Source organism: Poecile atricapillus, chromosome 1 (assembly GCF_030490865.1).
Source record: "Poecile atricapillus isolate bPoeAtr1 chromosome 1, bPoeAtr1.hap1, whole genome shotgun sequence".
In the NCBI taxonomy this organism is placed as follows: Eukaryota; Metazoa; Chordata; class Aves; order Passeriformes; family Paridae; genus Poecile; species Poecile atricapillus.
Genome location: NC_081249.1, coordinates 173,385,530 through 173,529,708, shown reverse-complemented (window position 1 = coordinate 173,529,708; position 144,179 = coordinate 173,385,530). Strand labels below are relative to the sequence as shown.

The 144,179-nt window shown below is 44.5% G+C and overlaps 1 protein-coding gene and 2 long non-coding RNA genes across 3 annotated transcripts; 2 read left to right on the top strand and 1 right to left on the bottom strand.

The window, feature by feature from the left end:
* The first annotated feature begins 60,780 nt into the window (after positions 1 to 60,780).
* LOC131589553 (uncharacterized) lies at positions 60,781 to 123,881 on the top strand. Its single transcript, XR_009279772.1, has 3 exons — positions 60,781 to 61,007; positions 114,844 to 115,095; positions 123,770 to 123,881. It is a non-coding gene; the product is annotated as an uncharacterized LOC131589553 (long non-coding RNA).
* Positions 101,086 to 119,427, bottom strand: LOC131589558 (uncharacterized). Its single transcript, XR_009279778.1, has 3 exons — positions 119,352 to 119,427; positions 101,490 to 101,561; positions 101,086 to 101,209 (listed from the first exon to the last, which is right to left on the bottom strand). It is a non-coding gene; the product is annotated as an uncharacterized LOC131589558 (long non-coding RNA).
* A 7,871-nt stretch (positions 123,882 to 131,752) lies between the features above and the next one.
* Positions 131,753 to 134,604, top strand: GPR132 (G protein-coupled receptor 132). The gene has a single exon (XM_058850602.1). It carries the CDS (start codon positions 132,057 to 132,059, stop codon positions 133,158 to 133,160), a length of 1,104 nt encoding a protein of 367 aa, XP_058706585.1. The 5' UTR covers positions 131,753 to 132,056; the 3' UTR covers positions 133,161 to 134,604.
* Positions 134,605 to 144,179: the final 9,575 nt, after the last annotated feature.

Here is a 144,179-nt window from a genome sequence, read left to right as displayed (position 1 = left end):
TTGGGGAGCTCTCAGCGATGTTTTCTCATGGGTCTGTCCCTTTGCATGGGCACCGAGCTGGGAAAATGCTCCTGCTCAACATTAGATACATCATTATCGGGCTGATATCGGTATTTTAGAGTAGACCATATGCTGACCTGTGGGTAAAGACTTTGATGAATTAGGACCTCACTCACAGGGTTTCACCTGCCTGATTTCCTTTGAGTCATTGAGGGAAATCATCACTCTCCTTTTAAGTGATCACAGGGGTTTTTGGAACTTCATAGTGAGCTTAGCTCCTGTGCCAGCAGCAGACTGAAGCAGAGAGCTCCAGACCTGCTCAGGGCTGTGCCTCTCTGGTCTTTTCCACACAGTTACTTGAAGGAAACAGATCTGATTTTAGGAGGAGACCTGCTGTGCCAGTGCTGTATATTCCAGCCCTTATGTAAGCACACAGACACCATGGGACCCTTATCATGTTTACATGGCAGTGAAGCCATCAGACCTAAGCCAGTGAGGAACTTGGAGCACCAGTCTCCACCAGTCTTGGAGCAGCTGAAGCATCTGGGGTTGCTCAACCTGAACAAAAGAAGGCCAAAGGAGGGCCTTATTGCTCTCTACAACTACCTGAAAGGTTGTAGATGGAGGGAGAGTCTCCTCTCCCATTTAAGAAGTCATAGGGTGAGAGGACATGGACTCAAAGTCGCACAGGGGAAGTTTAGATTGGATATTGGGGAAACTTTCTTCACTTTAAGGGCAGTCAAGGCCTGGAACAGGCTGCCCAGGGAACTGGTGGAGTCACCATCCTAAAAGGAATGTAGAATACCTGTAGATGTGGCAGCTGAGGACATTTTAGTGGTGGGATTGGCACTGCTGGATTAATGGTTGGACTTGATGATCTTAAAAGTTTTTTTCCCAACTTTAATGATTTTATGACTTTATGAAACCAAGGCAAATGCAGCCCAAGCAAGACCCATTCCCATGTGACTCAGTGCACAGCTGAAAGTGGTTTATGAACCTCTTGTTTTCACAGTCTCTGTGAGTCTGTGCTGATTTAATTTGGGTGCCCAACCTGCAGCCTGGACAAAGAGCACCACGTCATGCCAGGGTGTGCATCCAGCACGTGCAGCCAGGACCTAGGAGCACACAAGGGCCTGTTAGACCATGGTATTTACCAAACCCACAAGAAAGAGCTTTCCAGCTATCTCAGAGGGCTCATTTGCATCTGGAGAGCTGGTTTGCTTCTCTGAACTGCTTCCTGGCCTGCCTGAACAGTGCCACCACAATGGCTCCCCAGGAATGCCTTAATAGGGACCACTGGGTAAAACTGAAAGTCAGAAAGGTGACCAGAAAAAATACTCTGAAGTTATTTTTTCCCCCATTAAATCTAATTTTAATAAATACAGAAGGGATCACCAGGGGTTTCTGCTGCTCTTCAGGCCAACTTCTGCAAGGGACTCAAGAGGCAGAGACAATCTCTTCCCCTCAGAAGTAGTGAAACTTCTCTGGTAAACACCTCTGCAGCTGTCCTGTGGTAAAATGGTTGAACACAGGCTTTTCCATGAATCTTCATGGGTTGCTTAGTCCTGTGAACACCTGCTGGGTGAGCTACCTCCTTTCATCCTGAAACATGGGTCAACAATTGTGGTAGACCTTCTCCTGGTGTTTTGTCTCTTGGGAATTGCACCTTGGCAAGGGTCTGTGAGGTCAGAAGAGAAGAAAATCATGTGTTTCATTTGGCCAGCTCAGATCCAGGAGATGAGGAGGTGTGTGGAAATAAAACACATTAAGGGTAAACTCAGATGGTGGCAATGATTTCTACTTCACTGAGGAACCACCTACTGAGTCTCCTGATCCCCACCACTGCTCAGCAGATAGGCAACTCTAGTGCCAGAAGCTTAGCAATGGCAATTTATCATGTTTGAAGCTGCAATAGGTCTCTCTAGATGTAATTAAGTGCTCTCTCAAAGGAAAGGACTATTGCTAAGCCTTCCAGGCATGTTTACTTGACCACAGAGGGCCCTCATCAGAACATCCAGTACTAATATATTATCACTAATGATGACAACCAACAATTTCTTCTCCACATGAATTACAAGTACACATTCTTACTTAGCTGGAGAGTCCAATTATCCACAAGGAAAATTTTTCTCTCATACAGGACAAGAAATGTTAGCAATACCTACAGGTTTCTTCTTTCCTACCTTCTTTTTTTTTTTTAATTTGACTCTTTGCTTTCCACCTCTAATTTGTTTCAAATTATTTCCAGCATTATTAGATTGGTAGGAATGATCATCTACCACTTTTCTCTTTTGCCAGCCCTATATGCCTTTAGATTCTCCACATTTTTACAGCTAGCCTGAAGGCAATGCATCTCTCAAACCAGCCACCACAAGAGATTTTACCAATCTTTATTTCATCACCAAACACTTCAGCACAGCATTGGACATCTGAGCTATGCATTCCTCTCACCTCAAGTTCACCTTTGCAAAGTTTTCCTTCACCAGCAAGCACATTTTAAGGACCACTTTCCTGGTGTCCCATGCTCCGTCCTACACTTGACATAACAAATTGCCCCACAAAGATCATAGGAGGCTGAAGCAGTTTGGAGGAAGGCTGCTTATCTCCATGCAGTCCAGTGAGCTGGAGGAGGCTATTCCCCGTGTGTAGAAGTGATACTGTGACAGAGCCTCCAAGAGCAGTGCCTTAGGAGGTCTGTGACCCAAAGGAACAGCATCAGCTCTTGCCTCTGTTGGAGGTGAAATGTGCTAAGAGGCACTAGTGTGAAGGAGTTTTGACTAGACCCCAAAATGGGTGAACTGACACAAGAAGGAGACACTAGGAAGGCCTGAAACTGCAGGAGAAAGCCATGGCAATCTCAGCAGCCTCTAACAGGCAGCACTGATTCCCTGAGCTGATGTGGAGGGATGGGGAAGTGTTGTGTTATCTGGGCTTAAAGAACTTCCCCAGATTCTCTGTGAATTATTTTCTGAAGGGCACAGCCCAGAGCTCAGCAGTGCCTGCTGCTACATCCCTCAGGCTGGATGGCTGGGCTGCTCCCAAGGGAGGACACAGGGCTGGTACCACCCAGGGAAAGCACATCAATCCCCAGCACCTGGTCCAACCTCACTGTTCCTGACCATGAAATTCCTTCTGAACAAGATTTGCCTCCCTGTATCTGCAAGACTATCTCCAGGCAAGTCATGCTTGCTCTGGTACACTGCTCCATCACTGATCTGTGCCCCAAGGGATGGAGACCAAGTTGTCTCCCCGTGACCTAGTTGTCTCCTGCCGTGATTCTGAGCCCACATCTCAGGTGTGCTCTGAGATGTAAACCTGCTCTTTGCTGATGTGGATGCTCATTCTAGGCCTCTCCTAATAAAACTCCTCTTTGATTTCTATCTTCCCAACCATCCCCAAATTGTTTCATGACCAAAAAAGTGCTTAATGATGGAAACTGGAGCGGAGCCAGGACTGGACCCATTGCTTGTTCTACCCCACATACTGTTTTGATGTATTGAAGAGAGCTCATCTCCGAGAGCAGACTGAGGTTTATGAACCCCCAACATCCCGTAGCCACAGCCAATATTCCAGCCAGCATTACACCCTCTACTCCGATAATTTTGCTGCATCCTGTTAAGTACCTGCCTATCCAACACCTCCTTGATTAACAAAACTCTGCAGCCACTTCCTGCCATCATTCCCACTTTAGAGCACTGAAACCTGCTGGCAACTTGTCACCAATTTCAGCCAGGCATCTGGGTCTGACCCTCAGAAATCAGGGCATTGCAATCAGTAGGGTTTGTTGCCTACAAAACAGAGCTGAGTGTCACCCACATTCTTCTTGGAGTCCTCCCTTGGCTCGCAGGCCCTGCTCCAGCCCACCCTGGGGCCTGGCCTGTGCAGCAGCGGCGGCCTCCTTCCCACCGGGATGGGACTGGGAGCGCTGGAATCTCATTCATGCATCTGCTGTTGCACCACTGCTGCCAATCCAGCCCGGGCTTTAGGAGAGGAGAACATGATCACTTTGTGGGACGCTGCTGGAGTCACTGCACAAGCCAGGGAGACCATCTAATCCTTGCATTCCTGCAGGAAAGAAAGCCCCCAGTGAGCTAAACATAAATGGCCAACGGTGTGTGTGTTATTTTTAAGTCCAAAAGCCTGAAGGCAAGGTTTAAAGGAGAGCCTCATGGCATATTTTTCATGAGCTGTCTTAAGTCCCCCTGTCTCTTGCCTGGATTGCGTCAGCCAGCAGTGACATATTTTGGTGCAGGACCTGTCTCTGTCCCTGTTCTCAAGGCACTTTAAGCCTGGCTGGAGCAGGCAAACTGAGACACGGAGCAAATGCTGGCTTCCATCTACATATCTTGTCATCCAGGATTGACAGAGACCACAAAGTGGCCTCATAAAGGAATAAAGTCAAATGATATGGCTGCCTGATGTTCCATGTTATACCCTCCTGGAGCTGCAGGCTGGGTCACTGTGCCCTGTGTTGATGTCCCTGCCAGCAGCCAGCTGTCCCTCTCCAGGCAGAGGCACTGAAACAGCCCTGCTGTGCCACACCACGTCCTCCCTGCCTCCCCAAGCACGGGCTGGGACCTGAGGATGCCAAAATTCAGCACATATCCTCCTTCCCTTCCCAGCCTTGCTGGCCATGGAGCACCAGGGCTACACCAGTGTCCACAGCACCACTGCTCCTCCTCCTGCATGCTCAGCTCTCACTGCTGCCAGAGCATCCTGTGTCTCCTGGCCAAGATCAAAATGAATGAATTCACACTATGGATGTGTCTAAGTCCCATGTTTAGCAGCTTTGTTGCTGTGTGGGGCAGCATTAGGTGCTAAAATGTGAGTTGCAGCCACAGAAGGCTGAGGGAATGCACCGGGCCTAGGCAGCAAACTGCTGTTCTTGTGCCCACTCAGCCATAACTGGGCATCCCAGGTAGGCTCTGGCACTGCATGACATTGAATAATGGATTCCTGTGCAGCCCTTTCTCCACTGAAAGCAGCTGCAGAAGCAGTGGAATGGTCCCCAAAACTCCACACTCTCTGATGCACTGGTGTTTCCATATCCCAGCAATCTTTTCTGACAGCAACGTTATTTTTGTGAGACTGCTTCAGTCAGCTGACATAACTATAAAGCATAACCAGCTTTGGCTTTTGCAATGTTTCCTGTCTAAAATGAAGATGAATATTTTTGTTAATCTGCAGATGACTCTGAAACAAGCAGCTATTCAATCTGGGATGAAATCTGGAAGGTAGTTGGGATTTTGTTTTTTTGGAAAGAAATATGACTTCTGGGGACAAAGTCATGTTTCCACATATAGAAAGGATTGGGGCTGAAGTCAGAAACCATCATGCCCCAATGTCAGTGAACGTGAGAGGTGATGGGAGGCAGCCTCAGGGCTGAAGGATGAGTGTGGTTTTAAGCCATGCTTCAGGATGGCCTCACCTGTGCATACTCAAGCATGTGCTGACACTATCCTTAAATCCCAATATCCCTGGCATGTGCATGCTGCTGCTCCCATACACACTTCTCAGTGCAAAGAAACAAAGATATATGACACAGAAAATTACCATTAGTGCTTTGTTTTTGTATGATGAACCTGTTCAAATGAGCTACCTTTTTTGATCTATTTTAGCTTTGGCTGGGACATCCTCCTGGTTGCTCCTCTTTTCAGTGACCTCATGTGCACTTTTGCTTTTCCTAATCCACCTTTGTCTGTCCTGTCTTCTATCACCTGAGGACCTCAGCTCTCACAGTCAACACAGATTAGAGAAATAAGGTACACATTGCTCCACCACCAGACCAGCTTCTGAAATTCCCTTTCCTCCTCTATTGCATCAGACACCTGTGGGGCAACTGGCACAAAAAGGACTGATGTGAAAGCAGCATCCCCTGCATAGACAGAGGAGGATCCTGATCATGTGGACCAGTCCCTGCATCTCTAGAAGTGGATACCTAAAAGCAGCAGTGACTCAGGGGTGGCTGCACAATGTTCTGTAGAACCACTAGAGTTTCTAATAATGGACTCATCCCTGCTGGGTGAGGCATTGGGCATCATCTTCAGACTCCCTTGGAACAGAGAACTGCTTCTGATGTGATGAAGGAAAAACAAAGGAAAGGAAACACTAGCATCATTTTGGGAATGGAGATGAGGGGGCCTAGTGTCTGAGTTTTGTAATTAGTTGAGTCATAAGAGTGAAAGAAAATCCGTTTAAAGAAGGCAAACTGATTTAATTAGCAATATGATTATGAGTGCACTGCCTTCCCAGGCATAGGAAAGGTTCTCATCTTCACTAGCTTCATTAAAATAATGACTCATACCCCCTCTTCCTCCCCACCACCCTCGCCATAGGTCCTCCCTCTCCCATGCCTGCGACTGTGCTGGGATATGCCCTCGATAATCTTCTGCTATCCTGGGGGCCTGGGAGGCAGGAGGGCCATGGAAAGAATCCCAGCGTTTCCATCTGTCGAATTCCCGAGCGGCAGAAACCTGACCCCGCACGGAGCGGGGACGCGCTGCATTATTGCTGCTGTGGCAGAGCGAGCCCTTGTCATGCATTATTAAGTGAGCTCAGAGAGGGAGAGACAGCGACGAGGGGGTGAGTGAACCTGAAAAGTGGAAAAGTCAAAACTAACCCCGCAATAAAAAATAAATTTAAAAATAAATCCAGCCCTGAGCAGCCTCAGTAGTCGATGCGGCAGCTGCTCCCATGGGCAGAGCAGCCCAGGCACAGAGACATGACAGCCATGCTGATGGCTTGCTGCAGTAGCGTGGGGTTTTTCCATGGTTTTAGCCAATTTGTAGACAGGGAAGGAGCCAATGTGAAAAATGAGGCAGTAAATGTTAAAGTCTGCAGTACACTTGTTTCTGTCCTAATTTGCTCGGTGCTGAGGGAGTGGGAATACTTTGTCATTGGATGAACTGCCCCAGAGCCAAACCCCACAGACATGGGGTGGCACTGCTGTCACCCAAGGCTGCTGGACACCAGGGTTGGTCAGCACATCCCCCTGGTCCAAGAGCACGTGTGGGAATGGTGGCAGGGCCCCTGCCCCTGGCAGAGCTCTACCATGGCCACAGCACTCCTAAACCCTCTGCTGAAACTGCCTGGGACGCACATTTATCTGCGCAGCCCTGCTCCCAGCCAAACTGCTGCCCCGTGAAACTGCACAGCGTGGAGTACAGAGGAAGAGTGTGGGTGCAGGGTTTGCCCTCTGGGACTCCATCACCCGTGGAGATGGATGGGATTTGATGTGGGGCAAAAGGGAGACCCCAGAAGTCACCTAATTCTGCACCACTGATCAGTGTCACAGAAACAGCAGGAGAGCTTCAACCAGCGAGCACCACTGAGCCCACCTGAGAGGAAAGGCCTGGAGCAGACATGTACATTTGGGCAGGTATGCAAACTCACCCCAGTCTTTCCCTCAGCCTGTTTAGTGATGCTTTCATGGATGCTTTTGCCAATTTTCCAGTCCACTGGCAACTATTCCTTATATGGAAAAACAAAAGCATAAACTTAATGTGTTTCTATCTGCTTTTAATGAAATTTAATAACTTCAGCAAGGAAAAAGAATCAGCCCAACTAATTTTTTGTGAACCCAGAACCTGTAACTGGAAGGCCTGTCTGAAGCAGAGCAAAAATGGCCACTCTTAGTATTTGCAGAAGAGGCAAAATTGCAGAGAGCCAAGTATTGCAAAACCCCAGGTTCTGTAGAAGGTGATTTATAGTTACCTGCAAAGATGTGACTAAGGAGCTCAGGAATCCAAAGCTGAACAACAGCCCATTGATAAGCCCCAAGACACTGCAGGCCAAACTCTTGGCTACCCCCCAGCTGACCCTGGCAGTGTCCTGCACTTGCCTGAAAGTCAAATGTGTGCAGGGGAGAGGCAGTGGGGAGCACAGGAGGGCACTGCTGCAGGCCAGGGGCTCCACACAACAGGGACTCCACATGACAGGGCTGGTTTGTTGTTGTGGGCAGAGGATGGACAAACCCATCGCTGGAGGCAAGTGGCTACATCTCTGTCAAGGGGCTGAGGGTCAGACCTCTGCTAACAGTGTTGTGAGATTTTTCAGGGATGTTTTCTTTCCACTTGTGCTCCCGGAAATGCAGAGGCACACAAATAGAAAAGGACAAATCAATAAGCATTTATGAGCCATGAAAAAGCTTTCTTCTAGCTCAGGTAAAATCTTAGTTGTGCTCTTTATGTGGCTGGGATGATTAATTGAGCTTCCCTCTCCCTCACAGGCAAGCAGAAATAAACAGGAATGCTTTCCAAATTCAGGGAGGGCATCCTCCCTCCCTCTTTCCCTCCCTCATTTCGCCAGTAAAAGATTTTTCTGCAGACAACTCAAATGGTTATGTCTGAAAACTTCTAAATTCTTGAACCTGCTTGGTTTGCTGCAGCACAGCCTGGAATACAGGTGGATGTCATCCTGGCCGTGGATATGTCCCTTCATCACACCTTTCCCTGTGTGCCAAAACCCCCCTCCAGTCCTGAGCTCCACTTTTGTGGTCAGAGGCAAAACTTCCCCTGGCTCCAGTGGGAGCAGGAGCACATTTCACCCAGCAAATCCACTCCATATCGCCATATGTTGCTTTCTCTGTGTGTTCTGTTTTCCTTTCAGCTCTATCTGCTCCATCAAAGACGGGAGCTGGTGGCGGTGGCCGCGCGGGTGTTTGCACAAAGGCGGTAATTCAAGCCTTGTTTTGGCAGCGTAGCCAAGGCACTGCTCCTTGCTCCAGCTGACCTCTCCTCTGCGGCCCTGCCCGCCCTCCTGGCTGGGTGCAGGTGCCTCTCACCCCAGCCTTGCCCCTTGCTGTGCTTCTTAAAACCATTTTCCTGTGACTCGTGGATGGAGCAGCTCCTGCCCTGCTCAGCAGGACACCTGAAGGTGCCACCACGGGACAGTTAGCATCCTGAATTATTTTTAAGACCCTGTGGGGCAAAGGCAGCAAACTGAGCCATTAACATAGCACACATATAACAACACTAAGAGCAGGTGCTGACAGGGTTTTGACTGGTGTAGGTCTTGGCTTGGGCAGGAGAGCCAAATGCTGCTCTCCACCCTGCTGCACCCATCGTGACCTGCTGTCAGTGCCTCTACCACCTCATGCTCCCAGCAGGTATTGCAAACCAAAGGAAAACGTGGATGTTTGTCATGTCATTGTCCCATTTGTTGGTGAATCTTCACATGGATGATACCCAAGCCCTTTGGCTCACCCTTTGCAATGGCCTGGAGCAGTGCTTTCTGGCCTTTCCTTTACAGAGACTTTATTTTGAACCTCTTGCCACACTCCAAGGTCTCTGTAGTGAGTTTGCTGTTCCCGACAGGCTTGGAGAAAGAGCAGGGTGAAATTCCTTGTAGCTGCACATCTCAGTTCAGTTTCTCCCTGCTGCAAGAAATTCCAGGATGAAGAACAGTCAGATCAAAGAGACAATCCCAGCTGAAACATGCACAATTTGCATATTCCATTAAAAAAAAATCAAAGAGGAGGGTGTGTAAAATATTTGAGCCCTGGAGCATATACATTGTATGCCCCAACAAGATGCTCCGTGCAGGGCTTTTACTTATTTACTCTGATGCCTAATAACAATTAAAAAAAAAAAAAAGCTGCTGTAATTTGCACATCCCAAAAAATTCTGGTTCATCTGATACACAGACCATCTCCTTGAAAGAAGCACAGATACCCCTAAAAGACTCGGGCAGACTTTTGGCAAAATGCTTACTTTTGAAGGTCAAACTAAATACATTCCTTTTGCAGTGGGAGGTCCCCATTGATAGAAATCTTTATTGCTCTGGTTTTGCTGTTTCATTTAGCATTTGATAGGCTCCAAACACAAAGGGAGGTGAGTGGAGGATACATGGACCTTTCTCTGCCAAATTTTAGAATGGCACTGTGAAAAATCAAATTGGCAAAATTGAGTTGGTTTTAGGCTGAGGAAAGCATGGGCTAAGAATTTAATTCTGCTTCTGGCTCTGCTGGCAGCCAGCTGGATGACAGTGACAAGAACACTGCTCTGTGCCACTGTTTTTCCATCTATTAATAAAAAGTTATTGATCCCTTTTTTTAGTATTTTGAGACCGACTGCTGGAAGATCTGTGTGAACCAGACACCATTACTGTTAGCATTAATATTCTTGCTGCCTTTTATTACACCAGTAGTGGCTTCTAAGGCTGTGAGCCCATATTGCTCTACCCAGGAGGATGAGCAGAAGGTGGATAATCTCCAGAGTCTAATGACTGTATCCGTCTTTCTATTTAAAAATTCCAGCTCCTCAGTCTGCACTGAATGGCACTGCCTTCCAGCAGGACACCACAAATAAAAGAGCAGGTTTATTGGAGAGGTGGGTCACAGGGCTGCTCTGCTGACCCCCACCTCCAAAGCCTTTCACCAGCAGTGGTTTGCACATCAGCAGGCCCTGGGGGATGCAGAAAGGCTGCAGGATGGCACGCTGAGAGAAGAGGCAGGGGAAGATGATGAGTGCACGCCCAGGTAGAAAATACCACTGGCAAGAGCAGAGCACCTCCTCCCCCCTGTGACTGCCCCAGCCCATCCCCAGGCAGGAGCACAGCCCTTGGCTGTCCCATGCAGAGCTTTGGGCTGAAGGAGACACACTTCCCCTTTTCCCTGTGTGTGTTTTCTCTGGGTAAAACCCTCCTGTGCCAACACCCCACACTCGCTGAAACACCCACCCTGCCATGCACCTCATCCTGCAGTCCCACAGCCCTCCTCCTTCCCCTCGAAGGGAGCAGGCACTGCAGCCATGCGTGGACATCCCCTAAGAAAGATGCTGGCTTCCTCCCACAGAGTATTCCTGGCTGTTGGCACTCCACAGCAGAGCTGTATTGATTTGCTTAAAGGCGACGGTCGAGTCCCTCATAATTTATTGAGAACCAGTCGGGTGCTTTTTGCTGACTCCCACACCTTATGTGGCTCACATTAATCCGGTGCCAGCAACAAGTCATTTTTGAGAATACAATTCCTCTCACAGAGCATCTTCCAAGAAAAAAATAATACTCAGGAAGAATGTACCTTGAGACATCAAGCATTTTAGTGCTGGTTTGTTTGCCTTTTCCCAACAGCCTGCCTTTAAGGTACATCATTTCTGGCATCAGGTTTCCTCACGTAGAGACCATTTAAGTACTTAAGGTGCTCTCTATGTACTCAGCCAAGTGTTTTGCCAAGAAACCTAGAATTTCTTTGCTTTAGAGGCATAAAGTCTTCCATCTGAGTCTTAATTACAGGGTTGAATACACAATGAAACTGCAGCTAAGCCCCTACATGTATGGAATGTAACACCACTTCACTGCACCTCACCTGAAAGACAACTGGTAAAAAAGCCACAGATGAGTAATAAACTGGAAGGACACTAATAAGAAAAGAAAAAATATTTAAACAAAAAATCTCCCTCCAGTAAATAATTACCTTTTTTCTGATTTCGCTCCTTCTGATAAAAGACAAAGAGCCCTGTCAGGAAGTGACTCCATCTGAGAACCTCCTTTCAGAAAATGTGGTTTTAGTTGTCTAGACCATCTTCTCATGGGCAGGGGAAGGGTGAATGTGAACCCATCTGCATTTGAAGCACTCTGACGTGGCGGGTGACAAAGCTCTCTTGAATCATGCTCCTGAACTGGGTGTCCCAGGGGAGGCAGAATGGAGCCCTAGACCTCCCTGAGGAGGAGGAAGTCCAAAAGCCATTGCTCCTGGGATATGTCTTTGGTGCTATAAATGATTTGCAGTGCTAGGAGTCAACAGGAAATTTTCCTGGGTTTCTGTGGGCAGGTCAAACCAATCTGCAAGGCTCGTTCTGCATCTGGGCAGGGGCTGAGATATCCTTGAGGATGTGGCAAACACAGATGCTCCTTCCAGGCTGCCCTGGGGCTCTCCAGGGCACAGCAAAGCTGTGGGCAGTGGTCCCATGGCCATGCTTGGGCCAGCCCTGCCCATGGTGGCACTGTGCCCACCTGCCTCTAACTCCCACCACACCATTTCTGTCACGGGAGCTGTGCCACAGGGTTTTGGTGTGATAAAACACTGTGAGTAAAAGAGATTGCCCAGCTCCAGGGAAAAGAAAGAGGAGTAGGGAGTCTCCTTCCCCTGGGAAGGCCAGGGGACAGGCTGAGCTGAGGCAGTGCATGGGGTGGGCAGCTCTGGAGAGGGGGGTAGGCTCCTCTTGCCACAGCAGCCAACTTTGCCTTTCCCCTCCTTGTGGGTGCTGTGCCACATGCCACAAAGAGCCCAATGCCAGAGTGAAGCCCCCTGGATAAACACCTGGCATGGCTGGCCCATCTGCTCAGTCAGAGGCAGGAAGACAACAAACAGCAAGGTAAAGTTATTGCTTCGACAGAAACCCGCGCTGCGTTTCTTAGCAGGAGAAGCCTCATCAAAGCATACCTGCAAGCATGGAGCATGCTTCACCCAGAGCACACAGTCTTCATATTTAACCTGTAATTTATTATTTTTTTTTTCCATAGAAAGATCAAATTAGCTGCTTTAGCTCCATCCCTAATTAAATGTCTTTCCTTTTTCCTTTTTCCAAATGGCAAATTCCTGCGAATTCAAACAAGTTATATCACCTGGCAGAATTAATTTTTAGTCAGGACATGCCTGTCATTCCAAACAAATTAGATATCTGAAGGGGAGGGTTCAGCTGCATTTCTGTGCACTAACCAAACCAAGCAGTTATGATCCACGCAGGGCCAAAAATGATATTCTTCAGACGACAGTAACCCCTATGCATACCAGCACCTCGCTCAGTCAGAGAGTAAACACCCATTGTACCCAGGCATATGCTGCTGTGGGTCTCTGAGCCCATGTTTAATGACCTTGTCAGGGAATGTGTGTGCTGTACTCTTACATTTTTAAGAAAGCATAATGGTGCTTTTGTCTTCTGTTTTTTCCTGTGTGGCAAGTTGCAGCTAGTCTTCAAACTTAGCTTAAAAACTTCACTTGTTACTTCTGGACAGTTCTCTAGCCATTTCTATGGTTTCTTTTTTCTTTTTTTTTTCTTTTTTTTCCCTTTTTTTCTCCTTTTATTTTTTTTCCTCTTCAGCTGGGTGTCTCAGCAGATATTGAACTTGCTTTTTTAGTGCTGTAATTGATAGTTTGGGGACCAGTTGTGTATCTGTGCATATGTCCATCTGCAGACTCAGAGTCTCCAGTCCATTGGACAGCCATATAGCAAGAGCATAACCTGAAGACCTAAAATAAACACTAGTGCTCCATTCAAAGGGCCCTGGTGTTTAGTGTCTCATTCAGGAGGGAAGCTCACTAGGTGGCTGTCTTTTAACATGTGCCAAAGTCCCACTAAATTAAAGACTCTACAAGGTTTTATAGGCACTGAGAAGACTGAAAATGCAGGGTTCATGACCAAAGTGAAGAATTCTCTCCTCCCCACCTGAAGGGTTTTAGGAGAAACTAGGATATGGAGTGGTAGGAAAAGGGGGACAAGGGAGAATGGCCTTAAGCTGACAGAAGGCAGGTTTAGATTAGATATTAGAAAGAAATTCTTCCCTGTGAGGGTTGTGAGGCTCTGGCACAGGTTGCCAGCTGTGGCTGCTCCATCCCTGGAAGTGTTCAAGGCCAGGCTGGACAGGATTTTGAGCAGTCTGGTTTGGTGGAAGGTGTCCCTGCCCATGGCAGGGGAGCTGGAGTTGGATGAACTTTAAGTTTCCTTTCAACCCAAAGCATTCTGTGATTCTTTGATGCTCTTTTTGCCTGTGTTTGTCCTGGTGTGGACATGGGTGTGCAAAGCACAGGTACAGCTCATCAGCCTGCCCCTAATTCACAGATACAGAGCTCAAAAGCTGCTGCTTCAGGCATCCAAGCCTGCAGCTCTGCTAGAGAAAGTGACACTTCATTACAGATAAGATAACAGTCTGTGTGCATACCCCCAGAAAATGGATACAGAAAGTCCATATAAATTTCTTGGGGCTGCCAGTGGAATTGGGAGTTTCAAGAGGATACTTGGAGTTAGGAGGAAATAGGAACTCTTCAATTAAAGCAACAAGAAAGAAGACAGGTCTTTTGATGACTTTTCTTGGTGCAGCTGGGGATTTTTCATAATTCCTTATGTTCTTTTTAAGCAGTTTTAATTACCAGAGAAGAGAACTTGTGGCACCAGAGTAGGATTCACCTCACAGCATTTTAGATGTTCACACCACCACTGTCTTATCAGAGCTCCCTCCACAGCCATGTAACACAGACTAAAGGATGGCTCTAATTATTTTGGGCATCTATTTCAGCATGAGATAGATCCTTCTTCAAGCCATTGATTCTAAAAAGACAACAGCAGGTTAGATGGTAACCAGATAGATGGAGGCACCTGGAGCTAGGGAGATGAATTTCACCCTAGGTACAATTTAAGTGTTGAACAGGTCTACCAGCCAACTGCTTTGGCTGCAAAATTCGTAGGAAAATTAGTCAGGGAGCTGGAGGAATCTGGCTCTAGGCAAGGAACATTTCCATCTCCTGGCAGGAAGAGAAGGCACTGGGAAGTGAACAATTAGAAAATGCATGAATATTAAAATCCTAATGGCTCCTGAGGTGCCTGTTAACTTTGCTAAAACCTGAATGCAAGGGAAGACACAGAATGGGCCTTCCTGAAGAAGACGAGTGTGAAGATAAAGGGAGCTTTTTCATCAGCTGATTTTGCTTCATGCCCTCTAACGCCTCTCGGGAGCCAGCATCACACTGGAGTGGAGCTGAAGCAGAGACACCCAGAGCTGTGAGTCTCAGTCATGGAGGGTTGCTCACCAAAACCACCTGAGAGCATCCTCAAGCACACTGAAGTGAGGGAGGGGCAATCCTGGGAAATCTCCTTACAGGATATGAGGTTTGCAGTGATGAAGTCTCAAAGAGCCCAGATCAGCTGATTTGCCAGGAGACTTTTGCTCCCATTGCCTGCAGGACAGCTGTGCAGGAGGCAGGGAGAACCCAGAAAAGTGGGCTAAAGAACCCATTTCTGTACTCACTGCTCCACCATAGAGCTGAAAGGGACCTGCAAGGGTCGAATCCAACTCCACCACATGCCATAAACAGGGGTGTGAAACACAAATAGCTCTGCAGGACACAGACTGGCAGGACATGAGGTGGAAGATGGCAGGACAAACGTGAGTGTGGGAGCAAGGCCCTGAGAGGGTGATTTACCCTATGGCATGCTGGGAAGAGGACAGAATTTCATCACTCACACTTCAGCTGAGTTCTTAATTTCCAAAAGCTCTGCTCTCCTCTTTGGATCAGGAGCTGCTGACTCCATATACCACAGCCCCTTGCTGCCCCATACTGTAAGACCCTGCCCAGGAGCACCACACCAAGGTGCAGGGATGGACACACAGCTGAGCCTCAGGACAGGCAGGAGATGTTGCTGTGGACAGATGTGTCCCTTCCCCCAGCTCTGATGCAGGTGGCTCAGCAGCCCCCACATTCAGATCCGTGCCTGCTGGTCACACCCCAAGTCTTCCCATCTTCCAGGGGTCACAAATGCCACAGCAGGCAGTCTGCACCTGTGTGTGAGCTCAGGATTTTCTACATACTTACAGACAGAGCTTTACAGGTTCATCAATCCAGATCTTCCCATAGTGCTATAAAAGACCATTACATATAATGTCAGTGCTTTAAGACCCTGCACAGGTGCCCCACACGAAGATAACACTTCCCATCCTGAAGCACTTACAATTGAGACATAAGAGCAGAGGCAACAGGTGGGCACAGACAGCCAGGCTGGAGGGAAGCACACGTCAAAAAAGGAAACCCAAAAGTTCAGGAGGTGCTTATGAAGCTGCACATCCCTGTACTGAGATTGCTTTTGCCCATTTCACTGCATCAAAAAATTCACGTGCTGCATTCTGGGTTGTACAGATGATGCTGGAGACAAAAATGGATCAGCCATAACCATATGCTCAAACATGGTCAAACACTGGCAACTCAAAAGGATCCTGTACAGGAGATCCCAAATTAGCTATTTTTGTTTAAATGACACTTCTGCCCTTCGAGCTTTTCTCACCAGCTGTCCTTTGGAGGACTGTGTTCTATATCCGTTTGTTTACCTACTCTGCTGTAGGAACCGTTCCTATGACAGCTCCTATTAGAGAACACCTGCAAGTCTGAAACCCTGTGCCCCTTGGGCTGGAAATTAATTGTTCATCTCCATGGGCTGAAGCCTGAATCATTTAAAAAAGGGGACAAGTGAGAGTTTCCAAAGAGTGGTCAGAACTGCATCTATATGGGGAGCTGCATCTAAAAGATGGCAGCTTCAGATAATGATTTCCAAAATTACCCTCTGCCAGTATATTAGGTGATGGATTTGAGATGGACTTCTGCAGCTGCCTTCCTTTGTTAACTTCAGGATCCCTGAGCTTGTTCTAGCAGGTACTCTGCAAACATATAGAAAAGGCATAGCCCAGATTTTACATTTTAATTCTATTCTGCTCTTTTTTTTTTTTTTAATTCTGCTCATTAATAAGAGCTGTAAAAAGGTGACTTTCAGCTTCACACAGCTCAGATTCTGTGATTGTGTGACAAATCCAGAAAAACAAATCTCCCACTGAGATGTTCCTTCTGCATTGCTGAAATTAAACTGAGGCCAAAATTTCCATAATTTCTTAGAGTACAAAACCTAGAGAAGACTTCTAAATTTATTTCCTTGTTTGTGGCATTTTCCACATTAGAACACTGCTAGAACATCTCTAGAAGGATGTCATGACATGAGTCTGATCAAGCACAGGTAACAGAACAACAATGCTGACCCAAGTAAGACAGGTGGAAGCAGGGTCATGATGCTTTCAGTGCCCCATTTCTCCTGTGAGTTAGGTGCAGGCAGACTGGACATTTTACCACCTTTCTAGTGACCACCTTGCTCTACAGCCTCACCCAGTCTTTCATCTCTTGGCTAGAAACTCCTCCAGACTGGGGCTTTCTGTGCTCCCAGACTGGAAGGCTCTCCTCCACCGCCTTTCTTGTCACTCCTCGTGAGTCCCATGGAGGGAGTAAGCAGCAAAGAAAAATGTCATTCATTTAAAATTCTCATTTCTGCCCCTTGGTTCTCACTTGGTAGGGTTCATGGCACAGCTCCTTAGGGCTGTGTCTGCAGCTGAGCAGCCCAGGGTTAGGACTTCTTTCTGGGGGATGACAGTAGGCTGGAGAGCAAATGAAACCTCTAAAACTCCTCTGTCTTAGAAGCACAAACCTAGGCATGTTATTTAACATTTTGGCTGTTAAGGTGATACCTCTGAGTCTCAGAAGCATGAAACACCTTGACCAGGGCTTGTCCCAGAGCCTAGATTTCACAAATGACCCAAGAGGTCCCTTCAACTCTACTCCCTCCTACAAAAGCCAGCTTGGGAAAATGAGGCTCAGGTATCAGAACCACATATTTGGATACATCTGGTGGCCCAGCAAGCTGCTAAAGCAAACCCTGGCAGCGCTGCCCCTTGGCTTGTCCTGTAACACAATACAGAGCAGCTCCCAGGACTGATGCTTGGCCGTGCTGTCACAGAGGAACCACTGGACTCTGCTGGTAAAATAATCCTTGTGGTGAGGCCAGGGGGCAAAGAGAAGAGGGGCACACTGAGGAGGGCAATCCCCACCTCCTTCAAAAATTAAACACTGTTCCACCGCTCCAGCACTGGGTAGCACTTTGCTCTGTGAAAGAAGACTCACAAGAACCAGGAAATTTTAGGCGTGCAAGCTGCCCATCTCTCAGCTAGGTCTTGCCTGGGCCCTATGCAGGCACCATGGAAGACCCCATGGTCCCAAGTGCCTGGCCTCACAGGAGGAAAAACCCCTCCCAGAGAGACCAAAACATGGATAGACACCCTAAACCACCCCTCCTACCCATGGACAGTTAGAGCCTGCTTTGCTCAGATAGCTCTGTATTTCTAATTTCCAGTATCTTATTGGCACCTATGCCTTGAGTGACACTTCCCCATCAGGTCTGTGGCTTCAAAGCCTGTTTCCATGAGCAGTGCTGGAGGTCTTGCAGTGCAGGGATGGCAGCCAGGGCTCAGATGGGACCAGAGCTGTACGTATGTCCTGGGTAGCTGCCCCTCTCCAGCCTTTCACAGGCTGCCACATCACCGGGGTTATATTTAGCGAGGCATCTGCAGTGACAGTCATTTTTCCAGCATTTAGGAAATGCTAGTGCTGTCTTCTGGTTGGCTGCCAGGTGCTACTGGGAAACATGTGTTGGGATTATTTTCAGTGCTCTCACCACCACAGTGCCCATCAATCACCCCTGTGGGGCTGCTTCAAGTCTGTCTGGACCACGGCAGCCTCACTAAGTCCTCCTGCCTCCCCAGGGTGGGGGGAGCACAAGCATGAGGAGGCTCAAGGGGGACATGCACATCATTTTTTAAGGAATTCCTGTCATGCCAGGCTTGGCTGAGCCTAACCAAGCCTGCTGCAAAGCCTGGGGTGACGTTTAAAAGGAGTGGGCCAGAGCTGGGGGCATGCTCAGGCTTCATGGTGAAGGCTTCCTCCAAAACGATTCAGGAGGAAACACTGAGTGAAACGCTCTTTTTTCCTTGATGTGCTGGCTCACAGCATGGGTTTCAGCAACTGGGATGTTGCCTTATTTCACAGCGGCTTCTCCAAAGAAGCAGCTCTGAGTTTGCTTTCTCCAGGGAACTTCTTGCTCTTTAGAAAGGAAAATGCACCAAGTAATTGCTCGTGACTAAGTGAGGCATCGGAGACCAGCAGATGGTTTTATAAGTATTGTCATTATATAATTGATACGCTCTGTTAAGCCCTTTATTTTCTTTTAAACAGGGTTTTTCTTTTCAATGTACTTTGGCCACAGCAGCATCAAAGAAGCATGGCTTGAACAAACACTTCTGCCAGGTCTTGATTGCTCTTTCTCCTGGATTGCAAAAGCCTTCCCCCAGCATTTGGAGGATTCAGTGCAGCCTCAGTACCCACTGCTTTCCCCTGGAGCTTTTCCTCCAGGCTTTTGATGGTCATGGATATTCCACCCCAGCCTCTCCCCTTCCTCACAGCTATGCTTCCCTTCCCTGCCTGCTCTCTGCTCTCCCACACACATTTCCTTGCCATGGACCAACTTTATGCTGAGGTCAGCCCGGGAATGAACTTTGGGGAGGGCTTTTGCTGCACTCAAGCCTTGGCAGGGTCTGGTTTTCCTGTGGGTTCAGCACTGCTGGCAAGTCCCTGCAGGCTGGAATGGGGCTAAATGCTCCATCCCAGACCAGGGCACCACATCAGCTGGGGAAGGGGTGCAGCAACAGTGTTTGCCTCCCCAGCACTACTCCATGGACTCCTGCCTTCTGTGCAAAACCCTGGGAAAACATATTGCAGTCACAATGTTCAAGGAAAATCTGCACCCAGGGGAAAGGAGAGGGTTTCCCAGCTGGCAGAAAACAGCAGAAACCACGGTCATGGCCCCAAGCCTTTGCTTGAAAATGTCAACTCAAAAACAAATTTCTCTCTTTCTCCCACCAAAACCTTCTTCCATTCCTGTTGTGCCTCAATAGTCTTAAAACAACATTTTAATCTACATGCTTTGCTTGGCTGCTCTATTATTTTTTTCACTGGACTACATATATATATCAAGCTCCTAGTAACAGTAAAAATGTCTTATGAATAGTGTCATTAACAGTCACAAAGTGATGGCTGTGAATTAAAAAAATATTTACAAAGGAAATCTGGACACTGTTTAGAGCACCTGCTAAGATACAGAGTTTTGCAATAGGTGAGACAGAAAAAGACATAAAATTTCTCAAATATGTTGCTGGTGATAGATGGATTCATCACTGTGTTGCATCTGTTGGTCCAAATTTCTGCTTTGCTCAGAGAAGTGCCTCTTTATGAAATTGCTTATAAAAGTGTTCAGGTTTCCCTGATGGTAATGCTGATCTGCATTACATATTATGACAAAAGCTGATAGGGGATGGATTATTTGGATCCTGGGGGTGGGGAGGTCCTGTTTGTGCCAAGAAAGACATTAGATGCAGCTGATGGTTTTATGATTCAAGTGGGTATGCAGAGGTCCCCTTAGCTATGTGGGGTGTGTGCCAGTGCCACAAACCAAACACACTCTGCTGCTCCCGACAGACATCACTGAAACACACGGTTTGCTCTATTTAAAGCATCCCTGCAAGCATTGAAGCGGTGTCCACATCATCTTTCCACACCTAACACTGACTCCCACATCTCCCTTTGACTTTGTTCTTGACAAAAAATGCCACCAGTGACTAGCTCTCCATGGAAGGCTCCTTCTCTGACCAGGCAGGCAGAGGCATGCTGTACAACCAGGGACAGAAAGAACAGTAAAAATGTGGATTTTCTACCTATTTCCCACATCAGAGCAGCACGAATGATCATTCTTCAGCTTATGGATCAATGCAGTGGCTCAAAGCAGAAGAAACAACCCAAAATAGGATGGGAAGACCTTTGGGGCCATCCAGACCAGCCCAAACAATCCCGTGAGCATCACTCAGCCCTCCAGTGTTGCCTCTGCATGTCACCAACACGCAGTGCAGGATCAGGGCTGCACCCAACACCTACAATTTCCAGTGAAAAGCCAGAAACCCCAGTGTGCTAGAGGAAGAAAGAAAGAGGAAACAAGTTGTCATCTCTGTCCTGGGCCCACACAGTAAGAGGGCTTTATAGGTTGAAAGTCCCTGTTTGAGCCAAACCTCAGACAGAACAAACCCTGGTTATCATTTCCCCCTGTGATTTTTGCTGAACTGTCAAGAAAACAGTTTCTTATCAGCCTCTTGCCACCCCTCCCCAAAATGCTGAGTTCTGGCAATAGCCAAGTCTCTTCACAGTTTCCAGGATCACGTGGGAAGGTCTCTGCAGTTCATGTGCACTCTCTGACAGGGGCCTGCAGAGTGCTGACAGCATTCCCAAATCCCACAGTCCGGCCTTGGTCACCTCAAGCTCTGCATGCAGCAGCACATGGTGAATGCATTGAAAGCACCCTGGATGTCTCAGACCTGCTGTGCTCAAGTGGTGGAGGAGGTTTGTGTGTGGTCAGGACGCTCCACGTGTGCTGAACCAATTGGATTTCCTGTACAGTGACTTCTCTAGGAGCTGACTGCATCCAGCACCGCTGCTGTACCTCCCTGCACTGTGCAATTTCTCAGTCCACACCCACTGCACCTTGCCCAGACACCTGCACGTTCTCAGCTGGGACAAACCCACTGCCCTGCCTGAGCTGCAGATCACCAGCTGCAGGCACTCTGAAGCCAGTCTTTAAAAGCCCAGGAGACTTCTATTCTTGCAATAGGAGCATTTACTAACCCTGCCTTGATGCCACTGCATCTATGCCTGCCCCCAGCACCAGCTGCAGCACGGATCCAGATAAAATCAGCTTCAGGAAAAGTAAACTGCATCTTAAGAGTTTTTGAAGGCTGGCAGCCTATTCTCCTGGAGCAGGAGCTCCCAAGGTTGAGTAGCTAACCCAGAGAGGGCTGTGGGCAGTCTGGGTGCATTGCTGATATGTTGCCTGTTCACCAGCAAATTCAGTTTTGGAAACACTCATGGTGGGCTGAATCTAAGAATGGTGATGTTCCTGCCCAGAATGGGAAGCATTTTTATTTTATTTTATTTTTTTATATTTGATTTTATTTTACTTTAAGGTTTCAGGTGCTTCTCAGTGAAACATATCACCTAAAAAATGAGCATGAATGACTTTTTACTGGACTAATAGAAACTGAAGCATGAGCATTCAATAAAATATTTTGTCTGCAGGAACTGCAAGGCTGCATTTAAAGCAAAGTGTTCAGAGTGTCTTCAGAAGTCCTTTCTCAGCTTACTCATGCTGTCCTGGGGGAGGAAGGAGGGACTGTGGGACATGGCAGCCTCCAAACCCCCTTTGCCATGGGTAAAGCATTGCCCTTTTCATCATCCTTCTGCAATATGTACATGGGGCTTGCTAGATCTCATCTTGCAGCTGAGAAATTGCACCACAAATTTCCCCCTGAACAGGTTTTCACATGTCATTAACAAATCCCACAACATAAAATCCATCATAGGAAATATTCAGCAAAAAATGTGGACTACTGGGCAGGAATTTCTCTGCTTCCCTGTGTGTGATACCTTCTGAATCATGGCTACCCAGTACAGGCAAAACTTGTGGAGTTGCACAAGTTTCCATGCTCAGGGAAATCTCCCCACAGACTTCAGAGGGATTTCTGCATGGGTTAAAGTCCAGAATACATCCATCATGGTGAAAGAAGGGATCCTTGTGTTTGGTTGTCCGGGTTTCATAAGGAAAAGGGGAAACCCAAACCGGTTTTTTTCACATTAAATGGTTATTATGTGACATGTAATGAGCTAATTTCAGGGCAAACTCTGTGTGTGTGTGTGTGTGTGTGTGTGTGGTGTGTGACCCTGGTGAGTGACTGCCCTGGAGCCCCTACATGCGAAGACTTCAATCAAGATTAGTTAAAATGTAATAAATCTAAGTAGGCAGAGTGGTCTGCCCGGACTATTAATAGCAGGAGTGGGGAACTCAACAACTGCTGGTTGCTCAAAGGGCTTAAATGGATAAAATGAAACAGAAGGTATATGTTTTATTATAGGGTGTCACAGTGTTATCAGATGCGTGGAAATCATCCTTGCAATGCTACTGCACCACTAAATCTCGCATGCAGGCTGAATGAAGAGGATTATTTCCAATATCCTTTTGCTCATGCTGCTGTCACAGCTTTTCCATATTTGACTTTGGGAAAAGAAGAAAAGAGTTTGCAAAAGGAAGAGTCATGGCAACGCTGTGTGTTAGCACCAAATCAAATTGGTCATGGCTGATCTCAGCGGGACATCAGAAGTTACAGAGCCAGCAGAAATGGCTAAAGAGCCTTTGCAGGGATCCACTGGTATTTGGGTTTATATCCATTTCAAAGGGAAGAAGATACGGGTAAAGAACTTTATGACTGACTGACGTAAAGCATTTATGAATGTAAGAGAGTAGGCAACTTGGCCCAGTATGCCAGAGGAAAGTGCATTTAGAACTGGATTTTATTTTCAACTCTGAGGAGTCTGCCTCCAGTTCAGGCACTGCCTCTTAATCCTTGCCCACCTCTGCACTCTCCTGGGCACTGGGTCTGCCAGTGGTGTGGCACAAGCATCATTCCTCAGCATATGCTTATCCAAGGACTACCCCAATGTGCCCAATCTTAGCATCTGTAGGAGGTATCATAATGCTAATACAACCTGTGGGTTGGCTTGAAATATTTTTAGATATGCTTCTGATATGAGTCTCCCTGTGGGTGTGTAGCTGGGATTAGCAGGTTTTCTGCAGATATAACTAGTGGAAATGAACAATGGAAAATGGAATGAAAATTTCCATTATATTCTCTCGCCTCTTCCAGAAAAATGACAAAATGTATGAGAATGTTGGAAGTAGGACACATTTATTTGACTACAGCTATACCACTTCCTGTAATAGCTAGTAGTGACTTCCAAAGTTCCCTATTTTTCTTTCAGCTTCCAAATTCATAGTACTATGAAGGATGGCAAGGCATAATGCTGTTAGGGGTTGGATTTTTTTGTTGGCACAGCATGAAATCATGTCTATCTTGCTGACATTTTCCCTTACAGGTCTAGGGGTCTGCTTTGCACTTAGTCTTCCAGATTTGAATATGCATCTAGAAGCTGAACCTCCTATCCAGTGACTCTTTCAAATGATGCAACTTCCTGAAAATCTACTACAACCTTAGGAAAACCAAGACTGGGAACCAGTGAAGCAGTGGTTACCATGGCAGCAGCCTTACAGTGCCTAAAGAGGGCTACAAGAAGGCTGGAGAGGGACTTTTTACAGGCTGTGTTGTGATATGACGAGGGATAATGGCTTGAAACTCACAGAGGGCAGGTTTAGATCAGACATTGGGAAGAAATTCTTGGCTGTGAGAGCGACGAGAAACAGGCACCAAATGACACCAATTGACTGTGTCTTTGCTCCATAGTATTTGGGAGCAGGTCTTCATTGGGCTCCACGGATTACCCTCCAACATGAATATTTTTTACCTATTATTGCAGCTGAAAATAACACTGAGGCCGTCCTGTAACCAGACAGAATGGTTAAAATGGAGGGTTTGCATTGTGTGCAGAGAGAAACTCTGCAGAGATGGAAGCACACGGGGCCATGTGCTGCAGCTCCATGCTGCAGGAATAAGCAGCAGGACAGGCTTATCCAGAGAATCACTTATATAAGGGCCAGGATATCAGCTACACCACGTCCTGCATTGTCAGGAAACATGCAACAGGATGATCCCAGAAAGAGAAAAAGGGATTGTCTCTACTGCTGAGGCTGCTCTGTGGTGCCTGCACTGTGTTGACTGACTGTCTTCTCTCTGGCCATCTGGAACTAGGAAAGCAGCACAGAGCGTGTGTGAAGGCAGATGACAACAGCTGAAGCTGGAATGGAGAAGCAGAGAAAGACAGAGGAAGCTGTTAGTGATGCCAGAATCTATTTTGGTAGATGCAGGGGTTTCATTTATTTTGCAACATATATCAGAAATTGAGAAAAACTAGAAATGAATCCTAAAATGATGAAGGTAGACTTGTGAGAAATAATTAATTTTTTACAAAAAATATCAATAAGTTAGGCTATTGATATTGTTCTATTAAAATACTTGAAACAGCAATTCTCTTCCTTATCTTTCCCCTTTTACTCTCCATTCCAAGTCCCTTTGTTCCTTACTTGTCACTCAGTGTCACACAGATTTTGTGATAATCTGCATTTTCTTTTCAGCTTTCTTGCAGTCATCTGTTTGCCCGTGTCTCATTTCTCTTCCAGTCACTCTGGGTGCAAATCATCTGACGCAATTTCAGCCATCTGAGAGTCAGGTACTCGCTTGGGCTGATCTTCTGGGCTCGTTTTACAGTGGGCAGAGGGAGACCCAGCTGGCAGTTTATCCCACGCTCTCTAGGAAGGGGCAAAAGGCTGAGCTTAGCTTTCACTGGACATCTAAATCTGAGACAGAGGGTGACAAGCCCTGTCATCTGTGACTTTCCAATAACTGCATAATACTGGGCTTACAAGGACAAAAGGAGGAATAAAACAAAGATGTGCTGTAATGTGAAAGGAAAAAGAACTAGAAAATCAAAATTCTTCACTTGTCAGAAAAGGAGAGTTTTAATTTTTTTTTTAAAGAAATGTTATGTTTAGGAAAATCCAAAACTTTTCACATATATTCCAAATTTAGGGCAAAAGGGGAATTTTAAGCAGAAAAATACAAACCCGACTCAGTAAAATTATAGACAATATTTCTCTAAACCTCCCCAGCATGTAGTTGAATACTTCATGAAAGGTGAGAGAATTTTTTAAGCAAGAGCAATCTTCTAGCAGCTGTGAGCAGATTTGTCATTGACCAGCAAGCAGATGTGTTCTGTGATCTGACAGATGTTGCAATGACAACTGAGGAACCCAACACATGGATCAGAAACACGTTTTATCTGGAGCCCTGATGCATTGTCTACAAAAAAACATAAGGCAAAACCAAGTATTAAATTTATCATAAAATTACCTAAAACATGAAGAAAGTTTAGTATTTTCTTCTTTTTCAAAGTAAAACAAATCTGTAGATCTTCATGTGATATTTAAGTGCCTCTATCTCCACTTCCCTGTCAGCCCCATATCATCCCTTGACATCTCTTCATTTCTCCCTATTTGTCTCAATTAAAAGATCAAATGTAATTTTCCAGCTGATTTTCCTTCCTGAATTTTTTAATTCCATTTTTCCAACATCCTATTTAATGTCAATCTCTCCACACATGCATAAATTACTTCATAAACTTGGGGGGTGGGGGGGAAGGGAAGAACATGGGCACATTAGATAAAACCCCAAATAATTCACAAATTATGGCTAAGGAGTAAATATTACTAATGCCACGTGGGTTTTGATGCCATGGGGATGCCCTGCTGCCTAAAGCCTGTCCAGTCACTCTGCCCCTTCCAAGGAGCTCTGTGCACAGCTCTTTTCATGGGCCATTGAGGGGAGGTGTGGACTGGAGGTGGTTTGGTAAGCTGCTCTGTCTGGGGTTCCAGGCCATGCACCTTTCTGCTTTGTCCTGAGAAGACCTGACCTGCAATAATGCTCAAAATCTGCGGAGCTCCCCTGTATAACTGGAGAACTGCCCTGTTTAACAGCATCTCGCAGATTCTGGCTGCCCAGCTGAGCCCCAGTGTCTGTGTGTGATTGCAATGACTGCGAGAAATCTTCTTTCTTCTCATTTTAGTAGTAATATATTAAATTGGAAATTACCCTAGCTGGAAAATCAATATGTCCCTGGCTTATGAATGCATAGCCCCTTCTGCAAACAGAATTTAATTTACCTCCCAATTGCTGTGAACTGAGGTGATATCAACTGCAGCAGTGTCCCATGTAATCATGGTTGAGGTCAGGCTTTAATGTTTGCAACCTCCTGTCCAACAAACAGCTCTTTTGTCAGTGAATTTGTTGGTAGGGCTGTCAGAAAAAAAACAAAACGCTTTCTCCTTCTAAAAGCACTATGCCTGTGATGTAGATGGGTCACTGTTATTGCAGACTTGTTCCCCTTGTGAGAATTCCCTGAGCTGCTCAGAGAGACCTGTGAAAAGAGGGATTCTGCACGTGGGGAGACTGAGGCACGAGGTGGCAGCATGGCCAGGGGGGATTTTCCCCTTCATTGTGTTGTCCTGACATCCATGCTTGGCAGAACTGGCAGTGAAGCAGTAACTACAACTCCCAGGCCATGCTTCCATGGTCCTTGCTTCCCTAAGGAATTTCCCCTCTGCTGATGTCTGAGTTCAGGGTCACGTGCTGGTGACCAGCAGATCCAGGTTGCACTTTTGTGAAGCATGTTGGATTCTCCTTGGCATTCTCAGCTGCCTCCAGCCACTTTCTTCTTCCCTGCTATTTACTCCCAGGCCTTTTTCCTCACCTTTAAGCTGGTGAAACATTGTCCATGTCCAAATGTCTCTGCACTAAATTCGTGTTCATAAACATGTGAAGGCAACTATAAAACTTAACTATAAAAGTATATATATATAAAAAACTATAAAAGTGCAAAAAAATGAATATATGTTAATGTATTCTGCGATCATAAAAACAGAAAAGGGAGAAAAGAAAGCAGTGATTTTATCTCTGTAGAAAGAATAATTTAAGAAACATTACCAAACATAGCTATAGAACATGGCTAATGACTCAATTTCAGGTCTTAACCTCCAAAGTGACCTGCCCATAAATGAGGTATTTTTTCAACCTCATGTACTTCCCAAAGTGCAAATAATCCACAGCATCAGTGATTCCAGTCTCATTTATTTGCACCAGTGTGACTTTATTTTTCAAATAAAAAGCACAGTGCCACACATTTTGCCTACAGCTGGAATAACATGAGAGCTGTTAGCTGTTAGAATTCACCCAAGGGGAGCAGTTTAAGGTAAAGCAGCATTAGCCTGGGGCACATGTCACAGCACAAGAGAACCCCTTCAAAATGAAAATAAAAATGCAAATCTGCCCTCTGTGTTGCCTGTTACACCATCTCTCTAGGTTTTAAACATTAAGAGAACAGCCTTGTTTGATTTTTTTACTCCCAGGTTGGTTCTTTAGCTCAGTGCACAGATATTATTCTGCCAAATAACTCCTGTGTAATTTGAGCTACGCCACAAGATTAATCCCTTGGTTTTTTTAGAGGACAACCTGATGGAAAGAGCTGCAGTTAGCAGGTGGGCTTGTGGCAAAGAAAAGAGAGCAAGGATCAATTATAGCCTTGAACGTGGCTGCTCAACTATGTATCAGATAACCACCAATTCCCTGAAAATCTGTCACTATCCAGCAGTTGCTATGCAAGGGTGAGTGTGGGGCTGCTGAGTTCATGTTCACAATCAGGCCAGGTGGGTGATGCCTTTTAAGGAGAAGTGACAGGAGGAATGCACTGGGACCCAGGATGAACAGCCCTGTCGTTTTTGCCAGAATAAAATGCACTTGATAGCCTGAGACCTCTAGTTTTGTCTGCAAAGGGCTTTTGTGGGGTGACAACATAGAAGCAGAGCCCTGCCAGTCAGGTTGTGATGCTGCTGTGATGGTGTTGATATGTGGAGGATAAGGAATGGGTCTGACCTAGGAAGCACTTGCTTTCTCCTGGACACAGCCCCCTTCTGAATATCCCCCTTTTATTCACTGTAGCATAGGTTTATGTGCATTTCCAATTTCTGATTTGTCCTCCTGCTGGCACTGTTTCACAGACATTCTCATTTTGATACAGGACACGAAATCTGGAGGTTGGTTTAATTGGTCAGACAAGATTATCACATGAAAATGCTTAAGATTGCTCCCTTACCTGTGGATGAGGCAAAGCTCTTTGATGAGAGAAAGAACATGCTGGATCCACATCTCACCTCTTGAAACAGACCTCAGAACCTGGTGAAACATCTGACTGATCCAGCTGCCACACTTACCAGATCTTCATATTCACCAAGCCAAACCCACTTTATCCCACCTCCTGCTACCAGCTCACCTGGCAGCAGTTTTACTTGCACTGCTGAATTAGCCAGTGGAAGAGACCTGTGAGCATGAGCTTGAGAGCCACCAACATTATCAGGTATGGGAATGGCTCTTGGGTAAAAAAACTCACCTCCTGAGGTGTGCATTTCCCAGGATTACCCAATATTTTTTGCCAAGCTCTCACAAAGTCTGAATGAAGTTGAACAGGTGAAGAAAAGAAGGGGCAGTGGGACACATCACTCACAAGGTGACCACAGATGAAACTGTCCCCACAGCTGGGTGCTTCTCAAGTGCTCTGCAGAATCATTCACAGCTTCTCCTCAACAAACCTTTTTATACTATGAAACTATATCATAAAGACAAAATCCTGCTCAGAGGCCAGAAAAAATAACCAAGGCAAAACAAACACAACAAAGTAAACAGATATTTTAGTGCCAAAAGGCCAGTAAATTTTTAAGTGTCAAGAAATGAAGCTGTTTTCAGAAGGGACTAAAAAGATTGAGGTAATGGGAGTTCAGGGACTTGTGGTTGCCACTACACAGTGGGACACCTTTAGTCAGGGACTGGTCCCAGCTGTCCTCTTCATGTTCCCCATCCAGAGAGGCAGGACATCTGCCTGCCCCAGCCATTGCATTTTTAACTCCATGTGAGTCAAGACCCTTAGGTTCCTCCTTTTGAAGATAGGGCGTAAGTCTTTATGTCTTAATTGTGTATAAAAATACTCACCAAGAACCAGACATGGAGTTACAGGGCAGTGACTCACAACTGCCTGTTATTTACTAAATAAGTTTATGATACACTAAGCACTTATTATGTTCTTCTTTGCCCTCCCAGGGGAATTGTTGAAAACAAATTTTGGGAGATGGTGTCTGTCCCAAAGCACCTGTACTCTGCACAGAAAAGACACATGAAGTGTGCAAGCATAAATAGTGGGGCAGGTAAGAGATTTGCCAGAGGTTGCAGCATTAGAACTGGGATTTGTTACTCCTCATGCCCCATTCCCTGTCAGGTATTTTGTCTGTTCAATTCTGACCCTGCTACCCTGGTGATGGAAAAAGTTAAGTGAAAAATATGGCAGAGCAGAATATTACCAATGAATGATAGGGGCTTTTACCTGGTACCTATTTACAGAAGTAGTTATTACAGACAACTAATCCTCAGGATTCCATGGTCCATGACAAAAAGTTTGGTTTTCTTTGACACCATTTTTATTTCCTGTCTTCTTCCACTGAGAAATGGCAGTTTAGGACAGGAGAAGGAAGATAGGATGAGACATTCATTGCAAGAGAGCTTGATACAGACCCTACTGCTGTCCTGTGGGTACAAGTGATATATCCATGGCATTCCAACTCTTCTGGGGCAGAGAGGAGGTGGGTGATGCAGGGCTGTCTCCAACAGCTGAGTGGGGATGAAGAGCGAGTCCCTTGGCTGCTCCCCTCAGCCATCAGCTTTGCAACCCTTAGTTCATCTGGTGGTGGGTTTTGGGGTGACCACTCATGCTCTCCAGTGAACTCAGGGTGCTTCACACACCTGTCATGTCTCCATCCCTGCTCTCCTTTTGCAGAGGTGCCATTCAGGTGTTTCCCATTTTACCAGGTGATGACAGCAATGTGAACTCAGAGAACAGCGAGACCTGTGGTCAGAAAGGGAAGCAGAGGAGATTGCATGTACCTCCTGGAAACCTCAAAAGAAGCACTGGAAAAGCTGGAGCAGTAAGCTGAATGTTAACACCTGCCTCTGAGAGCTCCCTGCTTTGTCTATAATTGGAATATTTGTCCTTGAAGCAGCTCAGCTGTGTCCCAGGGGAGGAAGAGAAAGGAGAATGTCTCAGGGCACTGTAACAGCCAGCGAGCTCCAGGAAACATAACTGTGTGTATCTTAGGCTTTTGTGTTTCTTGTGACATCTTGCTGGATGTTAGAAAGGCAAAAAATTACTAAGAACAGCAAAGGATCCTGATAAAAAATTAGTAAGAATTCAGGCCCTTTGAAAACCACTTGCATTTTACAAGCATTTATTCCTACAGAGAGGCAGCAAAGTAAGAAGCTGTTCAGGGATCACGGGGATATTCCAACCATATGAACATGCTTCCTATGGCATTTACTCCTGACTACCTAAACCCACAAATGGCTGGGGATGGCGAGAGGGGAGGGGAGCTCTCTTGGGAAAGACGGAAGAGGAGCACTGATGGTACAATGGTACAACCAGATCTGTGAAAGGTTTCTTATCCTTGGGACTATTTTGAGGAAATTTTGTGTGGACACAAGTATCTGCACATGCAGTAACCTATCAGTTTAAGTGAGGGTGTAGGAAAACCAACAAATTTCATAGGAACTGCCTCTGGCTGTGGAAGCCAAGGGAAGAGAAAGGGTCTCTCCTGGTGGACCAGAGACACAGTGTGTAAGGGTAGGACCTCTGCATGGGTTGAAATTGGAATAGGTTGAAGGGAAGAGGTGAATCTTGAAGCTTTCCTAAACCAAGGGAGAATGAGCTGAATCCCTCCAGTCAGTGCAGCAGTGGGTGTTGGAAAAAGGCAAATCCCTCAGATGCTTTGCCCTTCATAACAACAGCCTGAGCCTTCAATATCAAAAGCTGAAGAGAAAGGCAAGGTGAAGAGAAAACTGGCAACATAGTCCCTTGGTGCAGAGCACAGTGGGCCTTCCAAAGACGTGTGTTTGAGCGTCTGTGCAGAAACAGGCTCAACCCACCACAGCTGCTCAGCCAAGCTCCAAGCAGGGGTGGGACCTGAGCACCAGGTGAATCCCTCTCTGTTCTGGCAGATGGCAGAAGGTGTTCTCAGACACCTTCCCAGGACACCAGGAGCAGCAGAGGAGTGGGTATGAGCAGCAGAGGAGTGGGCATGAGCAGCCCTTGCCCACCTCAAACACCTCGGTGGTGAGAACCCAGCAGAGCTGATGGCCCCGGCCTTGCCACCAGCCCTGTGCCAGCGAGCCTGCCCGGCCTTGCAGCCGCTTTATCATTTTAATTTAGCTCTGCAAACCATGAGCTGTTAGGGCAGGATTCATACCTCTGGTATTTGCTCTTGGCTCCAGCAGGAATATACTCTCCATGGCTTTTGGGTGACGGGGAGGGGCCCTGCACAGCACGGTGCTCTGTCGACACGGCAGTGCCTGGTTCCTGCAGGGTTACTCAGCTGGCTGGAGCTCACAGGGCATGGAATGGGCTCCCTCAGGGCATAGATTTGGCTTCTCTGGGTGAAATCCAAGCAATGCTCACCCACATGCTGCTGAGGGGTGGCATGATGGCCAAGGGAGGGTCCCCCAGCAAGGCAGGGACGTGGCTTCCTCTCTTGCCTTCTGATTGCTGCTGTGCCTAAAACGAGCTGGACAAAAAGCCAGGCTTAGGTAGGTGGGCACAGCACCAAGTGAACCTGCTGGATGTCCCCCTCCAAGGTGAGGTGGGGGCTGAATGTGGGGCTGCTTTGGTCCATGCTGACGTGATGTTGTAGCACTTCCCATGGGTTTTCCCAGCCAGCCCCATGGCCCCCCGTGAGCCCCAGCCCGGCAGTGTGCCCAGGCCTGGCGTGCCGGGGCACCTTCCAGCCTTGTTCACGGTGGCCATGCCTTCCCTCCCCTGCCAGCCCATGCTGCCCACGCTGTCTCGAGTGCTTCCTGCAAGCACTAACAATGGAGCCAAGCAGAGGGTGCCATCCCCTGGGAGCTCTGGGGAGCTCCATGGTATGTCCCTGAGGAGGCTCAGAGGTGTGTACCCAAGGGCAGCCTTCCCAGTGGACATCTTGGCAAGCTGCAGCTTCCAGCTGTCTCTCCTTCATCGCAGGATGATGTGGAGTCACCCCTGAGTGGCGACTTCAGTATCGTCCCTGGTTTGGAATGGGAAGGAAACCCGTTCTGGTTCATACCCTCCTGTAGCTCCTCAGGAGAATATTTCTTGGAGCAGATAAAAGAATGAGGATTTTGCTTTGTTTCTGTTGTCAAAAGCAAAATATCTCAGTGAAAACATTTTAGATCTAATAGCTTGACTAAGCTTTGAATTCCTGTGGTCACAGAAAGTGATGTCTTATGAACATCCATAAAAACTCCAAGCATTAATCACAAGTGCAATTTTCCCCTCGCTTCTGTAGCAGCAGCAGGTGATGTGTTACAGTGGTGCAGGACATGCTCCTGCAGGGAAGGGAAAGGCAGCCTGCAGGGTGACTCCAGGTAAAACGGACCAAACTCCCACCATCCATGAGCATGATAAAGTTCGGAGTATCATTTTGAGATGAAATTAGTGGAGATGCTCCAGACACAGTAACTGAGATCACCCTTTGGCTTAAAACTTTTCCAAGCAGCCTCAATAGCAACACCACTGTGTCCTTTGCCACTGGGAGAGGACCAGGCATGGCAAGTGAGACATCTTCCCCCCAGTGCCACCTTCAGCCCCGCACAGCTAAGGGTCTCTTTAGCCTTGCATGGTTTTCAAGATATTTTGTTAAATTTTTTTATCACTGATGAAGGCTTCATATTGTACTTAAAGCAGTGATTTGGCTCTTAATTATATTCTCTTCTAGGAACTTACTTCAAGTTTTTAATGTTGTTGTTTTTAAAGTTAAAATAATTTCATTTCCATTGTGTTTCCTCCCTCCCTCAAAGAAGTGTCATTTTTAGGACACCAATGTCTGCACCCAAAATTTAATTGCTTGTGAGAACTCGTCCGTCTATGAGTGCGTCAGCTGTTTTATACCAGAATCAAAAGTATATTTAGAGGGAAAAAAACCCCCAAAAGATAAAAGAAAATGAAGTGTAATAAAAAGTATAGCTGAAGGGGTTTGAGAGGCATCTTCATATCAAGAAAAATTACATCACCTGTGAAAACATCAGATATATTCTTCCAGCTCTGCAGTCATTATCCTTATTAGCAGTGTTGTTATTACTGCTGGAACAAGTGTGAGCTCAGGGCCATGGAAGCAGGAGGGCTCCAGGCCACATCCTGCACATCCTGCAGCACACACCATGGGAGGCCTGACCTAGACATGCAACAGCAAAAAAAAAAACTTGTACAAAAGAGATGAAGGCGAATTTTTGTAGCTGCATTTCTGGGACAAGCATTTTTTCTTGAGAAGGAGCATTTTAGAAATTCCTTTTATTGTTTCTCTCTCACTGCAAACACAGTGGGGCAACTGACATAAGATATTGGGCACGTTCCTAGGAAAGAGGGATTATTTATAAAGCTTTGCTCTAGACAGGAGCTGCCTGCAGCCCAGCAGAGATCTGCCTGTTAACCCATGTGAGAGGCACACACTGAGAGCTCCTTTACCTTCAGGCACCAGCAACCCTCAAACCATCACACTGTCTTCCTGCCCTCCCCGAGATCATGGAAAACCCCAGTGCTTCATCCAGAGGAGCTGTGTTAGTCCCATCTGCAGCAGAGGAGAGAGGTGGACACCATCAGGAGGTTTTCTCACCCTAAAAGGATTATTGAGAGGAAGGGGCTGTGTCTTCTCACTGGCTTGTAGCTTCTCCTATCAATAGAAAAGGCCTGTCTGAGCCAACACACTCTCTTCAAAATGGGCTACTCCAGGCAGGTTGGAAGAATTAAATCTGGCCAAAGCTGGATATTTTTGTAAACAAATTGTATTAAAAAAAAAGCCATCCCCCTTTCCTAGGAAGCCACCCACTTTTTGCATGCCAGATGCTCTGCTGCCTGGAAACTTTCCAGACAAAGTGCAAAAAAGTTTCTGGATGGGCTGCAAATTAATTCAGCAGCAGTTCATTTGTTTCCTTTAGCTGTATGTACCAATTGCAAATAAGGTTAACAGATGATATTTGCTACTTAGAATAGTTTATAAAACAGCACAGGAATTATTTATAGCCGGACTTCTCTGCATACATTCGGTCTGAGGTTAAAGAAATCGAGCTCTCTATCACCAGTTAAACCCCCTCTTGTTAAAGTTTCATAAATTACCAACAGTGTGCAGACTTATACCATGCCAGCTGGAATCCTGGAAGACGGGTTTGCCACTTCATCAGCAAGAGGAATCACACCATTTTTCACAAGGAAACGGGAGGAGCTGATGTTCCTGCTGTTCTGCATGGGTTGGGTCCTCTGCTGATCTGTGCTGCTGGAGCTCCATCAGCAGCACCACCACATTTTTTCCCCACCCCAGCATCCAGATTACAAAAAATTAGAAGTGTATTGTATTTAAATGTCAGCATTTTACAAATAAGCCCACAGATAAAATTCTTGCATTTCTTACTGTGTGCTATGTCTCGTTTTTCAATAATACCAACATCTTATTTACAAGCCAATTAGGAGATTAATATACATACATATTCAGAAATGTGTGTATGGATGTGGATGCAATTTTATAGCTAACATGTTCACAGGACTGTCACAGATCCAGACTGCACTACTGGCTCCATCAATTCACCATCTGAAATATCTCTATTCTAGATTAATCTCTTAAAGCTCATTTAACTCCTCACACTTCATGGTCGTGGGATAGTGTTGGATTCTTTCACTCCAGCTTATCAGCTGGTTACTTGTTTAGCTGGAAAAGTCCTTCTACATGTACAGTTACCTATTATTTTGCATTTCACAATGAGATGGACCACTTATCTGTAAAATTGGTCTTGAGATATACCTGCAGCATCATAAGAGACTTAAAAAATCAGCCTTTCTTCAGTCTCAGAAAAAGGACAGCTGATGCTTTGTCCTGGTTGAGGGCAAATTTGGAACAAACTCTATGCTCTGCACCTCTTTGGAAAGAAAACAAAGCAGATGCCTGTGCTAGCAAGAGTGATTTTTTCCAAGGGATCTACCAGCACTTGTGATCCTGCTGCCAATTAGCTCTGTTCCTGTGAGGAGACCTTGCAAAGGAAATGCAGGTAAACCTGGTTGGTCTTTCTCCTCCAGCATGCCAAGGAAAAGCTTTCAGATGCATGTGAGGTGACCACAACGCCTTCAGATAACAGGCTGGAGATGGCTGCAGTCATTTCCAATGGCATTAGCATCATCTAGCAGGGAGCTCTGTGCAGTGAACAGTGAGTACAAGACATCCAGTACCTGTAAGTGCCAGGAAGTGCCTGACATTTGGATAATTTATGCAGTTATTGTTTTTTCAAATGAACATTGAGTCCCAGGGAGCCTGGACACCCAGGCAGTGTGGGTGCCTGCAGACCAGCTTGTTGTCACAGTCAAATACCACTTAATTTGAACTGCAGGTGTCTTCAAATTGCCTACAGAACCATAGCTTCTCTTTTCCTTGAGTCGTCTCTAGATTTGAACCAGGTTGCATAATTGGAAGGATCAAGTGGGAGTTAAATCCATGGCTCTTGACTTCTTTCAAAGACAATATAGTGCTTACTTCCTTGCATTCCTTCAGGGAGCTCCTGTCCAACAGGAGAGATCTAATGACCTAATCCACGTGAAGCCCTGGAGATACTGTTTTTGCTTCAAAGACTAAATGCAAATTTTGTTCTTGTACCTTGTGTGGTTGAAGGGCTTGGAATGAGTACAGAGGTGGGAGGTGCAGAGGGCATTGCTGTCTGCCTGTCTGAGGGATCAGCAGCAAGTAATGGCAGCGCCTAGCCACAAAAAGGCTAGAAGATAAAAGTCCTGCTAGTTGCTGTTCAGGTTTTCTTGTAATGATGTGGGGACTGCCTCCAACACTGCAGGTTCCTCAGTATGTGCCAGAAGTGAGACTCCAAATGATTTTGAAAAAGCAATTTTTTCCCACTTGAAAAACCTTCAACTCCTTCCAAGGCATCTTTTCACATCCCAAACCTTCTTCCTCTCCCAGTATTTTGCCACTCAACCACCACCTTCTTGGCTGTCACCCTCACTCCTGGAGTGCGTGAGGATGAGACTCAGAGCCTTGTCCTCCCTGCGAACAGACAGCGGTGTTCCATGGCCATCCAGGCATGGGCCTCTAAGGTTGCACCACTGAACACTGGTGTGGAGGCACGAGACCAAAGAAATTCCTTGGGCATCATCTTTTCCATTTAAAGCATCTTCTCGCTCCTTTCCTCTCTGCCCAAGGCCACTGACCTCCAAGATTTGTCAAAATCTTGGTCTCTGAGCATCCAGTGTGCCTCAGCTTCCCCTCCTCAAGACTCTTCTGCTGCTTTTCCACCTTTGTTGAAGTGCAGATGCCTTCTCTCTTCTCCCATCCTGTTCATGGATAGTCTGAAGCCACCACAGCTCTTGCAGGCTGTGAAGTTTGTCCCATTTCACAATGATCAACCCTGAAATAAGAATCAAATCAAATGAGGGTTCTGACCACGTGTGGCATCAACTGGTGATAAACAGCAGCACATTTCTGAAAGAAACCTTGCTTGGTGGAAGTCGGTGTTAACACAACCCCTTGAAGAGGTCCCTCACAGTCAGAGCTTGCTGAAGGCTTGATGCCATTTCCAGACAAAGCCTGCACAGCACCCAGGTACTGCAGACTGCTGAAGGCTTCTAAAAGGGGTTGAAAACCTCATCAGCACAGCATAATTATTTGCAAAACGGGCCAATTTCAACGCTCAGCACAATAGTTTTAAACAATAGTCGATGAAAATCAACTTCCAAGTTGGCTGAGAGGCTGATAACATCCCTGGTTTCACTGCTCGTCCTGCTGGCATGCTTACTCCCAAGTAATCATATTAGAGGCAGATGTCACAAAAGAATGTGACTCCACTAACCATTAAGAGACACTGAGCTCCTTTGTCTTCTGAAGCAAGTTTCCATGGGATTATACTGGTTAGAATAATTTAAGATTGAAAAACAATAACAATCCTGAAACAATTTAATGGGATATTTCTTTAATCTTCCTTGTATGGAAGAATCCAAACTAATCAGGGGTAAGGGGATACCTCTCCCCAGGGGTAAATGGCCATGAAATGCTTGCTCACATCCAATTTCTGTGGGACCAGGCCATTTAGTGGTTGTCAGTATCTCTGCAAATCTCCCTCCTAGGTGAAATTGCACTCTGCTTTTCTGCCAAAAAGCAGTAGTTACTTTTGGTTTTTAGGGGGGTTTTCTTTTCCTAGATGAGAATATACAGATATTCTCATAACTTTAGAGAGGCTTTCAAAACCCAGGTGCAGAGGTTTGGCATCAGCAACCTCCCCAGAGCACTTTATAGCACATAAATCTTGCTCCCAGTTAATCAAACAGTGCTGGAGTGAGCCAAGGAACCATGAGAATGTAAAATGCCCTTCTCCTCCCTTCCCACTTATCAGAGATTTCTGCTGCTGCTTCTTCAGAGGCAGAGTGAGGAATTTTACTACTTTAAATACTACTTTACTACTTTAACACAAGGATGCTGCCTCAGTTGGACACGGGCATTTTCTGTGCAAAGTAGTTTTTTGGGTTTGGGATTCTTAACCCTAAACTGCCCTTGGTGGGCCAGCTGCTCTCCTGCCTTAACCCTTCTCTGGAAGTGGTTTTTCAGCCCTCACCTTTACTTTAACCCCAGTCTGGGTTCTCAGCAAGGCTGGCACTGTTGTGCAGTTGTGTTAGGAACAACCACACTGTTTCTCCCAGACAAAGGCTTTGCTGGGCACGGGGCTGCCCTCCTAACACTGGGGCAGTGTTAGGAAAATTTGAAAGTGCTGTGAGTGGGATAACAACCTCCCTTCTGTCGCAAGTGTTTTGGTCCTCTGTGCTCCCTGGGATGTGTGCTGCAGGACAGCTCAGAGTGCTTTGTCTTTTGTTGATGAAGAGCTTTGTGAGGGTGAGAGAGGAGGTAACTCCACTGACACCATAATTTTCCCACCAAAGGCATCTTGGAACAACACCCCCTTTTTGCTCAAAGTTACCACTGCAGATGCCAGGCTTGTTTTCAACCAGGGATGCTCAGACTCCAACTGAACCAAACAGAGCCAGAAGAAAAGACTGTACCTCCAAACTGTCATGAAATCAGGATTAGCACATGAAGCAGGAACTGTGTTTAAAGACTTGTTTAACCTCCTGCTTAACAGAAGTCTTTACTTTAATCTATAATGCCATCTTGTTTTGTCTTAATGAAGTTATGCAAAAAGTTCTTCACTGAAAAGACCAACCCAGCATTTTCTTCTCTTCAACTTGAGATGAAAAGGACTGCCTGCAGCCTGAAAGTTTGTTTCCTTAAGGAAACGGAAAGCAAAGAATTTACTTATATTAATGCTTTGTATCAAGTACCTTTGAATTTCAAGGGATAAAAATCAGCCTTGACCTGGCTGCTGAGTCCAAATTTTCATAATGTTTTTCCCACTCTGCTGGCGCCAAGGTCAGTCGGTTGCACTTCTGCTTCAGTCTGTTTTAATTCTGGTCTCTTAGTGCTGACTTCTCTGTGCAAGACATGGAAGCCACACCCCAGTGTGTGCTACTCCCAGCCATTAACAATCCTGTGCTAAATAAACACACAAGGATACTTCTGCATCTGGTTTTACTGGCAGGAGAAAGAGACATTATATGTCTGTGGAAATCTGATAAAACAGTGACATATGAATTCTGGACTGCTAACATGGCCAGTTTAACTCCACTGAACAGAATTTGCTGCAGTGCTTAAGGCTGAGAATAAAACTTCTCACTTTTCCTAAGCACTGTAAACCAGAAAAAAAAAATTAAATTAGCATTTGGCCATATCTACAACCTTCTACCAGCAGATAATAACCCCTTAAATTCAGTTTCTGCAGTCTGCCCTTCTACAGGGTAATGACTTGTCATTTGTTCTGTCTTATTTGTGGAGCATTGCACAAGCCTGTCTTTCTTCCATGAATATTTTAAAAACCTGGATAGTTGCTTGGCAAAGGCCTGGGCTGGTGCCTGAGTATTGTGCAGTTTATACCATGCTCTGCCACAAGCTTCCTGCACGACCTTGATAAGTGCCTGTTTCTTCCATTTCTCAATTTCCCATCCCTGCAGCATGCATTTTCCTCCTTCTGTGCTTTGCAACTTCCTCAAACTGGTAAATATCTCTCTGTAGACCCATCTCATACAGGGCTTACTGAAGGTGTTGTTCTATTTTTCAGATGCTAGAAGCACTGTGATTAAATGGAGAAAAAAAAATTCCTACAGTTGGTTTTGTTGCTGCAATACTTAAGATTATTTGTGCATGATATAAATATATGTATGTTTGCTTAGGCCTTATTTGCTAAAGCCATTCAACTAGGATCAGGTAAGGAGAAAATATTCAATGCTACAAGCTGGAGAACATGGAGCAGGGATGGGCTGGAAGGATGAGTTTACAGAAAAGTGACTGGCAGAGATGGGATCATACAGTAAAAGTTAAGGAAACACAGTCAAGAGAGCACTAAGAAGAGGGTAGATGGATATTTTGCCAAGAGTGGTGGAGGAAGATAGAAAAAGAATGGACTGGGAGTGAAAACAGGGAGTTTAATTTTGGCCATTGCTGATAGTGATTCCTCATGAAGAAAAAGATTAGCAACCAGGACATCAGAATTTTCCTCAGACCCCAGGACATTCCTGGCCTGGAGAACTCAGAAGGATCCGGCTGTTTTAACAGGGAAGAAAAGACTGCATCTGTTTGAAATTTAGTCCCCATCTCTAACCTTTCTAAGAATTACAAGAGTGAGACTTCTGGCACAAAACTTCCCTCCTTGCTACCAAAACAAAGCCACCACCTTTCTCAGCAGACAGGGCAGTCTGGTGCAGCAGTGATGGAAAAGCCATTGCTGAAATCCTGCATTCAGCTTGTTTAAAGAAGCTTCTTCAAACAAAACCAGAAAGAAAAATCCTGAAAGAGGTAATATTTTTATTAAATGGCAAAATTATGTTATTAATGGAAGTGCCATTCATACATACAGTGCATGTATATGGGCTGCACTTAAGGAACATTATCTATACATAGAAAAGGCACTCAGAGTTATGGAAAAAGAGTATCTACGGATAATACTGACACAAGTAAAGCACTTAACTGCTTATCTTTGCTTAAGTGTCCTCTTAGAAACACACATCTTCATATCCATCTTAATTTACAGAGCTTAGGTATGAAAGAAATTTGCTCCCATTTGATTATTCCAGATACTGAACTAGACTCTTCTTAGCTGCTTGGTTGAAGTAGACATTTCTGCCTGTCAAATGTAGACCCCTTCTGAAGAGATGTTGCTAGTTCTTCTGGCCCATGTTTTGCATAGTTATGTAGTTTCTATTTTCTGCCTTGATGAAAGTGTAGGATTTGTCCTTTGGGATAGATGCTACATTTATGGTTTCCAAATGGGTCTTTGTAGTTAAATCCTAGAGAAGTAATTCATTGCAGAGGAATTGTATACAGTTAAGCTTTGTCTAGGAGGAAAATATGCACTACATGTGTGCATAACAAGAATTTGAGGGCAAAATTCTTCTGTCTGAGCCACATAATGGAGTGAGAAGGTGTTTTGGAGATGTACCGTGGCCAGCAGCTGGAGTGCAATTACGTGATATGCTCGCTTTGATGGTAAAGTTATCTTCAGATGTTCCAGTGAAATAGAAACATCCCAAATACTGTGCTTAATAATTTAATTTTCCACTAAAATATGTGTGTCCTTCAAAGATGCCTTCTTGTTGAAACAACTTAATTAGGGACCAATATTATCACAAGGTGTAATGTGGATCTTCTGTGTACTCTGTGGCTCAGAGAGTTTTGCCAAGATGGATCAGCCAAGGGGCACAACGTGTCCACAAGAGAAGGATGAAAATAGCTGCAGTGCCTAATTGTCATACCAGAGCTTGGTGGGTTTGACACTTTACACCAACACTTGGGAATCAGAGAAAGTTCCTGGAGCTGAGTGTTAAGTACCTGAGCAGCGTAAATATCACAGGAACAGGGATGGTTTGGGAGCCAGGGCTTGTTCTTAATCGAGTCTCCAGGCTTTGTCTGACACAACTGAAGTCCACGTACCGGTACACTCAGGCATGATCTTTCCCCCCTCTCTCTTTCCCTTTTCTGCAGATAAGAGCATAGCACACGTTATTCTAAGGAAATGACAGCAATATTAATCACCGATTAATCAGGCTCTCTTACAAAGGCCCTGCTATTTTGAATATTCATATTGCCATGGCATTAGGAATGTCAGAATTGCCATTGTTCTGCAGAGAATGACACATCCCCGCTCTTCCCGCTCGGCATCTCTGGGATGCAGCCCCGAGGAGAGCGAACCGCGAGGTTTCTTCTTGAGCGCTGCCCCTGCTCTCCAGACAGGAGACAGAAGCACAGAGACATGAAATGACTTGGCCAGATCACATGGGATCCCAAGGAGAGGCAGGAAAGGAACGCAGGTCTTCTTAATCCTGGCACAGGGAGGGAACTTTGTTTCTTATAAACAAAATAATTCACATACCTGACATGAAAGGATGTATCGAGGTGATGAATGTATGTGTGAGTACATGTGCACGTAGGTAATAGACATATAACATTTGTGAGATATATAATATTAGATGTGTAACTCATTCAGACTTGGCCAGAAAGAGCTATTGTAGCACTGGCTGAACAAATTTATGCAAATCAGTCACTGATGAAATTAATAACCTTTGCAATATTCTTCAGGCAAATCAAATGCTTGTGGAACTGCTGGTCCCAGAGCCCCAACTTAGAAAATAGATTATGACGGGAAAACAGGTCTTCCCAGAGGAAGAAGGTGTATGAAGAGGGAGCTATCTGTTGTCCATCTCCTGCCATCACCCCAAGTTCTTTCTTGGCTTAGACCACCAGGATTAGCCTTTCTTGCACAGCTGGTACTCACCTTGGGGAGTTTGTTGCTTTAGAAGGCTGTGGACACAAGGAGTGCCAGCACAGCCAGGGATTACACAAATTCATAAACAAAAGGTGCAAGCAGGGATGTGCCCTCTAATGTCACAAGTTGGAACATGGAAAATTCCAGTTAGATATAAGGCCAAAAAATTTTTTACCATGACAGTGGTCAAATATAGCACAAGTCACCCAGAGCAGCTGTGGGATTTCCCATCCTCAGAGATGTTGAAGGCTGGACTGAACAAGTCCCTGAGCAATTTGATCTCAGTCCAACTCAAAGTTGGACTGAATTGTCCCAGAAGTGCCTCCCAGCCTAAATTTTTCCTTGGCTCTCTAAGCAAATTATCAGACCTTCTTTTTACTCCTCTCTTTCTTCCCTCCCCACTGCCTTGCTTTCTCGCTAGCCTGGCTGGTCTTGCAGGGGGATGGATCTCCCCTCTCGCCCAGAAACCCTCAGCCTGTAGACTTCAGGATTCCCATAATACTCTCAGGATTTATGTCTTTTAAGGCTAACTTTTTTGCTCCTCTTTCTGGACATCTTCCCATCCTAGCCCCTTGAAACAGAAGTTGGTTTCCTCAGGCAGCAGGTCCATGGTGGGAACCTCTGGGATTTAACTGGCCAGGGAAAGGGCTGGTCCAGCCCTGACACCAGTTGGTTGTTTCCATGGTCATGGAAATCTCCTCACACTCATCATTTTACTGCTGCTGCATTTCACTTGGCCCATGTTCCTACACTGAAATTTTGTCTGGGCATCAAGTAATCGTTCACCCAAAGAAAAAGAGAATCAGAATATTTTGGCTCAGCTGGCCAGTGGCCTAACACTTTCAAAAGTGGGAATGTACTCAACTTAAGCTGGTTTTGGTCTCTGCACAGCAAATGCCTGGCTTAGCTGGCCTGTCAATGCTCATTTATGTGGAAATGAAGAGGCAATGACAGCATGAGATGTATTAACGGGAAAGAAGACACTGGATTTCAAGTGCCCATACTAGAACTGGGAGGCTGTTTTAATGTTTTGTGCGTCTTCCTGCCCTGAAGTATTTCAAACACTCACATCTTGTTTGCTGAACACTCTGAACAATACACGTGTAGTTACGGATTGATATCATAAATCACATAAAGAACAAGACGGTCTTTCAGAACAGAAAGGACAATTTTGAGGAAGTTTATTTTTTAAATGGCAATATTTATCCTCTTAGTACTTTAGAAAGAAAAAAAAAAAGAGTCTCAGCTGTTTCAGCTGTTTGGCCTGAAAACCACCTGGAAAACACTTTTTAAAAGCCTGTATTCTGTCTTTACCATTGAATGTTTCTGTATATGTGAGAATGCACATGTATATATATGCATGTATGTACATAAAAAAAGATGAAATAAAATAAAAGTGGGTAGGACCAAACTTCATGAGCCAAGTGAAATCCAAAGCTCCAACTTTATTTTAGATAAATGCACATTTTTGAGCCGGTGTGGAGCTATGAAGCTAAACAGGAACAGACAGGATAAGCAGTGATGGAGTTGCTCCTTCAGAGGCTGTGCTGGAATGGTTGTGCTGGCAGAGACCCCAGATGTAGCTGTGTATCCACTAATGGCAGGATCTCTATCTGATACAGCTATGCTGTGTCCCCTGGTAATGCAAGCTGGGTCAGCAACATAAATCTTGGAAGGTCCTACTGAACATTGATGTTCTGCCTCAAGAAGATTTCCAGAGTTTGTTCAGAGCAGTATTGAAAACCTGAAATTTCAAAATTGCTCTAAGGGAAACCTTCAGGAAAAAAGGACACAAACAATTTTTTGTTTGATTGAAATTCAATCTTTCAATCTAATTTTTATTTTTTAATATTTCCATTTTGCACTATATTTTAAAACTACTTTTTTACATTATGATCCATGTTACAGTAGGATATAAAAATTAGAAGTTGATCTATGGTAGAAATTCAAAAGTACTTTATTCTCAAAAGGTAGGACAGGAAGGTTCAACAACTCTTCTGCTTGATTTTATAATTTTTTCAGATTTTAATAGAAACAATCTTATTTCCTTCTTTTTTTTCCAATTGCCTAGCCCAATTTTAAAATATAAAGTAATTAGAGAGCGAAATACATACCTGATGGCCATCAGCTCCCTGTAAATAAATCCTGCTTCTAAGTTAACTACAATTCTTCTCTTGATCAGAGAAGGCAAATTCTCATTGTAGGGCACTGCCAATGGGAGAAACAGACTCTCCTAACATTTGAATTTGATAAATCATGATCGGATAATTTTTGAAAGACTTGCTTTAAATAAGCTAAAAATTATGAGGGAAGACTCAGGAACAGTGAAGTGAAATTGCATGACCTGTGTAAAGTAACAGAAAGTTCTTTCTGGCCCTTTATCAGGCACTGATTTTGATTCAGTTCTGAGTTCAGTAAAAGGAGATGTGTACAGTGTGTACAGTGATGTGCTGTTTGCCTGTTCCCTGTCTGACAAGCAGTGCTGTTTCAGAAGCTCCCTCACAGACTCAGCTCAGCAAGCTGTATTTTTCATTTATTCAGCTGTGTTACTTATACACATTCTATGAATCAACTTAATTACCCAGGAACTGCAAGTGGGGCTACTAAACACAGCAAGGGTTCAGCAGCTGGAATATGAAGTGGCAGCGGAAATATGAACTTAAAGAGGTGTTGTGACAGCTCACATTGTTCCCACAGGCAGTCCAGGGAAAGGTGATGTCCTCTCACTTCACACTGGCCTCTCTGATCTTGTGCAAGTGATAAATTGGTGATGAACATTTGCTCTCTGCCATGAAGAGAACAGAGGAAGTGATTATCATCACTGCTCCCTTCCAAATAATAACGAAAACATCCTCTTAATTTTCATGGGCTCTTCAGTATTTGATCACCTGCCCCTCTTGAGCAGTGTCCTCTTCCCAGAGACACATCACCTGATTTGCTAGGCCTTCCAAAGGTTTGGCTTGGCTCCAGCTCTCCTGTGCACATGGACAGGTGTCTTCTTGGTACAAAGAGGTCCTGACTAATAATGACTCTTATCTGAAATGTTTTATTGCAAAGCAGTTGTTCAGCAATGAATCAGAGACAGAGGAGAAATGATGATGCTCAGTCTCACTTATACTCTACTGTGGATGGCAAATTCAGATCAGGACAAAAAAAAAAAAAGCAAAACAAAATAAAACCAAACAAAAAACCCTCCCCGACCCAAGACAAAAAAACTAATTAAGGCAGATGTTTTTCCTAATAAATGAAATAAGAGAGAAAAGTCAGATGTCTCTCTCTGTCACATCCATCTTTACCTCTTCCCAGACATTGTTATTGGTCACTGAAATCCTGAGCTTTTGAGCTGTGTCCAGCTGTGGTCCTGCTTCAGGCTGCTGTAGGTTAGTACACTAAAACATACATGGTTTGGACAGGATTTCTATGCTGATACTTTGTAAGATGGGCAACTGTTGGACTTGGTGTTTTCCTCAGTACTTTCCAGACACTCCTCGTGATGGCTGCTCACAGCAGGGTCACAGCTGCTGGGTGGGAGTGGAGTGCAGCTCCCTGCCCTCTCCCAAAGGCCATGTTCTGCTCCTGGAGTGTTCTCCAGGCTTTCCAAGGAAGAAGGGGCTCCCACTGCAATCTGGGAATGGGGGGAAAATGAGAGGAGACAAAGAATAATTGGGAAGAAGGTGGAATGAGAAGCGTGCTCTGAGTCACTGAGCTAACAGAGCAGTGGCATCCAGGCAGGCTGCACTTGCATGGTTTCACTCCTGTGCCCAAAGAGCCCTGGCTATCCCAGACCTCAGCTGAGGTGGGGGTGAGGGAGAGAGGGAGGGGACAGAAGTGATCGTTTCACAAGGACATAATGATCTTGAGCAATTTCTGTGCAGGTATAAACATGATTTCCTGCAGCACTGCTTGGCACAAATGTTTCCTCACTCAAAGAGGGCCGAATGCATTTGTTTACCGTGTTTGATGCAAGGAAAACTTCTGACATATGTTTTATTTATGAGGTGTCCTAATGTAGTGATACTTTTTGTGTGCATGAGGTGGGGAGGGAATTGGTTGCCTCTCCATGGCTCCTAATTTGAATGGCTGAGAATTGTGTATATAGAAATGTGTGGAGGGATTTCTTAAGAGCCATACAGACCTGGGCTGTGTAAGACAGTCAGTAAAAGTAAAGTGTGTACTACTGAGGATATTCACAGACCATACAGCTTTTTCCAGAGCTCATCTGCTTCTTAGAGATGCCTAAAAGCCAGCAGTTCTGGAATCAAGAGGAAAGAGTCCAAAAGATCTCAGATGCTGTAGGAATTTCTGGCAGATGGAGAGACCAGTGGAAGGGGAAATGCCAGTGACCTCCTAAACCAGGGGAGTAGAAGGACAGGAACAGCAGCATGGACAGAACAATCCCCCTGCTCTCATTGGTGCTTGGGACAGCAGAATGAACCCACCAAGTAGAAGTCTGGGTAAGCTGGCATCCTCCAGGCCAATAGCAGCCTCAGCATTTTCCAGTGGTTGAACTTGCTTTATCTGTTCCTTCTCTTTTCAGCTGGGCATGGTGGACAGCTGATGTGAGTGCAGGGGGTTGAGAGCTCACTCTGGAATGGAAGATGTGGAGGGCAGATTCATCAAAACATAAGAAAGGGTCTACCAATTCAGTCCTCAGACACATCTTGCTCTGAAACCTCATTCTTGGCCTTGATCTACTGGTTGTGGTGCTTGTAAAATGATAAAAGCATGGCAGATGTGCATGGTTCTGGAATACTGCTTTCATCTGGGATTATATGGCACTCCTACTTCCTGGGCCAGAACTTGTACCCACATAGCCCTCAATAATTTCTTGTGCTGTGATCTGGTGGTGACTTTGTGAAGATATTTGAACTCTCCAACACCCTGCTGCAAGGACTCCCAGGAGCTGTGTGAGGAGGGGACTGATGGGGCAGAGAGGCAGGGAGCCCTTGGCAGAAGGGGCTGGAGGACATTTGTCCTGACAGGGCAAAGATGCCCGTTCTAGAGGCTGAGGAGATGGTGGGTGCTCAGTGCAGGCAGATGGAACAGGCAGTAAAGTGGCAGAAAGAGATGAGGAGGCAAAGCAGGTCAGAGGGAGAGCCCTGTACAAGGTAGAAGCCAGAAGCCAGTGAGACTGACACTCGCCACAAGGCAAGAAAAGTACAGAGTCTTGGTGAAGTCTCCAAAAAGCATGAAACTGGGATTAATTGTCTACTAGGTCAGAAAATAGTGAGACACATGAGGAAGAGATAAACCACCCAGATGAGAAGCTGGGAGAGGAGTTGCTGGAATTGTTTGGGGCAGAGTGCAGGCAAGAACTGCAGACAGTGGCATAAGCCTCCTTAAGAGTGTGCACTGAGCAATGTGCTGCTCAAAAGTGAGTCATTTAAAGGCAGTTTGGGTGCATCTGCCCCGCAGTTACTTCTGTGAATGCAAGGAATTACTAGATTTGCTGGCATGGGACGTTCTGCACAGAGCAGGTTACTATAGCACTGTTTGCTTTTATGGCAAACAAACTTACCCAGTGTGAGTTACCTTGGGGACAGGCCTCCCCACTGAGCAGTACTGATATTAAAGCTCAGCCCATGCTTGAGCCTTTTCTTAGTCTCTGTTCCTGGGAGGATTTGATGGGAAAAGGCTTTAATAATCACTTCAGGAAAGAAAAATGTACCTATAGGTTCCTACTGACTGAAGTGTAGAGCTGGATGGGGTTTCTGTTTCTATTCACACAAACAGGTGGGATTTACCAAGAGTTTTGGCCCAGCTGAATGCAAACACTTTCTGTGTAGGGATGTGGTGTAGAAGACAGATATGGGAGGTTGAAGATGACGATGAAAAAGCCAAACAAGATTTTGAATTTTCTTTGCTTCATTTGGAAACACCTTCTTTTCACTCCTTTCTCAGCCTCTTTTCATAGTTCCCTCCAGCTAAGTTTTTCTTAAGGGCTTAGGAAACTTGCAAATAAATTAAGCACTTTCTTTGCAGAAGATCTAAGTGGTTCAAAGTTAATTTTTCTTCCATCTCATAAAAAATAAAACCCAAGAACACACACACACCAAAAAAAAAAAAAAACCTACCCAAAACAACTAGTAACAAGGTATATTCTATGTAATAAAAGTGGTGGAAATGAAGCCTGGTGCATGGTAAGCAGCCTGGAGCTGAGCCCTTGGGAAGTGCTGCATGGAGTTGGAAATTACCATGATTTTTAGGAAGAAGCAGCGAGATATGTGCATACCACTACTGGGTCAGGGTGGGGAAGCATCTGAGCATCTGGTCCCTCCCTCCCTCCCTCCCTCCCTCCCACACTGGTCCACTGTGCTACAACTCTTGCATGTTTGGGTGTAAAATCCACCCTGAGCTGCCTGTGCAGGTAAAGCATGAGGCACTGGCTGGTCTGTATAAACTTTCCTGCAAGAAACACCAAATTCACTTCCCCTGCAGTGTTTCTTCACCAAATTTATTGAAGCCACCTCTGCAGTGCTGTGGTGAGGAGAAGCCTCTGGCTGCCACCACAGCTGAGTGTCAGCTCCCTAAAGGCAAGGGCTAATTGCATTGGCTTCCTTGCTGCAAAGACCTCCCTTTGCCCAGCAAGCACTGGTCTCTTTTGTCCCTGAAATATCCCAGTCTGAGTCATCCTATCCACAGAATTCAGGGCAAAATTCAGTCTGTCATATCCTGCTTTTTGCTTGAAGAAAACAATAAGAGACAGATCTGCCAACATGGTCCTAATGCATAGGGACTGCTGTGAGCCCCCAGTGGAATTCCTGGGGATATGGGTGACATCTGCCCAGGAATTCAGATGGCTTCTTTGGTCCACTTATCTGGATGTATCAGAGGACACAGAGATGAACTTGAGTTTCCAGACAAGCTTCTTGCTTGTAACACATCAGCTGCTGGTGGTGGTGGGCAAGGCCATTGCAGTCAGCTCAGGGTGTGATGATCCTTCTGGACTTCAGCAGGTGCTTTGGTTCCCAAGTCACTTCTACCTGCTGTCCTGCATTTATTTGGAAGATTCTTTGCTCTACAATTTTTAGGTAGCTCATTGATTGATACAAAATCCTCTTTCCCTATTTTTTTTAGACTGGCACTAGTAGGAAGAGTGTGTCAGGTGACAGGAAAAGGATTGCCATGCAAATTGCTTCTCTCCCTGATTCACTTGAAGATTTGGAGACATTTTAGCATCCAGGTCCAAATGTGATAGGATCCTGTTGGACACAGCACTTTTTGTTGACTTTATTCCAGCCACAGTGACAAAAGACAAATTTACTTTCCATCAGTATCACAGTGTTCTTCAAATTCTATCATCAACACCCTATGATATTCAAAAATAGCAAATGTCTCTTCTTTAGAGCGAGCCACAAGAAAATATGTTTTGTAGTTATACCTAAAGGAATTCTTTGACAGGCTGACTGCTCATGTCACATGCAGAAAGCCCAGAGTAAGACTGGTTTTCTGTGGGTTTGGTGTGGTTTGTGTTTTTTTTCCAAAGCCCAGTCTGTCTCCCTAGAGGGTACATGAGCCATAGCTAAAATCTCTCTGACTTGTGCAGTGTAGCCTGGGGCTCCAGTAGCTGCTCAGGGATTTTGCAGCTGTTCTCCAGCAGAGATGTGTAATAACTGTGCAGTAACACACACGTATTTTCTTTCATAGTGGATGTTAATTTATGAGCTTGCTTAAAGCTTTAACACTCAGCTGGTTTACTCTGCACCTTTTTGTGTTATACATAGCATTTTGTGAACCAGGACAGCAACTGGATATAGGGTTGCCTCAAATCCTCAGCAAGGTCTGCCTCTCAGAAATTCCACTGTAAACCCAGTCAGGTCTTTTGTCACAAAGTATTATTAGTTCCCTCTAAAAGGCCCTGAGAGTCACAAAGCACTTTTTTTAAACAAAAAAAAAAAACCAAACAAAAAAAAAAACCAACAAAAACAACAAAATAACTCCTCTCAAATGGGGGGTAGAAAAGGTGATGGGAGGCTTTTTTCTGGTGAGAAGATGCATACTGAGTACAGGACATCTTTTTCTGTGCTCTCATGGTGTGCAACACATTTGCAGGACTGAAAAGTCCTTCCCACATTTTATCTGGCTCAGCATTAATAATATTAAGGAACAATTTATTTGCTGCAGAGTCCAGGTCACATCTCATGGATAGTCAACAACTTCCCTGCAAGATACAGCCTTCTGAGAGGGACCATGAAAAACAGGCTTCATGCAACCAGTTCTGCAAAATTGGTGCTTGGGCACTTGCCCAGAGGGATGGAAGGAAGAACCAAGGTTTATGTGGTTCTCCCAGTACAGAAAAGGGGATTCCCATGCAGTAGGTGGGCATCCTACTCACTGGGCTGTGGCATACAGGTAGCATCCAGTCTCTGTTTCCCTATCCTACCTACACATCCAAAACAGTCTCCAGCACTAGTCCCTTTCCCTCCAAATTATCATTGTATTTTCTCCAGTATAAAAAAGTCTTCAAGTAGTCCCAGGTGAAACAGATAACTAGGACTGAAAACAAAGTTTTACTTGGTCTGCTTTTTTAAAAGCTTTATTGGTTTTCTGAAAACACAGCAAACCTAAAGAAAACCTCTGTTTTTCTCAAGCATGGGTTAAGCATGTGGTTAACTTCCCCTGGTTTCCAAAGGTACTTTCTACAATACTTGGATGTAAATTCATGCCCAAGTGCTTCACTGAATGAATTCCCCCTGTTCTCTGAACACAGGTTGAAAATCATGGCAGCATGGTATTGTAGAGAAGTGCTAAGGGATCTCTTGCTGGGCTTCAGTAGAGCAGCCATTCAGAGCTCTATTTCCAAACCCAGACAAATCTCCCGAAGCTGTTCTGACACGTATTGTAAGAGTAAATAAATAATCACATGGCACATTATTCCACCACCAGAACTCTCTCAGCATGGGATACCAGTGAATCTGGATGAAGCCAATTCTAATTACAGATAAAAGGTTTGATGCATGAAAAGAAGCTGGTATTTACACCCAATTATCTGAGGGAGGAGAGATAGGGATGTGCTTCCTTTTATCATTTTCATTAAATTTCTTTTGAAATGAAAAGTCTCCTTGAGTTTCTGAAGATGCAACAGTCTTTTCAACTCACCGTCAGTGAGATACAGGTTGTTTTCCACGATGTGTTGTGCAAGTTCAGACAGTGGCATCTCTCCCTCCTCCCTTGACTCCAGGAGAGCATGGTGCTTGCTCATCCAGTTGCTTCTTTAATGTCCCTTTGCTGAAGTTTAAACTCCTGGAGCTGCATTTCATGTATTTCAGCTCTGAGGCACCCTGTGTTTGTAAAATGCCTCTGCCTTCCCATCACCTGAAGAAAATCACTTTGAGTGAAGGAAACCTCCAAGCTTTGGGGGCTTGTTAAGGAAGGGTAAGACCAGCCCACTGAATATTAACAGAAGGCAGCTGGACCTATTGATGCCATTTCACCACAGACAACCCTCAGAGGGAACAGAGGGAGGGGATGGGAAGGTGTGTGTGTTATCCTAAAGAAAGCAGCTCTCAGGAATCAGGCAGAGCAGGACCTTGACAGCTCCACTGCTGCTTGGAGTCCAGAAGACCTGGTCTTTGTGACCCTTCTCCTCCTTCCCTCACTTCCAGGCACTCTGAGCCCAGCCTCTTTTTTGATCTTAGAACAGGCCTCTTACTTCTCCTCTTCATTTCTTCATCTGCAAATTGGGGATGATGTGCGTAAATCTCCCTGAAATCCTCTGCAGGGAGGTGCCACAGAGTGGAAAGTATTAGCTATCAGTATCCTTGTTAATATTCTGCTCAACTCTGAGTGAAGTCACATAATCCTGTGTTTGGGTCATCACTATTTGTTGCTATGGAAATGTGTGTTATCAGATACTGCAAATTCAGTGTCTGAGGACATCTGAGGAGGGGGAAAATCCTTTGTTAGAAGAAACACTTGTGTCAGTGGCAGGAAACTTTGTGACAAAGAAGGGAATTCACCTATTTCTTTTGTTCTCCACAAACTGCTTGAATGAGTCAAAATGAGCTCCCCACGCTCAGCTCCTGGAAGCCGGTATCTCTTACCCGATGCACAATTCCAAAAGGACTGCACATGCTGGGTGAATTTGTGAATGCATCTGGTAGGATCATTAACACCAGAGCAGAAGACAAATGCAAAGTATGTGCTTGGCCATATGGGTGAACGTGAGCTGCTTAAGACTGTGTGCCATAATAGAGATGGAAAGTCTTACGAGGAAAGATCAGTATCCCCCCACCTCTCTGGTCAGGGATTAAGGCAGTTGGTCTTACAGGAATATTCATAGAGCCAAAGGGGACACTTAGGTCACCTAGGCCAGCCTCCTGAATGCTGCAGGTCATGGTGTTTCTTCCAGAGAGCCCTGAGCTGAGCTTATAACTTTATGCTGAGGCTGCAGCAAAGCTTCCAGCCAGACCAAGACACCAGTGACTCCCTGCCCAGTTTGTTGCAGTGAATGAGCACTCACTAGAAGCACACCACTGGCTGTGGATGCTGATCAAACCACACGTGCTGCAATGGGGTCAGACACAGAAATTGGATGCACTGGACCAGAGCAGCTTCCTGATCTGAGCTGGTGGGGTTATATCACCCTGTGCCTCAGTCCCTCCTGGCTCCAAATCTCTGCAGGAATACCCATTTCCCTGGAAATGTGCTTACTTACCAATTGTCCATGTCTTCTTTGAGTGAAACCAGACAGGCTTTTTGGGCAACTTCCTGCTCATTTCTGTGGTTCTCTATTGCACCTGTGCAAAATCTGGCAACATTTTTACATCTACAGCTGTCCAGGACATGCAGGTGCTCACTGTCTGTCGTGTGCATTGAGTCTATAGATACAAAAATCCCTTTTTGGATATACTCAGCATCACTTTCATTTCTAGACCTTTCTGTCAGTTTCCCTGAGCAAAGACTGTTGTAAAAGAAAACAAGGTTCAGGTTTTGACAATGTCTCTATTTGAGGTATTTCACAGCCATGCTCTTAACTCATGCCTAAAGATGAAACACAAGCCCCACCTTTATTTCTCTTTGGGTCTCTGTATTGAGCACATTCCTCATCCTTTACCAGTTTTTCACTGGGTTTTCCTCCCTGCCTCATAGAAAGCTGATTTCAGGTTGAAAGCAGGAAGAAAGGTGCCCAAGATCAAGCAGGCAAGGTTGACTTTTCTTAATTAAAATCTAAATTTTCAGCTATTCAAGCAGGTTGTAAAAGCTCAGTGATACTTGGGGGGATGCAGTCATGGTCAGGCAGAGCTGATAATTTAGCAGGTAAATAACTGTAATTCCACACTAACAGAAGGCTCTTCCAGTGAGAAATGGCCAACCTATGAAAAAATGTACATGTGTTTTTAGGTATGTATGTATATATGGGGGCATATATATACATACATATATGTGTACATATACATATATGCATATATAATTGCTAATGCTTTTCTATTATAAATGTTTAATACATTTACACTAAATTTTCCATATTTAGTGAGAAGTTCTAGTGACAGACTTACTAAAGAAAGAAATATGTCCTGTAGGGTAATTGTATATTATGCTCTATAAATTCCCTGTCTGCTAAGAAAGATGATACAGCTTTTATTTTGTACAAGTTTCAGATTTACAACTCTGACAGTAAAGATCAGGCTGGGAATCTGAACAGCAGCTTACTATTTCTGCATCTCTACTACCATGGTGATCTTTGCCATCAGAACTGAAACTACCAATTACAGGGCTGAATCATGAAACAAGACAGGATATACCTTGCTTTTCCATCCAAATCAGAAGAGCCTGCAAAGCTCTTGGTAGTTGTAATTAACATTAATACGCTCCAAGTCACATTTAAAAGTCAAGAAGACATCCAGAACTGCCTAAGATGTTGCTCAGCAGGAGCAGAAATGGTGAACTTAGATTGTGTTGGCAGGAAACCATTTTTGGATATTATCCATTGCTATTAGAAATTACTTCAGTGCCTGTGACATTGTTACCTCCTTGCACAGGCTGACAGTATTCAGTATAGTTATTGCAGACCAGAAAAATGCTGCTGGGGAAAACCAGTGTCTGTTTTCCCATGTGTGACGGGAGAATGCAGGTGCTACATGTTTTCCAGCCTGACAAGTTGTTCTTCATGAACCTCAGCTCTTCTCTTTGCTTAAGCACAGACCACAATTCTGACCTTGCAGGATGGTTTAGCAAGAATTATACAGACTTAATTGTTAGGGCTGTTGCAGGTAAAAACCCCAAATAGACCTATAATAACACACAACAGAGTGCCATATAATTTTAGAAATATTTAATACATCCAAATTCTGTATGTGCTAGCCACAATACATGCCACTCCTTACTAAAACTCTACTTAACTAAAAAGAAGCTACAGTTTTGTAGTTTTACTTCATGCAGTGTCTTTAGTCATGATTTGCAAACATGTCTATCATTCTCCCCTCCAGGTCAACTTTTGATCATTTTGGCTGCTTGCAACAACCACTTGGCAGAAGGGGATGGCACTCAGATATGCTGCACTCCTATTATTTCTGTGAATTCTTGCCTCTGCTTTAAACAGAGAGAAACCTCATTAGCTTGCAGGGAAAAGCAGCAAAAGAGCTTCAACCACAGCAGGCACAAAGGGTGCCTACAGATGTTGTTACCGCCCTGCCACAGCTGCATCTCATGTTTTATTGGACTCTGGAGTCTCCAGTCACAAGACAGGCAACCCCAGGCAGCTCAGCTCTGCCTCTCTGTTTGTTTTTGAAGTTACTTGTTTTTAAACCTCACTAGGTACACATCAGATGCCAACATGAGAAACTCAGCCCACAGCCCAGGAGTTATGAACCACATCAGCAAAACACTCTTCTTTCACTCACATATGTCTTCTGAACTCCAGCAGTCTGAGCCCAACACAGCATTTCTGCAGATCAGTCCTGACACCACTGAGCTGCATCATCAACCATTTCCTATCTGGATTTCTGCAAATCCTTTGATGGCAGCAAGTACCAGGGACCAAGCAGCATAAACCAAGGGGCAGCCATGCACTGGAGCACTGCTGTGTGCTGCCAGCTGCACTGTAGGCTGTTGCTAAATCCTGCACTACCCTTGGGTAAGGAGTTTACTCAATCAGTAGTTGATTAAGACATCTCCAGGGCACATTTAAAGGGATATAGGTGTTAGGACACAACAACAAACACAGTTTTTAATCCTGGGCTGGGCTGGGCTGGGCAGGAAGCACTTAGAATCACAGGACTGTTAAGGTTGCAAAAGACCTCTAAGATAATCACCCAACACTGCCAAGTCCTCCAGCAAACCATGTCATTGAGTGCCACATCTACACATCTTTTAAATGCCTCCAGGGATGGTATTCAGGAACTCAAACACCTCCCTGGACAGCCTCCTCCTATGTCTGACCAACCTTTCAGTAAATAAATTTTGCCTAACATACAATCCATGCACAACTCAAGGCTGTTTCCTCTTGTCCATCACTTTTTACCCTGGAGAAGAGGTGACTCCCACCTTGCTACTACCTCTTCTCAGGGAGTTGTAGAGAGGGATAAGGTGCCCCCTGAGCCTCCTTTTCTCTAGGCTAAACACCCCAGCTTCTATAACTGTTCCTCACTGGCCTTGTGCTCCAGACCCTTCCCCAGCTTTGTCACCCTGCTCTGGGCATGCATACTTGTGTCTGGTTTAGCAGAACTGGCTGGTAAAACTCTTACCCACAGAGCACCATGACTCCTTTATGGGGGCTGTTTTGTGGCTGTGGCATAGCAGATCTCTTCTCCTGCCCCAGCTCCCTAGAAATCCTGCCCTGGCACTGCCCTGTGGCCAGTTACCATTGCCCTTGGGGCTGTGTACACCAGTGTTGGCTGGCTTGGCCACTTCTCCATGCAGTGGAAGAGATGTCTGCAGCACATGCTGGTGATGTGCCTCATGTGCTGCTGGATGTTTCCAGCCTCCTACTGACTGCATGACTTTGGTCTGCTCTCTGCTTGTGTACAGACACTTGGGGATTTTTCTGCGAAAACATATGCACATTCCCTGCTTTTCTACTCCTTTTCATCAGATTTAAATGTGCCAGGTAAAGCTTACGGGTTTTAACCAAGCAAAACAAAAATGATGGTGAAATGAAGCCATGAGTCTACAAGACTGACTGCATGTTTGCTACAGATACCTGAGGGCAAAGTTTTGGGTTTCGTTCATCTTGGCTGCTCCAGGATGCCTCTCATTTCACACACAATTTCAGCAGTTCTGAATGATGACTTTTGATCACTAGTGACATTTTCTTTATTTCCTAGTATGCTTGGGTTTCAACCTCCAGTTCCAGCCACTATTTCCACTATTTTCTACTTGGAAGCAATTCTCCACCTCACCCAGTTGTGTCTTCCTGCTCCTTCCAGTCCCTCCATCTTGAAACCTCAGCCCTTTCTCCCACATCTCACAAAGCCTTCTGTAGGGACAAGCTCCATTCCCAGCCCTCTCCTCCGCATCCGCATCAGCGGAGCACTTTCCAAGCCTCTTCCTTCCGTGCTCTTTTCTTAGGCTGGACTCCCTTCTCCAGCTCCCCCGCCACCTCCCCTGCACTCCAGCAAAACCCAGCACTCGCTGACTTCCTCCTCCACCAGCGGCTGCAGCGGCTTCCTCTGGCCACGGCTGTCCCAGACACTCTGGCTCCATGGCATACCCTCTACATACACAGAAACACCAAACCAGGGCTTTGCTTTCTTATTCAAAAATGCAGCTCAGCTCAGGCAGCTGTGCCACTGAGGAAACCTGCAATGCCTGTCACCCACCGTGTGACTGCCAGCACGGACACCCCAATCGGCTCTGCCAGACATCATGACCCATCACTGTCAGGCATTTGCTCGTGTCCTTATCATCCCTGTCTCCTGTAGGGCCTCCTGGCACAGGGTGATAATTTTTCAAACCAAATCTGATGTCACGATGCAGATGCCCTGTGGTTTGCAGAGGGCACTAAAATTTTAATTGAATCCATACGAAAGCACTCTGCTTGGGTGAGAGTTTGCACAAGAGAGACAGGGAAAATTCTTCCAGAATTAGTGTCTGTGGGCAAGCTTGGCCCAAGGCTCTGTAGGGAATGTGCTGGACAGACAGAGAAACATCTGTCCTGGGGAGCCCTGCTCACTCAGCTGCCCCCCAGGTGCCATGACTCACCATCCTGCACAGTTAGCGTGTGTAAGGAAGGGCAAATCCCTCCCTGAGAGTGGATCCTGTTGGAGTTTGATTGGGTACAGGCTGCTCTGTGTATGTCACCACCCTGAGCGGAGCTGTCAGGGATGGGGACAGGACCTGGCCACCTCTGAGCCACCTTCCCATGGCCAGTGTGGGGCTGCTGCTGCCAGGGAAGTCTGGACCATCCCCGGCAGCCTGTGCCCAATCTGTGCCCACATGACTGCTGGCAAAGGGATAGCCAAGCTCTCAGTACAGTTCTCCTTTGATGCTGCCAGCTCCAAGGCAGATGTGTGTTTTTAGGTCTCATGAACTCAGCAGGCTGGGAACAAGCTGCAACTTGGCAGAGACATCCGAAGAACATCCAGATGTTGCAGGAAGTTCTGTCAGGTGGGGTCAATGTAGGACTAATTCAGAGCTGGTAAGGGCCATGGTGCTGCTGGCCTCCAGACTCCCAAAGAGAAAGCTGCTTTTCATTTCCTGGTGGCCTGTGGCCACTAGAACCACCAGGACCTTCCATTCCCAGCTGCTGGAGTCTGAATGTCTTTGGCCAAGCTCACTTTTAATTTACTTAATTTTCTGCTGCAATTTAAACTAGAGAAGTTTCATTGATTTCCTCCTTTCTAGGCAATGGTTGTGTAACACTCCTGGCTTGAGAGACTTGTTCTGTTCCAGTCCAAAGCAGCTGTGCTGCAGTGGTGGATTTTAGTGATCCACATTGCTTAGGTGGAGTGTTTGTCATCTGTCTGGACACCCTTCAGTCTGGTGGGGGAACTCTATGATGATAATGAGTTAAATGCCTTGACCTCATTTGGAAATTTGACTGGGGAACATGTGCAGAACTTGGCTGGCAAGGGGGAGGGATAATCAGCCTGTTCTTTACATTTCTGTTCACTTAAACTACATATGCTCTGGCACATGCTACCTGGGAAGGCTGGCATGGCTGCAAGCTCTCCATCTCAAACAAACCCTGGGTCTGCCCACAGGATGGAAGACTGCTAGGGGAAGTGGTGCCAACAATGCTTTCTGTGCAGAGGTGTGACAAGAAATGTCTGGCTCTTTCACAGAGGGGTGGAAGGTGGAGTGACATGCAATCAGGAAAGCAATCTTGCATCTCTTACCAGAGTGGCTTGTGTTAGGGCAGTGAGGGGACATGAAGGCACCAGAGGATGTAAAGAAGGGTAAGTGAAGTCAGGCTGCAGATGGAAAAAGAGCTTTGGGGGCCAGGATGCTCTTTGCTTGTCAGACAGAAGGTTGAGAAGTGATTCAATCACAGTGATTCCACCTGGAAGAGAACTGAATGAGGGGAACTGAAGGCACTTTAGAGTCTTGCTAGTGAGCACAAGCAAACAGCATGAAACCTGGCAAACCCAAACTTGCAGTAAGGAGTCCACTGACACCTCACCTTCCCACTTTGTTGTAACAAGGAGGGATGTTTTTCTGCGTGATGTGCTTTGATTCAGCTACTGGCACTACTCTTCAGTGAAGTGAGTAGGTGCAACAGGACAAACTTGCATGGTGTGGGGAATACTCTGTCCTCTGATCCAGCTCCTGATCTCCCTCTTCTTGGACATTATGGAGAGGAAGAACAGCTGCAATTTTACTCAGTGTGGTTATCATACACACGGCTGAGTCTTCAGATTATGACAGTAATACAAGCTCATGGCTGCTGCAGAAGTAGGTGCATTCTAAGGGTAGATTTTTTGCTCATTTACCACTTCCCTCTGAAGTTCCCAATATGACAGTACAAAGTAACAGACTTTCACTTTGAAAGTTTTGAAAAATTCGAAAATTTGACAATTGAAGTGTTCCTGAAAACACACTTCTGCCTGTCTGATACCTGGCTGACTGGCCTTGCTGTCAGACCTCACGTGCTTGCAGAGGGTGCCCACAGATTGGTTTCTCCAGAAGGAAACAGAAGGAAATGCGTGTATGTCTGCAGAGGGTTGGATGATTCAGTGGGGAGTTCCCAGCAGCAGCCAGTGAAAGGATGCTGGGCTTACTGGAAATACCCAGGTGTCATTTCCCCTGGACAGAGCATGAGCGTAGGCGTCTGAGCTGGCAGGTTGGACTCATCAAAGCACAATTACCAAGCAGTTCTCTCTTTTGGACTCAGTTTGAACAACCCAGCAAAGCCAGACTTTGTGTCCTGTGTGGAAGACAGGCAGAGGCCTTTGCCAGCAGCTGAATGCTAAACCAAAGGGAATAGAATAGAATAGAATAGAATAGAATAGAATAGAATAGAATAGAATAGAATAGAATAGAATAGAATAGAATAGAATAGAATAGAATAGAATAGAATAGAATAGAATAGAATAGAATAGAATAGAATAGAATAGAATAGAATAGAATAGAATAGAATAGAATAGAATAGAATAGAATAGAATAGAACTATTTCAGTTGGAATAGATCAATGATGATCATCCAGTCCGAGTGCCCAACCACCGCAGGACAGATCAGAAGTTAAGGGCATTGTCCAAATGTCTCTTTAAACACTGACAGCCTGGGGACATCAATCATCTCTCAAGGAATCCCGTTTCAGTGTTTAACCACCCTCCTAGTAGAGAAATATTTCGTAACGTCAAGAGTGAAATTCTTCTGGAGCAGCTTTGAACCATTCCCATGTGCCCTATCACTGGATCCCAGGGAGAAGGGATCAGCACCTCCCTCTCCACCTCCCCTCCTCAGGGAGCTGCAGAGAGCAATGAGTTCACTCTTCAGCCTCCTATTCTCCAAACTGGATATGCCAAAAATCCCCAGCTGCTCTTCACAGGACATTTTTTCCAGCCCTTTGACCAGCTTTGTTGCCCTCCTCTGGATCCATTCAAGTGCCTTAACTTAAGGCACAACTTAAGTAACAACTTAAATTTTGGGACCCAGAACAGCACATGGTTCTTAAAGTGAGGCTACACCAATGGTAAATACAGCAGGATAATCCCCTCTGCTGATGCATCAATTGCTTGTTGGGGAGAGGCTGAGGTGCTGCCATTCCCTCCCTGTTCCAAGACAAGAACATTAGAGAGGAGCATCACCTTTGAAAAATCAGGTGGGAATGAGTGCTTGCATGCATCTGTGACAGAAAATAACTTCTGACACTGTAACAGCAAGAAAAGGCCACAGAAATGAGGAACACAAAAGAATGTAATTGCCTGGGATGCCTAGATTTACTGCCTCATAACTGATTTTCTTATAATCTGTTTATAGTATTCCAATGGCATGCACAAGCCTTTGTGTATCAAGTCTTAAAGAAACTACCTATGTTCATTTTACACATTGTCTGGGAGCTATTAGAAGTTACTAATAAGGGTGTTAGCCACTATCATGCTGAACTTCTAGTTACAAACACTGGCAAGTCCTGGCCAAAAGGATCGTGGACTGTTCTTAAGCAATAAGTGGAACTGTAACAAGAAAAGTGGTGCAACAGTTGTACATGGCAATGTTTCCACATCCCCTTTTGACTCTAGACTCTCTAACTTGCTGAGGGTCAAAGTGAACACTCTGTTTGAGGTTCAAAACTGTTTTTGTCTTCGGAGCAGAGGACATGAATCTTCATTCATTTTGCTTTCCTCTACAGTAGTGAGTTGCAGGTTGCCTGGTGGTATCAGCCTAGCCCTTTTCTGCCACTGCTGAGGATCAGTCCATTCCATTCCCAGATTCTGACTGAGACATTATAGTCTCGAGATGATCAAGATATTTTGCATGACCAAGTTGCTGGATGCAGTACTCATGTGAAATCCAATGGTCTGTGATTGCCAAGCCAGGTAAGACAAACTAATGGCCCTTTCTGGTTCCCAGCTGCATCATATGTTGTGTTCATGTTGTTTTGTGGTTGGTGCTCTGTGTGGGACCTGGAGCAATGTCACTTTTGGGGTGTGTGGAGGAGAAACCAGGGTGGGTCACTCAGAGATGTCACATATCCCCACCAGGGAGGCTCACTTCAAGGGGAAGGTGCTGGGTGCAGTGGAAGCAAATGCCCTGATATTCTTCCAGGAGGGCTCCTGAGAGCCTGAGGGTGCTGCACTTTGAAATCCCACTTGAGATTTCCCCTGGGTGAGCCAGATGGGTTTTCAGAGCTGTTTTCAAACTGCTCAAGAGCTCATGTATCTGCAGAGTGTGTGATGGACTGTCTCCACATGGAATTCCTACCAATACCTATGATGTTTTTCAGGCGTTTCCTTTCCCCAGTGCAGTCTCTCTTTTCTATCTCTTCTCCCATGCTGCAACCATGGACCCATCCCCAGCTCCAAGTGAGCTGTTTTGGGAGGAGAAGCAGGATCCCTGGGGCAGTCCTGGATGTTGGGTAGCTCCTGTCTCAGACAGTACCGTGAGTGCTGATGTTCATCGCTCACAGAGCACTGCTCACAAGGGAAACTTCTCACGTGTTCTTCTTGGCTCCTCTGTTCCCCCTCACAGCAATTATGTGTCTGCTTCTTGGCCTTCATTTGTGCTAAGCTGTTGTGCCTCGAGTGAGTGCTTATTAGCACTTCCTTCTCTGAAAAGGAGTGACTGCAAAATAAGCCAAGGGTCATTTCCCTTCCCTTGAGACCAGGAGACATCCTGGCTTTTAAATCAGTCTCCATAAATTTCCAGCCTTAGCATCTCATGTGTTTTGCCTAGAGAGGGGTGGAGGTTCCCCTGGAGAGAGCAAGGAAAAGAAACTCCTTCTGATGTGACAGTACATTGCTTGAGCAAGTGTTTTTTAAGCATCTGAGACAGCACAGACCAGTGAAAAAACCAATCATTAATATACCAAGTGTGTGAAATGAATCAGAAGAAGTGGAAAAAGGAAGTCACCATTTTCTATTTCTTGCATCATTTTTACTTGCATATCATCCTGCAGGTTTGGGCATCAGCAGGTGGAGCTGCTAAATATCAACTAACAAAAAATGCTGGCAGTAAATAAAATGCTGTTGTTGAAAGTCAACACAAATAGACTGTGATATGTGTGGTGAATAAAAATTTTTCGACTGAAAGTACCCTTAATATTTGCAGTGTTCACTATAAGTTCAGAAAAAAAGGATTCAGACTAATGTCAGAAGCTTGAAACTTCTGCAAGTCCATAAAAATCCTAAATTTCCCAGCACATCAATTGCCTTCTCAGTACTACCCGTGGGTTTCTCTAACCCATGCTGATTCCTTCTGCAAGAGATTCCAGTAGGAATGGCTGTCAGAGAGCAAGGTGGCCCCTAACAAGTGATATCAGGGGTACACGTTGGTGGGACGATGCTGCAGGGAGCTGTGATGGCTGGCTGGTTTCAGTGGTGAGGATGGTATCAGGACCTCAACAGGTTCTGCTCCTCTGAGGGAGTATCTCTCTAGTGCTTGTGTTTACATCCTGAGAGCAGAAACAAGGGCTGCACCAAGGACTTCCTCTCTGCCCCTTCCCTGGGGCTAGCTTTTCTTTTCCCCAAAAGTCCCTTGCCTTCACTGGGGCCTCTGTTTTAATTTCTTCCCTACAGACACATTAGTGATGTTAGAAGTTGCCATATTCATGATAGCTCATTGCCTGAAGAAGTCAAACTTTCTAAACCCATGAGATGCTTAGTGAGATTTTCACCCAGTCCAGAGCTGCAGCCCAACCCACCTCCACCAGAAGGGTTCATGGAAGCAGATCATGGGTAGGAGACAAACACATGCCCAGGGTTCTTTCACTCCATTCCAGAATGTCCTGCATGGCCATAGCAAGACAGCAGCATGATGGCTTCATCCTCAGGCAGGGATTGGATCACCAACACCCCATCCACCAGCATAACCCACAAGGTGGGTATGTGGGATGAGCCTGATGTAGGAACCACACCCGAACACAAGCTGTGTGTGGCAATACAAGACCCACTTCTGCCTGAAAATCCCAGCACTGCTCGGGTATGGAACAGTTTCTGTACAGAGGAAAGCTGCTGTCGTCTTCTCTGGTGACAGACAGGGCCACAGTGAGGGTGTGCCACAGAGAGAGAGGGAGAAGGAAAGGATTCAGCAGAATATTATTTCTTGATTCCAATCCTGCAATTAAGAAAGGATTGTGTTTTTCACTTTCACGTGCCTCAACTCCCACCAGCTGCATGCACCCACCCACAGCATGTGTGCTGTGTTTTTATGACGGCTGTAGCCTCAGGTAGCGTGGAACTGGGGCCAAGCATACATTAGTAAAATTAGAAGAAATATCATCTGACGGGTCTGGACGGTGCTGTGGGCAGAGCATATTTGGCAAGACGGCTTCCTTCGCAATCCAGCCCAGAGACATTCCCTGATCCTATCTGAACAGGGACTGAACTTGCAAAACGAGTCCCAGCTTGTGAGCTGTGAGTCAGGGATGTCTTAAACACTGCCTCAGCATCCAACACCAACAAGCCCTTTTTATCTTGTTCATCCTGCTTAAATAACTGCAGCAAGCCCTCATGTTAATAGAGCAGCCTTAAGGGTCATAAGGCTGGGGGTTTTTCACACCCTCTAGCACTTGCCCCTTGTGTATCTGGCCGGTTTTGACCCATTATTGTCCTTTTCTCTGGTTCAGCTAATGGGACTCAGCTGCACTGCTCACAGACAGTGGTTTGAAACCTGCATCTGCTCCATATGGCCACATTCATGTCCCTCACTGGTGAGCCATTCACTTCAGTGGGTTTTTTCTATGCATCAGCCTTTGAAGGATGTGTGTGCTTAAAATCAAGTATACTTTCCAACATCTTTTGAGTACCTTCCTAGTAAATAAAGCCTCCTTCGTGACTCGAGGGATTTCATAAATTGTCTGCCAGGGCAGGCCAGGACAGGCAGGAATCTATGGAATACCCTGTGTTTACATCCTGAGATTATATACCTCCATGATATCTGAGAAAACCTAGTTAGAAATGTTGGATTTGGGAACCCTTCGTTGGAAAATGGTGGTGAAAAACATGAGGTCAAAGAAAGACAGGACTTACACTTATCTATTTCAGAAAATCCCACCTGGTGTTGGTATCACAGTGGCTCAAATTCTCCTTGCCCAAGTTTCAGCAAGAAACTGCAGATGTGAAGGCAGTATGGATTAATGACTGCAAAGGTTAATTTGCCTTGTTACTGGAAGGTGGAAAGAGAAAATGTTATTTACCTGTGAAGCAAAGGAATTTAGGAGAGAAGTTTGTAGCAACAGAGAATAGAAGCATAGTGCTTTATTCAAATGCAGAACAATGGAGACAAAAGGCTGATTCAAAAGGACTACATGGGATGTGCCTGATGTCTTCACAGCTTTAATTTATCTAACTTCAAAAACAGGCACGTCACAGGGAATAAATGAGTCTTGGATGGTTATAAACAAAGTGCATTATTTTGTGGGAGAGAGAGGGTCATACCCTCATGTACCAAAGATGTACCAAGATTTACCATTCTCTCATGTACCAAGACACATTCAAATCTAAATTTCTCAGAAGGCAGGAGAAGGATCAGATTGGAAAGAAAATAAAGGCAGCTTGAAACTGGCTTTTATCTTAAATATATTTTGCTCTTCTTCCACAATACAGTGCAATGCAGCCTTCATGCCCCTTTTCTCACCTTCCTTTTGTTTTGCAGTATAATCCATTGCTCTTTACATGTCAGAACTGCCCACTGTCATCACCACGCACAACAAACAACACCATTCCCCTCTCATGGGCTTAGGATGACTTATTTCAGAGGTATCATTCAAGGGCCTTAAATATATTGGCCTTAGAGCTATTTTTACTTGCAAGTGCTTGAATCAGACCTTTGATGTTTCATTTGGGTAAAATAGAGAACACATTAAAATAAGCAAGAGCTGGTGGTTTTGTTCTAAGTGTTACCAGAAGCCAGGGAGAGACTCAGAAGAGGAAGGGAAGGGGATTGCCAAAGATTTCCGTTGGATACTTACCCTCTCCAGGGCTTGTAAATCTGTTCTGTAACCCTCTTAATCCCTCCTCCTGCAGGGGAGTATGGTATCACTGAAATCTTCATGATCTCCTGCAAACAAAGGTTTTAATGCAGCCTTTTGTTTATTGTCTCTGCAAAGAAAAAGGAGGTCATTTTTTCTCTGTAGCCTGAAGGCTCGGGGAAGTTACCAAGTGTCCTATCCTGCTCTGCTTCCCATCCAGCATTTTGACAGGCATGGACTAGTCAGTATCCAGACACCACCTCGCTGGATGTGCCAAAGGAATGGGGTCCATCTCATGAAAGTCTTCCAAAGTCAGGGTGGAGGGAAGTCAACCACAACTCCCCTCATCTGATGCCACCTAAATGCAAGAGAGAAGGAGACTGTCCTCTTCCAACCTCTGGATTGCACAGGGAATGATTCACATTCAAATCAAAACCTTCCTGTGGCCTTGTTGTTGTGCTGCCCGCTTGTGCTGCTTCATCTAATGAATTTTACTTACCTTGTACTCCATCTTTGAGCATGGGGAAACCATGAAAACACCCATCATTGTCTGTGCCTATTTCAGGGACACTATGTATTAGAGATGGACAGGTATAAACCTGTCATGTCTAATATGTCTATGTAGAAAGAGGAAAAAAATGTTTTTTTTAAAAAAGGAAAAGGAAATCCTATAGAAGCCATTCAAAGTGGAAAATATTCTGGGAAGAATATTGGATAATAGAAAGTATAAAAGTTTGGAGAAAAATGAAAGCAAGTCATATGGAAGTAAGCAGGGGAAATTCACAGTACAGCAAGATGGTGTTGATGCTAAAATGGGAGAAGATTTGAGTGCAATTGAACAGCGAATTTACCCTGTGGCACCTACAGAGATTAACAATGTGGCCAGGAAATAACGCCATGAAAGTGGAATAATATGGGCCCACCATCACTCAGGGGAAAATATCCCCAAAGGACACTCGGAAGCAGCCATGTTAAGGAAAGTTGGGAAGTGATATAGGAGGAGAATCTATGTATAACTTCTGGCAGCCAGCTGGCATTGTGAAATTCCCTGCCATCCTCAGTGGGCATCACCCTAATCTGCCTGTTTTAGATTTGGCTGGAAGGTTGCTGTTAATTTTTTTTCAATCTCAATGCCTTACACTGCAAAGTCAGAGGCCTCAAAGGAGAGTAGAGACATGATCAGATCATTTGGAGTGGGGTTTGATTCATGAAGATGAAGTTGTGCTTCGATATTAGCTGGCAAAGAGATAAGAAAAGAGCACACTTGAGTCTACAAGTATCTGAAGGATGTAAGCAGGGTCACACAAATACACTTGAAGAGAGAGAAAATAGGACATAAAGGAAAGAAGGAAAAATTTCCTACCAGTAATGAGGAGACAAAACTTGGATATGGGGTCTTAAAGAAAATTCTCTTGAATGTCTTTCTTTCAAATAGTAGGAATTGTCTTGTAGATGTAGTCTTGCTTGGATAGGATAAAAGCTAATAATCTCAGCTGAAACTTTTCAGACACAATGCTTCTTGATAAAAGGTTAATTTAAAAAGCGAGTTAATTTCTGCCATGGATAGAGTAAGCTGGAAAAGGTCACCTATTCCAGTTTTCTAAAGTTCTTTTAAAAACATTGTGTGCAGTGAGCAAAGGAAAGCCAAGAAACTGAGAGCCAGGCGTTAGCAAAATCATTAAAGAAACAGCAAAGAAATATAAAGAGCACAATGCATTCAAATCGGCACAGAGGGCCAGATGGTACATACCCAAGGGTATTAAAGGAATTAGCTGAAAAACTCTTAGGCCCATTATCCATTATATTCAAGTGCTCCTGGAGAACTGAGGAAGCCCTGGTGACTGGCAAAGGGAAAACATCACGCTTCTTTTCCAAAAGGGGAATTACAGATCAATTAACTTGGCATCCTTTCCAGGTGAAACTTAGTCTCTAATAATCAGAAAGCACTATTAGCTGTTCTGCAGGAGGAATGAAAGAGAAATGTGTCACACACACAGAAGGGTCACACTAAGAGGAGCAGTTGCACCCAAGTGACAGACTCTACAGACAGATAATACGCACAGTGTTGATGGGAGGAGGAAAACCCTGTGGAATGGGAAGTGTTGGGTGGGGAGAGTGAAGGATAATCAGCTGCTTATCCATCATGTGGGATGAGTACACAGCGTAGTGGGACATGCTGGTGGGAGGAAAAAGGGATATGGTCCCTTGAGTCACTTGGTAAATTTACCCTTAAGGGTTTCACTGGCTGACAAGACAACTGGTTTTACAGAGAACTCTTCTGCAGAAAGGTTCTTGGTTTCAGTAATTTTACTCAGTTTCTTCAGACATAATATGCCTTTAGAACCTGATCCATCCCTAAAGGGTTCCATGCAGACACAGTTGACTGTAACAGTGGCTGGACTGGGCCCAAAGCATTACAAGAAACATGTAGGGTGGATACAGAGAATAACAATGAAAGAGATTAAAATCAGCCCCTACAATAGAAAGTGGAGTATGCTTATAAATATTGCCATGTTGGGCTCCTCAGGGACTCCTGCTGACTTGGACATTATATTCATCTGCAGTAGCACTGAGGAAGGAGAAGAAAAATACATCAATCAAATTCAAAGATAACACTCAGCTGAAGTGTGAATTGCAAATCATTTATTAGAAGCATCATCCTAAAGGGATTTCAGTAAATGAAGAGTGGGACATATTGGGAATAGCAAGAAATTGAACAAATCTAAGTGCATCCACATCCACAGGGTAACGTTGCTCACTAAGGAGAGGTCAAAGCAGTAACCCCAGAGGCTGTGGAGAGGAGTAATCCAGAAGAGCTCCTTGGATGCTAATTTGATAGAAAGCTACAACTGATAATTCATTAAAAACACCCAGATCAAGTCTCTTTTGAAGTGCTAATAGGAATACCACTTGGGGCAGGGCCTTCTGAAAAGAGTGCAGGCAAACAGGTAATGGTATAGATTAACTGGTATAGACAAGAGGGTGGAAGGAGTGACCTATTTACTAGAACATCAAAGGAAATAAACATACATAGCCTGGGAAAAAAAAACAAAAAACAAAAAAAAACAAAGGAAGGCAGCAGGGTATATTCAGATGCAGAGACAAACCTTATCATGAAAGAATGCTGCTGAGTGGGAGAGAGAAGCAAGGTTCATCAGTAAGCAATGGTGAGGGCTACACACATGGCCACTTTCAGACTGGGAAGGGAATAATGACCTGATGACTTGGATCTCCAGCAGGATTGGCTTGGACATGTCTCCACTGTAGGGAAGAATAGGGTTTAAAACCACCATGCACTCTGATCCTGTGTTTGGTTCTCCACCTCCATGGAATCACCATCTTGCTGCCTCTGATCACAGCATGTTTACAGTCACATTTCTGGCAATGTTCCTTGAGCCAGTAGATGTGAAAATGAAAGCAAAATCATCAAGGCTTCAATACTGGGGGGAGAGTATAGTGGAAGGAATGTCACTGCAGATGAGGTGGAAAATCCCAGGGCTAAATACTCCAGATGTGTACAGACAGAGATTGGCAAGGCAAACTTCAGGCAGGTAAAGACAAGGACATGAATTATCACACGGAGAAGCCCAGTCCCATCATAAGGATTGCAGATGTCCTTTGTAGTGGTGCTATTTGTTCCTTTTCCTGGGAGACTAATTAATGTGGGCCAGAGGAGAGATTAATCCCACCTTCTTTTAGATATCCATGGGGTAGTATCATGGATCTCCAGAGTGGGAACTGTGAGAAAGACATGCTACACTGCCATACCCCAAAGACTTAATTCCTGTTAACTCACATCATCATCTAGACTCTTACCACAGACAGGAGATTAATGCTACACTTGAAAATACCAAGCAAGCTGGAAAATATGGGAAGACCTATCGGGAATTTCACCGATTTCCTTACAAAACTGCTGGACTACTTGTTCCACCAATGTTCCCATTTCTCTCTATCGTCTGCCCACTGACTTCCAGCTGGGATTCACAGTGCAAATTATGATCCAGAAATCTCAAAATGTGCGTGGCCACCTAGCAAATTCTTTGTTTTCACACACATCACCTCTAAGCCCTTATTAACAGGGGGCTTTGGGGACCCCACATCAGGATGTGTCTGCAGCAGGCAGTTCTTGAATTCGCACCCAGCAGAGACACTCCTCATTCTTTCCCGATCTTCACCGCAGGTGGCAGCTCTTCACCTTGAAGCTCTGGCAGTGTTGCTCACAGCAGGCCAAGGAATTCCTGGCAATTCTTCTCAGTGGAGAGGCTTTTGCCACACGCAAGCAATGTGAAATCCACCCACACTTTGGGAGGGTGACAGCACATTAGAACCACGCAGCATCACTCGAGTGCCCGTGACAGCAACTGGAGCAACACCAACAGAAGCTCTGGAGAAAGGGCATGAGAAACTCCCTCCCACCACTTGACTCGTGTGGGCTGCTGCTTGGATACAGGTTAAGGCAGCCACCAAAGTCGTGGCTGTCGTGGGCTGCCGAGTTTCTAACTTGATGTTTTATGGGGCCCTGTCTATCAAAATATTTGGGATCTGCTCATCTGTGGTTGCTGTGCTGGTTTCAGAAGCGTGTGTTGGCTGCACAGAAGCCACAGTAAGGCACCATCTTGCTCAAACGCTGGCTGAAGTACCTGCTTTTTGAGTCTGGTTGTCAGGGAAAAGCCATACATGCGCAACAAGCTGTTGCAAATAGTTTTTAAGGGGTGTCCCAAGTGCTCCTACTCTGACTAGGCAATGTAGTGCTTGCCTAAGTATTGTTTCAGAGAAACAATCACAGTGAGAATATGCAGATATGTGAACAACTGTTGGATTTGAGACCGGTAATCAAGGACCCAAAATTTATTTTAAAAGAAATTAAAATTTTCAAAGGAATTTTTTCAAAGGAAATGTTTCACTGTCTGATCTTCAAATTGCACTCCATTTTCATGTTAGTAAATAAGAGGAAGGGCAGGCTTCTGTCTGAGATGATGGGACAAGTAGTCCAGGGTCAGTTCCTGGTCCTAGCCCAGCTTTCCAGAACCCAAGTTACTCAATCCTCCTATGTATTACAGTTCACTACCAGGAGATAAGGACAATATTACTTTTCTCCACACTTCATCTATTTTATCTATTAAATAATGGGGAGAGACAGAGGGAAGATTTAATATAAAGATGCACAACCTCTTGCACAGTGGAGTACCATATCTTGATTAAGGACTTACACATTATTGATGTTTATATTAATTTCAGCAGTCACAACATATTTTTTTATGCAAAGGAAGACTATTACAGGAAACTGCAGTTATGGAGCAAAGTTAACTAGATATTACATGTATCTGTCTCTCTGCTTTAAAAAGCAGGTGTGGACAATGTGTTAGAGGCTGAGTGGTTTAGTAAGCAACCAAGTCTTGTGACAGAAAATTTATTGTGGCTGAAAGGCTAAAGACTACCTTCACTTTCACATGGTGGCTCCCAAAACTAGCTATTATTCACTGTACATCTACACCATGAAAAGCTAACACATATAATTAAAACTAATACAGGTATTTTACTGTTTTGGCACAGATTACCATGAGTCTATTTTAATTCATAAGTCTCATATCTATTCTGTGTTCTGTAAGCAAGAGTAAAAGTGTAAGCTATACTGTTTCTAAATTGTGATGAGTCAATGGTAGACTATTTAAAGCTTCCTATTCAGGTGAATGGTGATCCCCATGTCTCCTTCCAAACCTATGATCTTCCTTCCTGCCTTTAATTGTCCTAGTTTTCCTGAGGAAATCAAAACATAATGGTATAAACCAGTCATTTTGTTGTACATAATGCATATGATTTGCCTTTAAACTTCACTGGGTTTTAGCCATTTAAGGCTAAAAATGTTGTATTTGTGTGCTGTGGGCCTGAGTCAGTTCTGTGGTGATGGTGAGCAGGTTCTGCTGCCTGGAGGATGCTCAGGGCCACATTCAGGCCTGAAGAAATCTCATACAATTTCAGATGTTTGAAACTCAGGGGCTTTATCCGTGTTCCTCACCAGTCACTGGAGAAACAACTCTGCAGAGCAATTCTTCACGTGCTCTTCTATGGCTGCTGTCAGAATCTGAAGAACCACCAGTGCTGCCAACCAGGCACTTAACCCTTCCAGCTGGAGAGCCTACCACAGTGTAACAATCTGGTTATGAAAAAAAGGCCCTGCCAGAGTGCAAAGGGGCTCACACATAACTGCTCAGCTCCTCTGGAATGTGTGCACTTACCAGGGAGCAGTCTGAGAGTCATCCACGTCCTTCCACACAAACCATTCCCACCAGGTCATACAGAACTAAAGCCTAAAGTCCTTGTTTAGGTATCTGCTGTGCCCTTGTATTCAGCCTTCTGCAGGGGCTGAGCTGCAGACGTCTCTGAGGCAAATTCTCCATCCCCTCTTGCCAGCTAATAGGAAAGGAGAGTTAAGTATTTCAGTTTTAGTGCTTCTTATCCATGCCTGCATGAGTTTCTTTTAATCAGTGGGGTGGAAAGGGAGGTGTCAGTTCTTGCAATCCAGGAGTTCTTGGCCACTTGATGCCACTTTTGATTCATGTTTGATACATGTCCCTTTCTGTTTCTGTTCTCAAGCTGTTAAGCGACCTGACACAGAGCACCCTGAAATCTCTGGATTTCAGAATAGGTCTGTGGTTTAATGCGTAGACCAAAGCAGATTGAGAAAGCATGAGATCTTCAGCCAAGCTGGAAATTTATCCCAAATGTTGATCTACATCAGCATTACTTGCATTGACAAAATACCCTTTAGATTATGCCCCATCTGAATTTGTCATGGCAACTATTTAATTCGCCTTTGTAAACCCTGTAGAAATAGCAGGCTTATATTTTATGAAAACAATCAATTGCACTGTTCATTTACAGATGACACCAGTCTTTACAATAGAACTTTCACCACTGCATCTTCTTTAAAGGATTAAAAAGGCATAAGGGAAACAGCGTTGGAAGTACTGGTTTGTTCATTTCTATAGGTAGTCTAATGCTGAATCACTACAAAATATGCATTATGCTCTTCAACCTGCTGCCAAGGAGAGCGAGGAAGCAGGCTCCTTTCCCATGTTTGTCTGTGTCATCCTCTCATGGTGTCTGTTCTACAAACAGCACCATTTGTGTGTTTGAGCATTGACAAGCTTGCAGGTGGGACTTCTGTGTAAACCAAAGGTGAGACAGATGCTGGCTCAGCAGAATAGTCCAGGTTTTATTGATATCCTCTTGGGTTACTCTGCTGAATATGGGTGTGATGAAGACATTCAGGTAGATAGGGCTATTCACACAGTGACCATTCTCTTTGCCAAGCAGAGCCTCTCTGCCCACTGAATACTGATTTCTTCAAATTTGGTGACTAAGTCTCTGCTTTTTCATAGAATCATAGAATCAGAATCATAGAACAGCCAGGGTTGGAAGAGACCTTAAAGATCACCCAGTTTCAATCCTTTTGCCATGGGCAGGGACACCTTCCACCAGACCAGGCTGCTCCAAGCCCCATCCAGCCTGGCCTTGAACAGTTCCAGGGATGGGGCAGCCACAGCGTCTCTGGCCAATGCCAGGTCCTCACCATCCTCACAGGGTAAGAGTTTCTTCCTAATATCTAATTTAAACCTATTCTCTTTCAGTCTGAGTCCATTCCCCCTTGTCCTGTAACTGTGTGCCCTTGTAAATAGTCTCTCTCCAATGTGTATATTTTGTACATATTCTTTACAATATTTTGTGAATGTTCTTTAGAAGATGTAGAATTTGAGTTGCAAAAGCAAGTCCTGCCAGGGTCAATATTTGTGTTGGTTTATTTGAAATTTGTTTTTCCTAAATACAAGTGACAATGTGTCATTCACTTTCTACTCATTTATGCCAGAAGACCATGAGACACACTGTTAAACAAGACATGGAGCAATATTAATAAGATTTAAATTATAATTACTGTCCACAGAACATAAATATGTGTTAATACACCTCTTTCCACACTACTGTAGGACATATTCTGTTTTCAAAATATCCTAAATGAAGTATCTTCCTGAAGTCTCTGCTGCTCCCATATGTTGCTTTTAAATATCAGATGAGTTTTCCAGTTGGTTTTAACATCTTATGCTGTGGCCAGCTGATGTGATTTGGCATAGATCCATTATACCATCAGAAATATGTCAGTCTATACCAGCTGAGATTACAGCACAGTTCTAATTTTAAATATACTTAACATCTTTTTAATGCTTTCTCTAACAATGCTAGTAAAACCTGTTTTATCTCAGTTTCTGTACTCAGTAAGGATATGTGCAGAAGTTAACATCTTTGGAGAGAAGAAAAAGAACAGGACCTGTCCCTGCTCAAACTTTAAGGCAAATATCCCTTGTGAAATCATGACAGGAAGGACTGTTTCCATAAGATCAGTGGGATAAAAGAACATAATTTACCATTTTAAGAGGTTCTGAAAACAGAGCCATTCAAAGCATTGAAGAAAATCTTGGTTTCAAATCTGGAGCTGCTTAAATTTTTCTCTGTAAACATATGACCATACTGACTTATCTCTTTTGCTGTTCTTTGTCATTTTGTTGACTGAGATCATCTTGATTTGCTGACTGTTCAAAGCAGTTTTGCCTATTAAATAACTTTCAAATGCTCATCTTGGACTGCATAAAGCTATTACTGACATGCTGACATGAAGGGCCAATCTAGTTGTACCAAAAAGAAGTACACGCACACTGTTCTCATGACCCTGTGTAAAGCCCTGATATGGCAGAGCTTTGTACTTGCCTGGCATGCTGGTGGTCCCTTGTGTGGTGTCTCATCTCCACACCCATTCAGGAAATAATGATGCTGTGGGATGAAGCAGTTGACTCTGTTCTCCCCCATCCTGGGCTCATTTTCCCCTGGTATCTTTGGGACAGTTGTTGGTACCACGAGTGAAACCAAGAATCCTGAGCAGGGCTCTCAATAGGGACTGCAGTCTGGCCTAAGGAGGGGCTGGAATGAAGCTTTCCCAAAGGTGTGTCAGCTCCAGGGTGGCACACAAAATCCAATTTCCCAGCTAAGCTCACCCCAGCACTGGCAGTGCAGTATAAACCCACAGTGGGATATATCCTGTTATGCTATCAAGCTTGGCAATGCAGAGATTTCCCATTTCTGTCAAGGCAAAGCATGGATAAAAATGGGTGTTGTCAAGGTGGAAGGTGACTTACTTGGCTAAATGTACCTTCTGGAAGTTCACTCCTTTTGGGAAGACTAGCACTGACAGCAATTCTTATTCCCAGGTGGTGTGGTCCCCTAGGTATAGGTGTAGGTGGTGTAGGCCTCCTCAGGTGTGCTCCAGAATGGGTTTATCACAGCAGTGTCCTCCCAGGGTCAGTGTTGGATCCTTTTCTGAGGAAAAAGTGCCCCTTTTGGATGCTTTCAGAATGATTCAGGAAATTGTGTATGCCACAAAAACCTCCTTGTGCACTCGGGCATCACACCAGCCTTTCCTGCTCCCTTTTTCCTTCTCTCATCTTATGAAGCACCTGATTTCAGAAGGGAAAAAAAGGATTTTCCTTTTTTAAAGCTTTTTTTTTTTTTTTGAGTCAGAAATCTTTAAACGTTTGTCTCATTCTAATATATCTAAAAGCCCGTTGAGGAACATTCAGCTCAAATCTGGTTTTGTGAGAGTTAAGTGTGTGAGTGGTACTCTCAGGCACGGCACATGGTGTGATTCTTGGGGATGGTGCTGTGCAGGGCTAAGAGTTGGACTCGGTGATCCCTGTGGGTCCTTTCCAACTCGGCATATTCTGTGATTCTGTGATATCTGAAATCTGCTCAAGTGGGAAAGCGAGACGGATGCCATTTGGGAAATGGGGATTTCAACATGAGGACGTTATTGTGCTACTTTTATACAGCAACAAAATAAAGCTTAAAGGTCTCTTCTGTGCATGCCATTTTCAGTATGTCGGGGAAAATATATTTTTACATATATAAAGCAAAGCAAGCTCTGAGAGGCTGCCAGCTCCCTCCAGATGACATAAAAATGCCAGTACCTAGGAAGAATAAGTTAAAAACCCAGAGCTGTGAGAAATAGTAAAAAGCAAAGCACAGACTAGAGTAGTAAAACTCTTCTCCAAAGCAGTTTGTATGTGTATGTGGAAGAGTATGTGGAAGGTCATGCTGCCTATAGTTGTCCTATTTAATGTCTGTCTTGTCAGAGATTACAACATAAAAAGCTTTTGGTAAGTTTTGGGCTGATTGTCATGTCCAAAGGGTATTTAAAAATGCCCCTTTTGACCTTAAGGAAGCACTGCTTGCCAAGGGAAGTTAAATGTCAATACAAACACAAATGTGAGTGGTAGCACCGGTACCCTTAACCCTCATCAACAAAGAAATTTCCCACACTCCCTGCATAAAATGCACTGCATCAAAGTCTGAGCTGAGTCCATTAGACATTTGAACTTTATCCTGTTGCAGTTTGAGTCAGTTTGGTTGTGTTGCAGCCCTTGGCAATGCTTCCAGTCTACACCAGTTGGACACATCTCCCTGGCCATCAGTCTTCACAGTGTGTTGCACCCAGCAACTGGCAAATATTCAGTGGTTTTCCTGTTGCTCGCATTTCTCCTAATGGAACTTCTAAGTAACCTAATTGGCAATTCCTATTTTAATGAGCTCCTTATTATGGGGTTAATAGCCTGCATTATTTTGTGTGGTTCTAGCCATTAGCAGCTTGATGTTAAATGGTTTTAATTTGTTTTGATGTGCATCTGTTGACTTAGCGTCTCAAAGAGTAAATAGTTCAGCGCAGATCTGATCAGGAACGAATTTGGCATATGCCCCTGAGGTCCTAAATGCAGGCAGCAACCCTCCCACTGTCTGCCCTCTTTCAATTCTCCTTATTAAGACTTTCTCAAGACCCAGCAGGGTGCATTTTTCCAATATGATGCTCCACAAAGTTGTCCTGCCTCTGCGGTAATTGGTGGCGTGCTATCATAACCCGGCAGGCTGCTTTCAAAGCATCTCCCTTGTGTTCAGCACAAGGAATGGATTGGCACGAGCACCTTGGGAAAAAAAAGAGGAAAGAAATCTGAAAAGGGACCTGAATGGGTGGGGGAAGAGGAGGAGGAAGGGGACTGGTTCCCAGGGATTTCACACACAACTTCTGTTGCTATGGCAATCGCTCTGTCTGTCTGTACTTGCTCAGAGCAACAGCTTCATCTGGAGCCACAAAGTCAGGTAATTCCAGTAGGGCCCTTTTGGAGTGTGGGGAACAAGCAATGGGGGATGTTTACTCCAAAAAAAAGGTGATATGTGGGGGTTGTGTTAGAGAGAGAAGAAGAGTTTGCAAATATGCATTGCCTGGTGCCTGTTCTCACCAGCGTGGTGCCAGGGGCACGTTTGTGTACAGCACCCAGCACAGCCACCACCTGAGCTTCAGCTGGAGCTCCCAGGCAGAGCCACAGTACTGATAAAGCAAAAAGCTTTGGGTCAGAAAAGTGACAATTCAGCCTCCAGCATGTGGAGGAACTAAGAAATGTGTCTCCTACCCAAGCATCTTTTATATGCTCTGAAAACAAGTAGGATGGGAGAAAGTGTTGAATCACAGATATTGTCCTTGGTGAAACACCGTCTCTCCCACAAATTGCTTCTAACACTAATAGCAACACGGCACAGACAAGAATCTGTGGGAAGAGTGAGTCACTGGAAATGACATATTTATATAGCACCCTCAGCATTGTATTATGGCATCCCTGCTTTCATGAGATCCGGTCCTAGAGGCCCTGCTGCACTCTAGACCTTGAGGATGTACTCAGTCTTCAAGCTCTGCATAATCTTGGCCTTTCCAAATATAGGAGCTGGTCAAAGTGTTCCTTACAACAGAATCCCAGGTGGCTCACTTCCACTGACCTCCAAACAGGCCAGATTTCAGCTATGGTTTGTGGTGCTATGTGGCCATGGAACAAGAGAGCTGCAGCATAAGTCTAACCTGCTTGTGAGAAAATCTTGCTTCTGCAGAAGGTGTTTTCACCAGGGCAGAATGGAAAAAAGACTCCATACCTTCCCACACCCTTTTCACTGTGTGATTTCAGGAAACTGCTCCCTCGTGATAAAAAGTTCCTGCAATAATGCACCCCGAGGTGTTGGGTTTTAAGCTTTTCCAGAGAACAAGACGTGTCCTGCTTCAAGAAATACTCACCAGGGTGCAGCTTGCCAAGTACTGGTATTCAGACTCAGAGAATTGATTTTTTTTACCTTTTTTAGGTTTGTTTTGTTTTGTTTTTGTTTGGGTTTTTTTTGTGCTAAATGGAGATGGATCAAATGTTCATAAGAAAAGAGTATCTTGGCACAGCAAGGAGGGAAAACAGAGATAATTCCAGTTTTGTGTTAACTTTTCAGCTGGCATGAATTTTGTTGTTTAGAGCTGGTATTAGAGGGATGTGATCTCTCTGGTGCCAGAAAGGTTAATGGAACTGTCACTGCAATCATTTGAGTTGGGCAACACATATCTCAGTTTAAATCATGCTTCACATGTGGACTTAAAATATTGAAAGCATTTAGGATTTCAATCCACACTTCCTCTTTCAAGTCAAGGCTTCTTTAAGCTTCACCAAATACTTCTGAATGACTTTTTAAAGTAACGAAACCAGGTGGATACAATTTCCAGCATGCAGAGCAGTACAAACTCTGTGTCCTGATCCTCACACCCCATGAGCCTGGCAGTGCCTACATCCTTCCCTGAGCCCTCATGGCCACCATGCAATGGTCTGGAGGTCTGGAGGAGCATCTGCTCTGTTTCCCTGCATCTTCCCAAAATGTTTCCTGGCTTCATGTGCCCTGGAGTCTACTTTTATCAGGACAAAATGTGAGGTGCCCCTCCTGTGTCCCGGCTGCTGGTGAATGCAGCACCATGAGGAAGGGAGCCTCTGACCGGGGAAAACTCCTGACAGAAAGCCCTGCTCCAAATAAACACCAAGCAATGCCCCCATTTCGTCAGGCCCTGCTTCCCTGGTTTCTGCTGGCTGGAGCCATCTGAATCTCCCTCACTTTCAGGAGCAGGATGGGGTTTTTCCCAGCTGTTGAAATATTCCACTTAAATACATGGGCTCCTAATGGGATTGTCTCTCCACTACAAAAGTGAGAAGTAGTAGAGCCTATCTGAAGTCAGCTGCCCACAATCATGTTTCTCTTTGAGAAAAATCTCACTTTTTCCAGAGGGCTCCCCTAGCCTGGAAGCCTGGAGATAAGGAGGGGAAGATAAAGGCTGTGCTGCAGGGCTGTTTGCATTGGAAGAGACAATAAAGTTGATGATAGTAAATGCTGAGTGTATGAGACTGAATGGATGGATGGAAAATTACTGAGATATTATATGCTGCTTTATCTTGGGAACTGGAGTGAATGTGATTTCTAGCCCAGTGTGATGTGATACTGGCTGAGCTGCATCCTAAGATACACAGGAGAAGGCCTGGCCTCTCCTGCCTGCCAGCCCCCTGCTCCTCTCAGAGTTCTTTTCCAAGAGCTTCAGGGCATGGACAGAGGGTAGCCTGAGGACTGGCAAACCTAGCAGGAACCACTGTCAGGAATCCTGTCCTACCCGTGCCACCCGTGGAAAATCAGGCATACTGTTCCTCACCTTCCTTTGATTTTTATCTGCATCCTTTTGGGGTTCTGAGCCTTCATCTGCCTGTCAGTCACTCCATGTTAATTTATTTTTTTTTCAGGGCTAACAGCACTTCCCTTCCCACAGCCTGTTGTGTAGATAAACAGGGGATGCCTGAGGGTGTACACTCCAAGCCTTTCTGGCAGAGTAAACCTCAGGCCAGCACTGGGAGTTGGCCACTGGGGCAGCAGAAAAGGAGGCTGTACTGCTCTTAAAACAACATCCCAACCAACAAACAAGTGAGTGAGACACTTCCCCACCATCTGAAACCTTCCTAACCCTTTCCCGGTGCTCACAGCTGCCAGAAAAAGCCTTCATGGAGCACTGAGCCAACTGAATGGAGGCACAGTGACACTTCTGTCCTCCAGCCTGTGGGTTGCTGTGTTGCACTAGAAACCTCTGTGATAGTAGGATGAATTCTTAAATGCAAGATCCACAAAAATGGAAGGTTGCTGATGGACCTGACCTGGAATTAGGATGGAGCCTCTATCATTCTTTTATATTTCTCCTTTCCTTCTCCTCTTCTCCCTCTCCATTTCAGTGAGGGGCTGAAGGGCAGGACTGGGGCCAGGCTGCATGTGGGGAACAAAATGTGCATGTGGTGCACAAAGCCCAGAGGATGCACTGGGTCCCTTCCAGGGAACTGAGTGCAGCCTGTGGATCACCTGTACCCAACAGCCAGGTGTGCTCCCTGCAAGGCTCATGCACCCAAATCCAAAATGAAGGCATGGTCTGTGACAAGCTTAACAGCAACCTGCACCCTGCTCCTTTCCAAAATTGCTGCAGAAACACGAATGGGCACTGCAGGCATTACAGCTTCGGTTTGCTTTACATGTGGTGTTTCCAAAGGAAAGCCCTGGAAGCATTAGGAGAATGGAAAGGGTGAAAATAAATGTATGAGCTACATTCCTCTGAGATATAAAGCAACTGGGACCACCAGGAAATAACTTTCCCCATTGCCTTATAATCTCAATTAAACCTTTTTTATTTTTTTTTTCCTCCAGAAAGGCACATTCTTTCTAGATGTAGGTGTGGAGTTTTTCAGATGTGAACTTCAGAGCTCTGGATGGAGTTCCCAGTTTTCCCTCTGGAGTCTGAGAAAACAGCCCCTGTTTCCAGGATGGACTGGAAAATGGAGAGAACTCAGCCTGTCCCAGCAGGGATACTGATCCTCTCTGTGCTTTGGTCGATGGTGCAGAGTCTTCTTGCCCAATATGCTGTTTCCTCACAAGCTTGGAATCTGCCTTTAAAAAGGACAAAAATTATACAGATGTGCATTCCAGGCATCATTCCCACAAGAAAGGACGGTGGCCAAATTAGTCTGGATTTACACCAGCATTGTAGGTCAGCCCAGATGAGAATTGAGCTCAGCAGCCATCCAGGAGCCCAGCCCCACTGTCCCAACTGCTTCTTTTGGACCAACACATGATGAACAGGATGGGGAAGGGTCCTGGAGACACCACGTGTCCACAGCCTCCTCTGCAGCAGCTGCTGCCTCAGTTTCCCCATTCCCAGGAGGTCTGGAAGGAAGATTTAGCAGGGCTTGGTTATTCCTCAGTCCAGGGGAGGAGGTTACTGTACTTTCACATTTCACACATAACTGAAAGGCTGGGAAAAGGTTCCAAAGCCTCACTTAGCATCCAAGGGGCAGGACTTGTACTCCAAGATCTCACACTACATTTTCATGACCCACGTGAGGGTGTACATATTGACCCTGCAAACTGGAGATTATATATATGTACACGTGTGTGTCTGTGGGTATATATATATATATATATGTACACATATATATACATCTTACAGAGATTACTGGGTCAGAGCCTTCACTGGCATAAACACATGCAGGTCCAATAGGGCCAGATGGTGTATGCCAGAAAACAAGGCTCTGTGTGACTGCAGAAAAATCTCACTGGGATAGAATTGTCTGCAACATTTCACTGCATGTCACATTGTTAGTGAAACTGAGCAAATAATTTGCCCTGAATCATCCAGCCACATCACTACTCAGAAAGCCAGCATGGGACTGACAAATATTCTTCTCCTAAGCCCCAAATCTGTGCCAGGGCATGCTGGGCATGCATGATTCCCTGTCCTGTCTCCCCAGTTCAACAGGGAAGGACTCCCTCCACAAGGCTGCAGAGGAGAGCTCCGCCTTGGAGTTCACGTCCCTCCTGGTCTGGGCATGGCCAAATTACCCAGGAGCAATGTCCAGCACTCAGAAATTAATTTCCCATGACTCACGATGCAATAATTCCTGCTGTAATTCGCGGTATGACTCCCAGCGTTGTGCTTCTAGGATTCACCACCTGAAATTTGAGGAGAATTGTGAGGGCTTGACTGGATGTGTGGATTGCAGGGCGTTTCCCAGGGATCTCTTGTCCATAGAGCAGAAAGCACCCACTTCTCAGCTACAAATGTTCCAGCCCAGAAGTGTGGTGAATTTCCTGTTTCAGAGATCCCAGATGTTTGCTTTAACATTCACTCCAGCCCAAATGTTCAGGCTGGTGAACTTGTTCGCTGGACCGTTTCCAGAAAATGAATGCAAAAATGGGGCTGGGACAGGAGTGACAGGCGAGGGTTTATTAGTTCACCCTGTGTGAGTCAAATGCACACAGACACTGTCTGGGATTTGACCAGCCATGGTTGGAAAACTTGTAGGAATCAAGTAATGGAGATGGTAGAGGAAATCCTGTCATTCATTGTTTTAGTCTTACTGATGTCACTTTTATGTCCCTTTTATCCCTTGTCTCATCCAAGGCTTCCAGAGAGAAAGTTGTGACTGACAGTTTTGGTCAGACAACCAGACATGACGTGCAAGAGGTCAATTCATCCTCTGTTTGTCAGAGAGGAAGAGATTTATTTGCTGTAGGTACATCCGGCTTTGACTTCTTTGCGATGCTCTTTGTTTATGCAAACCAGTCGGCCGGGGGCACAGAGGTCAAGATCTACATCCCAAGTAGGAAATCGGTGCTCAGAAATAGCAGCCCTGGGAGTTCATGAGATGAAGGTCCCTCCAGGCTCCCTTTCCAGTGTGCCCCATGGAAGGAAAAACAAAAGCCCTGTCTTTCTACGGGAGGGCGTATTTATGGCTTTAAATTGCAAAGCCAAGCTTTATCAAAATGCAGCAAAAAGATTTCAGGGTTGATACACAGAGGAGCTGATTGAGAACTATTAGCTACCCACATTTTTCAAATGGAAATTCCAAGCACTTTAGAACATGCTGTGTTTTGATAAATTTTGCCATACCAGCCCCTTTTGCAAAAACATTCGGGGATTGAGACAATGAGTCCCTATTTGCTATTTAAACACGGAATAAAGGTCAGGTTTGTGCCCAAAAGAACACAGACTCTTAATAAGCCTAATCAGGTGGCTTTCTTCCCTTGAGCTGCAGTTATGTGGTAATCATCAGAGGGTTTTATGAGCTGAAGGCTATCTCCACATGACATAAGACCTCTCTTTCTTTACAAGTTACTTTTACTATTTGTTTGCAGCTGAGGCTTCTTTCTTGTTTTCTTAACCCATTGCAGTTAAAAATTGAAAGTGGTTCGAGTCTCAGGTGAAATAACTCCCTCCACTGACCCTGTTAATGACAGACCTCTGTACTTGCCTTGCACAGTTCATGAAGCTGGTTGGTTTCCTTGTGCTGCCATCTACAGAGCAAGCAACAGGTAGTGCCTGGGGATTATTAACAGCCAGTTAATTTCAAATCCTCCTCTCTAAATCTTCATGATCAGCGCCTTCTGCAGCTCTGGTAAGGACTGATGGCAAATGAGACTGATGGTTTTCTCTTCCAAGATTGTCCTTGGAGTTATCCACATAAGACCATCTTATGGAGACTCAAGTCTCCAGCCCTCAGAGCAGAGATCAAGAACCAGACCTCAGCTATAAGAGTTTCTGGACATCCAGCAAGTGATCTCTTCCTGCCTCATTCTTACGTCATGCTTTGATTCCTCTTTCTTGTCTGCACAAGACTTCTGCCTCTCCTTCACCCATGTGAGGCTCTCAAGTACTCCTGTGGCATCAATCCCCCTGCCTGGGGATGTTTTTCAGTGTGATACAAAGGAACTGGAGCCTCTGTCTCTCAGCTGCTGCATGATTTTAGTCACCTTGCTTCACCTCGGTGGCTCTCTGCACAGGATAGAGCTGTGACATCCTCCTGTAAATGAGGAAAATGTTGCCTGGGGTTATCCTAAGTATTTTTATTCATTTCAATGAGTTCAGGGCTGGGTGTCCAGAGCTGAGTATGGTTCATGCCAGGGCCCAAGTAGTGGACAAAAAACTCCTAGAGACAATGAGGCTGATAGGAACCCATTTACTTCTGGTGGTTCAGACACTGCAAAAAAAGTCCTTTAACAAATCCTGATGATACTCAAACTGTGCCTGGAACCTCAAGGTGCTGTGTGGACCATCTTTTTCCACAGAATTGAAGAAAGTAGATGGGGAATGTACTGATTTATAATCTGCTAATAGCCTTACAAATGTGGTCCAGCCTGAACACTCTGAAGGTGCTGTATGAAACCCTAACACAGGTGACTCCCTTTAGATTTCTGCATGTTGTGCATAGAGTGACTGAAGCTGAAATGTCTGGATGCAAAATGTATGGACCTGACTGAGGTGGGGATTGCAGAGCAAGGAGGTCTGTTCCTAGGATGGAGCTGATGCCAGGTGTTCCCTTCCAGCAGTGAGAAGGAAACACTCCCGTGTGATGGACCTCTCCATCCTGTTGTGTCTGCTCCCTGGATTGCAACAGGCAGGAAAGAGCCAGGCCTGGTGTAAGGTTATAGGTCCAGGACAGTCTCAGGGCACACCATAAGACATTTGCAGACACAGAAAAGCCAGAATCCTGGGAGGCTGTAGCAAGCATGGTCCATGATTTCTCCAGCCCTGCAGGAAACAATCATCCTTGGAAATGTTCAAAAGATGTCTAGATGTGGTGCTTAGGGACACGGTTTAGCAGTGGGCTTGGCAGAGCTGGGTTAATGGTTGGACTCCATGACCTCAGAGGTGTTTTCCAGCCTTAAGGACTCTATGATTCTATGAAATGGTGGGGTTAACAAGTGCCAGCCCTTCCCGGGGTCCGCTTGGGTCTGGAGAGATCCAGGCACAGCAGAGCTAAGGGACACATTGTTCTCCTGCAGATTTGCCCTGTGCCCCTCCATGGCTCTCTCCTGTGCGAGGCAGCAGCCAGCTCCCTCCTGCTCCCGCCGGAGCCAAGCAGGGTAGGGGTGAGCTGCGCTCCGGGGCTGCCTTGGGAAAGCGGCCGCGCTGGGGAACGCGCCGGCACACGCGGAGCAGCGCTGCGGGCCAGCTGCGGCTCCCGGAACCTGCGGGGAGGCACAGCTTTCACTCACCTAATGCCTCAGCCGAGCCTGCCAAAGCAGGTAAAGATATAACCTGCAGCTCCCCGAGCGTGTTCGTGCAGCTCTCGGGCTGCGTCCCGGCGAGGCAGGAGGGCACCAGGCAATAACTCGCATACCTGCACTGGATTGTGTAAAATGTGGCTCTGAGCACCCTCCTGCCGTGTTGCTGCTTGTGCGCTGGGTTTACTGCTCCCTGCCCCAGCGCTGTGTGCGCTGGTATTTTCAGGGTGGGGTTCATCACAGGTTTCCATGATTTATTTCCCTTCTCTTTGCTGGGGTTTCTGGAGCTTCTGGACAGGCTTTTGAGGCTGTTAGAGGGAATCGTATTTGTGTGCTTCCGCCTGTGCCTGTGTCCTGTGTGTCACTGTCATACTCACAAGGAAGAAAACTGCAAATAGGAAGGTTTTTTATGCAGCTGAGGCACGGTCTGGGTGCTCGGTACTAGATCAGAAACCGCTTTTTAATAGGACAGAAATTGTTTTATTCCCGAAGACTGAGATCCAGGTCTCTGCATGAGCCTGCTCTGACCAAGCACTGACGGGCAGAGCACAGGTATTGCTGAAAGCCTTACTTGCACCATGCAGAGACACTGCTGGCCTCTCCTGGGGCACCCAAACCCATTGCAGGGGAGAGCCTAATGAGCAACAGCAGCCAGCCTGGTTCCTCAGCCTCAGTTCCCAGGGTGCTTGCTCCACCTACACATCCCACACAGTGCCTTAATTCCCCTGTGCCACCTCCAGCTCCCGGGCTGCTGGGGAGGAACCGAGGCAGCCGGTGAGTCAGCCGCAGGCTCCCGGTGCTGCCGTGGGTGCTTCGCAAGAGGCTGGGGGTACAGGCAAGCCCTCCTCCTCCGCTGCAGAGGACTCCCAGCTTTATTTAAAAAGGCATGATTGATGTTAATAGCATGCGCAGCTACCTGGAGGCTGCAAAATCCTGTAGGAGAAGATGCTGTGAGCTGAAGGGAAGCCGTCTGCAGCGGAGGAAGCATCGTGTTGAGCTACTGCCCTCTGCTGCTGTGCGGCCCCGGACAAGGAGGTGGTCGGATGGATGCATCCATTTCCAGCAAAACTTCTCACTGGAGGCTCCCAGAAGCTGCAGAGCCAACGCCGACAGAGCCCTCCATCCTGCCTTGCCTTAGGAGTGGGAAGCTTCACCCAGGTTTTTATTCAGGATCAAAGCAAACAGATTTGTTCGGCTTGTCCTGAACACTCGCCGTCAACCTAGGCAGCCTACGAGGAAGTAGATGTCATTTACCGAGATAAAAGGTTGCAATTTAATCACTAATTATCTCTTATCGTGCTTCGCTGGCCAGACACGAGCCAAAATGAACAGAGGGCTGCCAAGAGATGCTGCACTGGTGCCCGGGAGGAGGGAGCCTCTGGGCAGAGTCCTCAGAGCTTCTTGTCATGTGCCTGGTGCCTCTGCACACCACGCACATCCCCAGCGGTCATGCATTAGTGAAACACCACTTTCTAAACGGATCTTTGATCTGCTCTGCTGTTCTGATCAGTGTCTGAAGGCTGCCTAAAAGCCAGGAGCAGGGGGAGAACTGGCAGAGGTAATAGCAGGAGGAATGAAGTGCTCAATGAACACCCAAGCCAGGCAGAGGAGCTCCTGCTGGGATGTCTCCAGGCCAAGGCACAGAGGAATGCCTAGGGACAGAGGATACAGGGAACCCATTTGGGATATAACTGCAGGTTCTAAGCAGCAGTATTAAAAACAAAAGTCTGTGAGGCACCTGAAGCCCAACCTGGCTCCTAATTTGATGATGTCAGGAAGTAGCAGTTGTTGAATCTGGATGCAGGTTATCCCCAATTCCAGCTGAGCTGATTGGCACACAAAAAGCAGTGTCATGAAGTAGGTGGCAAATAGATGACACTTCCCTGCTGTCACAGCTTGTCCTCTTGCTGACCATACCAAGAGGTGTGAAGACACTTTATACTCTTCCCTCCCTCCCTGAGTATACAACATGAGAGCAGCTCAAGAAAATAAAGTTAGAGAAGTCTCTCCTGTTTTCAATGTGTATTAAGAGAAATGGTCTCTGCTCTGGGCTAAACCTCACATCCACCTCTACAGATTTTAGATAAAGTTTATAACCCTAGGCTAAGCTTTTCTTCTTTCTTTAAATAAATAAGGATTTTAAAAGCCATCTGGAAAAATGTGTCGTCTTCTATGACAATAACCCATTGAATCAGCAAATGGTTTTTGTGGAATAGAAGAATTTAGTTGAAGGGGCCTACAGAGATCATCTAATCCAAATGCATGTAAACTACTAAAATTAGACAAAAAAATATAATGGGGGATGGTTCTTTAGCAATAGTGGGTGAAATGTCTGTCAATTCATGTTGAGCAGAGTGTACAACTACAAACAGCACCAAAAACAAAGATCACAGACTATCTCCCTGATGCTGCTGTTCTTTTCACTCCAGAAACATTATGCCCTAGATATACCATAATATTTTTTCAGCAAATTAGCAAAAAAGTCTGGTTTAGTTAGCATATGAAATGCATTCTGCACACTGCTACTGTCAAAATTGTAACTGCATAATGAAATATAATTTGGGATGTAAAAATGGCATTTTAATATGCTCTACTCAGGGAGCTGAATTTGATATGTCATGCTAGCTTACTGGTAATTTACATTTCCCATTGGGCAAACTAAGAGACAAGTAGTCATGCTTTCCAGAAAGGTGTCAAGTCATACTCTGTCAAAAATATGCTTTCCTAGGCCGTACAGAAAAAATGTTAAATTTTGCAATGCATGTCTTAATTCAGAGGAGTTAACTGGAGTCACATGCTTTAGAACAAAATTACCATAGTCAGGTGACTGTAGAGCAGGCAGAAACTGTCACACCAAACTGGCAAAAAGTAGGAATGATGTGCAAACCTTGCCCTGCTGCTCAGAGTGCCTCAGTTTGGGATCAGGTTTGGCCAGGGGCTGGGTGTTGGAGCAACAATCACTGGAGTTGCCCAGGGTGCAAAGCCTTTGGAGCTACCATTCCTTGTGGATAGCTTTAACCAGCCTTCCCTTTCTGCTAAAAGCTGGGGAAATGGTTTCTCAGACGTGTGACTTAGAACCAGAGCTTCTGTTGACTGGCACACAGAAGAACAGGCCAGTTACATCTGAGTAGCTGCCAGAATAGACCAAGACTGCTGAGCTTATGACTAAACACTTATTTCCATGAATTATAGCCTGGTTTCTGAATCAGGACCCTACTGCTTTAGAAAAGAGATGCTGTGCACAGCAGCAGACGTGCAAAGGTGTCCAGCCACTGCCACCTCCATCCATAAGAACAGGTTGCAGGCACAGGGGTCTGTCCCTGGGTGGGCTGTTCTGCACTCAAAAGCATCCCTTCAACCCCTGCAGTGACCCCAAGCCATGCCTGAGCCTCCCTTCAGCTGCAAAACAGATGCTCAGGAAGGTCAAGGTGAAGTCAGGACTCGTCCACCCCAGCAGCAAATGCTACACCCTGGGCATGGGGAGATGTCCCTCCCTGCAGCAACAGCCACCTTCACTGATGGCATTTCCAACACCAAAATCCACTCACAGCACTTCATCCTGATTGCTCCATGGCCAATTAGTCACCTTCCTAACAGGATGTCATGCCACTTTTTCTCTATTTGCACACTGCTCCAGACTCCAGAGCACTGGCCAGGCAGCCCTACAATGCCAGATGCTGACCTGAATGAACCTTTATCATCTGCTCCTACAGTTTCTGAGTGCTTCACAGGGAATCCTCTGACCTCTCTCCTTGGACTTGGAGCCCAGACTGACAAGTCTCCAGTTTTTTTGTTCTACACCTCCAATTTTTTTTGTTCTATTTTTGGCAAGGGATAAGAAAAGCCTAGTCCCTTCTACAGATCTGTGTCAGGCCAGGCTCAGCCTGAGGGTCCAAGTGGAAGCATTTCTCAGACTCTTGGGACTGCCCTTCTGGGAGCCACAGTGGCAGAGATTTCTGACAAGGGAAAGAAGTTTTCAAATTCCACTGGAGCATCTTGCCTGGGAAAAGGGAATCTCTGAATAATCACAGCTTCTGCACTCCCTTTCTCCAATATCCCACCAAGAATGCTGGATCCCAATGCTTGCACCAAGCTGGGCTGGAGCATGGTGAAGGTGTAGGAGGCACAAGTTCTGCAGTGATGGCTCCCACCATCCACCAGTATAAAGCTCCTGGCTGGCAAGTGGGGCTTCTCCATGGGGAGCCCAGTGTGACCCAGTGCTGCATGGCCAGTAGACCAGCAGACTTCCCCCAGTAGGAGCCCACCCAACCTCTGACTTAGCCCAGACACAAACAGACACTTCCAGTGGCTCAGGCAATAGTATACAATCCCCCTTTTGGAATAAGTGGAATAATTAGCAGGCGCTCATTACCCTGATTGGTTTAGCATTGCACTTTGGCTGATGCACAAAAGCCTCACGGTGACACAAAGGTGCCAGTGTCACACTAGCTGCAGCTGAAACATTATATAAGGCTAATGCAGGTAGAGGAGAGCATGGATCCCCTCAGAGGCTGGAGCTGTCACACCAGGGCATCTGCCAATGCTGCAGCTTCACTTCAGCATCCTGAAGGATTTAGGATCACTTCTCTGGCCCAAGAGTCTCCACAAGCTGGAGTGTCTGCTGCAGGGTGGCCCACATGTCTGGGGTGGGTGACAGGCATGGGAAATGGCATGAACACTGATGAAATGTGCACACCCACTGAGCAGCAGTGGACATTAGACTCAGAACTGAGTCCAAAATAGAGGGGAGACTCTTGGAACAGGTGACTCCTGGCCACCTATTTCTGTGCTGCTATAGGGCACAGAGACTGGAACAGCCATCACCAGCTCCATCAGCATCTGGATTAGCTGGGATACCACAGTGTACCGTCTCCAACAGAGCCTTTCCTTATCTTCCCTGCTCACACTGGCTGTCCCTTTTCTAGTTTAATTTAACTGACCATTTGTTGAACAACTTCTTCTCCAGCTGAACCATAAACATTGTGTGGAGGTGCAGGAAACATAGAGGTGCAGTTCAAATTATTTTCTTTAATTCTGTTAAAGAAAAGGATTTGGCTGGGGATTATGTGGGGCAAAACCATGCAGGTGAGGCTTTCAAATACTGCCTCAAGGAGTGTAATTCCAGGGAAACAAACCCTGGCCCTGAGTTGTTGTCCAGAGGTGGGAGAAGCAGAGAGGCAGCTTACATGCAGCCTGTGCTCCTCTTCCAGGTTCCCTTCAGAGGGTGAGGTTCACTGTTCCTGTGCAGTTTTCCTGGATATCAGGTGGGAACCAATACATCCTTGTTCAGTGAAAGAATTTCTTCTTGAGCTTCTGTCTGTGTCCGTCCTGCAGTTTCTGGGATCTGGCAGCAAATTATGAAACAACTCCATAGAAAACCTCTGGGAAGAGGAGAGGAAATGAATTGTCACCAAATATGTGTGAGAAAAGGAAGTAATTTTTCTCAGAAAATGGGGTATGTTGTCCCTCTGCAAGCCCAACTGCACCTTTTCCAGTTAAGGCACTTTAATAGCAATGGGGAATTGTCCTATCCCATCTGCAGAGAAGCACCTTTGGACTTCTCCTTTGTTAATGGAACTGAGATTTCCCAGCCCCCAGTGATGACTCGAATATGTGGCCTGAGGAAAAATTCTTTATTCATGTGAAGACAACCCATCAGGTTCATTAAACTGAAGATTACATTGGCTGATGACAGAAAGAAATTAAATAAGGTTTTGTCTCTTTACTTCCTTATTTTTAATTGAATAATAGACAATTAATTTGATTGAAGCTAGTCACGTTAAACAGTTTCCTGGATATCATATTGAGAACTGTCTCATCCTGCAGGTTGTCCTGTCACTTCTTTGGCAGTGATTTTGTGGCAGTAATTTTGAGATGCCCACTTAAGTGCTGCTCTGAGATAGCCATGCCTTTAGTTTTCTCTAGGGAGTGGTGGAAGGTAGGGTTATTATTTTTATTCCATATTTAAACCAGATCTATGCACGGTGGAAAAGACAGTGTGAAAATGGGACAGCTCTGGTCCCAAGTAGGAGTGAAGAGGGCACAAGACCCAGGCTGCACAGATGGAGAAGGTCCAAGATGAACACTGGCCAGACAGACACCACTCTGCTGTTCTTGTGCTTGTGCCCATGTTTGCTTGGGAAGTTTGCCTGGACACATGAAAGACTTCTGGGAGGAAAACAGATTGAGCACTTTCCAGTCCACATCTGCAGAGCCCACAGCGGAGGGAAGATCCTCAAGCAAGGCTGTCTGATGAGTTATGGACGGGCAAGCCACTTCCTGGCCTCAGTGCCTCTGGCAGCACCCGTGCTGATGGCCAGGCTGGTCAGAGCTGCTGTGGAAAGGGGGCAGGAGCTCAGTGCAGAAGGAGCGTGGAGAGGCAGCTGCCCCTCCAGCAGGCTCCCTCCCGGCCGCAGAATGCAGAATACTGTTTTGCTCCGAGCACGCATAGTTTGTGTGGGTGTAGATTTACATTTCGTTAAGAAAAATGAAATAAGGGGGCTGGTTTCAACTAGCCTGCAGTTTTATTATTTGCAAGGGCCCTTGCCTTCTTGTGATGCTTTACGTAACAGCCTTACACATCTGCAAAGTATGTAAAGCATTTCCACTGTTGGGATAAAGAAAAAAGGGAACAATTTTTCTGAAACAATATTTCTGAAAGGTACTGTATCTCCTGGGAGGACTCAACAAGGAATTTTTAGCTCCCAGCAGGCAAGAAAACAGCAAGGACCATGGGTCTATTCTCTCAGGCCAACTTTCTCTAGGTGTACGGGATAGTATATCACATTTCCAGGGAAGACCATGTGCTCAAGAACATAGTTGATAACAGATTGGGTTCAGGAAAAAAAAAATGCTAAATGAGATGGGCTGAGTGGGAATAAAGGCAGTAGGAAAGTGGGACATGCATCCTTATCTCAGGGAGAAAAAATGGTGCAAGGAAGAACATGAAATTAAGCAATGGATAGAGCTCAGGGAGCAGGAGAGATGATGCCATGAGCAGTCTCTGAGTGGCTGCAGAACTACAGAGAGCTGAGCTGAAAGCTACATTTTTGTCTGACATCACTTAGAAGATGTGAACAAGCACACTCCTTTAATGCTTGTTATTACCCTATCTGATAATGCAATGTATGTACGTGTCAGGCTGTGGGGGGAAAAAAAAAAGGCAAAAATATTATGAATACCTCTAAGGAGGATTGGAATGAATGAAAAATGTCTGAAGCTGTTCAAGTGCAAAGCCTAGTGAATCAGCCCATCCACTTTTCTTTGACTTCTGAGTCTGGGTAGACCCAAACCACAAAGAAAAGAGGAAACAAAGGTGGAGTAGACATTGAGAAATATCTTTCTGAAACTTGGCATAAAAATGTAAGAACTCCCAATCACTGCTCAGCCTACGCATCGTGAAGCAATTGGAAAGGACTGGAAAATCACTGCATGGTGCCCTGAGATGCAGGGGGTGGTTTGCTTGTTTCTTTTCCCTAGGAGCTGCTCAAGAATTTTGTGACTTCTGAGAAATTGTCACCAAGTTCCTCTTTCACTGCAGTCTCCCTTAAAACAACCTGGAAAAACTACAAGAAATGTGAATACTCGGTTCAATTCTGCTTTTGCTTTGTATTCAATTGTCCTCATTTGGAGGTATGGCACCAGTTCTAACAGTCTTCTCCATTTTTATAATCAGGAATAAGGTAGGAATAGTCCAGGAGTAGAAACTTCAAACTTTGGTAGAGTTTCTAATTTTCCACCTTTTGGACATTATCTCTCAGGTAGTTCCTATAATCAGGTACTTTGACCTTTCTCTTGTTTGATCCTCTCCTCTTTCCTTCTGAAACCTTTATCATTCAATAGAAATATTTGCATTATCAATCTGTCTCGGGTCTTTTTACTGCTGCCCGTCTCCATTGCATCCGTTCCTTACCACTCCTCAATACTTACTCATATTTTTACACTCTATAGGAGTCAAACATCACTACCACAAACATGCCCAGAGGAACAGTCCATCATCTGAGTCCTTATAATTGAAATGGTCAAGCCAAATAGACACCTGGGGTGCAGAAGGACTGACCACTGTGCTTACACCCCTCAACTTGACCACAGACTTCTCCTTGTCCCCAGCTGAGGTTTCTCCTCAGTGTGACATGAGCTACATTTCTTGCTCTTGGCCAGGAGCTCTGTCAGGTTCTTCTGCATGGGAGCTCCATCCCAGAAGGACTGTGGTGTAACTTATTTAACTTTCAAAAATGATTTGCAGGGCACAGTTTTTACTGTTTGACCCCTGTGTCACACAGCTTTGCCCCATTGTGCACACTTTCTGTTCTTTTGCCAAGAAAATGGCAATTTTTCTTCACTGAAGGGATAAAAGCAAAAATTTTCTCCCAGAGACAAAGGGAGAAAATTTTTTTTTGCCCCTTTTTGTAATGCTGGCACCAAGCCAGTTCACTGTGTTTTACTTTCTTTCCTCTGTATGTGTGAATTTTTATATAAATTTTTTTTTTTTTTTTGCACAGCTCCAGAGGAAAAGGATTTCTCAGCCTTAACATCCTGTCCGCTTCTGCATACTTTTGAATGCACTTTATTAAAAGCCAGCTATTTATACACAGGAACAAAGTACATTCCACTAACCCCTTGTGGCATAACTCCACATGCTGACTGCTAAGCCCTGGAAAGGTGTATTGAATGTATGACAGAGGGCTTTTTACAGGGATTGAATACCCACTGTACATCAGCTCAGGAATACCCTTTCGAAATTCTCTTTGCCATCATGTCTTTGGAAATATGAAAGGCAGATCTTTCAACAACCTCATTCCCTCTGAGTCTAATCTTGATTGTGTTGAGAGGGATAGGTGCCAGATAACTGTATCTGTGGAAATGAAGATAAGAAGGCTGTGCATATCATAAGCAGTTGTACTGCTTGAATTCTGGCCTTGGACAGATGCAGTGACAATAACAGGACAGCACTAATAGATGAGTGGTTCATTTACCTGCCTGGTATCTTTCAAAGACATCAAATTGCGCTTCATTACTGGAAAATTCCTCAGGACATAAAATGAGTCAGGAACAAGTGTGTTATCTCAAAATCACCCCTCTGACAATGCAACACAGTGGGCACCTTGAAAGGGGAGGTTAACCTAAGTGATGCCTCTGTGCAGCTCACAAAAGGGACTGGGGCTGAAAACAAGATGTCAAAGCAACCTTTCAGCTGAAGAATAGAAGGATCCTTCAGAGAGGATTTGGATGTTTTGGGTCTGTCTACTGCTGGAATACCTTTAAGACAAAAGGTTGGTGCCCAAAGTGCAATTCAACATTTTTGCTTTGATTGTCACCTTCTTTATATTCCCATCAAAGGACACACTATGCCCCCTCCAGTTCACAGCTGGTACATTGGTTTGAAAACCCACTGAATTGCACTTCTAATCTTGGCAAAAGCTTCTTCCACCTGCCTGCCCCAAAAGTGTTTTACTGTATGCACAGCTGTGACTGCAGTTCCATCTGGCATTCACCCACCTGAGTGTTTTCTCTGAGACTTCAGGGAAAAAATGCTGCCCACACAATTGTGTCTTGACAGAGCATCAAGGCCCTGATCTCCAGGGGGGGATTCTGGTGAGACTACATCATGATTTTCATTGTCATGAAGAACAGAGCAGATACAGCAATGTCACTGAAGTCCCAGACTCTAAGGACAGAGGCTGTGATGCCATCCCACCTCATTTGTAGAGACACCTCATTTGTAGAGATCAATGCATTGCCCAGCTTTTGTAGTTCCTCCTCGTACTGTGCTGGCACAGAATGTTTCAGGAAGCCTTGGCAAAAGAGAGCAGGAAAAGTAGCCCTTCTTAACCTAGTTTACTTGACAGTTTCCATAACAACTTGACACAGCTATTTATAACACAGGAGAATATCCTTTGCGTCTCATCATTTTTAGAACCTTTGTTGCCATATCAACCTCAGCACCACGTAGCAGAGCACAGCCCCATTCAATTCTCTCGTTTGCTCAGAAAGAAACTTTCAATGAATTGAGATTCAGTTGGTCTCAGAAAGACCCTTGAGAGCCTACATGCCATTTAAAGCATGATTCAAGCCCTAATTTAAATTATTTTTTTCCTTTGTGACCTATCTGCACCAGGTGGGTGGGATCAGCTGCAGTGGGAAGCAAAGATGAGGGCAGGGTGAAGAAGCAGACCAACATCCCCATTGCCTGGGGAAGCAACACATGAGAAGGATATGACAGCTTCTTACTCTCTCTGTGATAAGTGAGGAAGGAAAAACTGCAATGTCAGAGTTTCAAAGGCTCAGTGTTAGCATGCCCCAGTCTGCTTTTTGGGAAGGAGACTGGGTGTCAAGGAGTTCCAGCACAGAGCAAGGTCAGGATGCAGTGAAAGTCTTGGTAGGTAGAAAAGTGGCAGAAGACAAGAGCCAGGGGAGACACCATGTTCCCAGAGGAGGAGAGGAACCTTCCTTGTGTGGTCTTAGGTGCTGCTCACTCCTGGATTCATTCCCCACAATGCCAAGCACCAGAAAGCCACCTTGAAGGAGATAGACAACCCCAAAGCACAACTGAGGCAGGGATTAGGTGTCTCCTACTGCCTCTCTTTGGAGGATGCAGTGGTGCTCAGGCACTCAACTGTCCTTACAGTCAAGTGAAATGAAGCTGGGCCTCAGTTTCTCTCCAAGGCTGTATACTTGGCTCTTGCTGGCAGGTCCAGTTCATCACTTGTACCGCCACATTTGATCTGGGGAAGTTCAGCTCTGCCAACCCATGACACCAAATCTGTCCTTCCATGTCAGAATAGAATTAATTTTAAAATACTCATGCAATGTGCAATCAGGAGTATCTATAATCCACCTGACACCTTTGGCTGACTACACAGCACTCAACCAACCTTTGACTGCTCTGCTTTGTGTCACTCACGCTTCCTCTTCCTGCTGGGAGGTGGCAGGTCTGCTGTCCATGCCCTGACACCTCACTGTCTCAGCCTGCTGTATTTGCCACTTTCCCAAGATGCTTCTCTTTAAAATAGGTGTCCCCCATTCTCCCCTCCTTCTGAGATCTGAGGGTGTCTATGTATTCCTTGGAATAAGCAATCATTTGGCAGAGCAAATTTCATTCAAATAAGGCAACTGCTTGATGCAGTTCCAGTGACTTGGCCTGCCTTCCACCAGCAGAAATACACACAACAGTATTCTTGAGAAGCAGCATGGGTTCCTGGTTTGCATTAGTCATATTGTTCTGTCTTGTTTTAATCATCTCAGTATTTCTAGAAGGTCTCCAGTAAGGTTGAGAAGTGTGTTAGCAGCTCCAGCACAGCTGGATTTAGCTGCCTGTGTCAGCAGAAGAGAACCTCAGCCTCAGGGATGTGTTTTGTCATGTAGCAGTGCTGAACACAGACTCTCCAGCTTTATTAATAGCAGCCCTATTATTTAACATGATGTTCCACCAGCCCCTTGGACTGGGGACAATAGGAAATGGCACTTACATGTTTAAATCTGTGGCATGCTGGACTGTTTGAATGTGTGTGATTCATTGTCAGACAGTGCTATGTCAGGCACTGCCGGCAAAATAAAACAGACTGGATATGCATCATCTATATGTGTTCTACACATAAGCTGTTTGAAATGCATCCTGCCCAGCCTCTGCTTGCAGAAGCCATCAATGAGCTCCATAAATGTATCTTTTAAGGCATTCTTGGTGGGATCTTGGGAAGTTCCAGCCTGGTGCATTTAACCATAACCCCAGAGGCTGTGAGGAGCTCTCTTCTGTCATGCCTGTGGGCACCTGGAAGCTGTCTGGTTGGCTACTGGAAGGAAACAGCTCTAGGTACATACTGAAAGAGGTCATTTGATTCCTAAATCCAGCAGCTATCATACTTACTTCATCAAAACTGAAAGTTTTTGAGTTTTGGGATGGTTGGTTTGGGTTCTTTTCCACACTGACAAGTGCTAGTTTAGACCTGAGAAATCTGGGAAGCCCTGAAAGTTTGAAACACTGTTCACATTCCTCCAGCAACTGTCTTGGCTGATTGGTATTCCTGGATTTCATTCCTCTCCCCTCTCTTCTAACCCCTGCTCAATTTGCAGTAGAATTGATACTATCTAAAGTCACTGAATTCAAGGGGAAAATTCACATTTAAAAAGCTGTATCCTGAACACGAGCATTGAAATTGTAATTCTGAAAGCTGTGACCTATGCTGAAAACTTGTGGCTCGCCCTACAAATAGACCAATGTAAGACTTATCTAACTTGATATGTTTTATTCAGACTGCATCTCCAGTCCTGGAACAGAAAAGCTCCTAAGAACATGTGAGCAATTATTCCTTTAGCATCCTCAGCCCAAAAACACATACCTCTTTCTTGAGAAAAACCTGACCTGGGAGGAGACTGAGGCAGAGGCAAACTACTCTACTGCTAACATCTCTTTGAAAGATTGAAATTCTCTGATCCAGATTAGGATTTCTGCAAAACTGAACAATGCCTGCAAATGAGATGTGATAAAACCTTTAACAGTGTTCCCCGGTAATTCCCAGCCCAGCAACATGCTCCATCTCTATTGCTGTTAAAATAGTGTCTTGTTCTCTGCTACTTGCTTTCAGTGTGAAATTAGACCTTACACACAGTACCTCTTTTTGTACTTGTCTGCAGAAAACAATTCTCAATTTGCATTCATATGACAGTGATAATCACCATTTTGAAGAGAAGTCCATTTGTCTGAAAGCTACGGCAAAATCACAGCCTTTCCCTCAGCCCTCCATGACACACAGGCTTCTGCTCAGAGCACTCACACAGTCACCATTTAATCCAGCTCTTCCTTTCTCCCAGCCTGGCCTTCCTGGCCCTTCTGGGAGCTAAAAGTCATCACAGAGAGGCTTTTCTTTGGGAAGCCTCAGAGAAATGTGGTGGGATTGTAGCCCCTGTGTCACCTCTCACTTCATGACATGGGATGTGCCTTCCCTGCTATGATGGACTGCCATGTAGGACCTTCAGAGACACCAAGCCCTCTCCACCTGTTGCTGACCAAAGATCTTGTCCATTAACATCCCAGATCTCGTGATAATTTCCTCACTGACCACCTCAGCCCTTTGGTGCCTGCCCTTCTGCTGCACATCACACCCAGCCCAGCAAAGCATCATGTCTCAGCCAAAGCTGCACAGATTCCACCTTTGCCAAACTTTGCCCTTGCTATGTCAGCTGGACTCTGTATCTTTGCCTTTTCTACACCTCAAACAAAGAAAATAATCCAAATGCCAGGCCAGGGCCTGGCACACTGTAGCATGCTCCATCCCATTTATTTTACAGCACTTTCATGCATCTCTCAGTCGTCTCACTACAGAGACTTCAGGCAGAGTGGAGCCGTGTTCCTTAGCAACTCACAGTACACATGACAAAATTAACCCAAACACTTTTGTTTATTAACTCTTAATAAGGAGCAAACAAAACAGCAACCTGAGAGTTTCACAACAAGAATGCTTTCCATTTTGGGTGCGTTACTAAGATTACAGACGACAATGTTATCTTGGGTGTTCTGTGAGGATTTTTTTAGCCCTTTTGTAAAGACCTATTTGAAGCACAAAAGTCATCCCCTCCCTCCCCAGTTCTGGGTGTTTCTATAATGGAAACACTCTATGTAATAATAGAAAAATTAAAAGACTGCTGGAGCTAATAAGCTCTAGCTGATGCCTGCTTGGCACAGTCCAGGTTTGGAGGATGGAGAATTTGTCCCAGACACTGGACAAATTGCAGGGGAAGGGTTTTCAGTCTTCTGGGATTTACTCCAGGCTCTTCAGAAAATGTGACCTTATGTTACTCTGCCCTTGTACCCCAACCCTTGAAACACAGTCCTGCTTCAGAGAGATTTTATGAGAGTAAATGTATTAATACATGCAAAGCAGCACAGGCTTAATTTGAAGAGATATTTAAGCAGCTAATTAAATATTTCAGCAGCAATTGGGTGTCTGCAGATCTGGTGTTCAGGTGCTCTGGAGCCAAACCTGTTCCTAAAGAGACAATTGAGGAAATCACTTGTGGAAAATGTTGGTTTATGTCCATCATAAAAAGTGACTAGATGTATTCTTTTTATGATTCCTTTTCTGGGGAGTTTAAAAAAAAAAAACTTTTGCTTTTCAAAAATATGTAAAACTTGCCAGGCTTTACCAAAGGATGAAAGTCCCTTGCTGTCTCAGGAGATTTGGATGAAAGATTGCTGCCAAGAATTTCAGGTCTAAGAGAGACTTCTACAAGATTATTTCCAGATATGAAACCCTTTTCCTGCTGTGCTGCTGAGACCTCCCAGTCCAACACTTCATGGCAACTGCTGATAATGAAAGTGCTGAGGCTCCCTCCCAAGAACTAACCACACCAGCTGAGCCAGGCAGCCCTTTCCGGCTTTTATGGAGAAGAATAGGTGACTTGGGCATTCTTGTGAGAAACTACTGGGACACCAGCAACAGCATCTACAGGTTTTTATGGAAGCAGAATGCAGATTCTTATCACACACCATTTATTTAACAAGTAATGACAAATTAATTCCTTGGAAACTCGCTCCTGGCAATCCCAGAGCATGGAGTGCAGGGTGGTCAGGGGCACGTACTCCAAAGGCCAGCTCTTCCTGAGGACAGCTGGTGGAAGGCGTAGCAGGGAGGTGAGTGAGGGAGAGAGACTGGAAGGGGAGCAGGGGATGAGGGAGAAGGTCCCCCTTGCCCTCTCAGCTCTGCAGCTGGGCTCTGTCTCTTCAATGGGTTTCTGCCCAGATGCAAGTGAGGAGGTGCAGGCTGGAGGATGCTGCCAATATACCCTCACTTGATGTGATGTGGTGTATAAACAAACAGGCTCTGAGAGCCTGACAAGATTGTTTATCTTATCTTATCCAAGCCATCCTCTGTCCTACACGAGAATTTTTCCTTTTTGTACATTTTCAAGTATGCTAAACCTCAGTGGATGCAAGCATTTCCCTTAGGAAGTCTTTCACAAGTGGCTTGCTTTCCCTGCCAGGAGGTTTTGCACAGACTGCAGTGACAGCCACATGGCTGGGTGTTCTCAGCAGAAAGAGGGGTGGGTTCAGCTATACAAGGGATTCCTGCTAAAACTAATCTGCAGCCTTGCTCACCTCCTCACCCAAAATTTCAGCTAATATCTTCCACGGCTCCCTGAGCAAAGAGTATTTCCTTTCATCAGCACTCAGTGCAAAGTGGGAACAGTCAGTCTGGGAAGAACAGAGGCAGAAATTCAGGCTATTCCTGCATTCTGAGTGTAAGGCACATCCCTCTCCTTAGCGCTGCTCAGGTTTGTTGGCTGCACATCCACAGGCTCTTCACACTCTGCCCATCCCTTTCTCTGCACCCCCTTATAAACTTTTCCTGGTGGCTATCACCTCCTGGAGTGTATCACGAAAATCTGTCCTATCCAGCTGCATGGAACAGGCAAGGGCCTCACTGTTTTCCCCTAGAACTTGCCATCTTTGAACCACTATGGCCTTGGCACAGTCCTGATGTGATTTTCCTCCATGGAAAGCCAGACCAGCTTTGCTCCTACATCTCAGATAAGAACATGTCCCTCCTTCCCCTTGTCTCCTCTCTGAGCTTCACATCCGTTTTGGTTCTTGACATTTGAATGAAGACATCTCTGAGAATATTAGGCTCAAGTCTGCTGCCTGTTAGCAACAAAAACTTGGCAAAATTGAATGAACCTGAAAATAAAAATTGAGGAAACTTTCAGCTTCTTCTCTCCAGAACTGACATGTCTGTGTAGGCACAACACAGCTCCGGCCACAGCTGACGGCCACACACTGACTGAGCACATCTACAACTGCAGCATCAAAGGTTTTCAGCTTTGTCTCTTTTCTGAGGACAGAAAGAAATAATGAGCATCTCTCCCTGACAGAGGCTGGGCTGCAGCTTTCTGAACTCAGCTGGATGCTCATCTCAGCTGGTAGCTGCTTGTTGTTGAGTGTTGATACTCTGTGACATAGCAGGAGAATCAAACTCTGCAGCTTATGAACCAAACTTGGTATTGATTTTCAACCTCTCCTGGCCTCCACAACATGAAATGAGACCACTTAGATGTGGAGCCATCCATCCATCCATCCATCCATCCATCCATCCATCCATCCATCCATCCATCCAGTCTGCTGTTACATGTGGCTCTGGCAAGAGGAAAGGGGCAGACAGGGCTCAGGACCTCAGCCTTGAGATCTGCTTCTGCTGGTGCCAATGTGCACAGGCTCTGAAAACAGAGAACTGAGAGGGTAATTTTTAAGCTGCCCAGTGTGTTTTCTTGTTCAGTCCCCCTCACCATCACTAGCAGAGAAGAGGATGAGCAAAATATCCAGCCACTGTTCTGTCCCCAAATCACCATTTGAGAAGAGGAAAGGGGAGCTTTCTTTGAAGTTGCTGAAGAAAAGGACAGGATAACCTGAGGAAAGATGGGGGCTTCTCCCAAAATCAAAACCACCTTGCTCACATCCACTCATCAAGGTTTTTTTCCTTTCTGTTTTTAATTTTTTTCCCCTTTTTTCTGTGCACTTTCTCCAAGAGGAAAGCTGGAAGCTGACACTGCCTCAAAATCTCACTTTAAGCCTTCCCCACCCCCAATTTATACTGGTTTTTTCCACAGCTCCCTCAGCCCCACCCATCTAACTCTGTGCCTTGCAGCACGAAGACTTGGACACACATGAAGGCATATTTGAACTATTGCCTTTGATAGTTACAGGGTCTGCTTGTGCAAACTAGGCTTAATACAAAGGTTCCTAATAGAAATTTATATCATCCAGGTCCCTCCTGGCACAAACAGCAGCTACAGATGTCCCTCTTGGCCCAGCTCAGGGGAACATTTGCAAGTTTGGTTCACACTCTCCTGCCAAACCCTTGTCTTGCAGAGTTCGAGGAATGCTCGGATGTTCAAGCCACCCCAAGCACATTTATGGTCTGTTCATTATCAAAACTGTTCTGGTGGAAATGCCCTAAACCAGTGAAAAATGTCCCCTGAGACTGGGTAGATTATTCTCCTCCGCCCTTTTACCTTCTTTTCCTTTCTTTGTCCCAGGGCACTGGTCAGCTCTGGCTCACCACCACCAGACACGTGCACACACAGCCAGGCCAAGAGGGGAAATGAATCATTTGCAGTGGGAGATCTGGATTGCAGGATACTTATCTTGAAAAAAAAAACAAACATACACATCTCCAGTAGCCTGGTAGAGGGAAAAAATCTTGGCCAACTCAAGTACTTCAGACAAGATTTCTTTGGGGACAGGAGCAAGACTAGTTTCCTATTCATCATGATCTTCCTTACTAAAAAAACCCAAAAAAACCCAAAAAAACAAACTTAAAAAAAAACCCTCACACACACAAAAATCAATCAACCTGTATACCAACCTTTTCAACTATAAAATAGACACACTGGGAATAGGGAGATGGGAAAATCCCTACCATACCTGTAGCTCCAGGCAGGATATCCTCTGTGTTGTGAACTTCAGGCATCTTTCAGGTTCCCAAAAGCTGGCAGGCTGCAGACATTGTACCAAATTGGATTACATGGGTAAGGATTCCTGATCTGAATGTCATTGTGGCTGCTGTGTACAAGCAAACACCATGTAGACAACACTCTAAAAACCCAACAGGTCCTCTGAGAACTTAGAGCTTCTCAAGGCAAAATTAATTAAGAAGTAATGAACTGAGCTTTTGATACCACAGTGGAAGTGTTGCTGCAGGCACAAACACTAAGAAAAGGGTGCTTTTGACTGATTTTTAATTAGAATTTAATAGTGCCCTGAAGTTACATCTCTCATTAAAAAAAAAAAAACTTACCTAGTTCTATGTGATGAACAATTCAAATTAGATTTTAACATATGCAAATAACTGGTCTGAAAGATCTTCATAAGAATCATAGAGATAGCACAGGTTAAATCCTTGACCATTTACAGTATATTTTTCTTTAACTGATCCGTCATCTAGTTTGTTTGCAATTAAACATTGGAATTAATAGAGTTTAAAAGAAGTACTGAAAAGCCATGTGAAATGCAGGCTTCAGCTGAGGTAAATTAGCACAGCCCATTGATTTTAACCACATTAACTATCTCACTGGAGTGTGTAGATCTTAACTACATGCAATATTTCCAAGTCATGGCCAGTCCCAAGTCCCCACTCAGACTGAATGGTCTCTTACTCCCCAAGATGTCCCATTAAATATTGTTCAGCACATACAAGCCTGGGGAATCTGCCCACGAAGTCACCCAGATTGCCAAAAAAAGCTCGAGCTGGAAAACAGAGTGTGTCAGGATAACTCCACGGGCTCCTGGGGTGGCTTGGCCAAGGTTTGTACCCCTAAGACATTTGCAGGTATGCTGCTGCTAGTGATAGCATCAAGAAACCCATCTGAGCAAGAGCCCACAGGGTATGGCCCGAGATGAGCTGCTGTGAGAGGAGGCCAGCAAAATACTTTCATTCATCCTGAGCAAACAGGTCCTTTCACTGCACTGTATGTAGGAGTACATTTATATCATGGAAATCTAACTTACTCTTCTGTCTGGAATGCTGCACTTCTCTCAGTAATTGTCCCTCCACCCCAAGATGAATAATGTCATGCAATACTAAGCAGCAAAATTAAATAATAAACATGATTGCCCTCAAATGCGGAGATTACCATTTAGCTGCTTTCCAAATGCATCTCCAACTCATTCAGAGGCACAACACAGCTGCTTAGATGGTAAAAATCAAAGGCAAAACTCCATCCTCATCACAACATCTGGTTGTGACGGAGCCTTTCACTTGGCTAAGCAGAAGGCAGAGGAGCTGTCAGGACACACAAAATCATACCTTCTGCCCAGGGTAAAGGGCATTTGGGTACCTAATGTAAGTGCCACAGTTGTTTCTCTCCACTCACTGTACCTGAGCCTCACTGTTCTGGATAATAAGTGACCTGAATCACTTAGAGATCCTCTGCAGCCCCACTGGCTGCGTGCAGTGCCAGCAGCAGCTGAGTACAGCCCACAAGCTCTGGTCTGCCATGCTCAGGTGTCTTCTCTGCACATTTCTCTAATCTTTAGGACTTCATTAAACATAGTGGGAGCAATCAACAGTGGTGCTTGTTGTGGTTTGGGGTTTTTTCCTTGCTTCTTTTTAATTACACAGGAATTTAAAGGTAGCCTAGAAGGGCCATGCCAAGAAACTATCTCTCCTCAGCAGTTCCATTAGTTAAGGATTGATTCTGCAGCTACTGAAAAGCAAGTCTGCACTTCCCTTTGATGGGACCACAGTTCATCAGGAAGGTTTCTGTTTGCACATGGGGGGAAACATCCTGCTGCCATCCTGCCTTTAGAACACAGCACAGGAACAGGTGTTGATGTAGCTTAAATGTCTAGGCTGTAATCTCTTCATGTGACCCCTGGCAGGTTGCATTCCCAAAGACAGAGGCTATCCAGGGATGAGGGAATGGGCAGGATGAGAGTTTCAGGTCATGGGAAGGTAATCCATGGGCAGATAATCCAGGCTGCACTGGGCAGGAAGCTGAAGTTTGCTCTGTGTGATGGGCTCCTATGCATTGGGTTTGTTTCTGAAGCAGTGATGTGCCAGGGGATCATGCTACACCTGGTTGTGTGGTACATGGAGCCTTTCCCCACTTTCAATCCTGTTACATCAGTACCCATCCCCATCTGTGGTGAACTCCCTACAAATATTTTTCTAGAGACAACTTTTTCTTTTACACCCATGGGACTTTTCCACTCTGCATTCAGATTTGATGCTGAAATAGAGGCACTGATTTTCATTCAGACAAACTGTCATCTCAGTGCTTAAAGAGACTCAGGCCAGTCCCAAACTTTGGTTGACTGTTTCTTTTCATCTTCAAGATCCCAGATCACTCCTCTGACCCTTCTCCCAGAAGTCCTTGGCTGTTTTGCTCCTTATTCATAGAATCACAGAATACCCTGAGTTGGAAGATACCCACTTTAACACCAGCATCATCCAGTCCAACTGTTCATGCCAGCCTCACAAACCCTGCTCTTTACCAAGGAATTACAGGGCATCCCAGCAAACAGCACTGTGAGCAGCAGCACCTAAAACCCTGGCTAGCTGAACTATCAAGGTGAGTCCTTTGGGAATAGAGGACAGAGGTATAAATTTGACCTTGTGATGCTTCTGCGTGGCAAGAACAGTTGGGAAAGCTCCCGGGTAAATCAGTCTCTTTTGGTGTTTATTGGAAGCTCTTGTCACTGGTTTGTAATTTTTGCTTAGCTCAGACAAGGAAGAATGTATGGGGGCTTGACAGGCAGATAATGATAAGAGTTCCTCAGCGATTACTCTGCATCACCCCCAGCACGGTGTTTAGAGAGTGCCTCAAGTGGGTGTTGTTTCAAAGGGGCAAAGCAGCTCCTCAAGAAGTTTTATGGCTTTGGAATTTATTTACCAAGGCAAGCTCAGGTCAGTCACACTATCTATTTCTTTTTTAATGAGGTGCTGTTTATTTTTCACTCTTGTGTTCTGGATGGATTGAGACACAAGGAGGTCAAACGACTTCTCCAAGTCTCCAGGGCTTCCAAAGTGAAGCCATTCTGCCTTTTAATGTGCTAAGCAAGGAGTTTGACTTGAAATCAGGGGAACTGCAAACATGTTTAAAGGTGCTTAAAAACCTTCCTAACAAGGAGCCTACATGAGACCCTTGGTTTTCAGTGTACTATTGAGTTTTAACACCTGTGCAGCTCCACTCATTTCTGCCAAGTGTCACAGCCAGCTGAGGTGATGTAAGGATATCCTTTGGGGAAATTCTGCAAAGAAACACTTTTCATTAGCTTCACTACTGATCTGGACAGATTCAGATACTCCTGCAGTTTTCCAAGTCTGAAATAGAAGCTTCTAAACTTAGCTTGGAGTTTTCTTCTTCAGACCTGGGCATTTGCCTTTCTGTCCAAATATACCAAATGGAAAATACTGACTCTCTTTCCACACCTTCCCTCCTCTTTAAAATTGTTGCATCAGACTGGGGAATTGAGAGAACACTTGCTGGAGGCTTATTTCAAGAAGAAACACTTTTTATTTTCTCCTTTCTTTTTGCAAAATGAGCAAACACAATTTGAGACTAAAATAAAATCACCTCAGACAGTCTTGCACATCTAGGTCATTAAAGTAAAGTATCAGGCAAAAAACAGTAGAGACTGGTGTCACTTACAGTGGCAAACCACAGAACCAGACTTAGGTGCTGTGGTGGAGCCTGTGAGCCTCAGACATGCACAATGTTCAGTGCTGCACAGCAGCAAACCTGCAGACAAGTTACTGTGCTCACTCCTGAGGCACACGGCCACGCCAGGGATGTCCCAGTTCAGATTTGGCTGTCCAGCCCTCTGCCACAGGTACAAGGAAAATAAGGGGCTAAAGTTTGTAGGAAATGTGCTAACTGGGTATGGCACAAGAATAAACCGTGGAGAACATAGGTGAGGTGTTTTCATCCAGTGTGTATCTTGGGAAGGTATCATTAAAGAGTTACCCTGTGGTTTTGCTCTTCCACCAGAACCTGCCTTCAGCTAAGGCTGGAGACAGACACAGAGCTGGATGGACACTTCTGATCCCCCTCATCCTTCAGGCTTCATGTGAGGTAGCTCAGGTCCTTCCCACAGAGACAGCTCAGCTCTTAATCAGTAGTTAAGGGGCTTGAAGATTTTGCAGGTTGCTTTTGGTTTTCTTTCTCTTGGTCCATGGAAATGCCCAAATGAGCAGGCCCTGGATGGTCCTGGGAAGAGGGGTTTCAACCTTTCCTGTTGGAGCTGGTCCAACTTGTGCTGCTAGTTAGCTGTTCACTGGAGCAGGAACCTACAACTTGGTTTTCTCACATTACACACATGAGTGTCCTGACCATGGGGAAGGAGAGTCCATCTTCCACTTCTCTCTGGTCTGGTGAATCTTTAATTATTTATGCCACATGGAACAGCTTCAACAGGAGACTTTGAGACCAGACCCCAGAGGATCTAACAGTTGGCTGCTCACAGCACGTTTTCAGGACATGAGAGGCTCTACATGGGAAATAGAAGTTCAGTCTGGGTTTCCAACAGCCTGAGAGAGGGCTTAGACCAGTACCATCTGTTTCCAGTGAACAACACTGATGTGCTGAGAAAGCTTATGGGATATAGCCACTTACAGAGCTTCTTGCACCCTGTAAATTTAGAGGATGAACTCTTGGTCAAATCAGGAGGGAGGATGAACTTCCCGTTTGTTTCCGTGGGCTGGGAAGTCATCAAGCAGGATTTAGGCATGATCATTTCAGCCAAGCCAAGGTTTAGGCAGGTTTGCATTTATCAGCGTGTCAGGAATGCAAATGCTCCAGCTAGGTGGGGCAGGTACCCCACATTAAACAATTAGACACCTACCTACCTTTATGGAGCTAATCTGCACTAACTCCACAACATAAAGATGCAGAAAGGCTATTAAAGTGATTGGGAATATGCAGTTAGAGAAGAGGGAAAGATATAAAGGCACACATGATGCAATGTTCCCGCAGCATAACCTGTTCTTGGGTTGTTTATCACAGGGAGAGGTTTTATTAGAGCTCATTAAATTTTAAAGCCTTAATGGCACCTTCTGTGCTGTGTGATTGGTACAAAAAGGAGAGCTTGGGAAGACATTAATGCAGCAGGACAGAAGGCACCTCCACTGCAGTGTTTGTGGCTGGGGAGATAAACTCCCGGCTGCCGAGCATCCGCGGGATTAGCACGACATCGTCTGGCCAGAGCCGGCACCTTCAGCCCGAGGCTGGAGCATCCCCAGCACAGCCCCATCGGAGAAGCGATTTGCGAGGTGAATTAACTGGTCCTGATGCCTTGCAGGAGAGCGTGGGAGTGTGACAGCCGGGAGCAGCAAATAAAGCAACACAGTACAGCAGAGTCGGTGTAACCAAGCTGTAACTCAAAAATTCAGATTCTCACTTTGTGCTCATTGCTTCTTCTTGGCTAAACCTGCCTGCTGGGTCTACTGTTTTGCTTTTTCTTCTTTCTTTTCCCTCATTTTCCCCCCACCTGGCTTTTTTTTAACTTCAATGTTTTAGCAACCAGTTGACATATTTTCTGTTTCCACTTCTTTTCCACCTCCAGACACACTCTGCAGACCAGGTGAGACACGCAGCCTTGAGACTATAGCAGTCATGGCCAGGAGCAGGAGTCAGTGCCAGCAGGCCAATAAAGTTACTGTCAGGTAGATGTTCTGTGCATGACTTGAACCTTTGCATTCAGAAACCAATAATCTGTCTGTAAGGCTTTTTTTTGATAATGATAACATTATTAGTTTGGGTTTTTTTAGGGTCACCAGGGCTGAAATTTTCGAAACATTTTTAATGGTGTTGAACATCTGAAACTCAGACTCCTTGGATGTCAAAGGCCTGAATGCACTTGGGTCCCTCCTCTCTGAGCCACACACATACAGCTGTAATCTGAAACTGTGTAAGCCTGTATCCAGGTCAGGGAGACAGCATGAGAGCTTATTTGCCTGACTCACTAACTTCCTTGCCAAGAGAGCATGAAATTTTCATGACACTGCAAAGTAGCTGATCCACAGCCTCTTAAATGTTGCTACTCCAGAGATTTTATACCCAGGAAGCACCCTGAATAATTGATCTGGTTTTGGGATGCAGGTTTGTTTATATGTATTTATTATTATTATTATTATTATTATTATTATTATTATTATTATTATTAATTTTTATTTAGGTAGTGGTGGTTTAAGAAAGATATATTGACTGAGTTGGGGAAAACAAAGTCTCTATAAAATCTTGGGTGGGATGAGACTACATACCAGCTCTAAAAATCTAGGACAAACCCTGGGAAAGTAATGCCTGGTTGTGATTTTAAGCTCTCTTCTGGGCCAAGGGAATAGTCTCCATTCTTGGAAATGGAATCCTCACCAGTCCACATTTTTAATATGACAGGTGTCAATCACTCAAATGAAACTACTGCTCCCCAAGAATGTTCTGTCCAAGAACTTTGAAATGACAGCTGAAAGTCACCTCTTAGAATCAATCACAGCCTTGTAGACATCGGGATATTCTTTTAAATTTGTGACCTTCATGGTTTTTTTCTTTTAAAAGCACCTGGGCAGAACAACAAAAGCCTCAAAGTCTAAAGCTGGCACTACTCTTCCCCACTTTTTTCTCATTGTTGGCTCAAGCCACAGCCACAGAGGAACATGAACCTTTTTCTGTATTCCACTTTTGCAGCCTAAAGCTCACAAGGGCCTCCCTGACTTTGCTGACTGTACCCACAGCCTCAGACCTTTTCTGGTTAGGATGGAACATTTCCCAAGATCAAGGTCATCCCAGACAGACATAGCCAAGAGGAGCTGTGGCTGTGAGGAGTGGACCAAGAGGACAGACTGATGGCTCAGAACAGAGTCATGCCCATTCCAAGCTGGATGGGGGAAGCAAGCTGGTCTAGGGGGAGGTGTCCATGCCCATGGCAGGGGGTTAAAACATGATGATCTTTAAGGTCTCTTCCAAACCAAACCATTCTGTGATACTGTGCCCAGAAGATTATATTCATTCTGCAGGAACAGTACTTGTAGAGCTGGCCTGGGCCATTCCTGAATTCTTATGGTTTGAGAGGTTCAGACAAAACATCACCAATCACTCAGAGGTTCGAAGCCACATGTTACAAGTTGAGTCTTGCTTTCACTCAGTGGGGCCCAGACTGGGTTGTTTTATTATTCAAACACACTACATCTTAGTCATGTTATTTTTTCAACATGGAAACAGCTACATTCCATCTACAAGCAAAAAGGCTGGATGTGCAGCCTGAACAGCCAAGACATGTCTGCATTTGCCTCTTTTAAACTCCTTGATAACTTTCTCTATCCCTGAGTAGCTTGAATAGTTTTACGAGTGACTCAAGAAAAAACAAGAAGCTATCCTTGACTGCATAAGCTGTGAAGGGTTCTCTTTGGATGAATACATTTTGATGGCTTTTCTGTGCCTCCTTTGAGTCCTCTGCATGGAAGTGTGTGATATCCCTTCAGTCACACAAGGACAAGAGAATCTCAGCACGGGCAACAACCATTTGAGGGTATTTATTGAGGCAGCCAGCCTGCCACAACACAGAGAAAATGTAAATGAACACCAGCCTAGTGCTTACCAAGAGCACACACAGGCTCCTCACCAGCACTGAGGGGTCTCTGTAATAAATAGCCAAGGGAAAAATTAAAAGCAGCTTGATAACAGCAGCAGGTAGCTGTGTTGAGCTGCTCCTGGCCCAGGGTGAGGTTTTCTCCCCAGAGGCTTTCTGGATAGAGATGTTCTTTTCTATCCATGCGAATCTTTTGGACACATGGGAAACACATGTCCATGAGGACAGAAGAGCTGTGGTGGTTATCCATGAGCAGTAAAGAAGTAAAGTAGCAAAAATTAGAATGTTTTACTTTTAAGTATTAGAAGTTATCTTTCCCCCCAAAAGCAGGGCCGCATTCAGTCTCTCATGCAGCCTTTCGGACCTGGAACTGTGACCCTGGCCAGGTGGTGACAGCCCTGGCTGTAGGTGTTACCATCCAGCCACCCAGAAGGTCCTGCCTGGGGACACACAAGCTGGCAGAGACACACAGACAACCCAGTTCCCATCTGACATGTGCTTTCCCAGTGACTACTCCATTTCCCAGACAGAGAGGAGCTAGAAAATTTCTTTTGCAGTTTTGATGCTCAAAAGAAACCAACCACAAACCAGTTTTGATGCATGCAGAGAGAGCTCTCAGCAGGGCCTCGGGAAATTCTCTGAGTCATTGGGAAGATACCATGAGGCCACCAGTCACAGGGATGGAGGGAAACCCCACAAATCTCCGGGCCACCACTAGATGTTCTCCTAACACCCTGCTGGGGGGAGCTCCTCGGTTCATTTCCTTAAAGCCCTGGGGTAGCTCTCCCAGCCCTTTCCCCATTTGAGGAAGGTGTTCTCAGCTCTCTTGTAGTTACATCTTATTTCCAAAAACCTGTGGCTTCATGCTTCACCTCCCAGGATAACTGATAACGCCTGTCCACCTGCCCAGTATCTATTTCCAAGCTCCTCCTTACCATTTTCATCCCTGAGGAGAAGCTAACAAATCCAGTGGTGACTCCATCCAGATCCACCCTGGTGAACCTTCAGCCCAGTCTGCTCCAGGAGCTGGACTTGGTGTCTGCCCCTCACATCAGCTCTGCAGGCCCTGCCAGTGAAGGTGCCATCCCCATTTGCCAGTCCCTCCTCTGGCAGACTGATCCCTATTCCCCATCACTGAGCAACTACTTTACTGAGAAGGGTATTTTCATCTGCACTGTTATTCTGACCTTGCACGTCCCTTGCATGTTCTTGCAGGAAGAGCAGCTCAAAGACTGCTCTTCCTACATAAACCTTTCTTTTAGACCCATTCCCTTCCTGCCAATGCCTTCTTTCATGACAAATTCACTCTCCTTTTCTTCTCCTGTCTCCTTAACTTCTCCTTGCAGTCAGATTCTCCTCCTACCTTTACCTCAGTAACTCCTACCTTTGCCTATAGCATCACCATTCTGGGGCTTTTCTCATCTTGCCTACACTAATAATTGCCACACCTCCTTCACCATCCCTGCCTTCAGCAGCACAAAATTCTTCCCCCCCAACCTTCCATCCCAGATGCCATGGCTATAGAAACCCCCCTTACCTCCCTGTACCAGCCCACTCTTCCTGCCTTTTCTTTTTGTGCCTACTCAGGCCATAATACCTACAAGTTTTGTCCTGACTTCCTAGACACAGCAAAATGATGACTCTTCTCCATCCTTACATTCCTTACTGTTCTCAAGACTCACTCTGACCCTCTCCACACCCCATAATGCAGCATCCATGGGATCCTGGTCTCTCTCTGCCTCAGCAGCCCTCTGCCTGTACACGGAGGATGCTTTTACCTGACTCAAGATTTCCATTATGTTCCCCTCATCCATTCCAGGCTCTGCAGCCAGAACCAAGGACTTCTCCACCTGGGTGAGTCCTGAGTGGACTTGGCTGCCCTGCAATGGTTTGGGAGCTGGGAGACAGGAGCTGGGACTGTGCTGCTGGACACTGCCCTGCCACGTTCTGCAGCAGCTCCCAGAGTGGGAGGTTCTCTGGCCCATGGTGTTTCTCTCCCCATACACACTCACTGTTACTGTCTCACACCCTCCTTTTTTCCTCCTTCTGGAAAGACATTCCAACCACAACAGCTTGTTTCACAGCCACCTTCCCTCAACCCAGATACTACAGATGATGTTTCATTTTCCATTACTGTAACAACGATGTGACTCAGGAGCAGTTTCACTTTTCAATATTCACATGTATCAACAGATCAGCAAAACTGTTCTTGAAACCTCCTAAAACTAAAGGTTTTCTCATGAGCATTCAGGTCTTTCTTGTTTTCATCCTTCCAGATCTGACACAAAATAATAGCCTGAACACACAAAAAAAAGATTTGTATTTGACCAAATTCTGGTGTACCAAAGCAAAGCAGAACAACTCATGAATAAGCTGTAGATGGCCAGCACAATGGGTATGAGGCAAGCAGATTTTCTTTTGCTTATCTCCTGTCTTTGAGGAGGAAGGGTGACATCAGAAGCTGAAAAAAAAAATAGTGTCAAATGTGGGTCGCCCACATTTTCAGAGAGGGCCATAGAGAGCTGGTTAGAGCAGCAACAGCAAATACTGCCAAGAATGTGTGTCATGCAACTCCACACACAGACAACAGCTCGCTGATTGAATGATGAAAGCACTGAATGATGAAAAAAGAGAACTTGTGGTCAATTATATAGGTGCTAGAAGGGCCAGTAAGAAATGAGAGGAACAGAAAGTTACTTGTGATGGAACTTGATGCAGCTGATGTCACGGAAGCTCAGCGAGATGACTGTCTGATACTGAAATAAAACTGTGGATTAGGAAGGGCAGACTGGGGGCAGTTCTGTTTAGCACCACTGTGGAGTTGTGAGCTGCTGGGTCAGATTTACAAGATGCTCAGCAGATCAGGGAGAGTATCTGCAGAATGATCTGCTACAGACCACCAGACAAAGTCACAGAGTCAAAAGGCAGGATGATTGTTCTTTAAACCCATTATTCATTTAACCCTCATCCAATTTGTGGACAGAAGAGTTCTGTATGCACACAGAGCTCCACGTGGGAGACACATGCTAGAGATGTAAATAGCCAATAGAAAAATAGCATTTGAGTGAATTCTTTAACCCATGAGGTCACACCCATGATGAGGGTGTTCATTGCAACATACCTTGGTGAACCAAATTCTGGGTAGAAAGTTTGTTGACCTCTGAATGCCAGGCATCATTGTGACCTGATTGTGACCTGATTATTTGTCTGCCCTAAACACTCAGCATTAAAAAGGTACATTCTCAAGCTCAAAGGAAAATTACTATCCAGATTCACTGCTAGACAAAATGTGGGTAGAAAAACCCAAATGAAAGTTCAGGCCTTTGATGAAGGGCTTATCAGATGGTCAAAAAGTCGGGATTTCCAAGTCAAGGGTGCAAACAGATCACACTTAAAATCTCATCCTGGTTCAGCAGCAAAGTGAAGGAATCAATGTGAAATTGAAAAGCAATCACAGCTGTGAAATGTGGAACAGCTGGTAGTTAACTTAAATTGAAGTAACTGAAAGAAATTAGTAAGTAAAATTAGAACTATATAGAAACACCTCAGAACAGAGCAAAGAAAGTAATTTTTCTTCTACTAAGAACAAAAGAAGTTTAAAAATAGTGCAGGAATACCACTAAAGACTGGTAGTAAAATGGATGGAAATTTAAAAAAAAAAAGTACTAAATAGATATTTGTCTGTATTCAGAAAGAAGTAAGAACATGTGCACATATAACACAAGGTTTCTGATGGACATTTTTGCTCAGTTGCATCAAGAGTCTCATAAGCAAGATCTACTAGGGAAAAATATTTTAAACAAGCACTATGGATAATTAGCATTCCCAGAAGAGATGACATAATCTCTCTCCCACTTCCATTTGAAGAAGTGCTCACAATGTATCAATACTCCAAATGGGTAAACAGATGAGCTGGGTAAGTACAGTCAAAGAGAAATTAATAGGAAATGGTAATTGGCATCTTTCAAAGAACAAGAATTACTTGCCAAACTGAGTTACTATTTTGATGAGTTTGGCCCAGACATGACAGATTCAGGGTTTTCCAAGGCTGTACCAGGGAACAATGCTGTGTCCTGTAAAGCACCAAAAGTTATCCCATAATTGATGTGAGAGCTGGAGAAGTGAGAGATTGCACACACTAATGAATGGCACAGCACAGGGTCCCAGTACAGCACTATGAGAAAAGGGAATAAAGGAACTGTGAGCGTGTATATGGTGTTAGAGGTAGGCAGAGGTGTAGGGAAATCATTTCCATGCTCATGCAAAGCAGTAGAAAGACCACTGCTGAAACAGTCCCTGACATGCAGACTCGTGGAGTGAGGGAGCAGCTGTGGGGAGAGGACCCTGGGTGCTGCCCCCCTTACACTGCTCCTCCCCAGGAGCTGCTTTGAGGCACCACTGGAGGCTGGATTTCAAACTAGGAAACCTTTGGCTTCCCAGGAAAGCCACTCTTGCTGCCTTCTGTTGACTGCACATTGCCCATGTGTGCACTCTTCAAAGGAATCTGAAAAGAGGAAACAATGAACTACCTGCAATAGCAAACCTGCAAAGACCAGAGCAAACATCACCCTGTATGAGGTTCAGGACTCACTCTGCTCTTTGGTCTTTTATTTGCTTTATCCATCACATGAAATCTCTTCTCAGTTTACTGTGACTGCATGTAGGCTAACTGCACAAACGTTTTCACAAAACACCACTTGCTCTTGAGTTCCTATCACCACAGGCTTCTAACTGTGCCAGCCCAGGTCTGGCCTTGAGCATGACCTTTGGCAGCGTGCATGTGCAGCAGGCATGTTTCAGACCCAGCTGTCAGGGCTGCTTTTCCATTTGATCCATTACAGTTGTCTGTTAAAAGACAAAAATAGTCTCAGCACCAGCAACTGGGACTTCCTTCTGAGAGCTGAGTTCCCCAGCCACAGTCAGTTCCCCAACTGCTTCCCTTCTGAAACATAGATGTATTTTCCACATATTTGGCCTGCTTTCAGTGGGAGAGGTACAGGCCTCACCACCCCTCCTCTCTTCATCATGCCCTTTCTCCAGAGCAACCCAGATCCTCATAGGAACCCACAGGAACCTGACACTGGCTGGGGAGTCATGGAATCATAGATATGTATTTATCCAGCTGTTTGCTGGACATTTTGTCCAGAAGGATCCTGTGAGAGACAATGTCAAAAGTTTTACTGGAATCCAAAATGATTATATCAACTGGTTTCCCTTGATCAAAGATTATTATTATGACTGACTACCTTGTCTTAAAAAAAAATGAAGTTGGTTGAGCAAGACTTTCCCTCACAAACCTGTGCTGGCTGTGACCAGTGTCTGCCTTGTCTTCCAAGTGTTCTTCAACAACTCACAGATTAATCTCCATAATTTTACCAGGCACTAAAGTGAGACTGCTGAGGTGCTTTACTGCTCAGCACTGGCACGTAGGAAGACTAATCTGTAGGTATCTAGCTACCACAGATGACAAAAAGTGTGATTGCTAAGGAGAGGAAACAGACTGTGGGTTAAATGTGGTCTGGAAAAGGGGAGGGTTCATGGTGTCTGCCATTCTGCAAAGTTATGCCCTTTTTTGTACCTTGAATATACATTGAAGAAAACACCAGGAACTAAAGACTGCTTTGCTTTAGGTGGGAAGGTTGAAATAGGTGTGTTCCTTATGTATTAAGCAGGTGTATTCCTTTTACATCAACAGCACACTGTCTTCTGCTGGGTCCAGACTGGAAGAAAGGAGAGATTTCATCAGTGCTCTTTGATAACTGGGACAAAACACCAAACGCATCATGGGACTGGTGGGCTCTCCATCCTTTGGATCTCCAGAGCAAAGCTGCCCATCTCTGCAGGAGATGCTTTAACCCAGCAGACTCAGCAGCCACACGCTGGCAGAGATCTCCCAGTCACAGACCTGGCCCACTGCTCCACATGCTGGAAACCCAGGGGAGGTTTGGTGAGAAGGAGATTGTTTGGGCTGGTTTTTCTTTTGAACCCTATAATAACACTGCTCACGTCTAGTTGTGCACACTCTTTAAAGAGCTGGGATTCCCCCTTCTGATAGCAGCTACACAGCAGTCACGCTTTTCTTTAATCTCCACCAAACTATTATTTCAACATACCACCCACACAACCAGATGAAAAAGCACTGGTAAAAGGGTGTTGTTGTTTTGCTCTTTCCTTCTCAGAAGAAAACCAAGGCTTAGAAGAACAGCACAGAGTCCATCTCTGTATGTACTAACTCCTCCTTTCCGTCTGGAATTTCCCATCAGTTATACCATAAACAAACTCCCTTCAAATATGCTAAAATAAAGTGAACTGAAATTCAGTAGCAGACACAGAATTAGGGACTACTTGTAATCTGGTGGTTACCAAAGAAAGATTAAAAACTGATAGAATCTGATTTTTCATTTTAGATTATTTAAATTTCTTATTCAATAAAGCAATAATTCACTTTATAAATTAGGTTGCATTTGAATACAGCTTTTCATTCGATTTTGTGATTGAGCTTGATAAGGCTTTTAACTACAAGAGGTTGCTCCTTCATTTCCAAATAATGGATAATACTTTGAAGAGCAAATACCAGCATGTTATTGCCATTTTTCAAAAAGATTTAGACATCATAACAGATTCATTCTTTTTTTTTGTTCTATCACTGATGTTTCTACTAAGACTCCCTCTAGCAGGAGACACAAGATGGTGTCCTAACAGAAAATGTCGTTGCTGGGGAAAAGGGCACAAATCTTAGATTACCATGACAGGTTCATAATTTTTTTACAACAAACACTATAAGGGAACCAGAGAACTATCACAGATAACACCAGAAGGTATCTTTTTTTATAAACAGTACAGCAGATTTTACTTTCTCCTCCTGTTTTTCTGCCTTTAGATTGCTAAAAAGCTTTTTGGAGCAACCTGTTTTCCTGGTCTTTAAAGAAGTCCTGAGCAAAGGGACTGCCTGGCTGTGCAATGTCAGGTTTCTCCAGGGCACCCAAAACTAGGTATAGGATACCAGTGTCTGCTCCTGCAGCTACCTGCAGACATTCACATCCATCTCTCTGTAGAAGACATGAGCTTGTCATTGCCCAGAGCCCTCACTGACATCTAGGCATGTATCTCAAATATCTTGAAACCAAGCAGAGAAAAGACGCTGCATTCTTTCTGGGCCATCTTTCTTCTTCTGTCCTCATAGCCCTTTCCTCCTATTCCTGAAAGTGCCAGGATGTCACCCAAGCTGATGAGACAGGAAAGTGCCCCTGCAGAGGAATGAGAGATATATTTTATGGGTGTGCTTACATTTCTGTGTTCTTTGGTGCTTGGCAGCATAACAAGACACCTTTTATTTTCACCCATGTATTTGCTGTGTGCATTCCATAAGCTGCAGCTCCAGGGTGTAGCTGGCCTGCAGCCTGCCTTTCTCCTGCCAGTCATCCTGTTTTCCTGGGACCTGAGCAGTGATGCTGGCACAGCACACCATGACACTTTCATTCAGTCAGGTCAGTGGGAGCATTGCCATTTGGTTCTGGAAAACTGTGGGATTTTCATGTCTCATTATATGTAGATATCTATAGTTGGTTGTTTGCTTTTTTAAAATTTGCTATAATAACTGGGTCTCTTACAGTATCTTTTTGCCACTTCATCTCAAAATATATGCAAAGAAAGTCTTTAAAAGAATTCACAGAAATTCTAAAAACTAAAGAAAAACTAAAAAGAAAACTAAAAACTGAAGAAAAACTAAAAGAAAACTAAAACTCAAGACAGAGATGAGATTAATGAAAAGAGACCACAAGATGAGTCCAGAACTGAGCTGTATCTATTTTCTTCCCATTACTTGACAACACACACTACCAAAGCTGGCAGAGAATTATAAAATATTTGCATTTCTTAAAATGTTGAAACCTGCAGGTTTGGCTGACCAGAGTTTTCATGCAAAAGCATCGCACATCTGGGTAGCCTGGAGTACACAGAGAGTTGTGGTGTCAAAGTCCACCTGCTTCCACTCTGCAAACTCACTCCAGAAAAGTTACTGCAGGTGTCACTCTCACGCACCACAGACAGACAGACAGACTTTCCATCCCCAGTGTCACGTGTTAAAATGTGCCTGTGCCACTCCAGCACCAGGTGAAGCTGTCTTTCCATGAGTAATTTGATTTACAAAATGATTGAAGCTGCTAGTGTCAAGAGAAAAGATGATGGAAGGGATGCTTTTTAATGCTGAAGAATCTTTCCAATTTAAATGGTTGCTTCACAAATGAACCTTCAAAAAGTACATTCCCAGCACCAAGGAGGGCATAGAAATCATGCCTGGAAAATTAGGCTGTAAATTCATTGTTTAAGTGAAAGCAAACTGCTGAACACAGAACAAAATCCCAGGTGCCTATAGGAAGACAAATTTATAGCAAGATATATTTATGCTGGGAAAAATGTGCCAGAGCTCAAAAGTCAGTGTTTTCAAGGGTGATTTCCAGTAGATTTTTCTTTTGTCTGTTCCATTATTATGATGGAGTAAGAGGATCTGAAAAACTGGTGGAAAGGAGGGGGGAAAGCTTGAGTTTTCTTTCTCCTTTGGGTGTACACATATCTAGAAATCTCACAGAAGACCATACTTTTTTTTTCAGACTGTATCAGGGAATTTATCTGAGAAAAAGCGAAGCAAATATCTCCAAATACGTGCCCCACTAAATATTTCACTTTAGTTTGAGGCTTAATATAATAGTTTCACCAGGTAATTTATTTTCTTTAAAATATTGAGTTGCTTATAACAGTACATTTTTTGAACTCATCACTGAAAGTGTTCAAAAAATGTGTGGTTGTGGAACTTAGGGACATAGTTTGGTGGTAAACTTGGCAGAGCTGGGTTAACAGTTGGACTGGATGATCCTAGAGGTCTTTTCCAACCTAAATGATTCCAGCAGAGACTGGAAGGGGTCTTTCACACCCACCAGCACCCCCAAAGACTCAGAGGAGATGCCTCAAAAAAGACATCAGAGGTAACCATCCAGCTGCAGGAGATGGTTCCATGGCCTGGCCACTGCAAAATGGAATCATCATCCAGCTCACCAACAACATATGAGCCTCAGTTTCCCCATTGGAGGTCAGTGACATAAAGGAAATGGATCAAATTAAGAAACAAGTAACTGTAAAATAGAGCCTGCCAGGTCTGTCAGCTCCCCCACTGAGGTGCAGACAGGTGGACCACAGAAAGCCTGGCAAAGGCTCACAAAAATCAGTTGTGCACAGCATTTCTGCAGAGAGACCTGCTGCTGGCAGGAGTGTGCGTCCCACTGCTTGCTGAGGCTCGTGTCAAGGGAGGGTTCACCCCAAAGGAAGTCACAGAGACCTCTGAAGTCTTCCCTTTTTTGAGAAAGTCTGAGCAACAGAGCACAGGGCTCACAGCTCTACCCTCTGTGACTACTCCATCACACAGCTGAAGTTCAGATCAGTGGCTCAGGACCTGGTTTGCTCTAGATAAGGTCTGGCATGCCCAGGGTGATTCCAGCTGTATACATCAGGGAATTCTCAGTGCAGAAGGACCCCAAGATGATGCAAGTTGCACATTTTGGTAAAGAGAGACATCCTTTTCAACAAAAGGGCTCACAGTCCTGAGTGTCCCTGTGTGACTGCAGACCTCAACAACACACCACGCTCAGGAGAAAACCCAGCACATAAAGTACTGCTCCCAATGAAACCGGCCAGCCTTTTTGTTGTCCTCTTGCCTTTTTCCTCCCCCTCCTCCTCCGTTCCATTTCCTTTTCCTGTGTGCTTACATGGCAGCCCCTGTACATGTAAATCAGTAAATCAAACCATTTACAGAGCATTATTTTCTATGTTATCTCTGTTCTGCAAAACATTTCCTGCTTTCCTGTCTGCAGCTTTTCTCTAAGGTGCCCCTCAGTGCTCAGTCCCACAACAGACATGCTGGGGTCACCCAGTGGGCGCCTGCCAGCTCTGTGACATCCTCCCCTACAGGGTACCAGCTTCCTAAAGCCACCCACCTCGGGGGTTTGGTGCAGCTCTACAAAGTGGACTGCTGGGATCTTTGCCATGGAGAGCTGGCAGCAAGGGTCCCTGAGCACAGCAGGAGCTGATGCAATGTAAACACCAAAGCCCTTTGAATCCCTGCTGCATCAGCTGGGTCTGGCCTGGCTGCACAGCAAACTGAAGGAGGCTAAGGGCACAACGGTAGCAAAAAAAAAAAATATTTGGACTTACAGCAGAGTGTTTGAGTGAGATTTGGTTTATCTGAACCGCAAGTTTGTCCAAGGCACTTTGCGTATGTCAATTCTTTGTTCTTCAGCCACTCCACTCCCTTGGGATTCAGAATGGGAGGATGAATTTTATTACTTTGCTTCCATGGTTGACACAGTTTTTGTATTAACCCCAGATTTAATATCCAAAAATATAAGAGTCCTGCAGTAGCACAGAGCTTTGGGTAGCCATTTTAGCTGTTTGCATAAGATGCAAAACCAGCTTGAACTTCTCTCTGATCTGTGATGGTTAAACCGATTTCAGGTCTTGGCCCAGCACTACTGATGGTTTGAGTTTGTAAAAAAAATATGAAATGAGTATTCTTTGAACCGCACCCTTTTCCTCCCCATGCACTAACAACTGTAACCTTTCCACCCCTGTGGGTGTTAGAGTTTCTTAGTAAAAGGAAGGGTTTTCATAAGAAAAGAAAGCCAGACATACCTGTCACAAGGCAGCACGTGTGGCGTGAGCAGCAGAGCTGAGCCTGTGGCACAGCATGGCGAGTACTGGTGGGTGTCTGCTAACTCATTATATTTTCAGTTTACTTTTATTCTGACAGCTGGGGCTGAATGAAAGGACAAAGTGGATAGGCTGGGATGCTTGGGAACACACATGCTCAGAGACTGAATTCAAAGTTTGGAGCCAAATTCCCTGAGCTGCAGCAGCACACTCACTGTCTCAGCTTTGGCCACACCACTGGCAGCAGGGTGTCCCAAAGAAGCTGTTAGATACAACCCCACCTTGTCCCAAGGATCCTAAGGTCCAGACTGGCACCTCTCCACTCTTACCACACAGAGGATGAAGTTGTTGCTCCAGAGAAGTCAGTGGTGTCAAATGTCTCTCAGAAGCTCTGTGTGACAACCAGCTGCACTCTGCCAGCGAGCTCCTAACAGGGACCATAATAATCCCAGTATGTGACGGGGTAGGACTGTCAAACATAAATAGAGCTTTTCTCTTCAGAGTGAGAGACCTTTCCTTGGTGAGGGCATAATCAGTCATATTCAACTTAGTGGATTTCCACCCCTGAGGCACACAGTACATCACTGCACCAGTGAAAAAGGAGAACAGCCAAATTTCTACACAGCACTCACAAAAACAGGCAAACTTAAAGCAGGAGGGCTTCCAACACAGACAGGAAATGCAAGCATTTATGCAGCCTGACTAAGCAGCAGGAATCCTGCCCATCACATGTAGGAAAGCCACTGAATCAAAAATCTTAGCAACTGACAGCCCCATGTTTTTAATCTCCAGCAGTAGGACTGGAAGGCTTCTGCATTCCCTGCAGACTGCACACTATGGATTGGGCATGCATGGTCACACAGAAATCCATGTAAGCTCTGTGCTGGGCTCAGCTCAATGGTTTTGCCACTCAGCTGCCAGGGTGGCACGTGTATGCCCTCATGTGTAAGGGAAAGACTCTGCAGGTAGGAAGTGGCTGGCAGGAAGCTGACCTTTGGTTTTAGCAGTTTAACACATTCTGGTCTGAGGGATCCAACCTGTGGTTGATCCTGATAGACTTAAAAAAGCACCCTGGCCAGCTTTTGTCCCTGTCCCAGAGCAACAGCATCACAGCCACTGTCACAGACAACCCAAGTTTGAACCACAAGCTACCAAGATTCTTTGCTAGGCACAGTTTGTATCATACCAGTGCAGCAGGGGCAAGCAGTGCTTCAGCCACAGCAGCACAGAACAAAATTCAGTGCTTCTTAGCCCCTGGGCACTGCTGAATTAGAGAGACTCTTGGGCACTTTCCTGCCTTTTTTATGATTAAGGAAGTCCTTTTTGCCATCCTGTATACACTGCACTCCCCAGACAAGTCTGCAGCTCTGTCCCCTTTCAGTGCACTGCCTGGTAACATGAGAAGAGACATTTGGCTGTTTCCTACTAAGACCTGTACTTCAAGACACTGTTTTCATTTCCTCACTTCCCATGCTGCAAATTTAAAGCCATATTCTATCATTTTTCAAGAAAAATTAACCTTGTTTACCTACAAAAAAGGTGCATGACTGCACAAAATTGTCTTCCTGGGTAATCTTTTGCAATACATGACCACAGTGCTGTATTCAGTTGCAGGTGGAGGAAGGAGAGGCAGATGATCTGACATTTCCTCCATTTATAGGTTCTTGTTGGTCACAACCAGGGGAAGATAACATTAACACAGAGTATTTTCATACGCAGTGGGACAGAGAAATATCATACCTGCTTTTCTCTTGATAGTTTCTAAATGAAAGTTAGTTCATAGTTTCTCTATCATAGCTGTGAAAATTAAAAAAAAAAAAAAAAAATCTGTGTTATGTAGAACTGAGTTAAAACAAGGCTGGACCCTTTTCTCTATTGTTTGGATAGTCACTGTACCTCAGTAGGAAAACGATGGAAAGTGCATATAAGATATCACCTATGCAGCTTACCTTGCTTGAACATGCTACCTTAAAGGCAACTAGCTAAATAGCACCCAGAAATTAAATGGCAGAAATAAATATTCTCAAAATGCCCAATCCAAACTCATCTAGGTTAAAAGAAACATTTCCATTTACTTCAACTGGATTTGGCCAGGGAGTTTCTGCACTCTTCTTTAAAAGGTTCTTCATCTGATCTTTTTTTACTAAGTAAGATGTCAGTGCAATACAGCTCATACCAAAAATTTTATTGCTGTACTGCTTGTATTATCTCCACTGAAAACAGAGTAAACTTACTTGCAATGTTTGGTTTGGCTTTGCCACCCACAGAAGATCTAGCTTGGTGTTCATCTCCAGTTACAGAAGATCTTGTGAAAATTTTTTGAAAGCATCTTCTGACATGATATCTTGTATCAGTCTTAATCTTTCAGGGGAACGGTTGTAGGTGATGTCAGTTGGGGCTGTACTGCTGAAAGAAGCATGAAGAAGATAAATAGTAATAATTTTCAAGTCTGATTGGAAGATTCAAGATGTGTAATCTCTCATTTCCCTATGGAGGACCATGCAATTTTCAAAGTTTCATCATAGAATCTAGCTGGAAAATGCAAATGTGTCTCTGACTATCCTAAACCAAACATTAGGGAGAAAACAATCAGGCAGGTATTTGACCCCACAGCTGATTGCAGCCAAATGGGAACCTTGAACTGGTACATCACAAATACCACAAAGGAGCCCACTGGTCTCTGTGAAAACTCCAGCTCTTCAGGTCTGAGAGCACCCTGCTCTTTTCTATCCCACATGTGTGAATGAAAGACAAATACAAAGACAAATCAGCTGCAGTCATCTCAGAAAAAATATTCATTCATTGTGTTTTCCTTTGGGTTTCATTTCTACTCAGAAAAGGAACAACATGAAATCACATGTTTGAGGCAGTGCACAGACTGGCTCCAACAATATGTCCAGTCAAGCTGTGCTGGGAAAGACAGAAATTTCACCTATTCTCCTCCACAGATAGAAACCAACTTCAGCCTCTTTTTTCCCCAATTCCTTCTGGGTTCCTGAGAATAAATTGCTCTTTACAGAAAGACCCATCCCTAGAAACCTTCTCCAGAGCAGAACCAAAGTAACTTTTTTACACCAGAATGAAAGTACATACCAAGCATTTCTTTAATTTTCAGAAGAAATGTTTCAATACAGATACCAAAAGTAAACTCAGTTCTCTGCTTGCCTTAGGTTGCCACCTTGCAGTTCCTTCCTGTCCCACCTTAGCCCTCAGCAGTCTGCAAGTCCTGGCAGACCCTTGTGGAGTCCTGTAAGCACCTCACTGTAAGTGGAATTTGTAGGAGTTGATTGAGAAGTTGCCTGAAAACTTAATAAATCTGGTCATAACTGACTTTGACTGAGTGACACACAGCATCAGCAACAGCACATAGAACAGGTGTCACAAACAAGGTCTAGCCTGGCAATGTAACATTGGGATCTTCTTCCTCCTTCACATAAAGCCTAAACTAGGGCACTTGGTAAAGAGCATATGCTCCTTCTTATCAGTGTTCTTATCTATTACGGAACTCCTGTAACTGAATTCTTCTTCTAGAAGGTACTCTAACCACCATCAAATCTTTAGCATTCTCAGCCTTTTCTATCCTACCTGTCAACAAAATAGGCTCTCCCTCCTATCACCACTCCCTTTATCTGGCTCTGTTTCCCATTTATCAACACCCAGCCAATTCATATGTATTCAGGTGAGTTCATGTGTCACACGCAGAGTGGGAATTACCTCCATGGTAGAAATGAGCACCTCCCGCAGGTGCCCTGCCCCTGAGCAGCCACAGGGCTCGGGCAGCTCATGGGTTGTCCCTCCGGGGCAGTGATTCAGGTGCACACCCAAAACAGCAGCCCAAACAAGAGTCTTGGCAGTCACAAAAGCAACCTGCCACCTCTGTACAAGTGACAGAATTTGACAGCAAACTTCTTTTTTTTCTTAAGGTTGCTTCTCCTGCTAGGTGCTCTGCTGGCAGTGGGCAGCCTCTGCTTTCTGTGCCCACCCAACTAAAAGTGCCCACTTGGGGAGCCTGATGAAGTTGTGCCCACAGAACTTATTTTAGCTCACCGCACTTAGGACTGCACGTGGTTTCGTCAGCTCTTCCTGCAGCTCTGTCAGAGCAGCCTCTGAGCACGGCACGAGCTGGAGCACTCCGTCATCTCCTCTGCAAAAAACAGGGGAAAAAAAAAGGTAAGTGTTCTATCTCTGAGTGAAGGCATTGCTTCTATTTAGCAGCATTTTCTTTGTTCTGTTTTGGTCACTGTTTCTCCATACCATGTTTCTCCATGCCGTGTGTTTGTGCTCAAGAAGTGCAGATTGTGTTGATGCCTCACCGTAGTCTAAATCTCCTTGTGATTGATGCAGTTGCTGTCTGTATTAATTAATTGCAGTTAATGCAGTCCTTCCTTCCTGTCTTCCTTATGAATTCCCTTTCCCATAAAAAACATATTTCTCTTAGAAATCAACTTTAGTTCCGGTCAGGGATAGACAATTATTAGGATTGAAGGATTTTGGCAGAATAGAGGTTGCTGTGAGCTTAGCTTTAGCTATCACTGCAGTGCATGAGCCATGAATACAGAATTATAATAGAAATATGAATGCTGGGTTCCTTTTCAGGAGAATTCATATCCAGCCTTTCCTCTCCTCCTTACTCTGCTGGAAAAGTAAGACAGGCATTTAATTGTCAAGTTTACCTGCTGGTCTATAAAGAATAATTGGATACGCTACATTCCTTCTTTTTCTCCACCTTTTATTCACACAGTGCTGCTGATCTCTGGCACTCAGGAATGTGGAGGCTAACTGGAGTTTAAATTAACTTTTTTTTTTTTTTCCCCCAAAAATATTTTCAGAGTTGACTACTTCACAAAGACCAAAGAGCATCTGGGTTTATTTTAAACCTGTCCTTCTCATAATTCTGCTTAGATCTGCTGCTGCCTCTAAACCAGCAGCTCTTTAACTTCCAGCAACTTCATTGTAGAGAAGAGAGTTGTAGAGGGGAAAAAACAAACAAACAAACCAACAAAAAAAAAAACTAACACAAACACAACAACAAAAAAACCCCACCAGCACTTATTCTGCTCATTAGTGCAAAATGGTCAAGACTGATTTTCTTCTGAGATGTTTTCCAAAGTCCTCTACACAGGACAATATGTTTAAAGAAATTTAAAGTTTGAATTGGGCACCCTCTCTGTACAGATTTCTGCCTGAAAGTGCAGACAACTCTTTCAGTTTCAGCATTTCCCAAGCCTCTTAGAAGACACTGATCTTCCAGCACTGATTACACAAATAATATTGCTGTCAAGTGTCAGGATGCTTTTGGAAATACCTACTAACTGGAATTTTTACATTAATAACTTCCAGAGTAGACCCTAAGTGTGCCAACAAAGAATGAGATGCTCATTGTGGTAGATGTATAAAGAGCCAGAAGAGATCAGAGATGCAGATTCAGACAAAACACCACAGATTCAGCAGAAGTGAGTGGGCTCACAGACGTCAGAGGTGCATGTACATGCAAAGAGGAATCTTTGAGCATCACAGTTTTTGTTGGTATCACTGAAGTCTTCAAGGGGAAAGCCCTGCTACTAGTATGGGAGTAGGTAGCTACAGGAGGTGACCCAGATGTCAAAAGGGAAAATGGAAGTTCTCCAGTTAGTTGAGAGCAAATCAGAGGACAAAAAGGAACAAAGAAATTGTGTTTCGTGGTAAATAGAGAAGGAGGAAATATTTGTGTCTAAGTTCAGAACACTGTTAAATACCACTTGCAGGCACTCTGTTAAAAATAGGATTGTTTAAAGAAGACACTGTGGTTTTCACAAGGCTTTACAAATCCTATTTGCTGAGAGACATCCACTTTAGACAAAAATAAAACAATTTTGAGATGAAAATTGTTACTAGACAGTAACAGCTAGTATGCCTGTGAGCCCAAGACAGGTCATGAAATTATTCTGGGCAATTCTTAGCTCTGTTTTTCCCCAGCAACATCTTTAGTACTGATGATGCCACCACAGCAGTTTCCACACAGACCCACAAGGGCAGGGCCAAGACCCCTATCAGGGAGAGATAATCTACTGTCACAAGGTCAAAGTCAACACTATCTTTGCATTTTATTACTCCTGACAAGGAGAAGCCATCCTATCTGTGCTCACTCTTTGCAGCACAGTTGAGATATGCTGTGACTGGGGGATTTAAGAGGGATGAAACAGCCTGTGATCCCTGTGACTGTAGTGACTGCAATGAAGGTGTCAGTGCAGGAAGAGGAGAAGCTTGTGAATTTGGGAGTTTTATCAGATGTGTTTGTTTATGAATAAATATTCTCTGCAAGTGTCATTGCCTGGTGGAACAGGACACTTGTGTCTGGTCCAGCATCCTCTGACTTCCAGGAGCTTGAGCAACAGAAGAGGTATGATTTACCATTTGTGAATCTCCTGGGACAGCAGTGGTTGGAAAACCACTGCCTTGGGGCAGAGGGAGGAAAAGCAGCAGCAGGATGGTGAAAGGCAGGAATGAACTGTGGCAATACATTCAGGGAGAGACAGAGCAGGTGATGACAGGCTGCAGGAGGTGACCAGGTCAGCGATGAAGGACAGAGCCTGGGCAGGGCTCAGCAGTGACAGGCCAACAGCACACAGGACCACACTGTGGTCAGACACAACCCTTGAGCATTAATAAAAACAAACCAAGACATGGGAAACACCTCTAACAGTGTGCCAGCATAGCCAGACTTCCTTGCCTTGTTAAAACAGGCTGTTCCCTGATATCCCAGCCTGTTCTCCAACATCCCAGCATGCTCTTTTGGGAATCCAGAGCAGTATCCATCCACTTGAAAGCCCTTAGTGCCAAATCTGCTGACACTTGGTTGTGCTTCAGCATCCTTGAGCACCCTGATGCAGGAGAGAGGAATAGGAATCACCACTCTCATCCTCTTCTTCTGAAACTTTGTAGCTCCAGCACAAACTAGTAGGAAAGTTTGGTCCGTTGGGTTTCCAAATGAGCCACTTCTTTAAAAAAAGCTGTATACAATTAACCCCTAATGTCAAGGCCACCAGTTAAGCTGCAATAGCTTTAGGGAGTCATGGAGCTCGAGTGCCTGATGGTTTCAGGTGTGAAGAGGGTGTGAAGCAGAGCCACTCTCAGTTGCTCACTTTCGCTGCTGCTGCTCCAGCACCTACACTTTCCTTAGTCTTTTGACTTGACAGGCTTTATAGTTTAGCCTCAAATTTATGACAGCTTTTCTGGGCTTCCTGATGCTTCTCCTGGCCATGGAGCTATTCCTCTGGCTCTGGGATCTTTTCCACACAAGCTGGTAGATATTGGGGAGTAAATCTGGCCTGAAATAGCTGCACTCAGGTGATCTCAGGAAAGACAGAGAAACTTTGCTAGGTCCTAAGTCCCAAAATCCTGGCTCATAGTCTTTAAATCATGAGACCAGAGAAAAAACAAAAAATGTCCTGGTATGGGTGGATTTTGGGGTCTATTTTTAACCCATGAACTTCCCCTACCTACAATGTATGACATTTAGGCAGTTTTACCTGCTTTTATATATGTTGTATAATGCGGTCTTAAACCCAGTATCAGGATCTTTTGTCAACATATTTCTTTCCCACCCACCAGACATTCTTCTCTCCTGTGCAGTCCCTCCCCAGGTAACATGGTTCTAGGGCACCCAGATTAGGGAGGATCACTTTTTAACACTGGGCCTTTTTCAAACCTGAATTATGACAGTTCCCCTTAGTAATACCACAGCTGCTCATTTTAGGAAATTAGCACATTATGTACTATTGTGGGATTTCTAGATTGTGGAAAGGGGGAAGTGGATGTATGGATTTATGTAAAAACCTGCACTTAGGTATTTAAAAATCTAAAGTCTTTGAGAGTTCACATCCATGAACAGTGTTATCTTGAGGTTAATCAAGTATCCTTCCCTTATCAGGAAAGATTGCTGAGCTCCTCCCCTCCTGAAAGACAATTGATTAATAACATCTCTCTTCTACCAAATATCTTCTTTGTAATTATATTTATTATTATCATTATTTTAATATATTTATGAGATTGCTTATATCTGCATTATTTCTCATATCTGCAATATGAAATTAAATGTAAAGGCTGTAAAACTAATCCCAGGGTTTTGCTGCTTTCAGCCTACAAATGCCCCATAACTTGTTTTAACCAGCACTAGGCAAGAGAGGGGTTACCTGTTTCTCCAGTGGAAGAAAGATATTTTGGGATAGAGTTGTGCTCAGGCTGAATTCCCAGAATAGCTTTAAAACATTATTTTTTCTAAACAGAGTTTTGAAACTATGTAGTGCCAAGATTATATATGCATATATTATGTTCATATTTGAAACTATGTTGCTTGAAAATACATGGGTTTGTGTTCAAATTTCAAATTATATAGCTTCAAATCCCACTGTGTTGTGTGTGTCAGTGAAAGTGTTTGGTCTGATGGGTAACCAAGTGGAGCCATGGCTGTTTGTCTTTTTTATCCTGAGATTTGCTTATAGTAGTGATTTACTCTACTAATTTGTTTATTAATAATAGAAAAAAAAAATAAAGCAGTTCACTGACTTGCTGGGCAAATGGGCCATGATCTGCTTCTATTCAAAGATACCATTAACATTTTTCCTTCTTTCAAGAACAGCAGAGCAAATAATCCACAGCAGCTTCTTACTTTCAAGTTAAGAGACACAAAAAGTTTATCAGTTGATAAATTACAGGCAGGCAGTGTAAGTTGTGCATGAGAAGGAGAAGCCCGGGTTCAGATGCTGGAGGAGTGACATTGCTGGTGATGAGCATTGTAGGTGGCATAAATATCACATCTGGGAACTGATGTTTTTCAGTGTTAGATTTGAGTGTCCAACCAACATCCTGCTGGAACCTTTGTGTCAAATCCTTCCAGCACCACGTTCTACTAAGAAAAGCACACAAGATCCCTCAGGAGAAACTCAGGTCCCCTTTCGCTGAAGGCTGTTTTATGCTTTAAGACACACAGGTTTTTTTCCTCTACAGAGATTGGGGACAGGAAGGAAAGTGTGAAAGTTTGTTTCATTTTAACCACCATAGCAGTTATTTTAAATTGTTCCAAATATCCACATAAATGCCTCAAAACTTTCAGCACTAACAATAATCCCTGGAAGAGATGGATGATGAGAAAAATATTGGAAAATAAAAAATATATGAATTAATGCTTTGCTCATGTAATTGTACTCATCTTATGGATTTCACTATATCCTATTTTTTTCTTCTGTCCCTGTGTATCTCAGGTGAGTTATTCCAAAGACTTTAAACCAGTCTCTGTCCAATTATTGTGCTTTTTTTTGACTTATCCTTCTCTTCCTTGTAGCCATATCTGTAATTTTCTTTTTTTATTTTTTCTTATAGTGGTTATTTTTATCACTCCAACTTCTTCTTTGGAAATTTAAACAGTTTCACATGAGCAGTTCATATACAAGTAACAAAAAAAAATAGACAAAGTAAAGCCTTTTGCTTTCCTGCTTGTTTTCACTTCCCTTTTTTACACTTCATTGTTACTGAAAAGATTTTTCTTGAGAAAAGATTAATGCAACTGGCCCAAATGAGCAGCAGGAGCCACTGCATTTTAGGAGTATGAAACATAACTACCTAATTGTCTAACAGTGTAGACATAACACAAGAACATTAGAAATGGAAGAGTATAAATACAGAGCAGGCAAGCAGCAAATCTTGGCAGATTACCCCATCTTCCAGTGATTTGTGCTCAGGTGCTTCATGATCTCTCTGTTCTGGAAGATGTTTTGCACATCTTGAAGGTGGGAAACGTGCACTTGATAACTGTGGTTGGTTTCATGCAGTGGCTCTCACAGGGCAAAAAGTCTCAGAGTGCTGACAAAAATACACTGAGCTGTTGATGCAAAACACAGTCAGTACCTGCTGTAACACCTAGTTATGGTTGGTGAGACCTAGCAGTACAGGATAGGCCACAAAAAGATGAAAACAGCTACTCTGGAGAGGCTTTGCTCAACTGAACAATACAGGGCAGCAAAGACAACTCACTAGAACAGTTTGTATCTCACAAATGCATTCTTGGATATTGCTAATCCTTGTCATCATCGCCATGTTCAACCCTTTATAAATGCTTGAAAATTGCTGAGTGTGATAAATCTCTTGAGTTCTGGCGTTCAAAGCAAAACTGATAATTAGAAAATGATGTATAGTATTTCTCATCTATGTAGTTATTACTGTTTTTCATTTGAATTAATATTTGAGATGCAGGTTAGCCTCAACATCCCAGAGAAAGACAGAACTGGGAATCTTCTGGGCTGAGCCAAGCATCAAACTATTAAACCCTAAAGGTCTGAGAAGAAGGTAGAGATGTGCTTTCAATTGAAGAGGGGTGTAGAGGCACAGAGAAGTTGAAGAAGTCACAGGGTGGATTGTGGTGTTACTTCCCTTTAAGAGTGTGGCAACACAAGGGAAAATGTCACCAGAAGAGATATTTCATAAATTGTCCGTTGACTGCTGCTTTGTGATCTTTGAGACCTTGAGTTTAGGGGGAAACCTCTCTGCAGGCCTGGAGAACCGAAGGAGGCAAGTGAAACTCTGAACTGGGGGTGGATACAGTGGCCAGTGGAAGACGACTCTTCCTTGGACAGGGCTGAGAGCCTGGAGAAGGCAAGGAGTGCAAGAAATGGGTGGCCTCCTCTCCTCCTTCCTAATACTGGGCTGGGATTTAGAGCATTCCTGCTGAGATGGATACAGGCTGACAGGCCAAAGCTTCAGGACAGTCCTTCAGCACTTGATTTTTCTTGTGGAGTGTAAGTCTGTACCTATGGCTGCACTTTGGCAGCTGACAGCCATTTACGGGCGACTGTCTCTTCAGCTCAGCCCCTGCGCTGTGGCTTAGTCCATGTACCAACCACCACGGAAAAATGCCTGCTCCAGGCAGGTAGCTTAGAAAGTCACATCTTTTTCCTGAGGCTTCCTCATGGGTGCTGTGCATGGGAAGGAGACTTGGAGCAAAAGTGAGAGGGGCAGAGGCAAGACAAACATTGGGAGCCATGTGTCCACAGGACTCTTCTACTGTTCCCTGCCCTGCACCATCACTGACAGCTCTGGAGGAAGCTGTACAGAAGGGAGACTATTCAGACAAGCACAGGCTCAAGAGAAGTCTGTAAAACCAGGAGGAGGGGAGAGAGTACCCTCAACCACTTCTGCAGGTGTTTGTATTGGGGTGTGTGGGGTAGACAAGCTGATGAGTAACTGAGGTGATTTGTGCCATGCCCCTGCCCTAGATGTCACCATATGCCTATGAACTGTATTCACCTGTTGTGCTTTACTGCAGAAGGGGAGGTCTCCAATACCCTCTGTGGTGTGCAGGTGGACAGCAGCTCTCACCACCAGGTGTGTTTGAGTGAGGCACAAGCTCTGTATGTCAGCTCACAGATGAGGCCTGGGCAGAGAACCAGAACTCAGTACACAGTAGCTTGGTAGATGGCCCAGAAGAGACCCCCTCCTCCTCTGCCAAAGGTGGCAGATGTTCAGAGGCAGCAAAAAACTCATCACCACCAGCCCTTATTGCAACCACCATGTTTTGTAAGTTAACACCAGCTCACCCACCCTCTGGGTTAAGAACATTTTTCTAATATCCAACCTAAACCTTCCCTGACAGCACTTCAGGCCATTCCCTCTGGCCCTGACACTGGTCTGGGTACTGTCCCATCTTCTTCACACAGCAGTGAGGATTCTTTTCTCCAGTCATTCCAAAGATGAGACAATACTGAACCCAGCATTTTTATTTTTTTTTTCAAGTATGTCTAAGCTGCTCTACAACTTCATATTCATCTGCCTTACTTTTGTAGGCTGATCACCATGTGAGATTTTGGATGCAGGTGATACATGGCATGAGGAATTATGATGGTTTTAGCATTTATGGTATGATTTTAGAATGGGAACTGACAAAAAGGAAATGGATTATTTTTATGTCCAGGGACAGAACTTCAGATCCCCCTTGAGAGAGCTTCCACACAGCCACCAGAATCCAGTCCAACTCTCAGAGGTGCAGGCATATGACCCTGTCTTTCTCAGTTCATGTCTGAGAAGGCAGTTTTCAAACATCCCCCATCCCACTTGCTCCACTGACATGTCAAATTGGCACCTATGGGACCATAATCTTTACTGACACATTTTTAAGTGATGCAATGCTAACTTTCCACCTTGTCTTCTGATTCTCAGGAAATACCAGCTGGAAAAAGAATAATGGAACGTTGTCTAGATGAAAATTGTAACTCCACTTGCCCAGATATTCCCTACGAAGAGAGTCAGACACTTCTGGTTGCTGTTTACAGCATTGTTTTTGCTATAGGCCTTCCAGCAAATTGCTTAACTTCTCTGCTTACATTTGTACAAATCCAAAGGAATAAAGTAGTTGCCATCTACATTTTCAGTTTATCATTGTGTGAGCTGATGTATTTAAGCACCTTGCCTTTCTGGATTATCTATGTGAAAAATGGACACAAGTGGACCATGAGTGACACTGCTTGCAGAGTAACAGGATTCATCTTTTTCTGCAATATCTACATCAGCATTCTGCTTTTGTGTTGCATCTCTCTGGATCGTTACGTGGCACTGGTGTATTCTCTGGAATCAAGAGGGAGAAGAGGACAGAAAAAGGCCATCATAATCGTCTGTTTTCTCTTTGCTGTGGTTGCAGTAATCCACACTCCAGTATTTTATATGGAAGATAAGCAAAAATGTACAGATATGAAAACCTGCTTTGAGACAGTGCCCCTTAACATTTTATTGGCTTCTTTCAGCTTTGCTAGATTCCTCTTTGGATTTGCCATACCCTTCACAATCCTCATTTTTACAAACTACAAAATTTTCCAAACTACAAAAAGAAGCAGCAGCTTGACTTGTCGCCAGAAAGCCAAAGTGAAGTATGTGGCTATTGCCATTATTGTTATTTTCTTGATTTGCTTTGCTCCATACCATGTGGTGCTCATAATAAGAGCCATATACTTTATGTTTCATCAGGACTGCCCATGTCCATTTGAAAATAAGATATATTCAGTTTTTACAGTGTTTCTGTGTTTAGGCACTGCAAACGGTGTTGCTGATCCAATCATCTATGTTCTGGTCAGTGAAAATGTCAGAGAAGACTGTTATAGGAGCCTGAGAAGATGGAGATGGAACTCATCCAAGCTGAATTCATCCATTGATCACAATACTGACAGCAGGAAATTGGAAACACCAAGAGAATCAGAGGAAGGGGGCCAAAGAAAAGAAAACAAAGAAATAAGAGATTCATCCAACATTCAGAAGGCCTGTACTAGTGGCAGAGACCAGGAAAGTGGCACCTAGCTGGTAGCTGCTGGAACAAATAAGAAGTTCCCAATGGCAGCTGAAGGACACAAGTTTTTACATGCTGAGATCATCTTGTGTGTCCTGCATGGGCCCATAACTCCTTGAGGACACTATGGGAGCAATAATTCACATTTCTGTTTGTCTCCCACAATAAACTTTGTCCACAAGTATCATTGGTGAAAATACTGCTTTGCGAAGGATATGTGGAATAAACTAAGTAATTTACATTGACTCAAACTGGGATCTTAAAAGCTTATTTTTTTGGACTGACTCTTTCTCATATGAAATAAAACCAAAATTTTAAAAAGCACTGCTGAGGAAGACAATGTACCATTCTTATGATTGAAATTTTTGCTTCTTGAGGAGGTACATGTTCAGGTTCTCATACATGTGCTCTGCTGTTAACATTTGTGGTTAACCAGTGGAAAATATTAAAAATGAGTAAGTCGTTCAACAAGAGCCTTGAACGTTTTCCTTGTATACCAGTATGTGGCTTCAGGTACATCACACATTCCAGGAGAATTAGAGGAAAAAAAAATGGCCTGACAACACAGACCAACAGTACTGCTGCTGCATTAGACAAGATCCTGCACTACCCTGAAATTCTTAAAATGTACAATTCTAAAGCTTGGTAGTTTACAATTAGTAAATTTTACTTGTTTTGCAGTCAGATCTAGAATGCACTGAAATATACAGGAAATGCATACGTTTCCAAGTGGAGTCAGAGACTGCTTTTATGCTGTCTGCAAACATTTGTTGAATTCATGTTTAGTTTCTGACTAAGCTAACCCTTCCCTTTTGTTATTGACCCCACTTTTACTGCGTAGGAGCCTGTAGCAGGTATGGGTAGACTCACAGATGGTATGGAAGGCCGGCAGTCTGGAGAGCACAGTCCTTCCTCCCCACAGGAACTCCCTCAGATATCCTGGGGCAAATTTCATTGTTGCTGCTGCCACTTCTCTTATTAATAACTTATTGATAGTAGTGCCTTGTGCCTTCAAACAAGAATTTAAAAGCTAAGAATGATACAAATCTGGCAGTGTTCATCTAAACAACTTCATCTTCTTATGTGATTCAACAGACACATCATGAATCAGTTTTAGTATGAGTTTGTAGAATGTTTCATAGCATCATTCCATTTAATCTGTGGTGTTGCATTTCTGTGACATGTTGAAATTGTTATTGATGTTGACATTTCTGCATTGAATTAATATTAATATAACTGCAATACTTTTTATTATCTTAAAATTGCCATAGGTATTTCTGTATATTATATTTTATTCTTATATATTCTTACAATTTTGTAAAGAACCATTATGCCAAAATTATATATCCTCAATTTATTATATTTATTGTGCATTTCATTTTTTAATTATTTAATGACTCTGGTATTTATCTGTGAAATAGTTTTGTCCTCAAAAGTAGTCCACATAATATTAAATTGGAGATTGTTTCTTGGAAAAATGTGAAATTCTGAGGTGATGCTAATTAAAAAATTCTGGATTTCTATTTTTATATGTATCTCAGAGATCAAATTCTCTAAGGTATCAAGGAGAAACCTGAAAAGTGCTGAATATCTATAACTTTCCATTGCTAAAAGGATTCTGCAGCAGCAGAACACAGCTCATGACAGCCCCTGCCAGCTAGAGTACTGGTGACTCATTTCTGAAGACACACATGCAAACTGCCCCAGCCTCAGGATTTTCATAGTCTGAAAGCAAACTTTAATGAATAGCAGTGAATTTAGAAGGAACAGGAGGTACAGGCTTCTGAACTGATTGACATGGATGTAAGTTAGCCACTTACCTCGATGAATTTAAACTTCTCTGACAATTTTTCTCTGATAAAAAGTGAGTGTCAAGGGAGGGGATTGTCCTGCTGTGCACTGAGCTGGTGTGGCCTCACCTCAAGTCCTGTGTGCAGTTTTAGGAGCCACAATATAAAAGAGACATTAAGCTATTAGAGAACAGCCAAAGAAGGGGCAAGAGGATGGTGAAAGCTCTGGAGGGGGGGATACAAGGAGTGTCTGAGATCGCTTGGTCTGTTCAGCCTGGAGACTGAGGGGAGATCTCATCATGGTTTACAACTTCCTCATGTCAATGAGGGAATCAAGGAAGCAGGCACTGGTCTCTTCTCTCTGGTGACAGTGACAGGACCTGAGGGATGTCCTGAAGCCGAGTCAGAAGAGACTTAGGTCAGATGTTAGAAAAAGGTTCTTCACCCGGAGGGTGGTTGGGCACTGGGACAGGCACCCCAGGGAAGCGGTCACAATGCCAAGAAGCATTTGGACAATGCTCTCAGGTATGTGATGTGATTCTTAGGTGTCCTGTGCAGAACCAGGACTTGGACTTGATGATCCTTGTAGGTCCCTTCCAATTCAGGATATTCTACAATTCTGTGAACCCACTGGAACCCAGTGCCATAGATGCAGGGGCCAGGGATTATCAGGGTCTGACGCAACAGCTGCAGTTCCTCTGCCTTACTGAAGTTGCATGCTGTTCTAAATTACTGTCATTATGCATCTTCTCTTAATGAAAATCCTTGGAGTTTCTTTGTTCCAACACACTCTGAAACAAAAGCTTTAGAAATGACAAAGACTTGTGCAGCCTGATCTGATTTAAAAATGTAGCTAGATAATCTCCAGAGCTGCTTTCCAAACTAAAATATTTTGTGATAGATTACTGAAGGGGTTAGGGACCTGGTACCAAGCAATGTATCCACGTGGGAAAACTACAAATGCTGACTTCTTTGGATAAACAGAAAAGCAGCTTCATGGCTGAGTGAGGGCATCAAGAAATATTCCATATTGTTAAAATATCTCATCAGATAAAGCGACTGTTTCTTGTCTGATAATTCAAGCACATCATCTATTTTTTGTCAGACAGTATCTGACTGCGCCACTCAGGCAAAGGAAGAGTCTCAGCACTGGCAGAAGTGAGACACACAGCAAAGAGCACTTCTCACTTCAGAGTTGATCTGAGGGGTGGATTGCTTGTGTGGGTCTTTCCACCCTTTCCTCCTGCAGAGACACCACCAGTGAGCCCACAGGGACTGCTTCATGCTGTGAAGAAAGGTTCACCTGCTACATCAGATCTGCAGTTCTCAACACAGCCATTTGGATCTGTACCCATTTGGATCTGGCTCCCAACTTCCCCAACTCAGCCCAAGCTATAGGATGCATTGGAGAGAATACAGAACCAAAGCTAGGCTGTGCCTCCCAGTTTGGTCTTTAGATGGCCAGGTCTCCACACATAAGGCTCAGAGCAGGTAAACTGCTCACTAGTGTAAGGGGGTGGGATTAGAAAATGTCACTCTTTTATACTCAGCATTTACTCAGATATAACTTCCATGATTTGACTAAAAGAAGAGTGGGCTACTGTATAAATAAGACATTGTTTTATTTTTACATGTGTCTCAGACATTTATAATGTGCCTAGGAGATAAGCTCATTGCTGATTATTTTAAGTATGACTATAAAACACAAAGTGAATAATTCCTAGCTATGAACTAGACCTGGCCAGACTAGTTTTTGCAGACAATATATGTGATTTGTTTGCTTATTCATTAATTTTAAGTTATATCTGAAGACTGCAATTTTTTAAACTAAATGTTTCGGGTAACTCACTTATAAAACTCTATTCCTAAGAAATTATTTCATGTCTGTATTATATTTTGCTGCAAGAGTATTACTACAATTTTGCTACAAAGCTGGCAAAACCCCATAGGAATGAACTCAGACTCTCTACTGGTGAAAAGTTTCTTCTGCAGTTGGTGACCTTGTGACTGCTCTCACATACAATCCAATGTCAAATTTCTGTTGGGTAGTGAGTGATGAACTCTAACTCAGAACCAGGCTTTCAGAAACATCCACAACCTAATGGCTTTTCTTAGTGAGGATATTGTAATTCTGCAGCTCACGCTGTGGGACAGGTCTTCTAGGAGATTTCCTCTGTACAGTGAAACGATGCCAAAGTTCCCTAATGGTTTGGAATGCCCCTCTTATTTTCAAACCAGCATAAACTAACAGGAGCAAATAAAACCAGGGGGGACTACATCAGAGAGAGGCAATAATTTTTTAATTTTTTTGGCATGCAGGGATGCATACAGGTGCTGGCATCCCCAGAGTTGGATCTCCCAGCATGCCTTCTGCAACTGGGCCTAGAGGATGTGATACCAGTCCTCTCCATCTCTTCCAGTGCCTGCTGGAAGTGGGTGGTTTGCATGGCTTTACTCTCCCTCTTTCCCTGTAAAATGGATCTTTGCACAGGAGAGGACACTTCTATTTGCAACAGGGATGCAGCACGGCCTCATGATTCAAAGTGACAAGAATGTGAAGCACAAAAAGAGAAATGTTATCCCAAACTGGACTAATACTAATACCCTGGTAATAGGTGTTAGTAGCTGCCATCATGAGCTGTTGGTAAGAATGGGTAGGGCTCTAAACTCATTATGTCTAATCTGTAATTCAGGTCACTGACAACTTCTAGGACTTTACTCTCTTACTCCATCCTGTAAGAAATGCTTCAAGATAAGGAAGCAAAACCCAACCTTTCAGACAGAAAGTCTGCTGAGGAGATATGATAAGACATGTGGTAAAAATTTTACAAAACATCACATGAATATTGTCTAAAACAGCAACCTCTCACTGCACCATGAAATGATCCATCCTGTTTGGTAGTCTCCATCGATGACAGGGCCTGTGTATTTCAGCCCATGATCACAGAGCATCCCTCTATGTTCAAAGGTCTGTCTTGAAATATTTTCTTGAGGGCAATGAAGAATCAAAGAGAAGAGAGATACTGTGGGAAAAGGATGTTGTATGATATATAAAGTCCTGAAAAACCTTGTAAACCTTCAGTCACAGATGTTCTGAACAAATATGCAAATATCCATGTTCAGAAAGCTACTTAGTAATGCAGCAGCCTGTATCACAGTTCCCCATCTGTAAAATGTGACATTTCTTCCCTTGAGCATTGTCTGGCTCCTCACTTTAACATACAAGCCCTTGTAAAAGATACTAGAAAGCATGAGCAGGTGTGTCTATGCAAATTGAGAGCTTATTGCAAAGGAGCAGTAAACAGTGTGGAGGCAAATAAGAGATTCAAGCACAAATTCTAATTAGTCAGCACCTTTAGGGTCAGACTCAAAGTACTTTATTTGCTTCTATTTATGCTGGGCCATCAGAATAAAAAAATATGCAGACTTTCATTTTAACTTTGTCTCCTTCTGATAACATGGGCATTAGACCCTTGGGGATTTTGCTGGGATTTTCATCACTGTGATATTCTGGTGTTTGGAGGCATCTTGTTTTTTCAAAAGATAAGGGTGATACTGATCTGCAGAGTTGATTTCCAGACTGCACTCAGGGCCAAGCACTCACAAAGCTCACAGTACCTCTCTGGGTACAGGACTGAAGACATCAGTAGCACTATTGCACTGCTGTACACAGGAGGCCACCAGCAATAATCTCTAAAATCCCTAGTTCTTGAAGATCTATCCATGTGGAACTCTGCCTCTCAAGTTCTTCCCTTCCTGACATTACTTTCATCAGTTGGGAAGAACTTTCTTAGCACCAGTTTTCAGGGATGAGTCTCTGACAATGTGAGTCTGATACACTTGAGACAACAGCACTATTACTTATTGATTTGATTAATTGGGGGTTGGGGAGCCAAATATATCAATTGCCTTTCTTAAAATAGTCAAGAAAACAAGGGTCATACTACCCACTACAGGTAGTTTTTATTCTTGTGTGTTTGACATTTATAGGTGATGAGGCAATGTGTTTGATACAAGACATTTGATAAGGTATAAAAAATTCTATCATTTTCCATTTAGCTGCATGCATTGTTTCTAATGGTCTCTTAATTCTTTTGTTCAAATCCTTCATAAAATAAGGCTCTCAGTGGAATGGTGTATCCCTGCATCGCTGGCAGGTACAGACAGCTGTGTCCCAAAGGGGACAAATGCTCAAGTTTCACACTAAACTCAAACTGGATGGAATGATATGGAAAAGGGAAGAAAAATGTACATTAAACAGCAAGGGAACTCAGGAGTATCACCAATTTCTTGCTGTCTTGACTTGTGGAAATGGCCCACCAGCAAAAGTTAGGAGATTCTAGACAGGCCAAGAACAAGTATGAAGTTTCATCAGAAAAAAAGAAGAGGACAAATGAGGATCTTCCTCTGTACACGGTGGTTTGAAGCAGGTACAGGCAGACTGTAAATCAGAAATGGTTTGATGGTAAATTAAAGGTCAGAGGGCCACTTCAGTTTACACAAAATCAGAATTCAGAGGTATGTGTTATTTTATAACTCAGCACGGGGTTTTCCCTAATGAGAGGCTGAGTGGACTCTTCTTGCTTTGTTAAAGGATGAGTCATTGCCTTTTCTGACCAAAAATATTCCCCTCTCATGAGAGGGGAGAAGCTGGAAATTATACTAAATATTTCTCTTTCTGTCTTCCTAGAATTCAGTTTCAGATACTAGAACAAGTTCTTAGTCAAATTCCAGGATAAGAAATAACATTGTACAAGGGAAAATCACAGATATTTTTTTTCCCCTTACCTCTGGAAATACTGAAACCCATTCCAAATAAATCAATGTGAAATTAAAACAAAGCCATGAAAATAGCCATCCTCCTCCTCCCTTAAGGCTGTGGAAGATTAAATGTGAATCTGAACCCCTTTTGCTGGACCATAGTTTCAGCTCATAAGGACTTCAACCCCACAGAATTTGGAGAATTTTGGGAGTTTTTAATTTAGAAATGTAGCTTGGGCATAATCCTCCATGATGTAGGGCATATTAATGTATAACCCTGACTTCTCCATCCTTCAGTATCATATATAGTTGAACAGCATGAAGAAAAGTTTTTATGAAAGCAACATATCATTGAAATATTCAACACACCAGTCAACTATGAGTTGTGACAACTGCTTCTATTCTGAACCACACAGAATTTTCATCTCAGAAATAACACTGAGCGGTTAATTCACCCTTTTCTATACTTCCAGCTTTTGTTTAGGATAAATTTCTTTGTGTTTACAAGTGTAATTCAAGCTCTGACCGCTTTTAAGTTAGCAGATAATGTTTTTCCAGCAGTTCAATGCAGTCACAAGAGGGCACCAGACTCTACCCTATTTCTCCTGCTGGGCATGGTGGACTTCACAGTGGCTGAAATAAACATTAGTAGCTCTTATATCCCTAAAGTTCACACCCTGTAAACATAATTTGTAAGAATTTGTGCTTCTCTTAGGTAGAACAGTCTGTACAGAAGAGTGTGTTTGTGTGCTTATCCTCACCATACAAATAGCTGTTGAGCCAGACACAAGATCAGGCCATAATACTTACCCAAATATGGCAGAAACACACAACCTTTTTCAAAGGATGGCTACAAACAGGCTGAAAAACAAGAAGAAACAAAAAAAAAAAAAACCGAAAACAAAAAAAAAAAAAAAAAAAAAAAAAAACCACAAAAAACCCCAACCAAACAGAACTGAAAATAAACAGGGAAATCATGGGGAGAAAGAGATAATTCCCTTGCATTAAAATAAAATGGTGGATGCTGGAACTTGCCAGGATCTGTCCATGATTCCCAGGAGAGATCTAAGTGGCAGGAGACAGGCAGACCATCTAAGGCATTCAGCTGAGCCCCATGCAGTATCTAAATACCCAGCAAATTCTAAACAACTCTTTGATGAGCCCTACTTTGCCTCTCTGCCTCAGCAAACCACTCTCCACATTATCCTGCACCACTCCTCACAGCAACTCCTGCAACTTCATCCCAAGTCTGTTGGCATTTGGTGCTATTTGTAAGTAATACAAATTAAAGATTTATTATTCCATTAATACGAGACATGTTGAAATGATTGCTGGGAAACCACTGGCTACTGGCAGACCACCAGGAGACAGGAATTAACATTCCTTTACTGCTACAAAAGTCAAGGCTGTCATTCCCATCGAGGTGCAGGACCTGAGCAGAGAACAAGACCAGCTCACAGCCTGCTATCTCTGTTCATAGTCATGCTTCTAATTGGGTTAACCCTTTAAACAGACAAGGCACACAGGTGTTAGCAATCATTCTCTTAGGAAAAAACCCACATTTTTCATATGCCTTTTCATGCCTTAGTTTACCTACTTCTTATCCTCATTTTTTGATACTCTTTATTAAACTGTAATTGTTTTGTTCTTACTATAATTTATATTTTTACAGACTATGTAATTCTGCTAAGCCACCAGCAAATCAACATCAGCAATAATTTGTAGCTGCAGTACATCTTCCTTTTAACCTATTGATTCATCAGACTCTCAAACAAAATTTGGAAACAATCCACACACTCCAAGAAGCCATCACAGCCACCTTCTACTCCTTCAAGGCTCACAGAGGGTCATTTTAATTTGCAGATAAAGCATTTGTTTCTATAACCAGCATATTTCTCTAATTGATGCTTAATTTCTCCTTATATAAAAGGAGGGGAAAAAAAGGATTTATATATAAATATATGATGGGTCTAAAGAAAATCACATTTCTAGCTTGGAAAATGTAAAACAACTAATGCTGACAACAACTTCTTACTGAAGTCTCAACCACCAGAATTATTACTGCATATGAAACTCAGTGTTCTTATTTTTCTACTTTTCCCCCATAGATTTCATGGTCCAAATGCTTACCAACTCTAAGGCAAGCTTAAAAATAAATAACTGGACTGCATATTCTTAAAAGTTTTGTTAGTTTTAACTGCGCTTTTGAATTATAACTCACCAGTCTGCCATGACTGCAGAAATTAGTTTCCCACTGATACTGTAAATTTCAAGGACACAGCTTCTAGGAACAGCACGGTGCCTCCTGAAAGGCTGGTTTCACTGTAATATCAAAAGATGCAGAACAGCAAAGGTGCAAGCTCAAATCTGGACTAAAAGATTTGAAAGCCACACTCTAATGTATGTTCAAAAATCTATGAAAAAAGGAATTATTCATTAACTTCTTCAGCCTGCAACCACTCCAGGCTATTTTGTTCTTATAGTATCTGCTGTTTCAAAGGAAGGCAGAGCTGATGAGGGAGAAAAGATCTTCACATGACCAGTACAAACACATTCATCAGAAACAGACTAGCTCCTGAGATGAAAATACTGTACTTAGCTGGCTGAAAAGAAAGGAATACCTTGTGTACTGACAGGCTGCACATGGTTTTTCAGCCTCTGGGTGCTATTTAATAGTAGATGCTTAGTTGCTATAGCAACTGTCATAGCCTATGGTATTTATGCTTAGATACAGAGCACATATTTTAAGCAGCACCAGATAACATGGCACTCAAGTATCCAAAATGTACGTTTAAAAAATCCCAATTAAGAAGTAGGTATGTTCTTCTGATTATTAAAAATCATTTCTAAGTCATTGCTTTTGTAACAACAAAACAATCTTGTCCCTCACAAACATAAACCTGAACCATCATAAAGAGCTACCTTAAAATAAAACCCCAAACAACATTCAGCACTTTAAAATCCATCTTTAGTGATTGCTGGTGCAACATTTGGAGACTTCTGCTGTTTGGTCCAGTGCATGGCGCTTTGTCACTTGAGATTCCTATAGTCATTAACTTGGTATCATCTGGGTTTTGTTCCTCCCTGCCAACGTCTACTACAACACAATTCTCACCTGCCATGGAGAACACCTTCTCTGAATTGGCTTGTAACTGTAGATCTTGCTGAAAACACTGCTCTTTACTTTTGTCACATCCTCCTGGCTGAAGAGCATAAACAAATACTGTAATTAGAGCACTCTTTCTTTCAGCACCTTTCCGCTGTAAGGGAAAACTCACTGACTTCAACAGTGAGGGCCTGTGAGGGGTCTTTTAACCCCAACAAACCACCTTAGCCAGGCAAGCTAAGAGAGCTGGTGGACTGCTGCAAGGTTACCAGCTTTCCTGTGTCCTGTTTTCACTCCATTTGCTGCAATCAAAACATACTAATACCTCTTTTTAGCAATTTATTATTGGTTGCATAAAGCTTGGGTAAAAACAGCAGCAATGATTTTAGCTCACGAAGTATCTTAGTCTGTGTCTGTGTCTGTGCAAGTTCTTACAAAGAACTCACTTCTTGGCTCATGTCATTCCTAATACCCATGCCCTCCTAGTAGATAGATCAGATACCCACAGCCATAAAACTTAAGGCCTGAGGCTGGTGGCCTGAGGCAGACAGATTTCTTCCTAATGCTTTGCCATTGTTGTGCTGACAGCCACACACCCTCCCATCACCTGCCTACTACCACTGTTCAGTTTTTCAAACACCCAGCTGAGCCAACACTGCCATATTCAGACACGTATTAGCTGGTTCGTGGATTAGCTGGGGTGATGAGTGCTCTGACTCTGCTATTCTCATTTTGTAAGCCACTAACATTTCATGCCAGCATCATTATTATCCAGCATCAAGCTACAGTTAGCCCACAAATGTTCACCGCTTACTACAAACCTTTTGGTTTGTTTTACAGGCACCACTTGCCCACTGCCCTTGTTTAAAAATAGGAGTATAGGTAGGAGTAACTTCGAGGCTCAGAGCAGCGAAGGAGAAGCTTACCCTCACTGAAGGCTGAGCAGAACTTCCAGCCACCTCTGGTGATCCACGCATTAAGGCACTGCAACAACACAAAAACACTTTCTCTTGCATTCAGCCCACTGTGACTGCAGACTGCACGCAGTGAAGTTGTATCCTGTACCTGGCTTATAGGGCCCAGCTGAGCTGCTACTACAGCCTTGTTTCTTGACTAAGCCAAATTTAATTACTTGTTAGCTGGTTTTCCATCTGCCTCTGGATTTTTTAGGCGAGCTCTCCTGCAGGAATGTGCTTGTCTGCAGAAGCATTCAGGACTGATTCATAATGCTGCCTATCTCAGAAGTAATCAAAACTTGCCAGGTTGGGCTTAAAGGAAACTATGTATACTAGGAGTGGGCCTCCTGCCCTATTCTAGAGCCAAATTAAAAACACAAAAGTATCTTAAATGCTTTAATCAAACAGTAATTATGA

Coding starts and splice junctions, on each gene's coding strand:
- GPR132 (XM_058850602.1), top strand. CDS start 132,057: ATGGAACGTTGTCTAGATGAAAATTGTAACTCCACTTGCCCAGATATT.